Below are 144179 nucleotides of genomic sequence, written 5' to 3' on the forward strand. Positions count from 1 at the left end.
GCGCTCCTTTCCTTTCACTGATGCATTTCCTAATGGTTTAGATGGGAGGTGTCCCCCCAAAAGCTCATGTGTGAGACAATGCAAAAAGGTTTAAAAGAGAAATGATTGGGTTATGACAGCCTTAATCCAATCAATGAATTAATCCCCTGATGGGGATTAACTGAGTGGTAACTGAAGGCAGATAATATGTGGCTGGAGGAGGTGGGCATTTGGGGCCGTGGCTTTGGAGTATACAGATTGTATTTGGTGAGTGGAGTCTCTCTCTCTGCCTCCTGATCATCATGTGAGCTGTCTCCCTCCACCACACTCTTCCACCATGATGTTCTGCCTTTCCTTGATCCCCAAGGAATGGAAACTGCTGTCTATGGATTGAGACCTCTGTAACCACGAGCCCCCAAGTAAACTATTCTTCCTCTACAATTGTTCTGGTCAGATCATTTAGTCACAGCGGTGAAAAAGTTGACTAAAACAAGAGTCTCCTCTAGACCCCTTGGATATGAGGTTAACTGGTGGCTTAGCAACTTGCTCATAAACAATCCATTGCAATATTTGTCTTTCCCAAACCTTCTAACTTCTGTTTGTCCAATATTCCAGAGAAGTTCCAATATATCTACTTCAGTGATTACATGTCACTATTGAGTCCAGACTTTAATAAAACATCACAGCACTCCAAAAAGAAGGGGAAAAGTGCTTCAGAATTAGCAACAATGGGAAATTTCTTTCACCTCTCACTGAACAGGTGAGGTAGGAGTGCAGACATTGTCACAACCCTGCTCAATAGGAGCTTTGGCCTTAGGGACACAGATGTAGCCACTGACCATCTGAGACCTAGGAGAGGGAGCAGGGAAGTTGCTCCTGTCGGTCATCCCTCTGGCCTCACAACAGAAGCAATGGCCTGCAGCTGATTCATTCCATCGATGGCAGCGTTCCAGGGAACAAAACAAGACAGAATGAATGGTGATCTTGGATAAGAAAATAATACCTAACACACATGTCAATGTAAAAAGAATTTCCTTTTTCAACAGCTGCATACAATTTCATTGTATAAATATACTATGATTTACATGTAACAAGACCTCTGCTGGGATATTTAAGTTGTTTCCAATCTTATATAAGTAATACTGTGATAGATACTGTAATGAATAACCATGTATGTATGATAGTTTGTATTATAGCAAGATATACATAAAAATTTCCATTTTAACCCGTTTAAGTGTATAGTTGGGTAGTAACACTATTGTCCTGTGACCATCACCTCAAAAAGAAATTCTGTACCCATTAAATAAAATCTCCCCATTCCCCTCCCTCAACCCCAGGTGATGGCAATTCTACTTTCTTTCTCTATGAATTTTACTACTCTAGGTACTTTATATAAGTGGGGAAACACAACTTTTATCCTTGTGCGTTGGCTCAATATACTTAGCCTCTTATTTGTAAGTCATTTATGGCTTATTTCACTTACCTTACTCAGCCAAAATTCATCTGTGTTGTAGCATGTGTCAGAATTTCATTCCTCTTTAAAGCTGAATGATATTCCATTGTGTTGTATACTTAGGATATTTTGCGTGTTATGTGAACATATTGTGTGATAAACATGAAATTACCAGATTCAAGTTTATAAACATTTGCAATTTTTTTGTCTATGCTTCATCCCATGGAAGGATTTATACCAAATTACACTCACATCAGCAATATACCAGAATATCTAATTTCTACAACCTTGCCAACACTATCTGTTGACTTTTGAATATTTGCCAATCTGATAGGTGGAAAAAAATTGTATCACAGGTCTCTTACTATGAGTAAGATTTAAAATTATGTTTAAAACAGAGAGGAAGAGGACTTTCAAATGCTCAATATTATAAAATATTGAAGGTAAATTAAGTTCAAAAATGTTTTTCAAATTCATCATAAAGTGTAAAGATTTTTTTAATTTCCCATAAGCACCTGGCACTCATTCAGCAGGTTGTCTTGACATTCCTGTACTCCATCCCAAAAGGGCTGGTGCAATTCACAAAGCCTTGTCCTGGGTTCTTACTTCCTACTTAGGCACCTGTCAACAGGTAGCCAATACTTTCTTGGTGGGTACCACCAGGATCCCTCTTTTATACTACCAGCCTCTTTAAGGGATTAAGTTTCTTCTTCTCTCCTGTTTCTTTTTTTATTTTGTTTGTTGTTTTGGTACAAAGATTGAACCTAGGGGCACTTTACCACCGAGCCATATCCCCAGCCCTTTTTTTTGGGGGGGGGAGGGGGGACAGGAGCTCTCTAAGTTGCTGAGGCTAGTTTGAACTCACAATCCTCCTGCCTCAGCCTCCGAGCCACTGGGATTCCAAGAGTGTGCCACCCCACCAGACTTGTTCTCTCTTTCTAAGGAACTTCATCTTGATTTTGGTTTCTGGCCTAAAAAACATATGGTAACCCAGGGAGTGACATTAACCTTCAGGTGAGAGGAGCGTGCATTGGTAGCAGCTTCTGACACATCATTAATCAACAGAATTGATACTGATGATTTGGCTGACAAGGTGTTATCATATCCAAAGTTGGGCAATCAAAGAGGGTGTTAATCAAGATGCAAGGACTTGATAGAGTAACCATGTCTGCAATCACAGGCAGACCTGATAGGGCAGCAATTTCATACCTCACATTTCCCAAACTTGCTTGATAATAAGAATCACTTAGGGTGTTTGTTAAAATCCAGGCCCCTTCCTGTAGATTCTGTTTTAGTAGGTCACAGAGGGTAAGCAATGTGTTCAGTCATGCAACTAGTAAGTGCAGAGCCAGGATCAGGGGATTCCAAACCCTGAACTTACACTGCTGACTAGGTTTATATATTTGAAAAATGAAAACTGCCATTTACCAGATGGTTTGATAGTTTATGAAACTTTACACAATTTTTAAAATCATTACAACCCTACAAATTTGACCAAATTGTCTCCATTTCATAGGCACTCAGAAAAGTTAAGTTATTCGCCTATGGCAGGAGTCACGTGTTCAATACTATCAGTCAGTTTTATCCATTATTTTTTCAATCAGCATCTAATTCATTCATCTATTTAACAATTAAGCGCTTATTCATCCATCCATCGAAAAAATATGTATGGCATATGGATGGCCAAGGACCAGAAATCCTGCCCTCATGAAATTTATATTCTAGGAGAAAGACAAACAGCATGTAAAGAACAAATAGATTTAGATTATGATAAGTGCTATGAAAGCAATCAAGTAGTCCCTTTGAGTATAGAGGGGAGCCTTTTGTCTTGTAAGGTGGTCACTCACCTGTGTCTATGGAACATTTGAAATGTGGTAAGATGGTAAGTGTAAAATACACATTTTTAAAACTTAGTGCCAAAACAAAAGTCAACAATCCCCATTGTAAGTTTTATATTGATTACATAGTGAAATGGCATTTTGAACATATTAGTTTAAGTAAAATATATTAGCAAAATCCACTTCGGTCTGTTTCCTTTTACTTTTTTGAATGTAACTACCAGAATGTTTAAATTGACGCTCTGGTTCACCTTTGTAAATCATGTCACGTGTTTTGGGCGGCACTGATCTAGGGTGAGTGAGGAAGGCCTCTCATAAGAGGGGGCAGGTGAACAGAAACCTGAATGATGGGAAGGATCTTAACTGTGTAAAGAGCTGAGAGATGAGAGAAGGGGTCTCCAGGAAAAGAGGCTCATAGGGGAAACTGGCCCAATGTAAATAATGAATCTTGCATCTATGAAAGAGTAGGGGGACAGTGGAGCCTGTAGCAAACTAGACAATGTCACACTAAAATCATTCAAATTCAAAATATTTAAACACAGTGGTGACCTGAGGGGGTCTGGGGATATAGCTCAGGTGGTAGAGTGCTTGCCTAGCATGAAAAAGGCTCTGGGTTCCAACCCCAGCACCTCCAAGGAAAAAAAAAAAAAAAAAAAAAAAAAAAACAGCGATGACCTGAGTTGCTCTTGACTGTGGGCAGCAGTCTATCAGACCAGTCTCAGATCACACCATCTCCCACACTCATAAGGCATGAGAATCCCAGCCCGGGAAAGCCTGATCAGCCCCATCAACCCCGCTGAGCAGCGGGTTTAGCCATCCCTGCTAAATTTCCCTCCCATCCAGTCACACAGCCAGAAAATACTCGGGTAATTTTTCCTTTGAATCCAAATCCCACGTTTTTTTTTTATTTAACCTGTTTGGGACAATACTCCTTCAGGAACCTGATGAAAACACTGACTGAATCATTTGTTGTTTCCACCATAACCACACCATACACGAACATGAATACTGCATAGAATTCCAGGGAGCTCGAATGTTCCCCTCTAAAGTCTAAAGTGGACCCCAGATAAACAAATTCTTCAGGATGGTCATTGGCTCCCTTCTTCCTTCTGTGTAACATGCAGATGAGAACATTGGTTTTCTTTATGTTGTTGAAACACTGTGAGGATCAAAGGCAATGGTGTTGGTGAAACTGTTGTAGAGATGAAAGATATTATTACCTTTAGCCAGGTTTCAAGGTCCTCTTATGGCAGTGCTGATGCCTTGGAGGAATTTTTTAAAAACTGAAGTCCTAATCAGATGTATCAAGAAACGGAAGAGTCCAAAAAATTTCAAGAGATATAAAACGTTTCAGAACTCTATTCTAGTCTCTCCATACTGGCTGCATGTTGGAATCACTGGAGAACTTTTTAAAAACGTTTTGATAAAAAGTAGTACACCCCATAAAGAAGAGAATGGACCATACCTAGAAAATCTACACATGGCTTTTGACTTAGCAATCTTACTTCCAGGACTCAATCTCAAGGATGTGATCATAACTCCCAAAAGGAGGTGAGCACATGGCTACTCATTACAGCAGAAGCCCGACACAACCCAAATATCCAGAAAGGAAAGAATGGGTTTACCCAAGACTGATCCCCTCTGGGCTAGTTCTCCTGAAAAGAAGCTCCCTGGACACCATCATGGCTACTGCTTACCAGCAGTCCCCGCACCCTGATGATGCCAAGGCTGAGGTGGAACTTGCTCGATCCTGAACATTTACATGGAAAATTCTGCCACCAGGAAGCCTTCTTACAGCTGTGACCTGCAAGGCGTGGGGCACAGCTGGCTGACCTCACTCTGAGAGGGGCTGGTGATTCTCTCAATCTGGAAACTAATCTGACAGGATATGACCAGAGCAAGGAGGCATTGAACCATTTTGCAGTGACACCTAGTTCTGATCACAGAGGAGGGGCCATCTTTCAGTTTTCGGCTTTCAGCTTAAATACCTCACTGCAGGTAGCAGAGGGAGTCTGTTGTTTCTTTCCCTAGGAGGAACAATGGAAGATCAATCCTGGGTCTGTGAGTTTTTCCTAGTGAATTCTGCGCTAACAGGCCCCCTACGCCCGCTACTTGGCCATTTGCCCACTTTTGCACCCAACTGATGTAGTGAGCTGGGCGTTCGGCCAGTCACCATATCTTCTTGGAAGGTAATCAACAGATCAAAGATCAAAGTGCCACGAGGGGATGGAACAAATCCTCTAGTAGATAGCACTGCCAGTTGTAAGGTAGCTAGTTACTAATTGCTCCTAGGAATCCCAGGGAGTGCTCAGCAACAGGGGTAAGAACTTCTGGAATAGGATCCCTTTGTAGTTATTAATGATCTCACAGAAGCTTTCCAGGAAGGTAGCTCCAAAAGAGAAAAGACAGAACCAGCACCCCTGATAACAGTGTAAACTCCCTGTGATCACAGAGGAAGGTGCATGCCCAGCCTGGACACTTAGTACTCAAGATAGAGGGCTGAAACCTCAAGCCCCTCTCATAGCTATTTGGAACTGTGCATCATCATTGGTGTGGTGTAGTCACCTTGCTGTACAATAGAACTTATTCTTCCCAACTCTAAATTTGTACCCATAGATTTGTGTAATTACTACATGTGAATTTTAAGAAGATAGAGGGATATTAGGGCAAGGAACAGACCATCCTGAAGGCTAGAACAAGGATCCAAAATTATGCACCCTCCCTTTGGAATAAATTGCAAAGGAGGTAAGATGAAGCAATGAACCTAGTTTTATATTTTGCATAGATTTGTTATTTCATTAGAATTTGCAAAATGGATATAGTTTTTTTTTCCTTTTTCATTTATTAGTTGTCATTTCTCTTTAGTGCTTATATATCTTGAAGTACAGTTCACACAGAAAAGTTGGGGAAATTCCAGGATCATTTTATGTATTTTCTACTCTAGGATAAGATAACATTAGAAGTTTTCCTCTTATCCAACTGCACTCCTGCGTCCATTGACCATCCTCTCTCCATCTTCCTTCCCCTACACCCTCTCCAGCCTCTGGTAATCACTATTCTATTCTCTACTTGTTTTTCTTTTTAAAAAAAATTTGTTCTAATTAGTGATACATGGCAGTAGAATGCACTTTGACATATCATACATAAATGGAGTATAACTTCTCATTCTTCTGGTTGTACGTGAGGGAGTTACACCAGTCATGTAATCATATATGCATATAGGGTAATAATGTCTGATTCATTCTACTATTCCTCCTACCCCCAAACTCCCTCCCTTCCTTTCACTCTCTCTGTCTAATCCAATGTACCCCTATTCTTCCACAGACCCCACCCTTTATTGTGAATTAATATTCGAGAATCAAAAAAAAAAAAAACCATTCAGCCTTTGGTTCTTTGGGCTTGACTTACTTCACTTAGCATAATATTCTCTAGCTGCATCCTTTACCAGAAAATGCCATAATTTCATTCTTCTTTAGGGCTGAGTAATATTCATTGTGAATATGTACCATGTTTTCTTTACCCATTCATCTGTTGAAGGGCATCTAGGTTGATTCCATAGTTTAGCTATTGTGAATTGAGCTGCTATAAACATTGATGTGACTGCATCACTTTAGTATGCTGATTTTAAGTTCCTTGGGTATAAACTGAGGAGTAGGATAGCTGAGTCAAATGGTGGTTCCATTCCAAGTTTTCTCTGAAATCTACAGACTGCACTATTCTCTACTTTTATGGGCTGAAGTGTTAATTCCACATATAAAGAAGAACATGCAGTATTAGTCTTTCTGTGCCTTGTTTCCCTTAACATACTGGGCTGTAGTCCCATTCATGTTGCTACAACTGTCAGGATACCATTTCGTGACTATATAGTATTCCTTTGTGTCTATGTACTACAATTTTTTATCCATTCATCTGTTGATAGACATGGATACCTCAGTTATTACATGTCATAGCTATTTTGAATAGTTTTGCAATAAACATAGGAGCATAGATAACTCTTCAGTACAGGAAACCTGTGCTTTTTAAAGAAGTACTATATCAAGATTTCATTCTGACATTTTCCATTCATAACTATGGCTGAAAAGACTTTATTCACCTATTTTTATTATGTGTTTATGGCTTTTTTTTTTCCCTGTTGCTGAAAATCTTAGTTCCTTATGATATTAAAATAATGACCAATTTGTTCTACCCCAAATTCTATCCCAGGAATTTTGATTCAACAGGCCTGGGCACCAGGCTGCCTTTAAGGCCTCGGGTGGTTCTTGAGAGCAGCCAGCCTTGAGAACTACCATTCTGACTGAACTTCTTAAGGACAAGAGTAGTGTCTTGGTCACATTTATATCCCAAGCACATACACCAGTACAGGGCATATAGTACAGTCCCAGTGAAGTTAAATGTTTAATCAAATTATAATGACCGCTGTTTAGTCAGCTTTGTTGCTGCTGTGACTAAATGACCCAGCAAAACTGTAAAGGAGGAACAGTTTATTTGAGGACTCAAAGTTTCAGAGGTCTTAGTACATAGAAGGCCAGCTTGCTTCCTGAGGACTCAAGGTAAGGCTGAAGAACATGGCAGGAGAAGATGGCGATGGAAGCAGCTCACATCACTGGTGATCAGGAAGCAGAGAAAGACTCCACTTGCCAGATACAAATATATATATACCCCAAAGTCAAGCCCCAGTTTCCATCTCCTCCAGTCACACCCTACTTGCCTCCAGTTACCACTTAATTAATCCCATCAGGGATTAATTTACTGATTATGTTAAGACTCTCAAAAACCAAGCATTTATCCTCTGAATTATCCTTCTTACATTGTCTCACACGTGAACTTTTGGGGGACACCTCACATACAAACCATAACAATAGCACTTTTTAATTTTTATATGACTCAGGAAAAATGGGGAAAGGACCAAAGAAAAATTATGACCTCCACATGCAGATCAAGTTAAACAAATTGAGAATCTTCAGTTTGCCTGAATTTCCACTGCATGGATTTCCCTTCCTGCTCCCTCCTCTGCCCCAACCTTCTCTAATCCAAGGGAAAATTTCCTTCATTTTAGAACCACTCCACCCACCTTTGAGACAGGGTAGATTATAATAAACAAGTCAACCAGAGTCAAAAAGCATCAGAAATAGGTTTGTTATGTGAAGAGATTTTTAAATTATTAGTCCATGCTCTTCCTAGGTTCAAAGTCACCAGGAGCATCCATGAAATAAAAATAAATGTTTCTTAACTAGCTCACAGATCTACCCATTTTGCAGGAATAGACTAAGGAGCAAGAATTTAGTCCCACAAAAAGGCTTGCAGGGAATTGGCATTTCCTTCATTTTGTACCTATCCACTGAAGCCTGTGTTTGCCCACTACTAAACACCTTGGAAAGACAACTGCATGCAGACAGCTGATGACCAGTGGTAGGGACATCTGGGGCCAGGTCCCTTCCTTTTCAGGTAATTAGAGCCAGTTGCCTGTTGGACAGCCACAACATCCCAGTCTCAACCAAAAGTGGCTTCATCATTTTCTCCCTCAAATCTGTACCTTTCCTATTTTCCCTGAGATAACACCTCCCCACCTCATCTAGAAATCTGTTACCCTTGCTCCCCGCTCTTTCTCAAGTTGGACATCTAGACAATAACCAGATCCTACTGGTTTTATGCCTACATATTCCCCAACTTCATGCCTATCTCTACTTTAGTTCAAGTTCTCTACCACAGCAGGTAACTTTATAAATCCATCATCCACATTGTTACCATAATAATCTATCTAAAACAATAATAATATCCTTATTATTGGACATGTTCCTGGGATGGCTTTCTTGCCTGGAGCTATGAATGAGTTACTTTCATTTCCAAGAAAAGTCTAAATTCCTTACATGGGTATGCGAGGCCCTCTACAATCTGGCCTTTGTCTACTTATAGTCTCATCTCTTACCACCAGCACTGAGTGATTTATCTACCAGCAATTTAAAAATACTTGTAGGACCTCACACACACCATGTCATTCCTTGCTCCTGAACTTTCACTAAGATTGTTCCTCAGTCTGGAATGTCTTTCTTTTCTTTTCTTTCTTTCATTACCTCTCTGCTTCATTCTGTCTTTATAAATACTCCCCTGAACTACTCATATGCATAATCTTGAATTATTTACCATTCCTAAATTAGTACTATAAGAAATACAAACAATGTTATGTATGGCTATGCTAGACACTGCAGTATCTAGGTTCAAATAAAGCAATCTGTGGTCCTGACCTAGCCTAGATGCAATAAAAAATTAACAAGGCATGATTTAAACTCTAAGAGATAAGGTAGGGAGGGAAGTGTACGTTCTAGAGTTTGTTTGTGTGTTCGTTTCTTCTTTCATCTCTTTGTTCCACAAGGATTTACTAAGAATCAGTCATTTGTCAGGCACTTGCTAAAGCCTAATCATATGACCATGGCTATTTCCCTCGAAGAGCCTGCAGTCTAGGGAAGGTGGGGAAAGAAGTGTGTTTTGTAGGGTGAAGATTAAGGAATTAAAATGGAGTACTAAGAGAAAAAAGTTAACTGGTTGAAAGAACAGTATCAATAATGATCAAAGCCAAGAAGTATGAAGAATCGGTGAGTAAGGAATTGTCCAAGATAAAAATGAAAATAGAAAAGGACCTATTGGCATCAGATCTGCCATTTTGCTGCTGCCAGTATTCTGCGCCCCCCACCACCATTTTACACCCCAGATGGTCAGTCTGCAAACATTCTCGGCAGTCATTGGTCCATTGTTATTAGCCCGAGAAGTTTGACTACTTAAGAATGGCTCCACCGCCATTCTTTCTCTCTCTCCTCCTCCCTCTCACTCTCTCTCCTCTCTCTCTCTCTCTCTCTCTCTCTCTCTCTCTCTCTCTCTCTCTCTCTCTCTCTCTCTCTCTCTCACTCTGCCTGTCTGCTTAATAAAATCTCTTGTGTGATTTCCTGCATCCGGAGTGGTTTCTGGGTGCTGTTCAGGCACTGCCACATCTAATAATATAAAGACTCTAACAGGTTCACTATTTTAGATTTAGGAGCCCTTAATTGATCATATGGGATACTTGTGTCCCTAAAAATTGCTACTATAGGGCTGGGGTTGTGGTCAGTAGTACAGCACTTACATAGTATGTGTGAGACACTGGGTTTGATCCTCAGCACCACATAAAAAATAATAAATAAAGTTAAAAAAAGAAACTTCAAAAGAAAAAGAAGAAGAAAATAAAAGAAATTACTACCACATTTTTTAAAATGTTACTTTTTAATCTTGGTACTGCCTAGAAGTCTTTTTCTCTTTTATCTTTTTCTCCTTTTCATTATACTTTCCTAATCTATATTTTGAAGATTATTCTTGTTCTGAGGTTCATATTTTAAGATTATTTTTAAAATATCTATTTTTGCTTAGAACACAGATGCCTACATTTTGTATGAGTACATGGGAAACAACATATCATAATTGCATTATCCATATTCAGGATTATTATAAGTTGAAAATTCAAACAGATTCTAAATTATCCTTTGAAATCTCTGCTGTTATCATCTGACCTGAATCTTAATTGGTTTAGCATGACATGGTTGGTTGTGCAAAGAGAGAAGTGTGGGGGGAGTGCTTCTCACAATAGAAGATACAATGGCTAAACTATGCTTTTGTTTTAGGAAATAAAATTGTGATTTTCTACAAAGGTTATTGTTAGATTAAGGATAATGAATGAGTAAAGAGAAACATGTGTCCCGATGTGTTCGTATGATTCTGTTTTCTCTTGGTACTAGCGTGAAACACATTCTGGAGGCACATACTGTGTGCCAAGGGAGGAAGCAAGGGGCTGGCCATGAGTGATTCTGATATTATTCAAAAACGGTTCCTTATCTAAGGTCATGAAACCAGCTTGCAATAGTTCTACCTCTATGAACTTTTGGACTGGGTGGAAGAGGAGTATTGAAACATTAAAATATTTTCAGTGGCTTTCCTGTTTTCTCCATAAGTTTGGTGTGCTAAGACCAATGGTTAGAATTGCCTGTGGCCCACCTTAACGTACCTCATTGAGAAAGCAGGAACTCTGACCTGCCACTGAGAACATCCGGCACCCTTTAGCCGCTTCATTCTGCACGTGCATACTCTTCTCCATCTGTTTTCCCTCCATTATGTTTCTTCTTCTATTTTTCCGAAACCACAGAGAGGATTAAATTTCACATTTGAGCAAGAACTAAAATTTAGCCATAGTTCTTTAGTCTTGGAAATTAAAATCAAGGACAGCTTATTATAGAAATCTTGAAATATTTCCAAGGAGAGTGAATTGTTATTTTTAAGTCTTTCAAAACTTCATGTTTTTTTATACATATTGATAAACTATTGTAAAATATATACAGAAATGCAAAGAACCAGCGGGGTATGGTGATGCAAACCTATAATTCCAATGACTCTGGAGGTTGAGGCAGGAGGATCATAGGTTTGAGGCTAGCCTCAGCAACTTAGGGCAGCCCTAAGCTACTTAGTGAGACCCTGTTTCAAAATAAAAATAAAAGAAAAAGAAATACAAAGGACCTAGAAAAGCTAGCACAATCTTGAAAGAAAAAATAAAGGAATTACACTACCTGACTTTGAATTACTATAAAGCTACAGTAACATCAATAGTTCAGTATTAGCAAAAGAACAGACAATGTGCTCAATAGGATAGAAGAGAAACCAGATGTATATCTATACAAATGATTTTCAACAAGAGCACTGAAGCAACTCAATAGAGAAAGGAAAATCTTTTTAATATATGACATTTAAATAGTTATCCAAATTGGGAATGGAAGGGCCTTAAGTTCTATCTTGAAGCCTTTTCAAAAGTTAATTCAGAATGTATCATAAACATAAATGTAAAAGCTAAAACTATAAACAGTCTAGAAGAAGATATAAAAGAATATTTTCATATCCTTGAATAGACAATTTTTTAAATTGAGAACATCAAATTGGAACTTCATTGAAATTAAAAATGTCTTGCTTATTAAAAGATACCATTAAGATTAATAGACGAGGCCTGGGTTATTGCTCCGTGGTAGAGTGCTTGCCTATGTGTGAGGCACTGGGTTCAATCCTCAACACCACATAAAATAAATAAATGTTTTAAAAAAATATTAATGGACTAACCAAAGTCTAGAGGAATGTATTCATGACATTAAAATCTGACAAGGAATTTTTAACTAGAATACATTAAAAACTCCTCTAACACAATAATTAAAATACAATCCAATGTTTAAAATGGGCAAAAGCCACTTCACTGAAGATATCTGAGTGTCCAATAAGTTTATTAAAAGATGCTTGAGATCCTTCATTATTAGGAAAATTTAAAAGTATAGTAAAATGTAATTGTAAACTCATTAGAATGGTCAAAAGTTTTTAAAAAATGAAAAGCCAAATTTAACAAGAATGCAAAACAAAAAATTTCATCACTGATAGTGAGACTGTAAAATGATCTAACCACTTTGGACAGTTTCTTAAAGTTTGGCAATTTCTTAAAATGTTAAAACATACAGCTATCCTATGACTCAGCAATCTTAGTGTGTATCCAAAAGAAAGGAAAACATTCATCTACAAAATATCTTGTGAAAGAATGTTATAGCAGTTTTCATTTGTAATAGCCCCCAAACTGGAAATAGCCCAGGTGTCCATCAACAGAAAAATAAACAAACTGTACAATGGAATACAATCCAATAATAAAAAGTGACAAACTATTGGTACTTGCAAAAGCCTGAATTAATCTCAAAAACTTCGATGCTGAATTAAAGAAGTCAGGATAAAACTGCTACACATGCCATTCACTTGCCCTCAATAAGAAATTTATTTGTTTTTAAAAATTTCAAATGGTGGCATAATTCAGAAAAATTTATCAGGTATATTTATAATTGTTATAAAGTTGAACTCCTAAAACTTATCCACTGAAACATTCTGACTTGCATTTGTATTGAAAATTCACACAAAAAAGAAATGGAAAAGCTGCCAATAACTGATTACTGTCCCCCATTTTCCACTTGCAATCATATACCTGGGTACATTTTGACTCCATGAGAAAGATTATGTTCAGAACTACCCATAACAGGAAATGGTTTTTGATTTTTGCTTTTGTTCTTTGGTTTTAGAATGAAATGGTTCCCATCATAGTGGATTCTTAAGCACAGTCTACACATATGCATCATGCATAGTTGTCCCTTGGCATAATGGCTGCACATTTGTCATGGCTAGCACACAGACTGGTGTCTTTGAAAAGGCTAACCAGCTGGGCCCAGTGGTGCAGGCCTGTAATCCTAGCTACCTGCAAAACCAAGGCAGAAAAATCCCAAGTTCCAGACCAGTCTGGACAACTTAGCAAGACCCTATATTAAAATAATTTTTTTAAGAGCCGGACCCAGTGATGTACACCTGTAACCCCGGCAACCTGGGAGGCTGAGTTGGTGGATCAAAGCCAGCCTCAGTCACTTAGTGAGGCCCTGTCTTAAAATAAAACATAAAAAGGGTTGGGGATGTGGCTCAGTGGTTAAGTGCACCTGGGTTCAATCCCTGGTACCAAACAAATAAATAAATAATAAGGCTGTGAATGTGGATCAGTGGTAGAACACTTGCCTCACATGCACAAGACACTATGTTCGAATTAATAATTAGTATAGATTCAAACTAAAAAGCTTTTTCTCAGAAACAATCAACAATGTGAAGAGAGAGCCTGCAGAGTGGGAGAATATCTTTGCCACACAAACTTCAGATAGAGCACTAATCTCCAGAATCTATAAAGAACTCAAAAAAATCTTTACACCAAGAATACAAATAACCCAATCAATAAGTAGGCTAAGGAAATGAGCAGACACTTCACAGAAGAAGATGTACAAGCAATCAACAGATACATGAAAAAATGTTCAACATCTCTAGTAATAAGAGAAATGCAAATCAAAACTACCCTAAGATTCCATCTCACCCCAATTAGAATGTCTATTATCAAGAATACAAACAACAAAAGGTGTTGGCGAGGATGTGGGGAGAAAGGTACACACACACATTGCTGGTGGGGTTGCAAATTGGTGCAGCCACTCTAGAAAGCAGTATGGAGATTCCTTAGAAAACTTGGAATGGAACCACCATTTGACCCAGCTATCCCACTCCTTGGCCAATACCCAAAGGACTTAAAATCAGTATACTATGGTGACGCAACTACATTAATGTTTATAGCAACTCAATTCACAATAGCTAGATTGTGGAATCAACCTCGATGCCTTTTAATAGATGAATGGATAAAGAAACTATGGCATATATACACAATGGAATATTACTGAGCCATAAAGAATAATAAAATTATGGCATTTGCAGGTAAAGGGATGGAGTTGGAGAATATCATGCTCAGTGAGATAAGCCAATACCAGAAAACCAAAGGCCAAATTATTTCTCTGATAAGTAGATGATGATACATAATGATGGGTGGGAGGGAAGCAAGAATGAAGGAAGGATGGATTGTATAGAGGAAAATGAGGGGTGAGGTGGGGGTGGAGGGAAGGAAAAATAATAGAATGAGACAAACATCATTACCCTATATACATGTATGATTATGCAAATGGTATGACTCTACTTGGTGTACAACCAGATAAACGATTGTGTACAATGAATCAAAATAAAATGAAAAAAAAGACCCTATGTTCAATCACACACACACACACACACACACACACACACACACACACACAGCCAGATAGGACTTGCTTGCCTCCCACAAGATACCAATAGCTGTGCTCTGGAATCCACATCTGATTGAAGTCCTGAGCAATTTTTCGCACTGGAAGGGGAGATTGTGAATCAGAAGTTCAATGGATTTGTGATAACTTCTAATTTCAGAGTGCCATGCTACTGAGGCTGTGAAGATGAGGTTTCTTCATCCCTCCAGTAGAGGGCACTCTCTTGACAAACAGCTTTTGTAGCCAGTTGCTTCCAGAGGGCTTTACCCTGGTCAATTTGTAGGCAATTGCCTTTGGGGGAGTCATGATATAAGGACTTCCTCAACTCTTCCTTTGCTGAAGCTCAGGAGTTGGAGGACTTGCCGGTGTTAGAGAGGGAGGGCTGCAACTCTATATCTGTATCTTGATGGGGTGTGAGTTAAATGGATATGTGCGCATTTGCCTAAATTGGTCCAATCTACATTCTAAATCTGCGAATTTCAGTGTCTTTCAATTATATCTCAATTTTAAAAGAAATTTATTTCCTGTATATGACCATGCAGTGCTCTCTCTAGCCCTTTTACCTTTACCCTTTCAATAAAGAGCACATTAAGCTTTGAAATCTATTCTCCAATCTCTCTCAAAGTCTTACCTTTGAACGCTGACAGGAGTTACCATGAACATCATATGAAAAAATAGGGTCACTGTGTCAACTAGTCACAAACCACCAAACTAGAACACCAAGTAAATAAATCAGAGGACCAATTTCAAATAGAAAGAGGCATGAAAGGGAACGTTGTACATTTACAAAATGTAAATAATAAAGGCTAACAGACTAGTATTTATTAAGTGATAAAACTAAATATCTAAAAGAATCACCTTCCTATAGTTCTAAGGGAGGGATATCTTAAATAACAAGTCAATCTGCGTCTTTATGCTTCCTTAGGAACAAGTGACTAATATATAAGATATTTAAACTAAAACCCAACTCTCAGTATTAAGTTTTGTCCGGAGAGACCAGATATACACAAAGTAAACAACTTTTCATTTAAATTTTAGCAGCATACAGTATAGATACTGACTGGTGACATTAGACCATCTCTTTTCTTGTTTCCCTATAATGCTCCTCTTCCTGTTCCAAAACCTTCTATAGAGATCAGAATAGACATTTTCCAACTTGTTCCTGATTTTCTTGACCTATTGCCATAGACTCTTTCCTTGACAAAAGTTTAGCAAGTCTCATCTGAGCCTTCTTTTTGTCTGTCCCAACCTTGGCCTGTTAAAAGACTTGAACAGACATTAACATAACAATATCTAACTCATCTCTAGAATGATCATAGCTCTTAAAGTGTCTGCCTGAGAAAACTCAAGACTGCCAAAATAATATACTGAAGACAGCGTCCCAGCCTCCTTTGGAAGTGGATAGTCTAACTTCCACAAGCAACAGTGAGTGAACCCAGGTGGGTTTCATGTGGACCAACCCCCTTTACCCACCTTATGTAATTTTTTACCCCATGGAACCCATGCTTGCCCCCTCCCTCCTTGTGCTGTCTTTAAAACCCAGTCATAGATGGGTGTGGTAACCTATGCTTGCAATCCCAGCTACTAAGGAAGCTGAGGCAGAATGGTGAGTTTAAAGCCAATCTGAGCAACAGACTGAGAGAAAAATATCAAAAATGAAACAAAAGACCCAGTTATCTCTGTACAAATCAATGTTGAGTTCAGTTCATGGAAGCGGACGGGAGGTGTTGTTTTCCCTATTCCAGTAGTATTTTGCTGGTAAAAATCTGTCCTTATCTCTTGAACTAATGTCCAGATTTGTTATTTATTTATTTATTTATTTGTTTGTTTGTTTATTTATTTATTTATTTATGCACACACCAGGGATTGAACCCAAGGGTGCTCTACCAAAACCACTGAGCCATATCCCCAGCTCTTTTTAAAATTTTTTCATTTTGAGACAGGGTCTTGCTAAATTGCTTAGGGCCTTGCTGAGTTTCTGAAACTGGCTTTGAACTTGGAATCCTTCTGCCTCAGTCTCCCAAGCCTCTGTGATTACAGGCATGCACCACCATGCCTGGCCACCTTTATCTTTGACACTATTAGCTGTCACCAAAGAGATTGAGCAAAGCTGAGATTGCAAGGAGGATTACCATCAAATAACAGAAGGCACACATCCAATAAATATAAGCACAGGCACCATAGCATATTATTTTTTTTCCCCCCACCTGAGGGGCTGGGAATTCAAACCACGGTCCTTGCACATGCTAGGTGAGCACTCTCCAAATTGAGCTATTTCTTCAGCTCCACCATAGCATATTGACAGGAGATAGAGCAGAGATTTTGTAGCAGAATGGCAGAATTTGATCAATCAAGAAATGATTTTGTAGTGCTCACTTCAGCAGCATATACACTAAAATTGTGAACGATACAGAGAAAATTAGCATGGCTCCCAAACAAGGATGACATGCAAATTCACGAAGCATTCTGTATTTTTGGTGTCCCTGATACCAAGATCCACATCTTTGACTTCCGACAGAAGGCAAAATGGATGAGTTCCCCCTCCATGACCACATGGTGTCAGATGAATATGGGCAGCTAGACTCTGAAACCTTGGGGGCTGCCTGTATTTGTGCAAATAAGAACATGATAAGAAGTTGTGACAAAGATGGCTTTCATATTTGAATGCAGTTCCACCCTTCCTATGCCATCTATATCAACAAGATGTTGTCCTGCTCTGAGGCTGACAGGCTCCAGACAGGTATGCAAGGGTGCCTTTGGGAAAGCCCAGAGCACAGTGGCCAGGAACTTTACCAGGTTTTAAGTTGATGAATTTAAAGATATGGTGGCTGAGAAGTGGCTCATTCCTGAAGACTATAGGGTCAAAGATATCCCCAATCATGGTCCCCTGCACAAGTGGTGGAGCCTGTACTCATGAGGGCTTCCACTGTGCTATCTCCTTCTTAATTAAACTGAACAATAAATCCTGTATCATATTTTTAAAATCTTCTGAAAAGAAGAAATTTTGAAAAAGCAACAAAGGGGCATGTGCAGTTTAGAAAAGAGTAAAGTTCACATCAAACTCGTTGCAGCCCCATCAGGGATGAAAATCAATGGCATAGAATGTGGTTTGAGCAACAAGACAAGTTGAGAGTGGATGTGTGAGAGTCATAAATGAAGAGGGGGTTCCAGGAGTCAATCCAGGCTTTGAGAAAGTCTGAAACCCAGGGTAACACCAGGGCAGCCCTCAGGGTCTCCATCCTGAGCTGCGGTGGCTTCTTCCAACACACCAAGAAAGTCTCCTTCTGCCCAGCCCACAGGATCATTGTGGGCAAACTAGGAGACGTCTTCCTGCTTCACACAGACTCTTCAGAGCAACTTCTGAGAGAGTTCCATGTTCTGGAAGGAGTCCAGAACATGGAATTAACAGATCTGGGTCTCTCAATGTGCAGCTTCTGGGCATTTTGTATAATTCAGAACACAAAGAATCTGAGTTACCCTGGTGACTTGAGTGGAGAGAGGGATTTTCTTGGTTTTCATTTACTTTTCAGGGCTCTTTCTTGGTGGTGATTTATTCTTTTATTTTTATTGCTCCTCCCTTGGTCTGCGTGGTTAAGACCAAATCTGAAAACCTGAGTGCTCTTGGCTTAGTGGCCATAGTTACCTTGCTTACAAACATTCCTTTGTAAAAAATTTTCCTTTTTTCCACATTTTTTTTTTATTGGTGCAATGTAGTTGTACTTAATGGTGGGATTCCTTGTTACATATTCATACATGCACACAATATAACAATATAATTTGGCCGATATCATTCCCCACTACTTCCTTTTTCCCTCCCCTCCTCCCTCCACCTGGTCTCTTTCCTCTCCTGATCTCTCTTGTATTTTCATAAGATCCCCTCACCTTTATTTGTCCTGGCATTTTCTAAGTTCCCAAGTCCTTCTGGTCAGTTTACTTCTGAAGTATGTCTACAGCCATCTAGACTTCATTTCCAAGGGGTTCTCTGATTCAGATATCCACTAACCCATGTCCTAACCATTGACTGCGAAAGCTTCCTGATTGTTTCTGTTTCTAGCTCTTCTCCTCATTCCAATTGCCATTCGTCCTGCTGTCAGAATCATCTAAGACTCAGACTGACCTTGTCACACTCTTATCGAAAACTCCTCAGCACCTATGTGTTACTTAAGTGGAGAATTCCACACCCTCAGCACAGAGTTACAATCTGGATCAGCAACTTCCCTCTCCAACCAGCCCTCCCACCCTCCGGTTGCATCACCTGCATCCCTCACCCTGTCTTCTAGATGCAAGAGAGTTGCCGTGTTTCAAACCAATCAGGCCTTTCACTTCTTGATGCCTTCTCTTGTCTAGTTCCCTCTGCCTGTGATGCCTTCATGCACAGCACCCTGCCTCTGGCCAGCATTTTGCAAACTCCTCAACGCTGACACAGATATTCCTCCTCCATGAAGTCATCATGACTCTCCCAGACAAAATCAATTCTTCCGTCCAGTCTGTTCCCCAAGCCCTTTTCATTTCTCTACTGCAATTCTTATTGCTTTTGTCTTTAACATTGTAAATGTATCCCTTGTTTAAGTAGTATTTTGCAAGACTGCCAAATCCTTGAAGGGAGAAATGGAATTACACACACAATTTGACACAGTTGTAACATGTATGACCCCAAATATTGCCACAAACTGCTCAGCATTTTCAAATGTGTTTTAATCTTCTCTTTTCCTCTGGATTGTAAATTTTCTGAGGAGTTAAGTGCTTCTCTTCCTCCCTATGTGCAATTCTCCAACTATTACTAATGTGATGAGCTTCACTTATCCTATTATCTGTAAAAGGATGGATTAAATCACCTAATGGGTCTCATATCTAGTTCTAATATTTGATAATTCTTTTCCTCCATATTTGTATTGGTTCATGATAGTTGTACATAATGGTGGGATTGGTTGTTACACATATTCATACATGCACACAGTATAATGATATAATTTGACCAGTATCATTCCCCAGGATATGCCCTTCTAACATTTGATAATTCTAAAGAACAACAGTAAGGATCCAAGAACTGCTTCATACAATTTGACAAGGGCTGCTTATGCGGTATTTATACATAGGGATTGAATAGTAATTACCTTTTTTTCCATAGAAAAGAGGAATATAAGCAACGAAGACCCTTCTTCCTTCATGTTCATATTTATTGACAATCTGCCATATGCTTACATGGATCTAGATGCAAAGAATTTGGTAGGGACAAAAATCACATAGTCCCTGCTGTCATGGCACTTACAATCAGGATGGGAGACAGACAATAGGCATGATCAGGAAGAGACAAGACTGTGATCCAAATACTATGCTATCATAACTACTACGATCAACAACAGCAATAATAATACAGAATAGACCAGAGTAAGGAGCTAGGGAGTGATGATGGGCAATGCTATTCTGGAAATGACCATCAGGGGAGACTCTGCAAAGGGAAGCTAACAGACAGGAAGAGCTGCCTCCTAGGCAATCAGGAAGTCCTCCTTCATCACTGTCTTAGAAGGAAGACGCTGCAGTGAAATAATGATACCAAGAAAACTGAATATCTAAATCTTGATAAGTTTTGACATATATATATTCTCATGTTACCCTCACCCCAATTAAGGTCATAAATATATCCATCATGTTTAAAAGTTTCCTTGTGCTTATGGAGGTTTGGGAATTTTGTTTGGTGTGTGTTTGTGTGTGTGTGTGTGTGTGTGTTTAAGTTCACTTATGACATCTACCCTCTTAACAAATTTTTGGCTGTCATAACTTATTGTTAAGTAGAGGCATGATGTTATACAGCAGATCTCTGGAATTAACATGTGTTGTATAATTATAGCTTTATACACGATAAACAAAGCTCTGTATATCCCTTTCTCTCTATCCGCTGGTAGCTATCACCCTATCATCCACCTCTATAAGTTTGACAATTTTAGATGTCTCAATAAGAGGAATGGTGCAGTATTTGTCATGCCGTGACTAACTTTTTTCACTAAGCATAATGTCTTCTTGTTCCCATGTTGTCACAAAAGGTCACTTCCTTCTTCTTAAGGGTGAATAATTTTCCATCAAATGTATATGCCACATTTTCCTTATTCACTCATGTCTTGGTGGACATTTGGGTGTTTCCAGATCTTGGCTATTTAGTGAGTGATACTTCAGTGAACAAGGGATTGCAGATATCTCTTGGAGATTCTGGTTTCAATTCTTTTGGATTTATATTCAAAAATTGATAACCACATTAAATGGTAATTCCAGTTTTAAATTTGGAGAAACAGCTATAGTTTTTTCATCAGAGTTATATCATTTTATTTCACCACCAAGTATATTGCACAAGAGTTCCAATGCCTCTCCAATCTCGCCAACACTTATGATCTTTTGATAGTAGTTACCACAACAGGTTTGCCATCAAGACCCCTGTGAGATTTGCATTTCCTTGACAATTAGTGGTGTTGATTGTTTTTTCATGCAGCCATTGGGCATTTGTATGCCTTCTTTGGCAAACATCACACACCTATAATAGTGCTAGTTGTCTCTAGTTGGTAGAAGCACGGGTAAACTTTATTTTCCTCCTAGTACTTTTAAAGGTATTTTAAGTTTCTACCTTGATTATATCTCACTTATACTTTTTCATTTACTTTTTATTTTCATCTGCAAATGATGTTCATAAAACATAATTCAAAAAGTAAAGTTCAAAAAGTAAAAGGTGAAGAACTCTCCTGTTGTCATCCTCTGGTTTCTCCCTACAGAACTTTCATGATGATATCTTTCAACAGATTTTTCTATACTCTTAGAGAATTTTTTAAAGCATGTACAAACACATCCATTATCTTTTTTCCTCTCACAATTAGCATCACAACATAATGATGCACATATGCCATTATGTAATCTGTTCTTTTTTTACTTTAAAAAAAAAAACTCATAAATACTTTCTGATGTCAGAACATAGATAACTTCATTCCATTCTTTTTCGACCTCTGGGCAGAATTTTCTTGTTTGAATTTTCTAATTTATCTAAAAATATTTTTTCCAACTTTTTTTTTTCTTGCAGTACTAGGAATTGAACCCAGGGTCTTCTACCACTGTGCTACATCCCCCAGTCTTTTTTTGTTTGTTTGTTTTGTTTTTAAATACAGAATATTACTGAATTACCCAGGTTGACCTAACCTCCTGAATACCTGAGAGGTGTACAAGCATACACCTCCACAGCTGACTCCAACTTCCTGTTTTTGTAAACAGTGTTGCAAACAGCAGCTGCCCGCTGTTCAAGGGTCTCTATACCCCCACCCCCTCAGGGTTGTCTGGTAAGTGGGGCATCTGAGGAGACCAGTTCAGTAGGTGCTTAACTGACCTGCCTCCACTGACATCATTATTCTAACTGAAAGTGTCTTTACAGATCCAGCTTCTCCTCTGTTTCCTTGACTAAGAGATTATTTCTCACAGCCTTTCAGCCCTACAGCCATTGCTGAGATTGGCCAGAGTGTCTGCTGTCGTTCAGAGCAACACAAACATGCCCAGGGCACATGGATTCTGGTTATCCTGGACACACCAGGGGTGACTTCTCAGTGCTTCCTATCATCAACTTATTTCTCTTTCCATGTTGAAACTAACCACCAGCTTGGCTTCCACTTTCAGAAGGGAATCCCCACACTCTCGGGTATGGCATTTGGCTTCCTGAGGAGCCACTGAAGAGCAGATGATACCATGCAGAGTGGGGGAGTCCTGCTGGGGCAAGACTTGATTGTGACTTGAGAGACAAGTGGCAACCAGAAGGAAAGTTCTCTCAATTTCGAAAATTCTCAGAAAGGAGAAAATTGGGGCTGCTTTCCAAACTAGTGTGGGCTGCTCCTTCCTGCAGAAATGCAGCTCCTTCCTGCAATTCCTCTGGAGAAATTCTACATATTGGGTGCAAGTGCCAGAGTGGCCACCTGTTGATCTCTGCAGTTTGCCATGAGACAGTAGCCTTGCTACCCAATCGTCCTTGTCTTATTTCTTTACTGCTCAACCTCAAATACTTGGACTTGCACATTCCAAATAAAGTGTCAGCACTTCATTCTTGTCTCAGGCTCTGCTTTCTAGAGAAAGGACTCTGGTACACTCTAAAAGGAAAAAGGAGCCTCTTTTTAAATAAAACAATTGTCCTCTAACATCTTGGTTTTCATTTACTTTTGCCACACTGGGGGTTGAACCCAGGGCCTCATACATGCTAGACCAGTGCTCTACCACTGAGCTATATTCCAACGCTTTTTAATTTTTTATTTTGAGATAGGGTCTCCCTAAGTAATCCAGGCTAGCCTCCAACTTGTGATCCTTCTAAGCCTCCTGAGTAGCTGGGATTATCGGGGTGCACCACTGCACTCAGGTTGTAAAATTATTTTTAAATGAGTGAATAAACAACTGCCCTGTAAATTTTTTTTTGGAAGACTGCACAGAAATAGATAAGGCTGTGTGTGTGTGTGTGTGTGTGTGTGTGTGTGTGTGTGTATAAAAGAGAGAAATGTTAATTTTTTTTCATTCAAATGTAATAAATGCTGGTCATCATAGTTTAAGCAATAAAAAAATAAATACATGCTAAAAAATCCTGTACAAACATACAAACCTTTTTATGAGTGCAGTTCTGTAATCATATACCTATTTAACTCTGTGCACTCTGAAATATCTGGAGGATAAGTTTCCAAAAGTGAAATTTGTGGGTCAGTTTAATTTTGATGAGTATTGCCAAATTACTCTTTCAAATTTTCGTAACGTTAACCTTTCACCATAATGAGTACTGTTTCCAAATTGCTTGCCACAGCAAGTATTATCAAAATGTTTAATCAGTTAGGTGGTTTTGAAATTTCCTATTGGCATTTTTATTAGCATTCTAATCAAGTGTAGGGTAATTTATAGTTGGTGCTGTGGCAATTGCTAAGAACAAATGATGTACATTTTAATATCTTAAGCAGAGTTTTAAAGCTTTTTCTACATAGGGCAGAAGTATTTCTTGTTATTTTTATTAGTTCTACGGTTAGTTTAAAAAGATTATTCCTTTCATTACATTTTCTATGTAGTTTATAGTTGTATATATAAATTTTGAAATAAGTTACTATTCTGAATGTTCCTCTTAATGCCAGTTATGGTTTAGTGAATTCTCTTGGAATAAAACCACATTAATAATTTTGCTTCCTTGATTCCAAAACCTAAACCTAAAACTTCAGGCTGTCATTAATTCATTCAAAAAATAATTGAGTTTCTATTGTACACTAGGCATTGGGCTAAGCTCTGAATCTAATAGCTTTGAATACTATATTTGAAACTGTACTTCCTGTACCTTGCAAAAATACACATCCTGTCTTTCTTACTTAGTTTAAAAAAAATCCATGTTCTTGTGTTCCATTATTATGATGCTATGATTTGCTTTGAAATGTCCACATTTTTATATCAAGTGAAGGATATTAATCTACATCTAATTTACCATAAGAACTTTTACAAAAAATGGAAGTTTAATGTTGTCAATGCATCTTTTTATTAATTAGATTGATCATAAAAAATTTTAATCTATTTGTATGACTGATTATATATTATGAGTTACATTTTAAGGCTATTTTTGCATTTCTGTGAAGAACTTTGCTGTATTAAAATGTGCTGCTGGATTCTATTTACCAATGTTTCAAATCCCATTGAAATTTTAATGTATTCTTTTATTCTCTCTGCAAATATTTTATTCAGGATTTGAGCATAAGTGAGATTTGTCTGTAATGTCTTAAAATTATTTAAATAGTTAGAAAAACATGCTCTCCTGGCAACTAAAAGACATGAATTTTGTATATTTGTGCCTACAGAACACTGAACTGAGAAGGAAGCAGGAATAGGGAAGAGGAAGCTCATAACCTTTACTTGAAATCTTGGCTTAGTGTTCCTTTGTGGAAACATCAATGAACTTGAGCATAGTAAAATAACCTTCACCTTTGATTTACTAAGACATAAAGGTTAATCACTGTATCTCTATATATGCACTAGCATGCATGAGGTCCTGGTCCTATTCCCAGTTTCGGGGATAAAAATGGGCTAATCAAGTCATGCACAAAGCTGAACACTTAAGGTCACATGTTTGTAGCCACGTAGATCTGAGTTCAGTTTTGACTCTCCCTGTTACTACCTCCATGACCTGGGAAAGCCATTAACCTCTCTGGGAACCAACATATGGGAATTATTAATTTAACTACTTAGTAAGGTTGTGATGAAGATAAAGTAAGAAAACACATTTAAGTGGTTAACATAGTACTCAGTATGTTGGATATGTTTAATCAATTTACCTAATATTGATTAATGGTTTGTTATTGCCACTGTTCTCTCAGAAGCTTTTAAAGTAAAAGGACTCTGAAATCCATATGCTGTAGGTAAATCTCACCTGAAAATCTTGTGTCCTCATCTACTGACCCACTATGGTTAAGCATATCTTGAGTACTGGTCAAAACTTGGTAAGGGTTTCTGACTTAAAAAGTTTACAAATTTAGAGAATATTGACATTACTGAGTTCTGTTATAACATCTTCCTCTCTCAGAAGTTGAAGCACTTTCAATTCATGTCTACAAGGCCAAATGCAAGTGATTAAAACAAGAAAAAAATTAAGAAAATGTTTGGCCTAAATTCTTTAAGTACATAATTCCTGCTACTGGTGACTGAATGAGATATGGATTTGGCAATGATGTTAACTAACACCATGGTCAGTTTCTGCCAAACAGATGTTCTCAAAGGGACTGAGACAAAAATGTAGTCTTTTCTGAATTTTCAGATAATTCTCTCTTTCCCACTGACCCTGATAAAGCATTTATCCTAATGCCCACTTACTTACGGTTTCTAGAATCAAAGTCACACCACTGATGTTCCAGGTCCAGGCTCCCTTAAAGGGACCATGCACAAAGTTCCAAAAAGAAGAAATGTGGAGGCAGTAGAGGCTGATTCTCTCTCCTAACCTGCAACTCCCTGAATGCACTGATGTCCACATACAGCTGCAGCCATCCATGAATCCTTGAGACCATCAAGTCATCAGTTTGGGTAATTATGTCTGTGATAACTGGGGACTCTGAACATTTGATTAAATGGTAATAAATTCTCTAAAAATCATTTTTAAAGGTTGTCTATACAACCAATGTATGGGTATGTTTAATGGAATGGCCTCAGGTAAGGTCAGTTCCAAGTTTTTATGAAACTTTTCACAGCTCCTGACATGAACTAGGATTGCTGCTTTCTATGTTGCATAAGAGTAATCAGACTCTGAGTTAGACTGTTAAAATCAAAACATATGCACTAAGGCACTCTAATCAGAATGGGTAAGTGGTGTAATTCCCCCTCCTGGACATTCACTGTATAAATGAAAAGTGGCCAAAGGTCCCATGCTGACCAGACACAAAGGTCCAGTGTCAGGTAAATGTGTAACAGAAGAAAACAAAGAGGTAACTGGAAGGCAAAGAATTTGTTGCTCAGACTTTAAAAAAAAAAAAAGTTTAGCCAGGGTGAGGTGGTACACACTTATAATCCCAGGGATCAGGAGACTGAGGCAAAAGGATCACAAGTTCAAAAGGAACTGGAGCTGTGACTCAGTGGTAAAGCGCCTCTGAGTTCAATCCCCAGTATAAATAAATAAATAAATAAATAAATAAATAAATAAATAAATAAATAAATAAATCATGTTCCATTAGACACAATCAATCATGAACTGTCAGAGACACCTATGAATGTGGAAGGCACTGGACACCAACCAGTTTCTAGCACAATGGGGATCCGTATCACTTACTCTAAGAATTTACTAATGATGGTTGGGAAAAAATGCTTAGTTGTTTTTATCAAACAAACTAAAGAATTTAGTACTGAATAAATCAACAAGTTTCAAAAGAGGTTTGTCCGAGTGCCTACAAGGTTCAGTGCAATGTTAAAGAAATGGCCTTCATTAATCATGTTGCCTGGGAACTAATCAGTCTACTGAAAGCCCAGGTTGTGCTATCTCAGTCAGTGTCCAGTATTCACCAGAGTGTGTGTGACTCAAGTCTATAATTAGAGTCTACAGTGAGTTGAAAGATACTAAATTGTCTTTGCTAGTCTCTTTCAGCTATTTAGAGGTGTAAATTTTCACATATACATCTTGGGCAATCCCTTGCAAGGACTTCACTAAGATTTCTATAGTATCCACTTTACTTGGATGCACACCAAGTCAATTTTTATTAGATATATCTGAATTTAATCATTTAAATAGATAGTTTTGAAGAAAATACTGTAAAAACTTGCTTTCCTATCCTGCCCTATTCTAACCAATATAGCTCACCCCTAATGACTACAGTGTTTTCCTTCTTCAGTTTTGATAGTTCCTGTCCTCTCTTATGAAACAATGTAGTTTACTTTTAAAATTGTTTGCATTTGTAGTTACTTCCTTCATTGTGTTGAAAACCACTTAAGGCAGAATTTATTTCACCCATTTTTGTATAATCTCTTAGCAAAGTGATAGGAACACTGAAAAGATGCTTTGAGTTGAATTGAATATAATTATTTGCTTATAAAGGATGTAAATTATGCTGTTAGATAATTAGTACAAAATGTCCAAATTGAATTCATTGTATCACTCACATCCATCTCAATCAAAGCCTCCTCATTGCCCTGTATTTTTAATGATTAATGTCACAACCTCCCAAGTACCACTCTATCACCTTCAAGAATTCTCTCATCTGTTGCATTAACCAAATGCTTACAGGTCTATTATTTCTGTTTCACAATCTCTTCTCATTTCTACTATCCTGCTATAAAGGCCTGTTACTTCATAACAGACTATGTATGAGACCCTCCTAATTTATCTTGCCTTATCTGGTGTATCTTTCTTACCACTGCCATTATAGCCTTCCTAAACACAAATAATTTATTTGTTTTCTTCCTCAAAAACCTCAAAACACTCTCAGTTACCCCAAAGCTAAATGGCTTCTCCCAAGTCCCTCTCCTCTGATCTCAAGCCAACCCCTCAATTTCATTTTCAGCTTATGGTTCCACAAGTCCCATACTCAGGTCATGGTCTTCTACCAGCACCCAGCATTATACATACTTTAATCACTGTATGTCTTTGCCTAGACAGTGTCCTACAATTCAAAAAAAAAAAAAAAAAAATTCTACATGAGGCCCAGGTTTATGTGGAGTCAATATTAGAGGTAAAAGAGAGACAAATGATATTTCTTCAGCTACTAGAAATTGTGCTTCTCTGGCCAGGCATGGTCGTGCTTGCCTAAAATTCCAGTTACTCAGGAGGCTGAAGCAGGAGGATCGAAAGTTCAAGGCCAGCCTTGTCAACTTATCAAGACTCTGTGTCAAAATAAAAAAAAAGACAGGGGATGTAACTCAGTGGAAGAGTGACTATGGGTTCAATCCTCAGTATTGCAAGTAAACAAGAAAGAAAATCATGAATCTCTTTAGCAAAGAATGTGTACAAGAACTAAAGCTATAAGTAGAAACACCTTTAACAATTATGAAATATAGCATACATGTATCGGTTACTGGAAAGCAAAAATGTGAAAATACATCTGACTCTGCAGGAATCAGGAGTTTTCGTCTGTTTTGTTCCCCGATCTCCCAAGTGCCTAGAATAGTTGCTGCCATGTAGTAGAAACCTGTTGCATGAAGAAGAATATCATGGAATTTTCCATTTGGAAGAAATCGAGGTCAAGATGCATGTAATGTGTGCCTACTATGTACCTGGCTGTGGATGAACACTGGGAACTATAACAGGCATAAGGAAGCCAGTCCCTGCCCTTGAGGAACTTGCAGCTCAGAGCAGGAGACTAGCACAAGATTATTAGCAATAACTTACGCGGGTAATCCTTGGTGCTAGGGCACAATTTCCTCAATTATAATGAAAGAAATTTTAAAATCTTCTATAATCCTGGTCTTGATCCTGTGTTGGTTTAAATATACCATTTATATTTCCCAGATGAAAGTTCCTAGAGGACCCTAGTGAATTTCTGTTTATGACAAATTGTTGTTCATTAACTGACGGTTTTTGTTTATTTGTTCTGTTTTGTGTTTTGATGCTGGGGATTGAACCTGGGCACTCTACCACTGAGCTACATCCCTAATCCCTTTTAAAACTATTTTATTTTATTTTTGAGAGAGGGTTTTACTAAGTTAGCCTTGAACTTGCAGTCTTGCTGCCTCAGCTTCCTGAGTTGCCAGAATTACAGGCAAGGGCCACCATGCCTGGCTGCTTATTATTTGTTTTTTAAACTGAAATGATAGAACTGTAATTGCCTAATTTTAAAAATCAAGCAAGGAAATTAGAAATAAAATTAAACATAATGAATAAAAGCACTCTGGAATTATTTTAAGAAAAACAGTGAGCCCAGAAAATAGACACTGGAGTAAGCTTTAAGACAGAAACTCTTCCGCATTCAAACAACTACTAGCTGCTTTTGGCAATTTACTTAGCAATTTTGAGTACTGGGTTCCTCACATATGCAACGGGGAATAATCATACCTACACTAAGAGTGAAGGTAATGAATGTGAAATGGTTCTGTAAGAATAAATTACATTCAGCACATTGGTTAATGTGATGACCACTGCTCATTCCTCATGCGTGGCTGCAGACCACCTAGCATCGCCACTTTCTTCCCCAGTCTGGTTAACCAACCAGGTAGAATGTGGAAGAGTGGGATCTTTTTTGTTAACCTCCCTAAATTGAAACTGTTGGCTGTCCAATATCTACAACCTAAAATGTAGCTAAAATCAGGTTTACAACTGTTGGAAACATCTATTGATTAATCAGGGAAAAGAATATAAGAAGGTCAGGAAAAGAGTATCTATTTTCCTAAAAAATAGTCTGCATGCTATTTGGTTCTTCCTATTTAGAAAGAAATATGACATTACAAAAAATATGAAAATTATCCAGAGAAGAAGAAAATTATGTTCACAAAGGTATTCTTTGAATCATTATTTATGACAATGGAAAATGGTGACTTTCCTACCTGGTGGTGGAAGAACTCCTGAGTCCCCTATTGTCCTTTACCTTCAGGAAAGCAGATAACATAGTTAAATGGAAGATCTTGAGTCCAGCTGTGCTTTTGATGTCAGTAGTTCTCAAGACCTAGAACTTTTCACTGAGCACCGATGACTAAAGCAATGATTGTGATAGTAATCATTTAATTGACAAGTTTTTTTAAAGAAGCAATGGAGCAATACATAAAAAATATTACACTTAATTGTTAAGTAAGAAAGCAGAAATGAAATTGCACAGCTGTGTGAAAGATGTTTGAGGTGAACAAGAAAGGTACGAGATTTTTCAAAATGGTTTGATTGGTTAATCTAAAATGTCAGGAGTGAATTATTGTTTTCTTTTCATTTTGAGGACTAGGTGCTATTTTATTGCTTAGATGACTTTAAAATCTTTCAGACCAGCAATAGGTAGATTGGGGATTTTATGAACATTTCAGAAAAAAAGAACCAATAGTGGTGGTTTTTGCCCTTCCCATTAAGATTTTTAATTAATAGTAGTGAGAAAATACTTGACTTTAGGAAAATAGCTTAGATTTGTCAATAGGCAAGTGGACAAGACACAATACAGAACCATAATTAGCCTCTCTCATAAAAAGACAAACCCACAACTACAGTAACAACTGCCATAAATTTAGAACCCATAAGTGCTCACCTCACAACAATTCAGTGCACACACATTATAACTGCATACATAAATGCCACTTTGACTCCTAGACCTTCCCAAAGGTTGAAGAATGCTGACATTTACCTGACAGAGTTGTTCCTAGACTCAAGACATCTTTTAATCCCTATCACCATTAGCTGGCATGCATCCTTTGACTTTAAAGGTAAGAAGGAATGAATCACACTGCTAATTTATAAAACAGTAATTTGTAATAGTCTCCTGTTTGGAGCCAAATCCTGATTAGTCTTGGGCAATTAAAGCATTTAACAAGTGAGTGCTTCTTGCCCATGCCTCATTTGTTTCCCTGGAAAAGTGTGTAATGTTCATATTTCCCCATTAAAATGCAAAGTGGTGAATGCTAGACTCATTACTGAGTTAAACTGATTGTTACTTAAGAGAGTTAGTAGATCTTCTCGTTTTTTCAAATAACTATCCCCTAATTCCTACTATGGCAAAAATAGAAATTGCCATGGAATACCTTAAGTATAGTGAAATACAGAAGTAGCTTTCGTCCCAGAACTTACAATAAGGAACAATTTATTCTAGCAGCTCAATTACTTGTGATACTTAGAAACATACAGCAATGTCCTGGCCATGTTTAGACCTTCATACTAGCAGCTAAGGTAAGGTCTCATAAAAATACTATTTGACCACATAGGCATAGAATACAGGCATTTAAATGGTATTAAATATATACTTTACTCATCCCAGATGAGTGACAATGCTCTACACAGGTTGGTGCGGAAGTCAACTTTTGATACCTGTTAGAACTGTCAGACTGAGAAATAGCAGCAAGCCTTACAGGGATCTTTTAAAAAATAAAAAATGTTATACCTTAATCTGAAAATGTCATTAAAGATGATAGATCAATCAATAGTTAGGAAGAAATAACTTATTTGGTGCAAACTTTTCAACAGTTCTACTGTGCTCCTAATTTCATTTGGATAGAGAACACCCCAGTTTTGTTTTGTAGCCTTCTCCTGTACCTTTTGTTCCTGGACCCAGTACACATTCCTGAATTTGAGTCAGTACTTGCCTGGCTTATTTGGAAACTTTACACGTGGAGAATGTTGAACACTTGAAGATAATCATTATCCAGGAACTACATCCTTAAAGGGGCTGATGGTACAATTTTGGAGCAGTGTGTTTCTGTGTTGACATAGCAGGCGTTCATAATAGACGATCCTTCAAAAGGTTTTACATAGAGGATAAAAAACATGTGCTACTGTAGAGAAAACCCCAGAGAGAGTTTCTCTAGGGAAACAGCTGATGGGAAGCATCACCATGACCCCTTGGAAGAAACTTCATGCTATTTGTTCACCTCACCTGACACCCTCTCTGTGTGCCTCAGCTCAGATTAGAGAGATCTTTCACACACATTAACTCATTTGATCCCACAACAAATAAGGAACATCACACTGGGCTTATGGCCAAGTTATCTCGTTACAACAGAGAAAACAGTATCTTCAGCAGTTCCCCACTTAAGCCCAAGGAAAGCCTTTTTTCAGATTAAATCCTATTGTGCTTTTCCCCCTTGTACAACCCCCTCAACACAATATGCTGTTTTATACATATTTTACCAAATTCTAAATTTATAGGCTCATCTTTTTTTTTAATTAACAGAAGTAAAAAACTAATATTTATTTCCAATCTAAAGTACAATTTCACTGGATGAATTTTTCGAGCTACTTCTGTAAAAGAGAAAACAAGTGATTTTGACATATTATTTTAAAATTTGGTAATTAAGATTTAATAACATGAATAGAATAGTACAATAGTACCATTTTCCAGTTTTATGCCAGAGGGTCATGTACTAACATTTAGTAGTTGTTAACATATTTTTTTTGGGGGGGGGTGTCATTCTTATAATAATTCTTTTCTTTTCTTTCTTTCTTTTTTTTTTTTTTGGTACCAGGGATTGAACCCAGGGGTACTTAACCACTCTCACATCCCCAACCCTTTTTATTTTTTATTTTGAGATAGGGTCTCACTAAGTTTCTTAGGGCCTTGCTAAATTGCTGAGGCTGACTTTGAATTAGCAATCCTCCTGCTTCAGCCTCCCAAGTCGCTGGGATTACAGGTGTGCACCACCCACTGCAAGGGGTGGTCATTCTTTTTTTTTTTTAATTAAAATATTTTTTATTTTTACAGACACATTTTGATTCATACACAAATGGGGTACAACTTTTCATTTCATGGTTGTACACAATGTAGATTCACACCATTCATGTAATCATACATATATATAGGGTAATACTGTCTGTTTCATTCTACTGTTTTTCCATCCCCCATGGGCTCATCTTTATCTGCTACTTTCTTGCCCTCCTTTCAAGCCATTTTCCTGGAGCTGCAGATATTAGTGAAAACTTCAACACAGGAATTTACGCCTTTCAAAGGTTTCCCAATTGTCTAACCCAGTGCGCTGTCCAGTAGAAATGTAGGAAAGTCACATCTTTTGTTTATTCATTTATTTATCTTGTGGGTATGCAACTTTGACAATCAATGGTTAGTTCTCATTCATGTTGACTGTAAATTTTTTAAGATGGTGACAGGTACATAAGTAACCAAAGAATAGAGTTTGTTTGGCAAATCCTCCTCCTCCTAATGTTTAATTTGTTTGGAGTTGTGCATAAACATTTCTTGTTCTTTTTGTCCACACAATTTTGTTGAATTTGATATTAATACTCACAACTGCGTCTCCATTACCTTCATGTGAAATTTCTGGATCTCTCAAAGTGCCAGAAAGGCAAACTTGTTGAAGCCCACTCCACGCACGCTAGTGAATGTTGATGTGTTCACCACCTCACTGATGGCAGAATGGCACTTTGCAATACTCTACTTTGTAGGAGCTATTTTGCCAGCTCAAGGTAGAAAGACAACTATAGTTTAAATTTTTCTAGTAACCACATTTTTAAAAATGTAAAAACAAACTAAATTAATTTTAAAATATTTTTATTGTGATAAAATGTGCATACATAAAATATACCACTTTAACCATTTTTAAGCTTATGGTTCAGTGGCAATAAGTACATTGTAGTGTAATGCAACCATTATCCATTTCCAGAAACATCATTATCATCCCAGATGGAATTTCTGTTGTTAAACAATAACATCCAATTCCTTCCTCCTCACAGCCCCTTCCTTTAATCCATTTTTATGAATTTGCTTTTCCTAGATAACTTATATAATTATAATAAAAAACATATGTGTCCTTTTGCATCTGACTTATTTCTCTTAGCATAACTTTTTCCAGGTTCATCCATGTTATACCATGTACAGATTGAGCATCCCTGATCTGAAAATTTGAAATCTGAAATATTCTAAAATCAGAAACTTTTTGAGCACTGATAGGTCACCACAAGGGGAAAATTCCCCACCATGATTCCTTGTTTCATGCACAAATTATTTAAAACATTATTGTACCAACTCTGGGCATGGTTGTACACATCCATAATCCCAGCTATTCAGATGGCTAAGGCAGGAAGATGGCAAGTTCCAGGCCAGCCTGGGCAAGTTAGCAAAACCCTGTCTCAAGATGAAATTTAAAAAGGTCTGGAATGTAGCCTGGTGATAGAGCGATTGCCTACCACGTAAAAGACCTAGGTTTAATCCCCAGTATCACAGAAAATTTTAAAAATAAAACAAAATAAAATGTTATTGAACAAAATTACCTTTGGATTATGTTTATAAGGTGTATATGAAATGTAAGTGAATTTCATGTTTAGATTTGGATCCCATCCCTAAGTTATCTCATATATGTGCAAATATCCCAAAATTTGAAAAATTCAAACTCAGAAACATTTCTGGCCCCATGCATTGATAAGAGTTACTCAATCTGTATCAGATTTTAATTGCTTTTTTAAAAAAGTTTTTTAGTTGTAGATGGACACAAACTTTGACTTTACTTATCTATTTTTATGTGGTGCTGAGGATCGAACCCAGTGCCTCAAGCACTTTACCAATGAGCTACAACCCCGAACTTCATTACTTTTAAGTCTGAATAATATTCTTCCCTATGCTTATACCACATTTTGTTTATCTATTTATTTACTGATGGATATTTGAGTGCTATTCCCTTTGTGCTAATGAATAATGCAATGAACACTGGGGTACAAGTATCTGTGTTCTTGCTTTCAATTCTCGATAAACTAAAATAAAATTAAATTAAACTAAAATAAATAAAATTAATTCTAACAATATTTTTTACTTAACCCAATATGTGCAAAATATTATCACTTCAACATATAATCAAGAGAAAAAATGAGATCCTTTACTCCTTTTTTGTAAAAGATCTGTGCTAAAATTTCACCAGAAGTATTGGATCTATATTTAGATTTCATAAAATTTATAATTAGAAAAGCAAATTCACATAACAATTTGTTCCAAATATTTTTTAGAACATAATAATTAATTAAAATTTAAATCCAGTCACCTAGTCACATTTCAAGGGCTCCGGAGCCACACATGACTAACAGCTTCTGCCTAAAACAGCACAGGTCTAATTAACTGGGTAGAAATGCCTCTCTCTGAGCCCTCACAATCTGGCACCATCCTACTTCGTTCAGCCTGTCTCCCATTACTCCCTAACATGTCTCCTAGACCAACTGATCCTAGGCATTAAATCAACACATATCTATTGAATGTTGGCCAAGTATCAAGCATTGTACAAAGCACTGGATGTAATAGGAAACAAAACCATGTCTTCATAGAGCACAAAAACAGGTGGAACCAGCAGATATAAACACTGATGACTGCATAAATAAAAATAGAATGCATTATGAATCCTATGTGTAATAGAACAGGGAGATATAAAAGAGATAATCAATAATAACAAAAATAACAGTATCTTAAAAATTTCGATAAAAGTATGTTGAGAAGGATCTGATGAGAGTTACAGTAGTGCTCCTTATTTATCTGGAAAGCTTCTCAAAGGAAGCAACTTGAAGCTAAGATGAAAGGACAGATGAGATGGAAAAAGGGGTAGAGAGAAGGGTGGTAAAGTGACAGAGCAGAGGGACAGCATATGTAATGGGTCTGACATGAGAACTACATGTACTTCTGAGAAACAGAGGTGACTAGCATAGTGCCCATGAACAAAGTGGTCCCTGTTGGATGGACAGGGAAAGCTGACCCTAGCTCATGCAGGCCTTTGTGCGATGCTAAGGATTAGGGTTTTGTACAAGTGCATGTGATGAGAAACCTACTACAGGGTATTTAAGAATGTTGAGTTGGCAATTTTTTTTTAAAGTCAGTCTGTCTGCTTGATGTAGAAAACCCCCAATTCCTTAGGAGCCTTAAGGAACCTCCTTTCTTTCCTCTGAATTTTACCTCCACTGCTCTACCATAATTTTCACTGCATCCACCATAATTTTTGCCTTGTGCTTATTCTATTGTCTCTTTATGTGCTACCTTCCTTTACTAATTATAGGTAAACTTGATCCACTGATAGACTAATTATAATCTTTTTCCAGTGGATAGAAAAGTTTCTTCATCTTCATGTTCCCGGAGCATTAAACATAGATATACTTGGCCCATCTGTCAACCAGATAAGAGTTAAAAGTTTGATCACATTTTGGAACTTTCCCCCCAAACTGTTGTCTCAAGCAAGTCTGTCCTCTATTTGTCACAAAGACTGAAGTCCCTGAACAAGCCCTGGACAGCACTCCAGCATCTGGGCTGGCAATACTTAACCAAACGGGTTTGTTTTAGGTCAGGCTTACAAAAGGCATCAACCCATATGTGACCTGGCCTTTAAGAGCCTAAAATAACTTACCTTCTAACCTTCTAAGTTCTGGCATGGAAACTAGATCTCAAGAAACAAATTCACCTCCAAAAAGTGCTTGCATTTGGTCACAAGCACCATCCTTTCTAAGGGTGCCAAGAGCATTAGATTCCCTTTCACCTTCCATTTATTGTGGACTGAAATTTCATGATGTGGAGAAGGAAGCAGGGAAAGAACCTACAGTCTGTTATTTAAAACCGAGGTCTTGGCTGGATGAATATGAGTTTGTTTGATCATCTAAAACTGGTGATATTTGCTCCCACAAACTTGTCAGGAGGATTAAATGAGAAGTTAAAATGACTGAAAGATAAGTAACCATTTAAGGCTTCTCTCCAGAGGCCCTTCCTTGAAACCAGACTTGGGCCGAGCTGCTCACTGCACACCTTTTCCTGATGCCTCATCTCCCCCTCTTTCCAGATTCCATGCAGTTGCACCCCAGTCAAACGTATCTTGAATCGCGAGCATCTCAAGCGCCAGTCTGGACGTCCTGGGCTTTGGATCCAGGCACCAGGATACAAGGCCGCTTTCCATTCTTTCCCCCAGGCCTTCGCCACTCTGCGATCGCAGAACTGGGCTGCCGAGACCGCGCAGCTCGCTCAGCGCCTCCCCCACCCGCCTTCCCAGTCCCCGAGCAGGGTCAACGCCGGGACTCGGTCGGGTCATTGCCCGGGAATAACCCGGCCCATACGCTAGCTCGGGCGGGGAGGGGCTGAGCGCGCTCCTCGCAAGGACCCGCCCCATCGCCAGATGCGGCGCCGTTGGTGCGCGGTGATTGGTGGGTGCGGCCGCGGGATGAATGGGGTGACCGCGGCGGGAGAGTCGGGCGGAGCCGCCGGGGGGCGCGGGGGCGAAGGCGGCACCGCCCTACGCCGCAGGCGGTTAACGGTCCCCGAGCCCCGCGCGAGGAGGAGGGTCCAGGTGGGCGGGCTCTTGTCCTGGGACCGCGTCCTGGAGCGGTTGTTGGATAGGGCCTGCTGGGTTCCCGGGATCCGGAAGGTGGCCCCGGCGGGACCGCGGCCCGGATTCCGAGGGCTGGATGTGAGGGGGGGTGTTCCCGCCCCTCAAGCTAGCGACAAAGGGCGCCCCCGCCCCTGAGGATCCTCCCGGCTGCTCTGTGCACGACGTGCAAGGATGGCCTGGCTCCGTTGGAGGAAGAGCTATGCTTGAAGTCCGTGGCTGGACATCCAGGCTTTTTCTTTCCCTACACCCGTACTCCTTTTTCACTCAACATTTTAGTTTCAGTTGTTCACCTTATACCTGTTGAGCGCGCATTGCTTATGCCAGCAGAACCTGGGAACAAAGTAGACTTATTTCTGTCGTTCTGAAACATTTAATAAGAGGGAAGGTAGGGGGTAAAAATAAGCGAAACAATGACAGATAATGGTGACAAGTGCTGTGAACGAAGTAGTCTAGTGGAAAGAGTAGAGATTGATTGTAGCTAGGTTGATAGAAAAGACCTGTTTGATAAAAAGACTTGTGAGACTTGGGACGGTGGCGTTAAGAGGAGGATGAATGTTTAGCCCTTGCAGAGGCCTGGTTGCTTCAGTGCCAGGTTCCTCATCCTCTCACCATCTGAATTCCTATAACACCTTTATTATTATTATTATTACTACTACTACTACTACTGGTACTACTGGTACTATTATTATTTGCATTTCTTAAAGCACATAACTACCACATATTGTAGTTTTGTTATCTCAATTACACACACACACACACACCAGTTCCCCCCCAAAATAGTCAGTAAATAGGTACTTAGCATCCACTGACTTCTGGATGTTCTGCTAGATGCAGAGAGTGACTTAAAAAGTGAACAGAACATTCATGAATGCTTTCTGAACACTGGTTCTGTCCTTTTATACTTGTCCTATGCATCCACTGTGGCACCCTTTATCCTTAGTCCTTGGGTATTATTCTTTAACATTTAACCACAACCCAAATTTCCAGGCTTTCTGGCTTCCATAGCCTAGTTACTTAATTGGTGTCTCCAACAAACTAATTGGGTCCACCCATTAGTGAAAAGTAAATGCATTATTCTTCCCATATGATGTTTGCGTTTGATTTTGTTTAGGTTATAACAGTGACCTTCAAGGTCTTAATTCACAATAATAAATGAAGTGAAAATTTGAGACACTTGACTATCAGAGTTGAAAAAAATGTTTACTGATATTGTGAACGTGTTTTGGGAAATGATGGTCTCTTTTAAGTCTCAAAATGAAGAAGCAATTTGTTTAATTGCCTCCCTTGATCTCTGCCCCATTCTTTTGACATTTGGCAATCAGTAGCCATACATGCCAATGTTTTTCAGTGATATGAGAAAGCCATATTGGGAAAGGTAAATTATTCTAACTGGAATATTGATATAATTATCAAAAAATAAATATACCTTGATTGTTCTGAAAAGTAAATGAACTTTATTTCAATTCTTCTGCCTCTGATAGTGTTTTAAAAAGTAAGAGTATTGATATTGTCTGTTCCTATGTAACCAATTATCCCCAAACTTAGTGATCTGAAACATTTTTTAATTTCAAAGTTTTTGCAGATAAGGAAGGAATCAGAGAATTGTTCACCTACCAGGATTCTCTTCTTCAGAGTATCTCACAAAGTGCAATGAAGTTGTGGGCCGGGCTGATAATGATTTCAAGGCTTTACTGGGGAAGGATTCACTTCCAAGTTCTCTCATCTATTTATTGGCAGGACTCAGTTCCTTATAGGCTGTTAGACTGAGGACATCACTTCCTAGCAGTCCACTGGAGGAAGATCAACCTTAGTTCCTTGCCACATGGGTGTCTCCAATACGGCACCTTGCTTGATCAAAGTGTACTGCTAAGAGGCTATAGAAGAAAGTAAATGGTCTTCTGTTTAGCTTAATAAACGTTTGTTTTTTGCCTATTATGTTCTGGCACAGCACCGTGCTAGAGGTACAAAGATAAATGACACATTTTTCTGCCCTTGACTTGGGGAAGACAGATGTAAGAAACAATTGCTAATTAATATTATACATGATAAAAGCTTCAGAGTGCTCTGGTCATAGGGAAAGGAGGAAAGAAACATTTTGTTCTAGGTCACACTCAGAGAAGTAAACAATAGGAAGAGATGAGAAAAATGAAAAAAATGTGTGTAGGTTAAATAGAAAAATCTCATGCATCAACAAAAGATAAAAGTAAGATATAATGTATTCTGTATTTTCTAGACTTTAAACAGTCTAAGATTGCTCCAATTTTTTTGCTTATAGGGTATCTGTTTTAAGTTTATAACTTAGTTCCTTTCATTGAAATATACCTGATAGAGGGTACCATGTCATTTGCCCATAAAGATTAGAAGAAAATACTGTTATCAAATGAAATAAAGCAATTATGAAGTGTATCTTTTGATAACGAACAAAGTAAAAAACACATTGAGAATCTGTCCTGGTTTCGAAATCATATGTTAAGCTGATTGGAGCAGTTGAAGAAGTTGAGAACTGAAGCTGACTCAAATTTTAATTTTGTACTGACTTTGCAGCCATGGGTAGGTCACTTGACTCTTGAAAGGTTCAATTTTTCTTTTCTCAATATGGTGTCAAAAGAATAAAATGAGAGAATATTGGGAATGAACTTAGAACTTTATAAATAATAAAAGGGGGAAGAATTGGTTACAAATTTGTTTCAATTAAATAAAATTGGGCTAGGACTAGCTCAGGGGTAGAGTGCTTGCCTAGTGTGTGTGAGGCATTGGGTTCAAACCATACCGCCACATAAAACTAAAAGGCATTCTGTCCGTCTACAACTACAAAAAAAATTTTTTTTTAAAATCACATTTTCTATTTCTAGAGGAAGTACTTGATATTCAAAATAATAGATACACTCAGAGTAAGCTACCCTGAATTAATAAGATTTAAGATTTTAAGATTTAATAATATTTTTTCATCATAACTTCATTTGTAAGCATATTAATTTTTCAGGCTTTAAAATATCAGTAAGTAGAAGGAGAAATTTATCATCAATTGTAATAGGGAACAGAAAAAAATGATACCCACTGATAATATTTAAAGTTTTTTTACATTATTATAGTTGGTATTTTCTCTGACTTAATTTTTGGCAAAAAGTACTTGTAAAAGTATATCCTATTGATTTGCATTTTAATTTTCCATTCACTCATTTGTCATTTATCCACTCAAATATTTAGCTTTTACCACATGATATTCAATGTTCTAACTGTTGGGGGTACAGTTGTGAACAAAGTCTGTGTCCTCAGTAAGCTTATTGGAGGAATGGTGTGATAAATGAGTATTAAAAAGGAAATCTAGATATATCAAACAGTGATACATGCTAAAGGGGAAAATTAAGCAGAGAAAAAGGGCTCCTGAATATGGAAGGCAGAGGGAAGTGTTACACATTTAAAGAGAGTGGGCTAGTGCTCCCTAAGAGCTTTTATGCAGAGAACAGAATAAAACAAAAACGTAAGCCTTGCAATTTCTGGGTTAGATCATTTTAAGCATGGGTGAACAGTAAGTGCAAAGACCCTGAGGCAGTGTTTGGTATATTCAAGGAGTAGGGAGTAGCTTATTGTAGGTAGAAGGCAAGTAGCTTTAGAAAGTCAGAGAAATGGAAAGGTGGGAAATCATGACATTATGGGTCACTGTAAGGATGTGCTTTTTTATTCTCTGGTGAGACATGAAGTTGGTGGATGGTATTGAGTAAACATGATGTGATTTGGCTTTGGATTTAACAATCACTCTGGCAGTGGGGTTGCAAATACACTACAGGAGGCAAAAGCAGAAGTAGAGGTGCTCTATTTTGAATATGGCTTGTCCCCTCTGACACACATGTTAAAATTTGTTTGCTATTGTGGTGGTGTTGGGAGCAGGCCTTTAAGAGGTGATTAGATCATTAAACTGATTTTCCTTTCTCCAGAACCATGAGCTAAATCCACCTCTGTTTATAAATTTCCCATATTCAGGTGTTCTGTGATAACCACTGAAAACAGACTAATATAGGGGGTTATTGCAAAACTTTGGGCAATGGTTGAGAGAAACTAAACCTACATCATTGTAGTGGAGATAGTGAAAAGTGAACAGATCCTCTATATATTTTGAAGACTGAGTAATAAGATTTTGTTGATGCATTGGGTGTAGGAGGTAAGAAAAAGAGTTAAACATAACTGTAAGGTGACTGGCCTAGGAAACTGCATTGGTAGAGTTATTTTCACATCTAGGGAAGGTCAGATTGGGGGGCCAATGAAGAGATCATCTGTGGTTATCCTAAGTTTGAGACACCTTTTAGACATCATTAATAAGCAGTTTAATATCTAAGTCTGGCATTCAGCTGAAAGGTGTGGGCAGGAGAAATACATTTGGCAATCAGCAGTCTAGATGAAATCCAAAAGTCTGAAATTACCTTGAAACCAATATAAACAGAGAAGACTGTAGATACAGACCTCTTTTATTGCCAAGTCACTTCCAAGTATTAAAGAGCACAAAAGGAAGGAGAGAGGAAAAGGCTAGAGAATCCAGAATTAATACAGATTATTCATTCATTTGGTAGATATTTTTGAGCATCTGCTATTTGCCAAAAGTTTTGCTAGCCACTGGGGAAACAACATGGTAGACCAGGTACAGGTAGTGCCTTCAAGTAGCTGACATTCATCAAGATGAACACCAAAGGACAGGAACAGAGATATGTCGCAGCACATATTGTTGAACAGAATGAAGAGAAGGAGTATCGAAGTAACAATGGAAGTGCAGAACAGATTCCAAGGTCTGAGGAGGAAAGGAAACTGTCTTTAATCTCCAACTTATCCAAAGATAAGCTAAGCCAATGGCAATTCCTGGCAGCAAGATAACAGAAAACACAAATTATAAGAGAAGAAAGTAAATTACTGGGAGTGGCAGAGGGAGGAAGAATGTAGGAACAACAGAGACTGCATAGTGTTATCCTTAGGATAAAATACCTTATGCTTGGTCTATATTTTAGTTAACTTTGAAATGTCCAGAGGCAAACACAGGCTTAGATCTCATAAAATGGGTTTCATTATATCATGCAATTATCTCCTAATAAAACAACATTTTTACTAAATATTTTGTATTCTAATGAAACTTTCAATTGTATTCTTTTTTTGTTGTTCAACTGCAGCTACTCTAACAATTGAATAATTTTCCCAGGATGCTAAATATTTTGTCATAAGCAATACTGAAGCAACCTTTTAGTACACTTGGAAGTGTGTGCTGAAGGAGAGTTGGGCCTATTGATAAAAACTAAAAGAAAAAATGCTACCAGAATTTTAAAATAAGAAGAAAAATAAAAGCTACTTATTGAAGATAATTAATCATTTTCTGGGGGACTACCACATGGATGCTATAAAGAAATAGAAAAGACTTATAGGTTTTTTTCATTTGCACTCCATCCCAGATCACATGATATGTAGGTTAAAATAGCAGGGATGGCTTCAGCTCTAGAATCATATTGGCCAGGAGTCTGATTCTTACGCTAACGAAATTATTTCCTTTGAACTCTATTATTTAATAAGCATGGAATTGACTCCTGGGTATTATTTTGATTTATTTGGAAATAAATAGTTAAATTGGGGAGTTGTTTCAATTCTATTATGTTTCTTGCAATTTTACCCATGAATGCAAATGATGCTGAAATATGGAATAACTCATACCATAGTCATGTTAGTTTACTGTGGTGAAGTTTTTCTCAAATTACACTTGTGTATATTGGGAACCCTAGGTCTCTGGCTGGAGGAAGAATGAGAACATGACCTTAGTAACTTATGTTCAAGAGGAACTAATAATCGTGGGATATGACTATCTGACAGAAGGTTTGGAGACTATGGAGCTGGAAATGGAGCACCAGGGTACCGATGGTGGTGGGGAGAGGGAGTAAGAGTTCATTTACTTATCCAAAACACATCTATTGAGCTCTTACTACATACAGGGATTGTATGAAGTTCTGCAGATAAGTAATGAGCAAAATCTGATATATTTTCCCGTACAATGGAGTTTACAACCTAAAGCAGTGGTCTTCAGACTACACGTACCCTAGGGACTGAGTGAAATGATATAGTCAGGAAACAGCTACAGTACAGTGATAAATGCTATAATGGAAGGCCAGGACACACAGATCAGCTAAAAGCTATCTGTTAAGGAGCATGTAAAAGGCATCTTTTAGGAGATGAGAAGAAAATATTAAAAGCTTTATTTCTATTTTAAAACAAAAAACCATTTAACGTATAGTTCGATAACTATACGAGTCTATCATTAAAAATAAAAATACAGATATTTTGGTAGTATGTGCTTAAAACATGTTACTGATAGGTAAGGACAACACAAACAATTGAGTAGGGTGTAAAACTTGGGATTTGGGGGATTTTGTTAAATATAAGACTTTTAGCCCAGCCAGAAGTACATGCCTATAGTCCCAACAACTCTAGGTTAAGGCAGGAGGATCACAAATTCAAAGTCAGCTTCAGCAACTTAGCAAGGCCCTGTCTCAAAAACAAACAGCAAAAAAAAAAAAAAAAAAAAAAAAAAAAAAAAAAAAAAAACAATCTGTATATCTAACACTCAGGATGTAGCCCAGTGGTAGTGTCCCTGGGTTCAATCCCCAGTACCACTTAAAAAAAAAAAAAAAAAGTTTAAAACTCAGAAACTGTTACAGAAACTTAGTGTGATAGCTCTGGTCTTGGGATGTTGGCAGAAGAGTGAAAAATAAAGGAAATACCCAGAGGAAATCTTCTATACCAACAAAATGTGCTTTTTCAACTTACACCTTGAAATAAGCTTCTGTGAATTTGTTTTCATTGTAGCATTTATCACTCTGCATTGTAGTTGTTTTCTGACTATCATTTTAAAGGCCAGGAATCTTATTTTTTTCTTTTTTTTTTTTATAATGCCTTGCATAGTAAATGGCAAATTGCATCAAATGACAATTGACTGTTAATAATCTCAATTATTTGTGTATGTTTTAATTACCTAATTTGTAGGTAGTTTGTAAACCTGTATTCCTAGGGCAATGACCCAGTGCCTGGAGCACAGCTAGCACAAGGTAATCATTACACTGTAAGTATACAAAAGAATAAGTTTGCCTATATTAAAGGTCCTTGGACCTGGAGCAGTAGAAATACAGCAAAAAAAAAAAAAAAAAAAAAAAAAAAAGCACAAGAAATGCTAAATTCTCAGGGCTTGAAATGGGGAAATTCGTAGGATTCTAGGATGATGAAGGCCTTACATTACCCAGATATCAATGAAAAACAGCAAGGTTCTTCTATTTGTGCCCTGAGCCTCTTTTAAGTGCTTAAATTTGCCCAGCTGAACAGCACCCCTCGTGTTATCACCATTCCTTCTTTTACAGAACCTTCGGAATAATTTTCTGGAGTAGACGTAGTTGATAGCAACCGCTAAAGAAAAACCTGAATCTGTAAGAAAAATTTATAACAAATCTATCTAAAAGGAATTAAGAGTAACAAGAGTTTTGAGTGATTCTGTTGTGACTTTATCTCGTTAACTGCAACCCTCTGCTCCAGTGGTCTCCGTTGGCATTTAATTCAGCTAAAAAATGAGAACTGGATCCTCTTCAGCATTGTAGAAAAGACCGTTACGAGGGTGGGCTTCTAACGCCCAAATGCTGCCACAGAATGCTGCCACCACTCGCATTGAAAGAGTTCAGGGCACTGGGAACTTCACTACTGCTATTGCGCAGACTCTGGCTTCCACGCAGGCTTATTAGGAAGAAAGAGAATAAAATTGCCCCAAAACACGTGAACTAGAGGGGACCAACCCCGGCGTCTGCTCCCCACTGCATCGGAGTCTGGAATTTACGATCACGAAAGTTCTATTGCCTGGGGATTGGCTCCCGAGCCTCATGACATCATAGCGCTTGATTCATTCTCCGGGCCCGGATTGGCTGGCCGCGCCATTGTGACGTCACGGTCAGCCCACGTTCTGATTGTAGATACCCGGCGCCTTCCTCTTCCCATCGCGGCGGATCCTTGCTACTGGTGCCTCCCTCCTACATCCTCCTCTGCTCCAGCTGGCCACGGGCTCTCCTGCCGCCACCTTGCTGCTTCTCAAAGCTGCTGCTGTCCCTCAGGCCAAGAGGTAAGCCGTCGGCTCCAGGAAACTTCGCCGGGGCCAGCCGCTCGGCCATGACACCCGCGCCAGCGCGCGGCCGGAACGCGGGCTGCAAACCGCTGTTAGGTCCCGAACCTAGTGCAGAGGAATAGCTGCCGGCAGGGCCAGAGCTCCGCCCGCTCGGTCGGCTCCCGGGGGCAGCCCGGCCCCTCGAGCGTGGACCCTGGGTGCGGGTAAAGCGGTGCGGGCGCAAGGCAGCCCGCCCAGCCATCCAGGCTGAGGCAGCGCGCCTCGGGGGTTTCCACCGGGATGCTGTCGCACCTGTTCGGCGGGTGCAAGCAGCAAGCAGCCACTTTTGCGTGCTGACAGTCGCCGCGGGGGCTAGACACAGTGCCTGAGACAAGAGGCAGGATGGATATGTGTGTGCGCTCAGTTCCTCCTTCCCTGTCAGACAGCGCTTTCTTTAGGGGAAACAAAACCTGGATGATTCCAAAGAGCCTATGCTGGGACCTGGGTCGGGTGGGCTCCGGGTGCCCGGGTGTGTTTGCCCTAGCTACGCGTGGAGCTTGCGGTGCGGGTGATGCGGGTTCTCTCCGGCCTTTTCCTCTTCCTTTGCCTCCGCCCCTCTGAGGAAAACCCGCTAGCTCGGGACCACTTCAGTTTTTATTAAAACCAGATAACTGCAACCCTTGGTATTCAGGGAGGGATGAGGCCGGTGGGAAAGCTAGAGGGTGGGGACTGGTTGGCGACCTGGGCGGCCCTTTTAGGGAGTCCGGGCGTCAGAGAGGCGGGGAGGGAGGCACGAGGCGCGGGAGCGGCCCTCAGCCTGCGGAACTGTGGGGTGCGTTGTGTTGTGAGTTATTAGGAAAAGTGCCCTTTTACTGTTTCCATCCATGCCAGTGAGACTGCGCTCTCTGCTCTAGGGGTGGAGGTAGTAATGCCTAGAGCAAAAGTTGTTCTTTTTGAACTGTCTTGCAACCGTTCCGTGCTTTTGCACTTGGCAGTTTCCTCTTCTCACAGTTAATTGTGAGTCAAAAATCATCTTGCTCCTTGATTGTAAATTTAGAGAATGCATTTCGCTGGAGTTTTGCAAAGGTGTGTGTATGTGTCCCCTTTTTAAGCATGTAGTATATGATTTATGTGCTGGGCTGGATAACTGAGAGGTGCTTGGTGAGGAATTGTGGGGAACCAGTAGGCTTTTTTTTTTTTTTTTTTTTTTTAAAGCGGGCCCCGTGGCAGGAAGTGTTTTATAGGATTGTACAGAAGAGCTAATGTTGTTAGGTTTTGTAATTCGTTCCCCCAACCTCTTGGCGGATAACTTGTTGGTCTGCACTTGTTTTCTTGCACGTCACAGCTAGCAGCTCTTGGTGCTTAATGTACACATTCAAACAGTTTTGCATTAGGTGGCTGTGTGTAAACACTTTATCTTTGTATCTGCGATTGGGGACAAGTGGATCAGTTTTCTAGTTAGCTCAGACACTGACTGCTGGGGGTTCTGCAGGAAGGCTCTGCCCTTGGAAGAGAAATGTTGCTCATTTTTCTTTTAGATTTTTGTTCTGGTCATTGCCAGAAACTTTCGGTACTGTTGTCTCTTTTTTCATACTTTCTATTCCATTCCTAACTGATGATAAAACGGAAAATATTGATGTTATAGATGGATAATTTCACAGACTGGGATAGAACATTGCAGAAAAGTGAAAGCAGAAAGCATATTAAGATTTGGTTGTCTAGATTTTTTCAAGGAAAGTGTCTCGTAAATTCAGACACTCTCACCAGTTTAATGCAATTTCCTTGTCTAAAAATGGGAGGGGGGATGCATGTTGCAGATTTATGATATGGATTTCAAGAGATGATACAGGTGAAAGAGTCCAGCATGGGGTCTGCCAAATGGTGTTGGTAAATGGTTCCTTTTCTTTCCCAGATCTTTTGGTTAGATACCTCAATTTTTGTACATTTGATGTTTGCAAAGTCTTTTTTTGCTGCTTTCTCTTTTGCTCTCAGTATAATTATTGCTTGTTCTTCTATTTTTAGAGGTGAGTACTTATCCTTGGGTATCTTAATTCCAACTTGAATTACACAAATCAAGGCAAAACTGTTTACCTTCTTTTAGGGTAACTAAGAAAGGTTGTAGAGTGTGAGTCCATAGTTTTATCTTTTTCCTTCCTGGCATTATACTTTCCCTCTCCTGATACATTTTGTAATTTATTTTATTTTATTTTTTTGTATTTCTTTGTATCTACTAATTCTGTTACTAGTAGGCTAATCCTCCCATTAGTTACCTCTAAGTTTTTTTCTTGCATTCATTTCTGTTTCCTTTACTATTGTGAAAATCCTTTTACTAATGTTTGCTTTCCACACATAATTTGTATAACATCCCTTTTTGAGTTTTATCACCCACCTGTTTTTTTTTTTTCTTCTTTTCTTTTCAATTCTTTTTTTTTAAACACTTGAAAACTAAGGCCTAGAGATGTTAGGTGACTTTTCCAAATTCACAGAGCTCTGTCTCTTGCAATATACCTTCTTCTGTCCTTGTACTGCAAGGATTATGTGTTTAGCTGGCTGTGTGCCATTTACATAACTGGTTAAAAATCTAACTTTGTGCTTAAAGCCCATCTTAAGCCATTCAAAAGTAATAATTTGTTATCTCTCAAATCTAGCTAAAATGTGTTACCTTTTTTAAAGCCCATACATGATTTCTTTTTATTAATCCATTAACTATCAGTTATTGGTTGTGTATTTGATATGTGCACGAGAGGGTTTAGATACAAAGATGCATGACATGGTTCCTGATGCCAAAGGGCTTCCTGATTTAGCCTTTTACACACACTTAATCTATACCTTGGAACAAAAAAGTGTCAGATTGTTGGGGTACTTGTCTACATGTGTCTGGGAAAACTTTACAGCAGAGTCATCCACGTTAGGCATCAGTCCCTTGCACTGCTGAATTGATCAGGATGCTTTTGGTACAAGAGGTAGAAACTCAAATTCAGTTATGCTTAACCCCATGCTTGCCCTGAAAAGTTCTTGAAGGCAGGACTTTGGCTTCATATTTCAGAGACCTCTTAGGTATTGGTTATGTTCTTAGGTTGATTTTATAAAATGACTGTCAGCAACTAACTGGACCTTCTTGGCACTACAGTAACACAAGAAGGCTTCTCTTCCTAACACCTTCAAAGAGAGGCTTTGGCTTAGGTCTTGGTTTCTTGAAGCAATAATTGGAATAGTAGGCATCTCATAATCTGGGACCCATCCCAGAAGTGGGATTGAATCTCACCTCACCTAGTTGGCTATTGTATCTTGAAGGGAGAGCCTGCAGAAACAATAGAAAGTCAGCTATAGTGTCTTCTGTAAGGTCCTCCAGGATGTCAGTCCTAAACAGGTGACTGACTTGAATTAAACTGAAGCGAATGGACACTGAAATTTAACCTTCTATTTCATAGAGAGTCTTAATTGGCAGGCAGTGATAGGAGGACTTGTATTCTAAGCAAGAGGGAGTTTGGAGAGCAACAGGTGTATAATCATTGGGCAAGAAGCAAGTAGTCCAGTTGGCTGAAGTTAATAGGGAGGGCAGAAGTGGAAGAAGAAGTTAAATAAACAAGGTACTAACCTATATAGATCATTTTGTGGGGAACTTATCTCAATTATCATTAATCAGTACTAGAACATTCCTACTTTACAGATGAAGATATGGAGATCTGAAGTTTAGATATTTGCCCAAAGTCACAAAGAATCCAGCCCAGATCATCTTTACTCCCTAGTCTGTTCCCTTTCCCGAGGTGTTTGCTAATTGAATACTAAACTTTTGAACCAGGAGGGGTAAGTTGTGAGTGCTGTGCTCCAGAAATAGGAGTTGTCAAAGTGTATAGGTTGGATTGGCAAGGACAGAGACTGAGAATGTGACGAGAGGTCAGAGGCCGTTAGAGGTGACTAGGGCAGTGATAAGGTCTGACCTGGAGCCATGGCCACACATACTGTAGACAAGTGATTGTAATAGATTTGTCAAGGATAGGGTCTGGAGACCACTTGGACTCAAGGGCCAGCAAGAGGAAGGACATTCCAACACTGGGTAGTAGAAAAGACATGGTATTATAAGGACAGGAGGAAGCTTTGAAACTGGACGGAAATATCCTAACAGCCCAGTTAGATATTCAAAAAAAGCCATTTCTTCCTTTTTTTTTTTTTTTTTTTTTGGTGGTGCCAGGGATTGAACCCAGGGCCTTGTGCTTGCGAGGCGAGCACTCTACCAACTGAGCTATCTCCCCAGCCCCGTTTCTTCTTCTTGAGTTTAGATTCCTCCCCTTTGTGGTCAGCCTCTGTCTTAAGAGCCTTGTTTTTTGGTTGTTCTTGTGCAAGTACATGTTGGTACTATATTTCACTTGTTCTTAGATGGTTTTCCACATTTTATCATCTGGGTAGAGATGCAACTTATAATCAGCAAATCTTAAAATCACTGTAGGGACTTTGCAATGTTTTAGTATTACTGAAATTGGGGTGCTTTCTGCACCTTTGAGTTAAATATCATTGGTGAGAAAAGGAAAGCTCCAATATTGTTAAAGTGCACACAAATAGTGTCTAGCAGAACCAGGAGTAAGAACCAGGCTCCTGGGCTCCTTCCATCAGCTGTGTTACCTCACATAATAGTCCATGTAATAGATACTAGAGTACACATGGTCTTCTAATGCAGGATTATAGTAAAACACATAGGTTTGGGCTGGGGAGATAGCTCCGTTGGTAGAGTGCCTACCTTGTAAGCACAAGGCCCTGGGTTCAATATCCCCAGCACTGCAAAAACAACAGCAACAACAACAAAAACCATAGGTTAATCTGTCTGTGTATGAAAACTTTAGTTTGAGAAGACTGGGAAGTATGGTTGTTTAAGTAGGGTGCCCTATTCTTGTATAGAAATTGACTGTTGTGTTTTCTTGTCCTAACTTGCCACCAGCCATGCAAAAGTGAACTCTGGGCATTGGTTTCTTTTTCTTTAAAAATGAAAGATTAAAATTTCTTATTTTCATTTTCACCAAGAATAAATCCTTTGTTTCTGTTTGACCAGGTATAGAGAATGAAAGTTGAGATGGATCATTTAGGTCTTTGGTAGATATCAGAGTTGGTGATGGAAGTTGCAGTAGCAGAAGCAAACTGCCAATGTTTTTCACTCTTATGGAGTTAGAGCATGATTGCTGGGGATGTTCTGGCCTAGTGAAGCAAGTTGTTAAGGAAACAAGCCTGATCTAATTTTGAATTTCTGTAATGGGGCCTACCTACCCACCCGCCCCTATTTCAACCCATAAATGTTGCTGTTGTCAAATATTTTGATTCCTTCTGGGCTCCCACTGACATATTTCCTCCATGGGGACATTTTTAGTTGACTTGTAGGCATTTGCTCTTAGCATTGTGTAGCCCCTAGATTTAAAATACATGGTGATTGTTTTTAGAAAAACAAAGTTCCACTCTTGCTCCTCCCTCTTCTCCTGCCAGGAGAATTGAAATTGTATTCAGGCAAAAGTATGTCTTACTATTCCTTATATTTTAAGGTAGACTTTTGTACCTTTTCTTTGATGTCTCTTTTACTCTCTGGGATTTAGGAAATTGTTTCAAGATTTTTCAGGGTTAATACTGTCATTTTTTTCTCTAATTGGGAGAATGCCTTTTTTGGGGGAGATAGTTCTAGGGATGGAATGCAGCAGGGCACTCTACCACTGAGCTACACACCTTGCCTTTTTTTTTTTTTTTTTTTTTTTGGGTGCTGGGGATCGAACCCAGGGCCTTGATGCTTACAAGGCAAGCACTCTACCCACTGAGCTATATCCCCAGCCCCACACCTTGCCTTTTAAACATTTTTTAAAATTTCACTACAAGGTCTCAGTAAGTTGCTGAGGCCTCTAGCTTGTGATTCTCCTACCTCAGCCTCCTCAGTAGCTAGGAATACAGGTATGCACCACTGTGTGGCCTGAGAATAACCATTTTCTTGAAACATATGTACAGTTTTAAACTATAATTCTTATAGTTACAGTAGGCTAACACGCCCCTGCTAGTTTATGCTGGTTATAGGTTCCATTTCTCTTAAGTTCTAACTTTGCCCTTTCCTTTTCTCCAAGTCAACAATTTCATTCTGTCAGAACTAATCTGTTGTAAAGCCTTGCTGCAGAATTGGCCTCTCAGGTACGTATTTTATCTGAGTTTATGAACCCCATAGTACTGTTCCCCTTTTGCCTTAGCACAGTACATACTACTACAAAGTGATTGTTATGAATTTCTCTTTCCCCAAAGAATAGTTCTCAGGACACCAAATTCAGTAATTATTCATTTGCTTCCTTGGGAGTTTGGCAATGTGGTATATGTCCCTAGGGGTGTGTTCAGGGTAACTCTGCTTCAGTCTGTGGCACAAGAAACAAATTAATATTTATAGATCAACTGTATTTGTTAGTTGATTTGATCAATGAAAAATTGACTTTGCTTCTGACAGAACTTCTAAATATTTATCTGTTATGGATCTGAGTTGGATGAAAGACAGCAGCATCTATTATGCTTCTTTTAAGTAAGGAGAACTGTAGGAAGTGGATTGAAGGTGCTTTTTGGATTAGCAGCTACACATCTGTGTGGGGTTCCTCCTCTGCCACATAGGTCTGTGTGGACTCAGGAACGTAAATTATTCCTCTTTCTTGAGACTTCAGGCCCTACTAGAACTTGGAGATCATAGTACCTATGCCCATTGGAGGTGTTGGTAGCATCAAGTATTATGTATGACAGTTAAGTTGGGGCACTGTTAATTTGATTAACATGATGAAAGATAACTCTATGCAAGATAATTAAGTCATTATTTATAATAACAGAAGATTATAAGATTGAGAGCAGAAGAATAAATTGTGCTGCACCTGGACAATGGAATACTCAGCAGATTTTAGAAAAAGTGGGACTGTTCTGCAGAGTACTAACTGTTCAGTGTCACATACCAGGCACTTTTCCAGAGTACTCATCATAAATTAATTTATTTTGTGCTCATAAAACCCTGTGGTGTAGGAACCCCAGTCTTACAAATGAGGAAACCAAGGTTCAGAAAGGTTACATCACTTATCCAAAGCTCCACAGCTACTATGTGACAGTCAGAATTCAAACCCAGACTGGTGACTGCTCCTAGCCACCCTGCTCATCTGTAGCCTGTCAGACCTAAATAGTCATCTGCATGTACAGCTTTGGGTTCAGAAATCAGAGAAACAAATGTTGAATTTCTTATTTGTCATTATTTTCTGGTTGATGGTACAACCAACGCAGGGCTTTTGTTGATAGTAACTAAACAAAGACTTAGACAAAGAAAACTGGTAGGGAATAATATTTATGATCAGTCCTTGAAAGGGGTGACCTTTTGTTTCCTGCCTACTCCCCTTTTAAATATCGTGAATGTAAACCAACTCTTTTTTGGGCATCAGAAGTGTAGAACTGGGGATCTTAACTCAGTGGTAGAGCACTTGCCTACCTTGTACAAAACCCTGGGTCCTGTCCCCAGCACCAGAGGAAAACAGAACTCTATTGATGTGAGAAATCAATGTTCAAAAGCCCTGTCTCCATTGGCTGGCCTAGGGAATCTAGCATTGATGTCCTTACCCGGCCCCAGCCCTATCTGGGTTTGGTTTACAAGGTGTATAAAAGACAAGAAGTGTGGGCTGGGAGGGAAGGGTGTCCAAAGCCCCTAGGGAGCTTCTGTCTCTTTGGGTGGAGGTGTAAGTCATGAGTATTTTGGAAACACCTAGCAGGTCATTCTGATACAGTCCCTGTTAAGGGCTGCTGTGCTGGGCCACAGTGCTCAGGGTATGGACACCTTTCCTACTTTTAGTTATCTCAGGTTCTTAGACCCTTTCAGAACTGAGTTTTCTTTCTGAATGAGAGTAACTAGGTCTGACAAGACTGTGATGGCTAAAAATACCATATTCTCTAAAATAAGGAAATCACAAAATTCACACGATGGCATATGTATTAGCATGGAATCTGACCCGGTTTTAAAACCACTGTTAACTTTAGCTACCTTGTCTAGAAAAGATGAATATATGATTATTAGGTTGTGTTTGCTTTTAAAGGTTCCACATTTTTTCTTTTTTACACATTTTAATTATGCTTCTCCCTCCTCATTCACCTTCTGACCTAAACAACAATTATAAAATTTAAGTGTTTAGATCAGGTTCAAAAAAAGATATGTGTTTTTGTGTTATATTCCTTATATTACACAGGCTTGAATTAAAATCTTTTAAGACATTTTCACTGAGGAGGGTTGCATAACTATATTAATTACATTTCTGTGCCTCTTTTAATTTCAACTGAGGCTGTAAGCTGTCTTTGTACATTTTGTACAAAGTAGTTTGGAGAACATGATAATTTATTTTGAATATTCAAGTGATCACATAGGTTACACAACTTCAGTCGGATAAGAATTATAAGTAGCTGCCCATAGGAACAAATGTTGCCTAAAAGCCTCTTGAATATTTGTTTATCAACTGTTTGCAGCTGCAGCATGTTGGTTCAGATGTTTAGACTATCACTGAGGTAGGCCAGCCTCTCCAGCCAGTCTTTGGGGGAGCCATTAGAGCATGTGTAGTGTCTGTGTGTCCATCATCTGCCTTGGCCATCAATTGTCTTCTCTACAAAATGCTCTAACCAAGAAGGTAGTTATCTTGTGAAACAGGTGGAAACTTTTCCAAAGAGCCCTATAAAGACAGTATTTCAAGACCTCCGTGTCCCTAGGACAATGCTATAAATACAGTGGTAGTTTCATTTTCAGAGCAGCTTCTTTCTGTCTCCTTTGCAAGGAGTAGGAGGGTCTGGAATGAGTTCATGACCTCGAAGAAAGCTGACTGTGATTGCAGTGACAGTGAGATAGGTGATTTTCTTTTTTCTTCTTTGGTGCTAGGGATTGAACCCAGGGCTTCATGCATTCTAGGATGGCAAGCGCTTGACCACTGAGCTACATCTCCAGTCTGAGGTAGGTGCTTTTTGCTGAGCCTTGGTAGAGAGTTCAGGCTTGAGTATATCTTTTTTTTTTTTTTTTTTTTTTTTTTGAGACTGGCATATTTTAAAGGGTCTCCCAGAAATCAGTATTAAGGTAAATGTTTGCAAAATACTGTTGGAAGACAAATTTCATTAGCTCTTCTGCTTACAACGTCTTCAGGGTTACATCCATTCATTCATTGTCCATCTCAAATGTTTATTTCTGAGAAAGTGACCATACTTTCTTCTGAGTTCTAGATTTATAACTCATTAGCTCGGTTTACCTGAGTACCCACAGACCTTTCCTATTGGCCAACATGGTCAGGAGCATTACTGTTGATCAGTTTGTTCAAGCCATCAAACTAGAAGCAGTGCTTTGGTCCTTTTCTTTCATCAAGTGAGAATGACCAATGATTTCCTTTCCTTGATTCCTAAGAATTTGTCTGGCATGTTTACCTTTTATCCCAGTACCTACATACCTACATATCTAGCAGATGGTATAGGTATTTAGCGATTAATGTGCATGAATAGTGCTCTAGATACACATGTACCTTTCACATATTATCAGTGTCGTAACCTGCACTGGTGGCTATGTGAAACCGAATGTCTTGATAGCCTGAGACTGTCATACTTCATGAGTAGCTCACCTGGGCAGGAGTCTCTAGCAAGTTGGCTTCCATGCTTCCATCCTGAGGGAGTAGAATGCTTTCAGATCATATAGATTGCTAGATGTTCATTCCACCTACCCAGAAGCAGAGGTGATATGTTTTTATTTCAAGTGCTTTGCTTATTCACATATTACCTTATAGAGTTTTAAGGTAGAACATGCCAGTGATAGACTACTCTGGTGGCACCATGCCCACGGAAGGAAATGAGTCAGCTCTGGTGCCTAAGCACCCAAGTATTCCATGAGTAAAGTAATAGTGGAAACCAGCACTCTTTTTAAATTTTCTTTTTATTGGAAGCAATGTTGAGCTTAAAGTAGATTTTATACATTGAACAGAGCCTGTTTCAGTAGCTGCTTGGCCATTAATTCATTGATCATTTACACACTACAGAGCATTTCTGTGTGCAGCTTTCTGCAAAGGAACATGGATACTGTCGAGACACAACATACACTTATCAACAAAAAGATTATGCAATAGGAAAGGTAGAAGTTTTTCTTGAATCAGTAAATAACTATTTGTACTGCAGTTGTGGCTATATATGTTGCAGTTACGTTTGGTTACTAGTGATGGGGATTCCCTAAATTAATAGTGGCTTCAAGTATAGGATCCCCAAGTGTGTGGTGGTGTGTTATAGTCAGCTTTTTTGCTGTTGTGACAAAAGATCCAACCAGAGCAATTGTAGAGGATGAAAAGTTTATTTGGGGGCTTACAGTTTTGAAGGTCTCAATCCATAGACAGCAGACTCCATTCTTTGTGGCTTAAGGTGAGACTGAACATCATGGCACAAGAGTGTGGCAGAGGGAAGCAGCTCACATGGTGATCAGGAATCAGAGAGAGAGACACTCCACTTGCCAGGTACAAATATACTCTAAAGCCAAGCCCTAGTCCCCACCTTCTCCAGCCACACCCTACCCACCTTCAGTTACCACTCAGTTAATCCCTGTCAGGGAATTAATTCACTGATTTGTTAAGGCTCTTATAACCCAATTATTTCTCCTCTGAACCTTCTTGCATTGTCTGTCACATGAGCTTTTGGGTGGATACCACATCTAAACCATAACAGGTGGTGTGCTGGGTAGATAATCTAGGGTTGGTATAACCCTTCATAGACTTCTTCTGTCTCACTATACATCTCTCTTAGTGTATGACTTCCATCTTCCAGGTAGCAGAATGGAAGAAGAGACAGAAAGTAGAAGGAGCATGAATGGTGCTCTCTTGAAGGGATGTTTCCCTGAAACTGCTCCTGTATACTTTTGCTTATGTCTTATTGGCCAGAACTTGAACATGTAGTCACATAAAGCTTCAAAAGCCTAGAAAAATCGTGTTTTTCTTTCTTTTCTTTCTCCCCCTTTTGCAGTACTGGGGATTGAACCTAGGGCCTTGTGCATATTAGGCATGCACCACTGAGCTACATAGCCGGCCCCCAAATTTTGTCCTGATTCTGGGTGTTAGTGTATAGTTAACAGTTTTGCTGCTGTGTATGTTGGGTAACAACCAGTAGTCTGTACCATGGCAGGGACAAGGTTGAGTCTCCACCCATCTGGAACTTAAGAGTCTAGTTGAGGGTACTGACAAAATGAACAGATACGAACAATGAAGTGACGAAGTTTGTGGTAGAGTAGTTAGAGTGCCATGGAGCAATCAGGAAGGATACTGCAGATTCAGGACACTGAATCTTCTGATGGAAAGAGGAAATGGGCAGGTTGGGGGGACTGAGGAGCATGTGAGGAACCTGTGAGCCAGTGAGGAAACTAAAGAGGGAAGCAGGAGCCTTATGTGAACGTAGAGGGCAACACTGAGGAGTCTGTACATTTTTCTAAGAGCCTTTTACTGGCTTTGGGCAGGTGAGTAACCTTGAAATATGCTTTTGGGGTCAAGAAGCAACACAAGACTGAAGGCAGGAGAGATCTTTGGAAAGGGAGTATACGAATCCAATTGAGACATTTGTAGCCTTAATTAGATAGTGACTTTGGGGATTGAGAGAAGTAGATAAAAATTCTATAAATTTCATAGAACTTAGGGACTGGGAAAGAATTTAGACATAATTTGGTCTGTGTTTTCACCTTACAGATGATGAAACCAAGTTGAGTGTTTAAATGACTTAATCAGGGTCACATACCTAGCTACAGAGCAGCACCAGAAGCTCTTTCTCTTTCTAAAGTCTTTCCTTCACTGTCACTATCCAGTGATCTAAATTTGGGTAAATAGGACACTGTGGGAATTTTGGAGAAAACACAATTCACTTCTGGCAGGCATAGTAAGATAGCTGTGGAAGGTGGGTGGCATTTGATTGGGATAGAGTGGAGAGGGCAGATTACATGAGTGGGTGGGGAGGAGAAGCTCAGGGTGTTTTGGTGCTCCTTAGATTTGTGATTTGTGTATATTACAAGGGCACTTCTAAGAAGCAATGTAAGATAATGCTATAGAAATATTTTGAAACCATGTAAGGCTTTACTATTTACTATTAACCACTTACTAACAGTAAGTGGTTCAGTGGTCTAAGGATGTACCTCTGTGGCAGAGCCCTTGCCTAGCATGTGTAAGGCTCTGGGTTCAATCCCAGAGGAGCGGAGAGGAAAGTGATTTAGACTGAATCCTTTAGCAATAGGAAGTCAGTTAATATTTGTTATGAAAGGACTAATGCAGACTTTTAAGTGCCAAGATCTGTATTTTATTAGACAATTGCCTTTTTACAAGTTGGTGGCTGTGGTCATCAGAATAATGCCCCCCTCCCAAAAAAGAAAAGTTATATTAGTTCATTTTCTGTGGCTCTGTCAAAATACCTGAAAAAAATGGGTAATGTATAAGGAAAAGAGGTTTGGGATAGGGATGTAGCTTAGTGGTAGAGAGCTTTCCTATTATGTATGCAACTCAGGTTTGGTCTCCAGGATTGTAAAAATAAATAAATAAAGAGGAGGGTTTTTTTTTTTTTTTTTTTTTAAGGGTTTATTGAGCTTATAATTTTAAAGGTAGAAAGTTCAAGATTAGGTGGCTCCATTGGTTTGGTCTCTGGTTGAGGGTTCCCTTGACTGTCTTGCAGTGTGGCACGTGACATCACGGTAGGAGCACATGCAAGAGGGTGAGAGGACAGGACAGGACAGGACAGGAAACTAGTCAGCAGGAAGGGATTGCCCTGCTCTTTTTATAACAACTCATTTTCACAGGGTCCCTGAAACAGTTGCATCAATCCTTTCTGAAGGCAGTGCCCCCAGCAACCTTATTACTTTCCCCTAGGCTCTATATCTTAAGAGTTCCACTACTGCTCACATTGACACACTGGAACCAGGCTTCCAACATGAACCCTTGGGAGACAAACCACATCCAAACCGTAGAAGATGTCCATGTCCTAATCCCCAACACCTGTGCCAGTGTTAAGTTACAGGCAAAGAGGAATTAAGGCTTCATATGGAAATCAAAGTTGCTAGTCAACTGACTTTTAGATAAGAGGAGTATTTTGAACTGTCCAGGCGGGCCCAGTGTGATCTCAAGGGTCCTTAACTGTGAAAGAGGGAGGGAGACGAGAACAAGAAAAGATTGCCTTATGAGGAGACTCATCCCTCTGTTGCTACCTTTGAAGATAGAGGAGCCGAGATGCAGGCACCTCTAGAAGCTGGAAAGGGCAAAGCCAAGGATTGTCTCTTGGAGCCTCCAGAAAGGAATGTTGCCTTGCTGGCACCTTGATTTTAGCCCACTGAGACTCATTTTGGGCTTTGGATCTCCTGAACTGTAAGATAAAATGGTCAGTATTTGTAGACTAGGTGAAAGCCATGTCTTGAGAGGTTAATCTGTCAGATTCACATCAGATGAACTGGATAAGAGGACGTTCTAGAGGCCATAGAAGACTTCTGGAAAAGAGACGACAAGGCTGAGACTGAAGGGAAGGTAACCAAAATTGCATGACCATCAACAGGACCTGAAGCTTGGTGGGCCTCTTGTCCAGCACCTAGGGAGAAGTCTAAACCTGCTTTCGGGACTGGATTTCTAACATGGTTATGGTAACAGAAATCAGGGAGTCTTGAAGGAAACGACAGTTGTGAGGGGAAGGTGATGAATTCAGGTTTTGGTTTGTAGAGTTTGAGGTTCAGAAGTACCAAATACAGTTGGAGGGAGACCAGATGGGAACTGGTCCTTGAGGCTGGAATTGGGGATGCAGAATGTCTGAGTGTACCCTTTCTTTAAATTTCTCCAGTGATGCGTCTGAACAGCCTTTTTAAAGAAATCCTGTGTCACCTATTCTGTAGTTGCAGAGAGAAAAATTCAAACTCAGTTTCTTCCACTCGTACTCTCATAACCCTGATGCATAACCACTTCTGCATAATTCAATTCAGTTCTGACACCATCTGCCTAGAAGTAGGGTTAGATCCCATAGCTTGAGGGCTCAGTCCCACAAGACCCTCCCCCCCCCACACACACACTTCACATATACTTCATTTCAAATGCCAGTCACAAGTCCTCTGGGACTTCTGACCAAACATCTACAAATTGGGGTTACCACAACCCCCTCCTCGGGTTCCATGAATTTACTAGAACTGCTCACACAACTGAGGAACATTATACTTACATTTACACATTTATTTTAAGGATATTTTAAAGCATACAAATAAGTAGTCAGATGAGATACACAGGGCAAGGTCTGGAAGGGTCCCCAGCACAGGAACTTCTGTCACTTGGAGTTGGTGTGTACCTCCCTCCCCACAAGTGGATGAGTTCTTGTTCACCTTCCTGTGAGCCTTCTGGGATTCAGCTGTGCAGAAGCTCCTGAAACCCTGTTTTTTAGGATTTATGGAGGCTCATTGCATAGCCATGATCGAAGCATGGACAACCATATAGTTGTCATTGGACAGAAGGGTGTGGTCCATGCTAATAAGCTGTGTGGGGAAACCCAGCAAGGCCTGTCTTTCAGATTCTTCTTGACCTCTCTATGCAGCATTCCTTCCTTCCAGGTATGGGGCCGGACCCTTTCTGAAATGAGCAACTAACTTGGGGTCTGCTCTCAGAGGAGGCAGGTCGGAGAATTTTTTCTGGTTGGCTCCAAGACAGAAAAGCTATGTAAGACAGGTGGTGTTTTTTGGTTTCTGTGGTCTGCCTTGGGGAAGAGAAATTGCTGTTTCTGTGGTGCCCTTGGGGAGGAAAAGGAGCAGATGAAATGGGGCAAGAGTGTGTCAGAGGGACACTTTGCTTTCTGAGGCCTGAAGTGCACCAACATTACAAAAAAACTGGCTGTCCTTGATCGCTCTGAAGCTGCATCAAGAACCAAGGACAAAAGACCAAGTACTTTAATCTTATCTTTCTAGTGATTTAGAAAATAACAAGGGCAGTGGAACATTTGAGCCAAGAATCATAGACGAAAACCAAACTACATGATCGCAAGTTGCTTAATGGTGATACTTTTCAGAAATGCATCACTGTTAAATTGTGTGCTTATGTGAACATCATAAAGTGTACTTACTGAGACCTAGATAGTATAAGTCAATCAAGAGACGTAGGAGATGTAGTCAAGAGATTGCAAGAGGTGCACTTGAGATGTAGGAGGCTGCTTCCAGTGTAACATGGTACATACATTGACTCACAGGAATTTTTTTTTCTAATAAATAGAAGGGATATACTCTAAAATAATAAGTATAATATAAATCCATTAACCAGTAACATAGCTTATTATTAAGTATTATTATAAGTATGATGTACTTTACATTATTGTGTGCTGTGCTTTTGCAAGACTGGCAGTGCAGCAGTTGTGTTTATACCAGCATCAGCGCAGACACGTAAGTAGTATGGCACTAGAACTCTATGACAGCTGTGGTGTCACTGGGTGATAGGAAGTGTCTGGCTCTGTTAATGATCAACTCCATTATGTTCCTATGGACGGACCACCTTTGTACAGCACGGCTCATCATCGACTGAACATCATTATGTAGTGCATGACTATATACCATACCACACCTACCTTTTTTCCTAGTGTTCAACCTAAATTATTTTTGCTGCAATTGGAATTGTATACTCTTGAGTTTTTAATACATAAAATATAATAAGTTAATACTAACTAGTGAATTAAAATAAACTAAATTCAATTCTATGGTGTTCCTTTGCCTATTTTCCCCAGTGCTGCTGATCTTCTTTCCAGAAACCTCTTTGCTTCCCATTGTCCCTCTGTCACATAGTCCCTTCTGGTCACAGACTCTGCTGCATTGGTGATGGTAGAAGCCCAAACAACACTTGATAGTTTGTACTGGAATACAGGAAATGGAAGTTACTCGATAATAACATTTTTACATGTTTTGCAATTTTTAGTTTCAGAATTCCTTTCTTCATAATTAACTTGCTGTATGATGAAAGATAGTCTATATCTTAAGAAATGGGAAAGGAAACCATTTTATATCAACTGTGTAGAATATTTTGTCACAGGAGTTCTTTTTTTCCCCCCTGTGGTGTCACTTTGCCTGCCCCCTCCCTTCCTCTCCTTTTCTTTTGTTCCTTCTTTTCTTTCTTTTTCTTTTTTTTTTAATCTGGTACAGGGGCTTAAACCTGGGATGCTTTTCCACTGAGCTGTTTTCCAGCTCTTTTTACATTTTTTATATTGTGAGACAGGGAAGTTGCTAAGGCTGGCCTCGAGGTTGTAACCTTCCTCCTCAGCCTCCTAACTAGCTGGGATTGCAGGCGTGCACCACCACCCATGGCACCGCTTTGCCTCTACCTGTCTATTGATACTGTTTCTCTCTCTTTCGTTACTGTCTTACCTAAGGGCATCTTCACCATGTAATTTGAATTTACAGGTGAAAAGGAAGATTTTTCAATGAAAGCTCTACTGAATGTGATTAAAATTTTAAAAATTCTACAAAGATGTAATATGACTAATAAACTAATGACTTCCATCAGCCTTGCGTGGAAACCTCTTTAGTTACAATTATCTTCACTTACGTTTCATTCTCCAGGAAGGGAATAAGATGGAAACAAGAGCTCCTATTCATTCTGAGTTGACCAGCTAAACTTTCTATTCTCTCTTCCCTTGGCCCTTCTACTTAATTGAAGATTTTTGAATGCTGAATTGTGGGTTGTCATTTACACTAATCATATTTCTATTAAGCAAAACTCCCAAACAGCCTGAAAGCATAAGCCAAATGCAAAATGACTGAGCCATGATATGAAGAGGACACCCACCCTCCTATTTAGCTATTAAAACAGCATTTTTTCCCCTTCTTATTTCAGCAGCTGTTGCCTCCTGTTTTCTTCTGTGTCTTGAGTATGACAGAATGTATGTGTGTCACATTTGAACTTCATCAGGTAGACTGGTTTTGGTTTTTTTATCAAATGAATGTATCTGCAGGCTACCCTACTTAGGTGGAATAATATGTAAAAGTGAATAAATGCCTCTAACACTGGTTACTTGTTGGGCTCTATCAGTACTATAGTGGTCAATTTTTAAAATACGAATCTGAAAGGAGTAAAGGAGACTTTTAATGTAGCAGTAATAGTTTTTTTAGACGTTCATTTTATTTTTTGAATTCATCCCTTTCTTTGATATCTTTGCTTTTTATAGTATTTGAGCTTTGGGATTGGCTGTCATTTGGAGTAGTTTTAAAAATAGCCAGTTTCTTTTTTGTTCATGCCTGTTTTTTGTTCAATACTACTTGACCTTTTCTTCTACTGTTGATGTTGGACAATGCCTTTGTTTTAATACAAATTTGCTGCATCATGTCCCATATCTCCATCTTGTTTTATATAACCATTTAACTCAATGTGTTACAAAAGATTCCTCAGGTCTTTTTATGTAACATCTAGTCTTCTTGTGTGGCATCTAACTAAGCTCTACTTAGTCTCCCCTTGATTTTTACTCTGGTGAATTCTTTTGAGATATTTATGTCCTTGGATTCTGTGGTAACCAAATCAGGTACCAACACAGTGAGCTACTGGATTTCTAGATATTGAGATTTTTAAATGAATATATTTTGCACTGTCCTGCAAAATAGTCAGTAGTTGAATGTAGTTATGGAGCACTTGAAAAGTGACTAATGCAACTGAGGAACTGAATTTTTAGTTTATTTTAGTTTTAGTGAATTGAAATAGCCACATGTAGCCCATGTCTGTCCTATTAGACAGTGTAGCACCAAGATATCTGGAAGGTTCTTATAAAAATTTTTGATTGGTATATAAATTCACGGGATATAGTGTAATAATTTGATTACACATAACATGTAGTTAAATACAACATGTAATGATGAAATCAGGTAATTTGCTTTTTTATGTTAAGAGTCTTTGAACTCCTCTTTTCTAGTTATTTTTAAATACATAATAAATTGTTATACATTGTAGTCATTCTACTGTGCTGAAGAACACTAGAAGATTTCCTCCTTTCTAACTGTACTTGGACACCTATCCAAACCTGTTTCTATCCCCTTATCCTCTACCCTTCACATCCTCTAGTGACCAATATTCTGTTTTTACTTTTATGAGATCAACTTTTTTTTTTTTTTAAGCTCAAGCATATATGAGTGAGAACATGGGTGGTATATATGTTTCTGTATTTATTTTACTTAATGCCTTCCAATTCCATTCATGTTGCTGTGCATGACAATTTTATTCTTCTTTATGGCTGAATAATATTCCATTTTGTATATATATCATATTTTCCTTATCTGTTCATCTGTCCATGAGTACTTTGGTTGATTCCTTGACTTGGCTATTGTGAATGGGCATGCAGATATCTTTGACATACTGATTTTTTGTTTTGTTTTGTTTTTTGGTGGTGGTAGTACTGCTGGGGATTAAACCCAATGTCTCACATGTGCTAAGCAGGCACTCTATCACTGAGTCACATCCCCAGACCCCTTTGACTGACTTTTATGTATACACTCAGTAGGGGATAATATGGTAGTTCTACTTTTAGTTTTTTGAAGAACCTCAGTAGTGACACTAAAAGTGTTTTCTATTACTACCTGTACTAACACCAACAGTGTATTAGAGTTCCCCTTTCTCTTCATCCTTGCTAGCATTTATTTAATAATAGCCATTCAAGCTGGGCTGAGGTGATGTCTCATTATAGTTTCCCTGATGATTAGTGATGTTGAACATGTTCTGTATTCTTGTTGATCATTTTCTTTTTTAAGAAATATCTGTTCAGATCATTTGCCCATTTTTAAAGTTGGATTATTTATTTTTTTGTTGCTGAGTTGTTTGAGTTCTTGGGTATTCTGGATATTAGTTCCTTGTCAGATGAATTGTTGGCAAACATTTTCTCCCATTTGGCTGATTGTCCTTGGCAACTTCTTTTTAATGACTCATTTCTGATCTGAATTTCTTGCCTGTTAATCTTCATCCATTCATTTTAACAATTTTTTCTTCTCTTAATTTTATATGTATTATAGCTGAGAGGCTTTACTATCTGCCTTATTGCTGGAAATGGAACTAGAGAGATATAGGAAGTAAAAAATTGGAGTCTGTTCATATTGGCTGCTTTTTATGAAATCTTGAAATCATTCTAGATAAGATTAGAGGAGCAATCAGTTCAGAAAATGAATTTCAGATTGGGGAAACTGAACCTAATTTGTCAGTAGGAAAAAGAACCCTGTGGATAAGCAATTGAAGGTAAAACAGGAAATGAATAAACTCTTGAAAGAAGTGGGAAAGGCTGGGTGTGGTGGCGCATGCCCTGTAATCCCAGTGGTAGGAGGATGGAGAGTTCAGAACCAACCTCGACAAAAGCAAGATGCCAAGCAACTCCTTGAGACTTGGTCTCTAAATAAAATACAAAATCGGGCTGGAGATGTGGCTCAGTGATAGAGTGCCCCTGAGTTCAATCCCCAGTACCCCAATAAAAGAAGTGGAAAAGGATCCAGGGGAAAATAGAGTAATGGAAAGACATTCTATGAACGGTCATATGATCCAGAATCTCCCACTTGATACATTTCCAAAGGAAAGGAAATCAGTATGTTGAAGAGGCATCTGCACTTGCAAGTTTAATGCAGCCTTATTCACGATAACCAAGAAATGCAAACAACCTAAGTGTCCATCAACTGAGGAATGGATAAAGAAAATATAGTAAATAGTGTGCAATAGAATACTAATTATTTGGCTTTTAAAAGGAAGGAAATCTTGTCATTTGCAGGAACATGGATGGAACTTGCGGACATTTTATTAAGTGGAATAAGTCAGACAGAGAAAGACATCACAAGTCCTCACATGTGGAAGCTAAGAAGTTGATTTCATAGAAGTAGAGAGTAGACTGGAGGTTACCAGAGATTAGAAAGAATGTAGGGGAAGGAGAACATTGAAGAAGTATATTTAACATGTACAGGGGTTCAGTTAGACAGGAACAATAACTTCTAATGTCCTATATCAAAGTGAGATAACTATGGTTGACAACAGTTAATTGAAATCAGAATCGCTAGTAGAGAAGATTTTAATGTTCCCAATGTTCTGATTTGATCATTACATATTATATACATGCATTGAAATGTCACACTATACCCCATAAATATGTGCAATTGCTCTATGTCAATGACAGTATATTAAAAACAGAAATTATGAGAGGGAAAAGACTTTTTAATACATCTGAATTTTTAAAATTGAAGTTTTCATAATTTAATTACCATTTTATAGTATTTGATTCAGTAGCATTTAGTACATCAATGATATTGTACCAGTCACTCTAATTCCAAAATAATCCATCATCCCGAAGGAGACCCTGTGGCCTTTAGCAGACACTCCCCCTTGCCCTTCCTCCCCAGTTCTTGGCAACCACTCCCTGCCTTCTCTCTTTCTGGATTGCCTAGTATAGATTTTTATACAAATGAGATCATAACAATATGTGACCTCTTGGCTTCTGTCACTTGGCATGTTTCTGAAGTTCATCTGCTGCCCTTGTAGTGTGTAAGGGAGTGATGTTTTAAGAAGTGATTTTATTCATATGGACATCCTGAGTCTTGGCAGAACAGTCAACCAGCCAGTTGGATTTACCTAGGATTAAGGCTTCACGGGTGGGTGTGACAGCAAGAGTTATTTATGGAATGGCTGATGGGGTTCCAGCCTGAGCAGTGAGATATTGTCATGGGACCAGAGATGGGTGTGGGCCCCAAAGATCTGAATCCTGATGCTGGCATTCACCAAGAGCAGATGGAGAGGAGGAGGGTTCTAGCAATAGGTATTTCAAGAGGGCGGGGTCATCCTGTTTCAGAACTGGTGGGGTTGGGACCCAAGTTAGAATGCACGTGGAACCAACTGCTCACCCAAGGTGGGGACATCTTTTCTGTGTACCTTAGGCCATTCACCCATGGCTGCACACTGCAGCAGGCAGGTGGACACTCCCAAGTTTCTAAGGAAGCAAGTGACAGTCGGGGGGGGGATTGGGGGGGTGTCTCTATATCTTGTCCTGCTGGGTAACAGAATTGCTCCAGGTCTCTGGGCTCCCCACTTAGCTGGAACAGGGTGATGGAAGGCAGACCTTGACTTTCTTCTGCTTCCTTTGATGGAGACCTAGAAAGCAGAGTCAGCCATTCTTGTTGGTGACTAGGGCAAGACCACCACAGAGCTAGCTGTCTTCTCCCACCTTCTACAGATTAAAGGTCACAGGACTTCTGGCCTTTAAGGTCATGCCTGTTTTGTCCCCAGTATGCTTTCTAGCTTCACTATCCAGCCCACAGAGAGGGAATGGGCAGTCTGTGTGCCACGTGGTGCTGATGGTTCATGGTGCACCAGACAGGCACAGCCTTTGCCCTCAAGTTAACTGCACGTTAGATAGTTGGTATTTGAAATGTGATTAGAGTGTCAACAGAGGGACATAACCTAGCCTGGGCTTTGGTGAGTAGTCAGAAGATTTCTGTGGAGTATGCTTTCTTTCAGCACAGTGAATTCAGGAGGTAGGAAACCGAGTAAATATATAAAGGTTGCTTTCCCTGTGTAGGATCTGCCTGAGTAAAGGGCGCACTGGAGAAGGTGAAGAGAAGCAGAGGTGGCGGTAGAGGGCAGTGAGCCGGAGGAGGGAGTGGAAGGAGGGCAGAAGATGCTGAAAGTGGTTATGGGCTTGGGCATGACCTGAGCCAGTGGGGTATGATAGTCTGCATCCAAAGAGCAGGGAAATTGAAGGCTTTAGGCAGAAGTGGCCTGTCAGTTGTGGTTTACAAAGAACACTCTGGTGAAGGATGTTGATGGATAAGAAAGGGTTAAGCTTGAAAGCCAGCTGGACTCCAGGTGAAAGAAAATGACCTTGGACTGGGGTGGTAGCACAGGTAGGAAGAAGGGAATATTTATAAGGTTATTGGGTGATCACTTCAATAGTATAAAAGAGAGGGATGAATTATTCTGATACCCTGCCCCTTCTGTTTTGAGTTTCTTTTCATGCTATGCCTTCAGCTTTAAATATCCACAGCATTCTGCTTCCTAAGCTTTCTGTCTTGTAAAATTCTTACTAACCTGGCCAGATGCCACTTGTATGAAGTCTTCTCTGATGCTCTGCCTAGAATTAATTCATTGAGTAAATATTTATGAAGCATTCACATGTTTTAAGGTGCTTTGAATTGTTGCCTAGTTGGTTTCTGGTGAAACTCAGTGTTAACACATGCCAGTCAATTACATGGCTGCTTAATAAGGTTGAGTGGAATTTGAAACATTCATGAGACCCACTCAGGGTGCAGTCCTTCCCAGTGTGGCGCCTTCTCCCACCTCCACTCCTCAAGTAGCTGTTTCCATCCCCCTTTCTTGGCCTGCCGAGCATCCTAATAGGCAGGGGAAACCCTGTGTCTGGCACAGCCCCTCCAATGTCCCAGCCCTGGCTTGCTCTCCTCACTGCAGCCCTCTGGAGACCCTTGGGCCCTCCCTTTCTCTTGATGGGTGCTAGTGTGCTATTAACTCTCCGTGTACGTGTGATTCCAGCTGTACTGAACAGTTGTAAACTCTTTCAGACTCACTCCATCCCGGAGAATACTTGTAAACAGGTGACATGCTAAACTTCTACAGATGGCACATCAACTTCATACTTTCCTATCAGTGATAGGTAAGATAAGGGTGCTTTAAAATAAAATGACATTTGGGGCTGGGTGCGGTGGCACACACCTGCAATCCCAGTGACTTGGGAGGCTGAGGCAGGAAAATCAAAAGTTCAAGTCTAGCTTCAGCAACTTAACAAGGTCCTAAACTACTTAGCAAGACCCTGTCTCAGAACATAAAAATGGTTGTGGGTATGGTGCAGTGGTTAAGCACCCCTGAGTTCAATCCCTGGTACTCAAAAAAAAAAAAAAAAAAAAAAAAAAAATGACATTTGGACATCAGTAACATTGATTTGGCTTAAGACACAGTAGTGGGTATCTTAGCTTAGACATTATGTTTTAGATTGAAGAAAGAATAATGCCTAAATGATTCTCTTTTGCTGTATTTTCCTCTTAATTGTCCTGTGCTTGGATAGAACACCTAGACACATGTGAAGTTGGTGAGTAGTAACCCCCGTGTGAAGCATGGCATTTTGAAGGATAAATTATGAGCCAGCCTTCCTGGAAGAACTTAGCAGTTAGATAGGGCATTGCCCTTAGAGAGAGGGCCTAGAGTGCAGGGCCAAAACCTTGAGACCAGGTGACCTTTAACATAGTGCTTTCTACCTTGTTTTAGTCTGCATGGAACAGGGTTATCAGTGTCCCAAAAATGTCCGTGGCCTCAAGTTAATCTGTACTCCCAGCTGCTGATGAGAGGTAGGGATCCATTTATGCAATATCTGCGCAGGCCTTTTCTACTCTTTGCACATTTCTCTGAAAGAATTTCTTTTCATCAGACTTCAACCTAACCCTTCTCATGTTTGATATCTGCTTTGGAGATGAAATTCAGAATTTTTTTTTTCAATTTTATTATAACCCATTTCAGTGCTTTCTGCTTTAATCTAAAATTAGGTGTTATCCCTAACTCACTGTCATCAGCCCATAGTTTTTTCCTATAACTCTATTTAATTCATGTTTTTTAAATGTGCATTTGAATGTAACTTACGTAATTAATATCTGTAGATATAGTCCTATAACTGATTTTCTTACATGCTGCATATGTGTTTTTTAAAGGGAATCTGGGAGAGAAAACTCATACTCATTCTGGCTCTAGGAATCAACTAGTGCTGACCACAATAGACATTTGTTAGTCCATGTCCTGTTTTATCCTGCAAGACATGGCAAACCAGAAATTTCTACTGAGACTTTTTCATTTTGCAGCCTCCCTGAAACATGTTATCACTATATTTGCTTTTTTTGTCATTTCTAAGCAGGCCTGCTGCCCAGGAATTGATATGACTGCCCTTATGTTGTCTCTAGAACATCAAAGTTTGTCTGGTGATTCATTTAAAGGGGGAAGAAAAACTAAGTCAAGTATATGTCACATAAGCATTGTAACTATTGGCTGGCAAACTGACATTCTATCTTTGCACATATTGTCTTGGTGTTAGATTGCCCTGAGCATGAATTGTTTCTCACAAAACTTCAGTTTACTACTTGAGATCCGTAGTGTGTCATGGGATTCTCTTCCTATTTTTCTAGTAGAAAAGATTAAATTTAGTCTCATTTGAGTGAAAGTTTAGATTTCAGATTGTGGAGCCAGCAGCCAGGGTTTGAATCCCATTTTCTATTAGGTACAGGCTCTGTAATTTCCAATGTGTGAGCCTCCATTTCTCCTGTGAGTGGGAAAAATAATCCTTTATAGGACTGTTGAGAAGATTAAATTGGACATATGAAGTTCATGCTATGATGCTTAGCACCTATTAAATGCTCAGTGTTATCTGCTATTATGATTATTATCTTTGGTTTGTTTCTATTTTTAGTGATGTTACCAACCCTGAAGCCAAGGAATCACCAAAGCAAGAATATTATGGTTTCATAATGAAATCCTCTTAACTCATTAGTGGGGCATCACAGTCTATAATGATGTAAGATTTGTTTAATGCTGGGACAAATTAGGGCAGAGTTAATGCCATCTCATCCTATTAAACCTTCAATGCCTTATCTCTGTACTTGCCAGATGTTTTGCTGAGGAAGGTTTCCTTTCAGTGTGACTTAATTCTGAATAGTGGGCCATTTGTCACTGAGGATTTTATGACCCAGGTTGGAGTGACTGATTCTAAGTAGAAGCTGTTGTACTTACTGTAGATGTGGTGACTGGGCTGAAAAGTGTAGGCAGAGGACTGTCTGGGTTTCTCCCTTGTGCCCTCTCACATGCATATGAAATTTCTCTGTGAGCAAGTCATTTATTTTCCTAACTGATCACCAAAATGGAATTGGAAAAATCAAGCTATTTTATGCTGCTTTATTTATAATGATACTAATGAAATAAACCAAATTTGACTGACTCAGCTACTGAGTAGCAAAAATGGCTTATCTTCTGTTTTTATGTGCAGAACTTAAAACCAACTAGAAGTCTTCTTCAGGTTCTTAAATACACAAAATATTTGGCTTTTTAAAAGAGTTTTATGACCCTCTCTCATCATAACCAAATTTACTGTTCTTTTATAGGTTCCATTCTGGTTGGGTTTGAGGATTCCATTTTTTAAAAACAATAATCCTCATCCCTAGACAAAATAGATAATAAATGCTTGAACTGTGCTTCCTAAAAAAACATACTTGTTCTCAAATATTACTATTGTTTATGTAAAGTACAATATTTCTGAGAGGCTTTAAAAATAACTAGACTTAGCTCTTTGGTTTGAGGGGCAACATTTGTGGAATACAGACAATTGCATATACTATTTGCTAATAATCCAAGAAAAAACTCTTAACAAAAATGTCCAATTAGCAATTACCAGCTTGGATTCACAGGTTCATCTTTTAGAAAGCAAAGGATACAGAATTTGCTATTCATTTTTCTGATGTGCTCGCAAGAAATGACTCAGTTTACAAACTTTCAGTGTATATATTTAATGTTTACTTATTCAGCTATTGGAATTTCTATATGATTTATATTTTTTTTTACATTCCCACAGAACATTTTATTTCAGATTAAATTGGTGAAAAATGATTTTCCTTCATGTGGATTACCCCATTCTGGCCAGGGTGCAGTTATATGGGTTGTTCACATAAACCCTGCTGTTGGGAATGTTAATAGGTAAAAATGCTTTGGAAAAGAAATTTTGTAGTATAAATTACGACCCCTTGACCCAATTAGCCAATTTCTGAGGGTTTCACCCATGGAAATAATTTAGAAAATTAAGGTTTTATGTGCAAAGATGTTTGTTGCAATATGATTTAAGAATAATAACAACTTGGAAATATTAAATGGCCAATAATGGAGGAATAACTAACAGCATTTATTAAAAATATTGCTCTAGAACTCCAATTAGGTGTATGAAGAAAATGTTTGCTGTAGTGTTAAAATGTAACATTATGTGTTTTTATTAAGGCACAGAAAAAGGTAGAAGAAATAAAATTATGCTTTTTTATTTATTTTACAGTAGTAGAATAGCTCCATGCTAAATGCTCTATGTGAACCATTTTTCCTTCAGGATGAAACCATTTTTTCCTGTAGTTTATAAATTTTCACAAATAAGCATCTCTTTTTTATATTTATTGTAACTTGGGGAGTACTATTTTGGATAAATATCTCCCAAAGACTCACGTGCAAAGGTTTTGGTTGTCAGCCTGTGGCAATCTTGGGTGGTAGGGTCTAGGGGAAGGAAGTTAGATCTTGGGGGGCATTCCCTTGAAGGGGATGTTGGAACCTAGATACTCCTCCCTTTCGTCTTCCCAGCTGCCAGGAGGTGAGCAGCTGCTTCTGCCCCGACCACCTGCCACTGATGCACTGTCTCACCAGAGGCCCTAAAGCAGTGGGCCAACCAACCACAGACTAAAACTTCTAAGCCTGTGAGCCAAAATAAGCTTTTCCTCTTTTTAAGTTTATCATCACAGTGAAAGATGCTAACACAGGGAGGTACTGTGGTTTGAACTACCAGGCCCTGGAGTCAGTCGTCTTGCTACCGTTGTGACCATGGAAAAATGACATAAATGCTCTGCCTCGAGGTGCTCATCTGTGAAAGGGGGAGGTATATCCAAGAGGGCTGGCATAAAGATTAAGTTAGAATATTCTTGTAAATTTATAGTAGAAAGACTGGCACCTAGTACAGACTGAGTTTTTGTTAGTGACTATTGTAATCATTGTGATCTTCGAGGTAAAAGCCTTGAAAAAAATTTCTAAATGTCTTTTGATCTTGGTTAGATTCTAAATGGTTATGATTCTCCTGGAGAGATATTAATGGGATAGGAGAAATCACTTTCTTGTAAGCAGCCAGTCATTAGCAGACCATTTAGTGAAGGAAATAGCAATTTGCTAAATAATTCACCCTCCTAAAGTGTGCAGTTCATGTTGGGGCATAGCTGGCTTAATGTTTTCTTAGGACTACAGTGTAGAGGCAGTCCTTCCTATCTGTGGGTGCCTCATCCCTGGATTCAACCAACTAGAGGTTGAAAATATTCAAAAAAGAAAGTTATCTGTACTAAACTTGTTCAGATTTTTGTTGTATTAGGTATTGCAAATAATCTAGAGATGATTTAAAATATATGGGAGGATGTGTGTAGGTTATTTGCAAATACTGTGTTATTTTATTATTTACTTACTGTATAAGGAATTTGAGCATCTGCAGATTTTGGTAATCTTTATGTGTCCTGGAACCAGTTCCCCATTGATGCTAAAGGATGACTGTACCTACGTTCCTAAGCAAATGAGTGGCTTAGGTCCTAGTTTACCCTTGGCCTTTTAAACACTTGACATTAATAATTCAATGCACAGTTCATTGTCTGTATTTTCGCCCATAAAAGAACGTATCCGCACAGTGAATTTTTATTAATTATCACTCACTAATTCAAATTATGTAGCTTGCCTTCTAACTCAATAGGCTACAAAACATTCCCATGTGATATTGTATAATTGACTTAGTAATAAAATTAGTAGTATAACATTAAATTTCTAGGTAGGCAAAACTTTCTATAGTCCCTTCTTCCACCCTACTTGTCCCTATGCTCCCTGTCCCATTGGATGGTGTCCCCATTCAGGGTGCAGAATGAGGTTGGTTCTGGGACCGCCCACAGATAAAAAATCTGCAGATACTCAAGTTACTTATATAAATTAGCATGATTTTGCAAATAACCTACACCTATACTTTCCATATACTTTAAATCAGAAGGCAGAAGCTTGTGCTTCCTCCTCTCCCTACCCTGTCCACTCCTGGACATCTCTTCTTTGTGGCCCTTGCATTCTACTCCCACCCCCACTCCCACCTTAGGATGCCTTCATCTCGTGGGTTATTTTAAGGATATTTTAAAGCATTCAAATAAGTAGTCAGATGAGATACACAGGGCAAGGTCTGAAAGGGTCCCCAGCACAGGAACTTCTGTCACTTGGAGTTGGTGTGTACCTCCCTCCCCACAAGTGGATGAGTTCTTGTTCACCTTCCTGTGAGCCTTCTGGGATTCAGCTGTGCAGAAGCTCCTGAAACCCTGTCTTTTAGGATTTATGGAGGCTCATTGCATAGCCATGATCGAAGCATGGACAACCATATAGTTGTCATTGGACAGAAGGGTGTGGTCCATGCTAATAAGCTGTGTGGGGAAACTCAGCAAGGCCTGTCTTTCAGATTCTTCTTGACCTCTCTGTGCAGCATTCCTTCCTTCCAGGAATGGGGCAGGACCCTTCCTGAAATGAGCAACTAACTAGGGGTCTGCTCTCAGAAGAGGCAGGTTCAGAGAATTTTTTTATGGTTGACTCCAAGACAAAAAAAATCTATGTAAGACAGGTGAGTTTTTTGGTTTCTGTGGCCTGCCTTGGGGAAGAGAAATTGCTGTTTCTGTGGTGCCCTTGGGGAGGAAAAGGAGCAGATGAAATGGGGGCAGGAGTGCTTCAGAGGGAGAGATTTTGCTTTCTGAGGCCTGAAGTGCCCCAACATTACAACAGAAGACTGGGTGTCCTTTATCACTCTGAAGCTGTTCCGAAACTGCTTCAGAAATGAAGATAAAAAGGACGGAGCATGCTTTAACAAAAAATGTGCTTACTGTTCTAGTCATTTAGGCAGTGACCAGTTATGGGAGTTATGAACCTTGAACGAACCTTCTCTTCTCTCTACCCACCCTTTCTCCCTCCCTCTCCCCAACCCCTTTTTCCCTCCCCCCTCTCCCCCATCCCATTTTCCTTCCCTCCCTCCCTCCCTTCCTGTCTCCTAATACCACACTCCCTTGCTAGACTGTGACCTCTTTGAAAGCAGGTTTATTTTCTTGCGGATTTTCCCCCACGTGTACAACAGTGCAATTAAGTATGTTTGGTAAATGTTTACTAAAAATAATAAAAATAACCACCTTGAGTTTAGGTGTTTATGCGTTGTGCCAAGTGTTTCCTATAATCTTATTTAATCCTCACAGCAAACCTGTGAGGTGTAAGCTTTATCCTCCTCATGTTTATAGACCAGGAAATGAAGCTCTGTATGGTTTAGTAGCTTGTTGAAGTTCTTATTTCAGTAAGCACTGTTACAATATAGTGTCAAAGCCCAGAGGACTCAACTCAAATTATACATATTACAGATTACATTTTCTCTTAGGAATAATGAGAATCTATATTCCTGCCCTTACCACTTGATTATGAGTTAAATAGTTTAGGACTGGTCTGGACATCTCTCAGCCATGGACAGCTAGATTCTTCACTCAGGCACTGAGGACTCCTAGGATTTTGAGGACTCTGTAAATGTCGATTTTATCCAAATCTTCTGTCATGTGGGATAGAGAACAGTTGTTCTCCTTTGCTTTAATCAGAATTTCATAATGATGTGGGACCCACAAAGGGTTAAGAACTATTTAACATTATTTCTATGGACAAAAATCATTTTCCAAAAGTTAACTGACTAATTTACAAAGGAACATCTGGAATACAGCCTTTTCATAAGGGGAAGATCATATGTTTTTATTAACTTGACTGGATGAATGAAGGAAAATTATTCACCTTATGTTTTTAAAAATGGAAATTTTCTTTAGACACTGTAAATGTCATTCCTTTACCTCTGTTTTTGGGTGGGGTGGTCCTGGGGATTGAACTCTCGGGACTCCACCACTGAGCCACATCCACAGCCCTATTTTGTATTTTATTTAGTGACAGGGTTTCACGGAGTTGCTTAGTGCCTCACTTTTGCTGAGGCTGGCTTTGAACTCTCCATCCTCCTGCCTTAGCCTCCCAAGACACTGGGACCTTTTACCTCTTAAATGGAAGATACTTCTGTGTTGTGGGCTAGACCTTTGATATCTTTGCTCCCATTCATAACCAGACGCCCTAACCTTCAATGGAATTAGGAGGATGGGGTCTTTGGGAAATAATTGTGTTTAGATGAAGTTATGAGGCTGGAATCCCCATGATGGGATGGATTAGTATCTTTATAAGAAGAGGGAAATAATCCAGTGACCCTCCCCATACCCCCAAGTGAGGATACAGCCATATGCTGGCCTGTTGTTAATTTGTGATGAATTTCTGTGTTTTGAAATGAGATGAAAATAAGGGTTCCAACTGCATAATAGATTTCTGAGCTTCCAGAAAAAGACCACCTTGTCAGTCCCCACCACCTACCATTACTGCCTTGAGTACATTTGGTGCCCAGTATAGGCATGTTAAACCATTTTACTATCTAAATTCTTTTCCTAAAATTTTACCTGATTGACTTCTCCAGGAGAGAATTTTTATAACTTCTATACACAAAAAGTGTTTTTATTGTTGTTATTTTGGAGTTTTCTTTTTTGTTGTTGTTGTTGTTTTTTGTTTTTTCTTTTTTCTTTTTAACTGTGTCCTTAATATTCATTCTGGGACCTGTTGGTATTTCTCCCTTGGTGTTCTGGCTGTAGTTGGGCATCTAATTGACTTCAAGTTAATTTGATCACTAGCTTCCTTTTCTTCGTTTCATTACAGCAAAATGGCTTTTATGGCAGCTTAGCATTGAATATTGGTGCTTGGGGAGAACCAAAATGAAGGAAAAATCTTATTAGCCAGTCAGACTATTCAGCTACATTAATGTAACTTGCTCGTATCCTTGCAGTTCCACCAAATTGTAATCACCTTTGGACCTAATACTCAGAATTTCACCTTTAATGGTTGTGGGGGGGGGGGTGTTAAACACGTGGCACATTTGTTGGAAAAGCATTGAAGAGGTCTAATCATGCTGGAGAATTTTCAGGGATAGTTACAGAAGTCACCTCAGCCTTTTCTGGAGAGCATCCATAGAGGTTTGGAGAGCTGTGGGAGTTGAGTGGCTCCTTTCTGTCGTCAGGCAGCAAAAAGCCCAGTGCAGAGTGTGACCCCTGCACATATGCTCACCCCAGTAAGCTGCAGTCCCATAATGACAGGACTCCTCCACGTTATAAAAGTGCTTCTCAACCTTAACCTTTTTCGTTTTTCAGAGGATTGATCAGAATATGGTCCAGAAGGTAGAAGAAAGGACAGTTTTTACTTTTATAATGCAGTACAATTTTATTATTTTTTCATTATCAGAAACACCTGAAATTTCACGAGCTCAAACCTGGTGAAGTTTTCTGAGTTCCATATATGAGAAAGGAAAGTAGCAAGGAAACTGATAGCAGGAACTTCGTACATGAAGTCATAAAGTCATAATAGATAAATCAATTTATTAGTTACTATGTCTGCTCATCTACAATCCTGTAAATGAGATTTGCATTTATATTTCTGAGTCAAATATTTTAAGATCACAAGATACCTCTGAATCATTAAAGATCATGTTTTGTTCAGGGAGGTTTTATTTGGCATTTCTTGCTGATTTTCCTTCTCTCTGAAAACTCTGTGAGGTGTATGATCCCTTGAAGGGAATCAGAAGGTTAGGCTGCTCACAACAGTGCCCCTGTCATCTGAGTGGTCTGGATATAGATCAGTGTTGGCTGGGAAGCAGATTGGCGTGCTGTGAAGATGAGGGCAGTTACAACAGCAGCGTTTGGGTAAAGACTGAACTTCTGGGGAACAGAGTCACAGTTTAGAGTTCCCTTTCCAACACACACCTGCCTTTACAGCTGCAGATGCCCCAAAAGTCACCCCTGTGTGAACTGGGCAACAGATACTGGTTGAGTTTTTAAGTCAAATACTTAGTCTTGTTTGCTGGCCTGTTTTCCTCACTTTTGTGAATATTTTTCATTAAACATTTTGAGATAATTGTAGATTTATACACAGTTTAAGAAATGATAGAGAACCCTAACCCCTTTACCCAGTTTTCTCTGCTGGGAACATTCTGCAGAACTGCAGCACACATCACTGGGATAATACAGAGTGTTCCTGTCCACACCTGTCCACTTACTGCTGCATCCTCTTCCCTCCTGCCTCCATGCCATTTCTAACTCTGGCAACTGCCAGTCTCTTCCCCCTTTTTGTAATTTTGCCATTTCAAAAATGTTATCTAAGCGGATTAGCTTTTTTCACTCAGTTTAAGTCTCCCCAGGTGGTTGTGTATAGCAATGGTTTGTTCTTTTTTTACTGCTGAGTACTGATCCTTAGTGTGGATGTACCAGTCTGTTTAACTGCCCACCTGTTGAAGAACATCTTGGTGTTCTAGTTTTGGACTACTATAAATAAAGCTGCTGTGAATGTTTTTGTGTGAACATATGTTTTCGTTTCTCCAGAATAAATGTTCAATAACTTCATTTTAATGATAGCATAATATTTGTCTGCCTGTGCTATAATTTTTGTAGCTGGTTGATTTGCAGATGGATGTTTAATGATTATGCCCTCTACCCCAGTTTTTATACAATTATAAATATCACTGGTAACAATCTTTAGGTAAATATTAATCACATCTGCTTTTATTTCTTTAGTGTATATTTCTAGAAGTGGACTTGAGTATCAAAAATTTTAAGCTCCATTTTAGTATCTGTTTTTAAAAATTTATTCTTAATTTTTAAGTATGTATAATTCTAAAGCATTTTAATTACCTGAAAAAGAAACTCTATACATACATCAGCCACTGTGCATTCCCCCTTCCCTTCCATCAGCCCCTGGCATCCACTACTCTACTTTCTCCCATCCAGATATTAACCAGGCCCTAACCTGCTTAGCTTCCAAGGTCAGACAAGATTGGGCACATGCAGGGTAGTATGGCCATGGACTGTGCTTGCTTTTTCTATGATAATTTGCCTATTCAAGACATTGCACGTAAATGGAATTATGCAACATGTGTCCTTTCGTGCCTGGCATCTTTCACTTCTCACAGTTTTTTTTTTTTTTTTTTGAGGCTTATCCATAGTGTCGTTAGTACCAGTATTTCATTCTTTTTTATGGGTGACCCACATTCCATTGTATGATTATACCACATTTTGTTCATTGATTAGCTGATGGGATTGTGGGCTGATTCCACTTTGGGGCTGTTACAAATAAAGCTGCTTTGAATATTTATGTATGTTTTTGGCATGAACATGTATTTTAATTTCTCTAAGATATATACCTAGGAGTGGAATTGAAGGTTCATATGGAAGCTCTGTTTCACTTTTATATAATCTGTCAAATGATTTTTTTTATAGCAGATATTCCATTTGGTTATCCCACCAGCAATTAATATTAAAATTACAATTTCGCCATATCACTGCCAACATTCCTTATTTTCTGTTTTTATGAGTGTAGCCATCAAAGTAGCTGTTACACAGGTCTTTTTAAAACATGAAGGACCACTGCCTTGCTGACCCACAGTGTGTGACCACCCCAGGAACACTGCTTATGTTGTGGTGTCCTTTGGCCACTTCTGGGCTTCTGAAGAGGAGAAAGTTTTGTAATAGCCTGTCCCTCCTTCCACAGCACCCACCTTTGTATGAAGGTCTGGGAGTTGCCCACCAGTCATCCATCATCTCTTCAAGCCACACTAGAGGGCCTGCTGAGATCCAGGGGTTGTTATTGGTGTCCTTTGGATTCACTTGCTATTTTGAAACAAATTTGTGGAATCTTAAGATGAAAAATTTCTGTGCTAGTATATATCATAAGAATAGCAATTGTTTTATTTTCAATAGAAAACAGATCCTATAATATCTTGGGTGTAGTGTGGTTAAAAGCTAGAGAGGTTTATTGTTTTCATTTTAATAATAGGTCACATTTCAAAATGCATTGCAGACTATTCTCTGCCAAATGATAGCTATAAGATGGACTTTAAAAAGTCAACTGTGTGGTGACTTGCAGAGAGCACAAAATTTGAACCAACTCCAAAGTTAAGTAACATCTTTCTGATCTACTGAGCAGTAAGGTGACCCAGCACTTCCTGTGGTGTCTGAAATTTCCTGGTTAACACTCTAAGTCTTGCTTCCAGGAAATGTCCAAAACCAAGACAGTTTTCTAGCCTATCTTATAAACCTGGAGTTAACTAAATGACTCTATTTGTGGTTTGACTGAGTTATTTATAATCCCTGAACTTCAGTTTCCTTCTCTAGGCAATGAGGATAATTCCTTACTGAGTCTGAAAAACTGAGTTCATGGTAGATAACTCAGTATGTTAAGTCCCTTGTCTCAGGCTAGTAATAAAAGTGTTGTTTTCACAATCACATTCTTATTTTAGATAACAAGTTTTTCACTTCTCTTCCCGCTTCCAGTGAAATGGGGCGGGGGTGCGTTTATGTTTTATTAGGCCATGCTTGTGTTTGGTGGTGTGTAGTAACTTAGGAAGGCCAACAAGGCAAAGGAGACTCTAAGAACTTCTTCCCCCAGTCCCCTAGCTATGTAATTTCTAAGCCTGTTATCTATTACAGAGTAAAACATTACCCCGAATTAGTTTAAACCACAAACATTTATTGTCCTGAACAATTTCTGAGGGTTAGTTCCTGGAATGCTTAACTGGGTTGTTCTACCTCGGGGTCTTTCTTAGAGGTGCAGCCCCAGCTGCAGTCGTCTTGAACTGCCTGCAGCCTCAGGTTCTGCTTCTAAGCTCACTCGGTGGGTGTTGGCAGAAAGCCTGTTTCTTGCCACGTTGACTTCTCTGCAGGACTGTCCACACCATGACAGCTGGTGTCCCTCAGAGCCAGTGATGGAGAAACAGAAACATAGCAGCTGACCAAGATGGAAACCACAGCATCCAACCTAATGCCAAAAGTGATATATATCCCTTTGCTGTGTTCTGTTGGCACAATCCTGGGTCAGGAGGAGGGGGTCAGTGGGGACCATTACAAAGGCTGCCTTCCATAGGTACCAGTTTGAAGAAAGCTTGAGCTCATCTAATCCAGGTACTGAGATAGCATAATAGAGGGTGACTCAGCTGAGGATGGATGGCAACAGCCAGAATCCACATCTGTCAGCCAGTATCCAGATTCTTTCTCCCATTGTCTACTTTGCCTCTATCCAGTAGTGTCCACAATTGACCAACCATGTGCCATTGGTGGAGGCAGCCCAGCAGTGTCCCATCCTGCCCCAGTTCAGTATGATTAAACAAGTAGTTACTGAATGCCTTCCGTGTACCAGAAATAGCTGCTGGAAATTACACAGAGCAAGATCATTAAGTCCCTTGCCCTCCCAGAGCATTGCAGACATGACTACCACTGACACCTGGCTCAGGAGGTAGTGACAGGTGTTAGAGGTCTCACAGTGGTATTTTTTACAACATTCCAAAATGGAGGAAGACCTGACGAGTTTTAATGCATGCTGTTTATATGTGATGTGTACCATGTGACTCAGTGTTTGAAAAATATGAGAATTGGTCTCTACCTTGACAGGATTTTATTTTATCTTGAGGGATGGTTTGAAAAGAAATGATTCCCCTTCACCCTCAACTGGTGAAGTTCGAGCATATAAGGGACTATAATAAAATTTGTTGGAATCAAAAATTAGCTTGTCCTTGAGGCCATGCTCCTAGTATAGACTCTGTCACTATAGTATGGACACTTTCAAGGTAACAAAACTTCAAGAGCTGCAGGGGGTTTTGCTTGAGCGCAAAAACCCAATTTTTAAAATGTGTATCTCAATGGTTCCCAAAGCAGGTTGTGCCTCAGACTTACCTGAGGAACTTTAAAAACAAATAAATTTCTCAGCCTTTAGGTATTAAATCAAGATTTCAAGGGATTATCCATAGAAATCTATGTTTTTTTAAAGCTCCTTGGTGATTCTGAGATGTAGCCAGGTCTGATAACCATTGATCTGAAACGCTAGAAAGCCATGAAGGCATTTATTCACTCATTCATTCATTCGTGGTTCATCCAGAAAACAAATCTGTCATGCACGCGTCCATGTTCTCTGGAGATGCAAATGGGAACACCAGAAATGTCCCTCTGAAGAGCTTGGAGCCTAATGAGGTTTGTGGATAAAGGACAGATAATTGCATTATAAATGAAAATCACAACACTTGAAGCAAATAAGCTTGGAATTTTATCACTGATTGAGATATAATGGAAACAAAGATGGGAGTATGAAAATGAGACCTTTTTCCTCCTCTCTGGGTCTTAATCGCAGAGATTTCTAATGCCTCTATTACTGTTTTAGGTGAACGCAACTGGTTTTTATTTGTATAGTATCTTAAAAACTTGATAATGTCATTTTAAATTGTGTTAATTCTCTTATTCTCAAAAATAAAGCTGTTTGTATTCAAATAGTACTAAGACATATGGTCACCATCTTTTTAACAAAATACACATGAAGACGCACTATCGAAAACTGCTGGGGCTATTTTAAGAGCTATTTTAAACTGTAGAGGAGGAGACCTGGGTTCATTTTTGGGGTGGATGGACATTGATCTACACTTGAACTCACAAAAAAGTCCATGACCAACATCTTCTTAACATTCCAGAATTTTTCTAGAGTTTCTTTCAAATTCCATGATTCACAAGTATCCTTATAGCATGGCTTCCATCTAAAAGAACAAGCTGTGAGGTATGGAAAGTTTCAGTTGCCCTTGACTTTTTTCAAAACTCCAATTTATGGCCTAGAAAAACACTTTCATAAAAATTGAATGTGAAATTGATCAATTCAAAGGTCTTTGTGATGATGATGATAATATATTTTTGTACTGTGTGCCATGCACTAGTCTAAGCATTTTACATATATCAAGTCATTTAGTCACTTGAAGAAGGCACTACAATACCCTTATCCTACAAACTAGGAAACTAAGGCATAAAAAGATTAAATAACTTGCTCAAGGTCACACAGCTGATAAGTGGTGGGGTAGCGGGCTTCAGATTGTATGCTTCTAGCCACCACTATTCAAATATGATCGACTCAGGTGTCTTTACGCATTTCTTATTACTATAAGTTTCAGGAGGGCAGGGGTCATGTCCTTTTCCTAACAAGCAATATACTGCTTGGCACATGGTAGTCACACATTACATATTTGTTAACTCATTGAGTCAACTGCCTTTCAAAAGTAACATAAAGAACAATCATTTTAGAAATCCCTGAGAATACAGAAATAAAACCAGTCACAGGGCTGACTAGATCCCCCCACTCTGGAAGCATCTTTTACCTTACTTCACTGCAGCCTTATAGGCATTAATTAGTTACTGTCAGCAAAGTTATGTAAGAGCCAAGTTCTAAGTCCAGTCTCACTCACCCGCAGGGAGCATTCTGTGTGTCTGTTATTATTGTCTTTTTCCAAACATGACAGAATGTGCTTTGTCTAAACAAAAATTATCGCCAGTTCTTGTTCTTTGGTTTCAAATGATAAGTAATTTTGTCCAGTAACAATTGCCCCCAATTGTTAATTGAGTGGATTGGTTTGTGGGGGTCCATGTTCTAAAGGCTAAACCCTACTAAGAGTTAGGGGAAGAACTTTGAACTTGAACATATGTTCTGTACTTTTAGCTGTGAATAAAAATTCCCCTAGCATTAAGTTATAGGAAGATCATATTAGTATACCTTTCCCATTGCTGAAAAGATTCTGAGTTTCTTAGATCAGGTGTATTTATATATTGCTTCAAAGACTAGGAAAAAATCTCTGAATTGGAAAGATGTTCCCTTGAATGTTGAAGGGGGTATGTGTGTTTTTCTTCTTAATTTTTAATTTTTTCACACTTTATTCAATGCCTTTGTTGATCATGTAGCAGATAAGAGCATTTTAGATTACTAGTCTTCAGGATGTTCTACTTGAGCAATGCCTTCTATAGCTAGGATTTAGTCTCAAGTTTTAGGAAGCCGCTATTGTAGTCTAGATGTGCTGTTTTCTTCCTTTTTATTTTGCAGTAGCAGCTGTATCCCTGCATTTATACTGTCACCCATGGACACTTAATGTACTCAGAACAAATAGGAGCACTTGCCCTTGACAAGTTTGGGCTTTAACCAAGAAGGTGCAGAGTATGTTACTGTATGCCTGAGTCGGATGTATCCAGGTCACATCAGAGTGGAAGTGCTGTGTGCCAGTGAGTGGTCCAGACAGCATAGCTACAAGAGACCACAGAAATGGGGCTTTGTCACTCCTAATGTGGGAAAGGAGAAAGATTGGAAGTGAAGACAAAGCAGAGCAGAGAGGAAGGACTACGGATGATTTAGTTAAGAACAAAGCCACTGGGTGATTCTCCATTGCCTTAAAAGAATCTCCTCCTCCAGTAAAAGTTGACATAGTACTGTTTTGTTCTTGAAGTTCTGGGGATCAAACCTAGGGCTATATGCATACTAGGAAAGCACTTTATAGCTGAATTACACCCCCAGCCTCTGAAATAGTACTTTTTAACTAACTGGTGGCAGCCAAGGGGCAGGTGTTAGAGGTTTATCTTTTGACTCTGTTTAATCTCACTTTAGTACAAGGCAATACTAGTCGTTGCAACATGTAAAACTTTCCCCCAAAGCATCCATTACGGAATAAGAAGTTCCACCCTTGGGGTTGACTTGTGGCAGTGCTTTGCAGAACATCAGTGTCCCCACTTTTGCGTTTACTTTAGACAAGACCCCCAAAGAAGTCTTTTCTTTTTCTCCATGTATAATGTATGATAGGAAAAAAAGACTTCATCAGAGCATAACAAGAGTTTGTTATGCCCTTGGAATGGAGATTAGGACTTGTGGGAATTCTACAGGAGAAAAAAATGAGCGGAGCTTCATAGATTATTGGAATGACCATACAGGATCTGAGTTACCAGTGTTGTTATGGCAGGTATTTTTCTGGAGCCAAGATTTGATCCATTGTTATTATTTATTTAAATGCCAGCATTTTAGAGGGGTATCTGAAAACTTATTAGTGCTTGTGTGTTCTTTCCCATACAGTCTTTTGTATTTTAACATTTCTGAGCAAGGTGGTTATTTTCCTCCTTTCATTTGGGAGCTGATTTTTCCCAACCTAGAAAACCCTTTTAAATCCAAGAAACAGGGTTGTGACTATCAAGTTAAAGCACTATTTAATTTTTTGTTATTTTGTGTAACTGGCAGCCAACTTGAAGAGTGTTCCCATGCCTGCTTAACAAGTTGACTGTGAAAAGGAATGGATGGGCATGAGAAAAGAGAACAGGCAGGGAAATTTCAGGCTGTCCTCTTCCAGCTCATGGGTTTGTAATCTGAGCTCAGTTGACTCATTTTTGATGAAATCTTACGATTCAATAAAATAAAAAAAGCCTCTGATGGGAAGTTATGCTTAGACAATAGACTTCTACAATAAATATACTTTTAAACCAAAAGGAATGTGACTTGACTGATTTCACAGGAAGATTTCAAAGTTGACTGACTTCCACCTGCTAGCATTGCTTTGCAGCCAGACGAACCAAGGCTTGAAACCCCAAACATCTTCAAGTCAGCAAATGGCTTTATTGTGAGTTTAGGAAGTTCTCTCTCTCTCTCTCTCTCTCTCTCTCTCTCTCTCTCTCTATCTATCTATATATATATATATATATATATATATAAATTTTTTTTTTAATCTGTTCAAGCAGATTTACCTCAAGATCCCAGTAGTACCTTTCATTTGTGTGCAGCCTTCCCACTTCTCCCTGCACCAGATAGAAATGGCCAAGAAGCTCAGCATTTGCATTCTTGTGGAGACAGCTGTTTCATGTTGAGAACTGCATGGCAGCAACTCACTCTGTCCTGTCCTTTTATTTGCCCAAGCAAGTGTCCCCCATTGTTGCCATCCCTACCCCATCCCCTCACTTTTGTTGTCTTTGGGAGCTCACAAGAAGGAAGGAGGAGGGGACTGACTTGCTATAAAGCTTATTGTGGTGTAGTGTTGTTTTTCAAGCATGATTCCAGTAACTCTGTTTAGTATTAGTTGGGAGTGAGTGCTGGTGTTTATTTAACCTCCCACACATGATTCACCTAGGCATACACTGCACTTTGAGGGGTAGTCAGCAGGTGCACTGGGGGGTGGGCACAAGTGAAAACAAGGCACAATTATAATGTAGTTGCAGGATTGCCAAAAATCCTCCAGAATTTTATAGAAGTGGCTCTCAGCGAAGAGTGTCTATTGGGAAACATGCATTAAAAAGAGAGAGTTCTTTAAAACCTATTCTAGTTTGCCTGCCCTTACTCTGTTTTCTTTCTCATCATTTTCTGTGTGTGGCTTTTGAACTAGTGAATAGCTTTTGGATGCTGTTATGGTTGGAGTCTTGAAAAATGAATCCTGTTACTCCCTGTTGTGACCTATAATCCTGGGGAACCCCCTAAGTTGAATGGAGGTCAGGGACTCCTGGTTAAAGAGGATAGGAAGTGATTCGGGCTTTGTGTCAACAGGGTCTAGTTTCTGGAGGTGCTGACTCCCGCAGTCATGCTCTCTTTTCCTATCAGTTTGTGGAGAACCAGTCAGATCAAAGAATGGCCTATTCTTCTGCTGCGTATGGGACCAAAGCTCCTTTTCCAGGGGCTCAGTGCCTGGGCTTGGTCTCTTTTGTAACAATTGTACAGAGCCAGCTGTGTTCCCACATAGCTCAGAGCACTCAGGCTGCCTGTAGGGTGAGAAGGGTTATTGAGAAGTGATGCCACAGACCCACAGCTTGGAAGATGAAGACTGGCAGTTAGGCAGCCTGCACACCTGGCAGTGTGATTGGGCATCTTGTGCTAAGTGGGTTGTGCTGTTCTCACAGTTCGAGATCACTAGGCAAAGTGTCAAGGACTTTGCAGGCCCCTCTGCCTCCCATGCCTTTAGAAAAGTACAAAAGAGTATAGGTTGACCCACAGGCCTCTCAGCAAGTGCCCAATTTACCCAGCAGAGCAGGCCAGCCCAGCATGGCTAGGAAGAATTCATTTGCTGAGACCTTTTGTACTGTTCATGTGGCACAACAGATGACGCTCGGCAAGGGAGATGAGAATGGAAAGGGCAGGTTGTTGGCAGGCAGGCTGTAGCTGGGAGGGTGAAGGAGCAGAGGCAATGTGAGCAGTTAAGAATTGGCACCCTCTTCTGTTCTGAGCCCCTGGGCCACATACTCCCTGCAAGGTGTGCCCTGTGACTGTCCGCTGCTTCAGGGCCATTGTGCTCATATGTCCCTCTGAGTAGGACATCCTTCCTCTTGATAGACACATGGCTTCTCTTGCTATTCAGGTCTCTGCTGTGTTCCCATCTTCTCTGGGCAGCCTTCTCTAACCACATTTTCTAAAATAAATACCTACTCCATGATTCATTTCATTCCCTTTACCCTGTTTTATTTTTCTTACTAGCAATTATTTCACATATATATGTGAGTGTGTTTCTGTCCATAATTAATATAGCTAGTCCTCCCTTGTCCATCGGAAATACATTCAAAGACCTAAAGTAAATGCCTGAAGGCACACACAGTATGAAACCCTATATATACTGTTTTTTTCCCCGTACGTACATACTAGGATAAACTTTCACCCTTTCACTTGAAGAAAGAACTTTATGACTTCTCTTTGTCATATTCAAATTGCCAGCATTTGTATTTTTAAGGCCATTATTAAGTAAGGGCTACTTGAACACAAGGCACTACAATACCTTGACAGTCAATCTGATAACCAAGAGACTTTGGGGTAGGTAGCATATACGGCATGGATACCCTGGAAAAAAGGTGATTCACATCCTATCCTGGGTAGGGGGAATGGTGTGAGATTTCATCATGCTACTCAGAGTAGCATGTAATTTAAAACTTAGGAATTGTTTCTGGAGTTTTCCATTCACTATTTTTGGAATATCAGTCATTTTACAGGGATTGTAACTGAAACTGTGTGGGGGGTACTGTATATATTTATTTATTCTTTCTGCATATTTCTTCTCCCCAACAGCCTGAATTTTTATTTGTTGCCTGCTCTATCTCTCAGGGCCTTTGAGTCTCAAATGTCTGGTACATGGTGTAGGCACTTGGAAAGTGTGTGGTGTGAATAAAAACGTGAATATATATTGTGGAGATCTGTGGCTGCTGGACAAAAGCATGACATTGTGCTGGGTAAATGATAACAAGGAAACCTTTAGTGAAGATGTCTTTTGGTAACTTGTATAAGAACAAACAACCTTGTCTGAGAAGAGTGTAATACATTAGCAGTTGAAGGCATGATAGCAGGAGAGTTTGGAGAAAATACTTAACATATCCGTGTCCAGCCCAGAATAGGCCTGACTTTCATGGGTGAAGATGCTACTAATTAGGGACCTGTGTTCCAAGAACCACCTTTACCCATCTTTCTCCCTTTGCATCATGGACATTTCAGGAACAACAAATGGCTCTAAAGATTGTTGTTTTCCACATATCTTTTCTTCTAAAGTCTATTTTGCTAATTTTTCAGTATGTTCCTAAGCTTGATATTAAAATGTTCTACAAATCCAAGAGAATTCTCTCACTGAGAAGAATTGCAGTCTAAGAACAGATTGGCTGTTTCTGGCAAAGTCATCTCTTGCATGTGCTTTTGTAGTAAAGACATTCCACTTTATAAAGATGAAAAAGTACGCCTGCATTCACTGGCTTCTCCTGGGCCTCTATTCAAGATGGGTTTAGACTCAGATTATTCAGGACAGATGGCTTGTCACAGGACTCTTCAATGTCTCCAAATACTAAATTCCACAGTCTCTTGTGATAGCCTGCTGCTAGGTCCAGTGTTCTTGGACTGAAGTTTTACCTTATGTTTAATCAGGCTGCTTTTCTAGAGGCATGATGTTAACCTAAATTCTCAAACTGGACTCTGTCCTAGGCTGCTGTCCTTGTAATAGTGGGTCATTTGCAGCAATTCCTGGATCTTAATTTTGTCCCAGTTCACTATTGTTCTTCTGCCCTGTTTCCCCTACCCCCTAAGCCAAATTCCATTTTTTCAAACATTTTCCCCTTGTTTCCATCTTTTCTATATCCTCCTTATGTGTATTTCTTCTTACATAGAAACTGAAACTGATTGCAACCCTCTGAAAGGCCCCTTAGTTGAAAATGCAATGAATGAGTCCCTTATTGTTTTTGTGAGGTATATTCCTGATGTTAGATTCCAAATACTGTTATTTTAACTTATTCTTGCAGCATGGTATTAAGTATGTTTATGCAGTTTCTGTTCTTTTGCATCATTCTAACATCTAAGTTTTGAAATTGCATTTCACTTTTGGTTTATTGCTTCTGGCTTCTTTTATGAACCTCTCATTTGTTCTAGGTGGCCAGGTATGCTCCTTGGTGTTTATCCCCATTTGACAAACCTTTGTACACAGTAGATGCTTGACATTTACTTATGTAATTAGTATATTCGTTTTAGCCCTGCCTTTCATGTTTAGAGAATATCTCTTTCTGGCAAATTTCTTTTCTGAGATGTTAACAGCTCCCTTACCTTCCATTGCTATTTCCCTAGGGGAGTGTGTTAAGACTTAGAAGTGAACATTGTGGGTTGTTGTAATGATGGGGACTCGCTGGTGGCATTTAACAGACAGGGACCAGGGATAAGTTAACCATCCTTAGTACACAGGACAATGATTTCAGCTCAGAAGGCCGATAGTGCTGCTGCCAAGCAGCATGAATAGCCATGGATGGCTGACAGTGTTCATCATGGAGTTGATCCTGTGGCAGACGTTCAGTTGAAAACGCATTGAGGGCTTAGTGTGCCAGGCACCACTTTAAGGGTCTTATTATATTAAATCATTTAATCATCTTAATCTTAGAGGTAATTACTATTCTCCCCCTTTTACAGATAGGAGTTTAAATAACTTCTCCAAAGCCACATTGCTAGTAAGTAGGAAAAAAATGGGTTTCAAAGCCTAGCTGTCAGATAAAGAGCCCAGCACTGAACTACTCATCTGCTTGCTAAAGTTATGCCTTTGTACCTGCTTAATACCCTGCCAGGCTTAATGCCTGACTATTGTACCTCCATTGTGACCCATTATTAAAAAGCAGAATAACCTACTATTTTATAAGATCTAGATTTAAAACCTCTTGGAGGCAGGTAAATCTGTCCCCGGTGAGCAGCTTATGTATCAGTTATCCAGTTCAGTAGTCAGGGTCTTTTTTTCAGAAGGACCAAGTCCCACGGTTGTGTAGCTATAAGGGACAAAGGTGACTGCCCTAGGTGTGTGGGAACTGGTGCTTTCTTGGATTCTGGCCACAACTTGAGGGAGTCACAACCTCCTCAGGTCCCTTCGGGACAGAACCCAGCTAACTGTTGCTTTCACAATGTCATCCCTGCCTCCTCTCTCTCTGTATCACATCTGGGCTGGATGGCTTAATTGTAATTACTAGAATCACCAGATAATTTCATGAATAAAGTAGTTTATTTTGAAATTAGCCAAGGAATACATGTGCTTCAGTGTTGCAAGACAAGGAAAAGAAGTATCACTAAATGACTAACAGTTTAGTTAAAAAAAAAAAAAAAAGAAAGAAAAGAAAAGAAAAAAGAAAAAAAAAAAAAACCTGATTTTGCCTTTACCCTTGGAAGTTATGGTGTTTACCAGGTTGTTTGTATAAGAGGAGTGGCCATGAAAGTTGAAAATGCATGCCTCCTAAATTTAATAAAGAAAATCTAAGCAATATGCACATGAAAAGATGCTTAGCTACCCTCTAAATGTAAATCTTAAGTGGGAAGAAAATGCAAAGAACTACAGAATCTTAGAAGGTGGAGGTAAATATGCAACTACTATCTCCAAGATTATTTTACCAAGCAAAAACAAGCAAGTAATATATACAGTTCTGTAGACAACAGTACTTTTCTAAATTTGTTAAACTGTGCCTTCCCCATAGTAAGAATATATTTTACAGCACAGCTGAATACATGGCACTTAAAAGTTTGACACAGTAAAACTGAAGTTTTATGAAATAATATTTATTCATTCTCACTAAGGGTAAAACATTTTTGTTCTCTGTTATGATCAAATTATGATTATTTTTAATGCTAAGTTGACTTGATCATCTTCTAATGGGTTGCAACCCAGAATTATAAAAATACCCATTTAACATGACCCTTTTGTACTCAAAAAGGGGAACTGTCTCTGAAAGCCTCTCTGACTGGAGCTGAGGGATTGGGTTGGAGAAAAGTGATGAGATTTTTGACAGTCTTTTTCAGTATTTAATATTTTCATTTTTTACTGTAGACATGAAGTGTTTTGAGGTAATAATTAACAACAGTGACAAGTGAGGACACCAACCCTGCCCACCTCTTCTCCCTGTGGCATTCCGTTCCTGTGCAGGCCTTCCTGTCCCTGTCGTGTGAGCATAGGCTCCTGCCCAGACGGATTGTCTCAGTCTGCCACCTTTAAATCCATTTCCACTGTTCTCCCACTGAGATTTCAGCTTCACGGGAAGAGTTTTTATGGAACTGAGAAAAGTTCAGAAAGCTGGCGCTTCATTTATAAAGTGAATTCACAAGATTGTGTCTTTCCTTTTGATTTTCAAATTAGAACTAGCACATAAGTTTCTTTTGGGTGTTAAAAAGAAAACTTCTGTTTTAACATGAGAAATTTAACCTTGTCCATCACATAGTCTGTGAAAAGAATTTGTTCTTGTTCTTTTATGATAAAGTACTACATAAAAAGCATTTTGAGGAAAGATTGATCAATGACTTTTTTTTCCTTCTTAATAGGTTTTTAAAATGGAACATTTTGATGCATCACTCAGTACCTATTTCAAGGCCTTGCTGGGCCCCCGAGGTAAGGTGGTTTTTGGTTTTTCTCACCCACCCCACCCTTGTGCCCATTATAGCCACTTGTAAATATTGCATGAGGAGATTCTAGAAAATGTTAACATTTTCTGTAAAAGACTTTGTTACCCTGGGTAACAAGAGGCTTGATGACATCCTTGGCATTTGTGAAAGTGGGGTGGTATGCCCTGGCTCCAGGAGCAGAAACATAGAGCTGCTGTGGGTGGCCTTCTGCTGCTTCAGCTGGAGATCAAATTAGGCTACAAATTTTATAGCTTGAGCATACTACAGCTTTTACCATCACAGTGGTATGCTTTTCTCAGTTCTTATGATTTCTCTTAAAGAACTGGTTTCCAAAATGCTCTGCTGCAGTAGGGGTTAAAACTCTTCTACTTTCACAATTTCAAGGGCTATTCATTTATTTATTGAGGCTAAGCTGGCGTTGAACTCCTGAGCTCAAGTGATCCTTTTGCCTTGACTTTTCCTGAGTGCTAGGACCACAGGCATGTGCTACCACACCAAACACACACACACACACACACACACACACTCTCTCTCTCTCTCTCTCTATTTGGCAGTGCTAGGGATCAAACCTAGGATCTTTGCTTGCTAGGCAGGACTATGCCACTGAGCTACATCCCCAGCCCTTAAGGGCTTTTTCATGGTCTTTTACTTAGTGTCATGTCAGAGGGGAATACATATACTCCAGTTCACTTGTTAGACTCCTTAGCCTCCAGTATCTTTTGGACAGTAAATCACCTCTATATTGCCTTCTTTTAATGTCACCTATAGTCCCCTATTTTAATGTCTCTATTTCTGAGCTTTTTAAGTTCACATAAAGATTCAAGAAAAACCACAAATAGGTTTGTGCAATGATGCAGCTGTGTAATCCCAGCTGTTCTGGAGGCTGAGGTGTTAACAGTTCCCTTATTGAGGTCTCTGGGACCTGCCTCCTCTGAAGGACTTCTCTGAGCCACCAGTTCTGTAGTACTGACACTAACCCTCCACCCTCCTAGGATGATGGGGAGGCAATCTCTCTGGGAAGCCATGAGAGAAAACACTGGGAAGGTATAGGGTGTCTGCAGGAGAGGAAGGCTGGTAATTAGTTCCTCATCCAGCCATCAGCCCCTTTGCTGCAGGCAGGTACTTGGGCCTGTTTTTCTTCTCCCTCCCTGTCCTTGCCTGGGAATGGAGATAGGGAGGGGAGGTCTCTCCTATACCAGCAGCTCCCTTGAATCAGCGCAGGTCCTCTCTCTCAAGCTCCTCCTCAAATAGCTCCTTAAATACCTTAAATAGTTCTTACCTCATCATGGCTGCATCACCAGCATGTTGTCCTCTCCTTTGACCACTGCATTCATGGCAGGTGCTGTCTTTTTAATCGGGGGCAGTGTCATTAACCTTGCTAAATGGCTTGTTTTCTGAGTCTGAACATAAGGGGCATTCTTACTGACATGGAGGACTTGAGTTCAAACTGCCATTTCTTGGATTTTGTGACTCTATGTGTAACTCTACAAATCTAGCTAATCCAGTTAATGGGAAATGTGGCATTCTCCTAGTTTTCTTTTAGATTTTTTTAAAAAGCATATTTTTATAATTATTTGACTCAACAAAAAAAAAAGCAAATGGTGCACATTATTATTCAAAACATAATAAGGAGCTTCACCTTGTATATATTGAAAATTCATGCCTCCTTTTCTGCTTTGTCAGGATTAGGGGCATTAATATCAGGTGACTTTGTGTTGGAGGTGTAGCTCACTAGTAGGCTCTTGCCTGGCATGCACAAAGCCTGGCTTCAATTCCCAGCATTACCAAAAAAACAAAAGCAGTATATGTGTGTGTTTGTGTGGCTGTGTGGGTGTGGATGGGTGTTAGAAATTTATAGAATCATGGTTAGAAATTTTTTTTAATGTTTTGAAAGTTACATTCATTTTTATATTTACCTTATTAATTACTAAATATTTTTCATTTGTTTTTCAGATACCAGAGTAAAAGGATGGTTTCTTCTGGACAATTACATACCTACTTTTGTCTGCTCTGTCATTTATTTACTAATTGTATGGTTGGGACCAAAATACATGAAGAATAAACAGCCATTCTCTTGCCGGGGAATTTTAGTGGTGTATAACCTTGGGCTCACGTTGCTGTCTCTCTATATGTTCTGTGAGGTAGGTCAAAGGTTGAGATGGGCTTCCTTGCACTTACATTGTTAATCCCGGGTTGTATCCCTAAATAGGCAACAGGGAGAGAACCCGCGAGCAAGTCTTTTAGTGCATTTCTGAATATGCTTTTAAATTGATTTTTCAAAATGAGAGTTGTTTATACAGATGTCTTCTAGAATATCTAAAATGGAAGCCTTTGCTATTGATTCTTTTGTTATTTATGTTTCTTATGATACTCAGAATTTAAATAAATGTTTTCAAAAATACTCTCAGGCAAGCAAAAATACAGAATGGAAAATGAACAAAATGTGAAAACAGATCTATGCACATTTTATTATTAAGCACTTAAGTGCTTGTTTGTGTGGAGATGGAGGAGGAAGGAAGTGGGTGGTACTTGTGTTTGGTAAGTTTTGTGGCAGTTTATCCTCTCTTATGATCTGATAACTTCTCAAATCTCATAAGACTTTTTTTTTTTTTAAGAGCTCAAAAATGTGGTTACATCCACATTTAGGTTTTGAATGGTCTGTGAATTCAGGCCCAGTTATTTCTTTTGCATGACTGGAATGTTGAAAATCAGACCCAGTGGTCCACAAGGTAAACGTAGCTTACCTATCAGTGCTTTAGTTCGCTATATTTTGCATAAAATATGCAATTATTTTGCAGTAATTCAGCCTATACAGCTAAAATGGGGAAGAAAGCTGCCCTCCAGTGGTAAACACAATTTGCGAACACTTTTTTAGGAAAGGATTCTTTACTTTTCAGCTTATAGCACTAACCTAAGTCCTTTTGGGTGGAGAATAAAGCCATACATAGAAGAAACACATTCAGGAACTCCAGTTTAAGTCTCTAAGCATTTTTTTTTTTTTTTTTTTTTTTTTTTTTGGTGGTGCTGGGGATTGAACCCAGGGCCTTGTGAGTACAAGGCAAGCACTCTACCAACTGAGCTATAGCCCCAGTCCTCTAAAATTTATTATGACTTTAATTCTCCAAGGAGTATTAAAGAGGAGAATGGGGGTGGAGGAGAAATCAGTGTGAGTCTTGGTGTTTAGAGTTACGTGAGTTTTCTCCCTCAGTATTGGGCTGCAGAGTTCTCTCCCAGGCTGCATGTTGTGGTGTGTCTGTTGTCATGTGTACAGGGGGACTAGCTAGTGGGAAACACTGTATTTCTGTGTTTGATCATCAGAGGTGTCAAGCTGTGAGAGATCCACGGCTTGTTCTCCCACATACTTCCTAAGCCAAGGTATTGATTTTGCAACTAGAATGGTAGATGCTACTAGCATTACTTTTGTGTTTGACACTCCAAGAAATGCTTACACCCTTTTTCTACTTTTTTTCTGTCCTATTCTAGAATGAAGGCAGTTTAATTAGCCTCCAGGATGGAGATGGCAGGACTCAAGGCAGGGGAAGTGCACAGGAGCGACTCCTGGCCCCAGCGCTGAGCACAGCTCTCAGTGCTCGAGGGACAAAACCACAGCAAGCCCTCAGGTTCTTTAGAGCAAACTGTTTACTCTCCTATGATTGATGACAACTATTTCTTTAAGGGAGATTCTATAGAGTTCATTATTATACATACAATATTCTAGAAAAAATATTTAAGATGATTAAATCAAAGAGAACTTACGTGTTTGCTTTAGATGTTTCTCAAGCCCTGATGATATAGCTGTAACTGCATAAATTCAACCTCTTTCAAACAGATGCTTCCCTGGTGCATGAATTGCTGCTTGTATGTAGCTGAGTGAATTGGGGTGTTCCGAAAACCCTCTAAAGAAAGTTCAGATTTTCCTCTGGCATCTTAGCAAGAACCATAGAAGACTTTGATGAACAATGTCTAAGTACTGAATATACAGATTTTTAAAATATGTGGAGAAGAAAAATCACACTTTTAGCTCTAAAATAATTTAGAGTACATGAAGGGAGTAATAGACAAGCAATAGTTCCTGTATTAAAATCAAGTTTATAAAAATATATCCTAATCAGATATGCCTGAGTTGAAAGCAAACCCTAGTTCTCCGAGTTAGATTATTACCTTTTTGTCTGACTTCATTTTTATATGTATAGAAACCCATTAGTAATACCATGGTAGTGCATCGTTTGTTAAGTTTTGAATTTCATTTTAGCTCCACATTTTTCTGTTTTCTCTTGGCATTTCTGCTACATTGACTGCTAAAACAAAGGGCAGTCATGGAGTTTTAAAACAGAAAGAACTGAAGAGATCAGGAAACCAGTTGGGTCCCTCATTTTTGAGAAATGTGCCAGGAGGTAGAGCCACACCCATGTGGGATGGTAGCTATCAGTCTTTACTTATCTTCCTGCTTATCTGCATATTTGGATTCATATAGAATTTTCAATGTAAATAAGTATTCATTGGTATTCTTGTTTATTTAACTCTAGCATAAATTCATAGCTACCTTGACAGTATCAGGGTTGATAAAAGGAAAATGAGCAGTCATCTAAAGGAGACAGGGAGAAGTCTCAAAAGAAGGGAAGAAGGAAAAGGAAAGGGAAAGCACCAAAAACATTAAAACTTAGTGAAAGGAGGGAACTAAATCCCACTTTTTTTATAACTTTATTTTGTTTATTTATTTTTATGTGGTGCTGAGGATCGAACCCAGTGCCTCACACATGCTAGGCAAATCCCACTTTTAAAATTGTAAAAGGGAGTTTAAAATTTAGAAGGAATATGGACTTGTTCATAGTTTATACATTAATGCAAATCTAAAGAAAAAAAGGTCTCTTAATGATCTCGTTTCCATACTGTTTATTTCCAGGAAAGGCCACAGATCCTGATATGAAGTATATTTGAATAGTAGTGTACTTTAGTTTGAAAGTGTAGGATTTCATGGCAAGCCTTTTAAAAACATTTGCTTATTAACTTAGTAGGTGTTACGTTATGTCACAGTCAGTGGTGAAGATTCAGAAATAAAATTCCAAGCTATAGAAGAGAAACTTAGTTTGTATTACTCAGCCTTATAAGAGTGAATCTGTGCTCTTATAGCAGATGTAACAGTCTCATGTACCTTCTGCCCCTGAAATTAGGCAGATTTCACCTGAATAGTAGTCCAGTGTTTTTTCAAATTATCTATATGTCTTTCCTCTTATTCCCAAGACTCAAGATAAAAACCCCTGAATCTATGGTGCTCATCCAGGCTTTTCCTTATTCTGTAGTATCTACCAGATTGGGCCTGCATTTCCCTGCTCCTCCCCACCAACACACACACACACACACACACACCCAGCAAGCTATCAAAGTCACTTCTAATCCTTTGTTAGGGTTTTACACCTGCTTTTTCCTCTCAGGCAGCTGCTCTGCCTGGACATGGAACCTTTTTGATGTGTCTGCTCTTCTCTCGCTCTGCTTCTGACCTCTTAGCCCTACGCAGAGAGGATCTAATTGCATGGTTTGTGACAATCTGAAAGAGAACAACGTCTCTGTTGATCAGCCTGTGCCTCATGCTGATCCTTGGACTCATCAGCAGCTTCCAGGGAGGCAGGTCAATGCTGTGCAGCTTGTGTGACTTTGATCACCCCAGGATACTGTGCTGGGCGGACTGCTGCTCCTCTCAGGAAGGAGCTCTCTGGGTTTTCTTAGTCTGTTTTGTCAGCTCTGCTCAAACCCCACCATGCGACTCTTTCATTCTTCTGGGCCTCTACCCCTTAGAAACTCCCTTCACCCTCTCCTCAGACCTGAGACCTCCTGTCTGGCAGTCTGCACATCAATTTTGGGGATTCTGTGCAAGGACTCAGTGCCACAGAAGTTCAGAACACGGAGGGAGAGGACTCAACTCGAGAGTGTGATTTTTTTTCTTTTATTGCCAGCCTTTTAACCTCCCTCTTATTCCCAAGGAATATGACTCTCCTTCCAATTGAAGTGCACTTGTGATGTGCCTTATGACATCCCATCCCTCCTTCCACCCAGACTTGCAGATCACTGGCTTATGAGACACCTGTAATGGAAGGATTATTTCCACATCTTTTCCTTTCCTTTGTGAATATAGCTGAGTACTCTACCACGACCTGAATTAGAATAGGAAAAAGACAAATACGAGAACCACATCTTCATGTTAAATAACTGAAGATAAATCATAGGTTATAAAAAGATTAGTTTTTGAGTATTTACATGTGTTTTTTTCTTTGCATTTAGAGCTGTATGTTATGAAATAGTGTGAGAGAATTATCTGTCAGATATTCGAACATTTAAAATATAATTTGGAAGGAACTGGAGATTTAACTCAGTGGTAGAGCACCTGCCTAGCATGTATAAGGCCCTGGGTTCAATTCCCAGCACTGTAAAACACACACACACGCACACACACACAAACACAATTTTGAAACAAAAAAATGAATATCTAGATAGATAGATCTGGTTTAACATAAGTCTAAACTTATTCTTTCTTCCACTTTGAAATTTTTATTATAAAGTGTAATTTTTGAGCTGTTTTAAAATATTTAAAAGCCATGTAAATGATACCTATGTACACTTAACAGATGGTGACATTTTATTGGTTTGATTTTGTTCTTGATTTTGTTTAAGAAAGAAAACATGGGGTCAGGGGTATAGCTGAGTGGTAGAGTGGGTATTCATCATACATGAGACCTGGGTTCGATCCCTAGTATTCATAAATAAATAAATAAGAATATATTATAAAAATGCATCTAAAGTGCAATCTCTTCACAAATACAACTTTTTTAAAATTTCATGTTTCTTTCTGAATGATTTTTTTATACTTTTCCTGCATACACACACACACACACACACACCCATACACACCCATACACATACATAACAACATATATGTTCTGAGGTCTTTCTTAATTTTCATGAGTAGCATATTGTATATGCTTTCAATTAGCTTTTTTCAGTTAATATTACATTTTGAGATGAATTCATGTGTTCTTATGGACTTGATCTATTCATTCTGCTTATTTTAGTGCTAGAATTTATTATACTGTTTTATCCATGTTTCTTTGAATGGAAAAGCATGCTATTTATGTAGGATTTTGCAATTAACAGTTCTGCATTGAATGTTCATAGACATGTACCCTTGTGCAAATGTGACCATTTTTTTTTTTTTTTTTTGGAAAGAGATACACATAGGAGTTTAATGACTGAATCTAACAGTGTCTTGTCTTTTAGTGGGGAAATTCAGTCCATTTTCATTTAACATAATGGTTATTTAGGAGTAAATTCTTTAACCTTTTTTGTGCGGATATGTTTTCTTTGCCCTTTTTTTCTCCTTTTGTGCTTCCTGTTGAATTTTTATGTTCTTTACTTTTTCATTTAAGTGATTGGAAAGTTATTCATTCCAGGTCTGTTATTTGAATGGTAACCCATATAATTTTAACATGCATCATAAATCCTAAGGCAAATCAATATTTCTGTTCTCCTGAAGAGTACAAGGATCTTAAAAGATTTTAGCTCTGATGCACCCATCTTTCCTGTCTTCTTTCCATATGTTTGGGTCCACCTTGTTGTAAGATCCTAAACAATCACCACCATTGCCATAGGTTCTTACCTGGTTGTTTTCACTCACTGTTGATCTGTCATCGTTTTCTCTTTTGAGTTTCAACCTTTTTCTTTTGAAGTCATTCCTTTTGTGGGGGATGAATGCTTTGCTTCTGTTTGAGCACCATTTTATTTGCCTTTATATTTAATATTTTATTAAGGCATAGAATTCTAGATTAGCATTTTATTTTTCCAACACATTGAAGGTTCGTTCCAGAGAAGTCTGTTACATTCCTTTTTATTCATTCTTATGTTATCCTTTTTTATCCAGGTGCTTTAAAAAAAAATTTTTTTTTTTCTAATTGACTCCATACTCTGTTCAGTTTTGTCTGTTTTATCCATCTGTTGTTTTTTTAGTTTAAGTGATCATAATATTATATCTTTTACTTCTGAAAGTTCACTACCTGTTCTGTTTCATTCCATAACATAGAAACATTGTTTTTTTAACTCCAGGATAAATATCTATCTATCCAAACTTAACCATTTGCTCTAATACTGCTTTTAAAAGCATACTTTAAAAAGTCTGATTATAGTTACATCTGTGAGTTCATACCTTTGAAATAATGTTTAAGTCTGTTAAATTTCTTTGCCTGTTTAAAACAAAAACAAAGGTCTGTAGAATGTCCTGGGTAAATATCCCAAATTAGTAAATATCCCAAATTACTGGGGTCATCCTAGGTAAATATGTTTTCCCCCAAACAAGAAAAGTTTTGAAAAGACTTGTACACCAACTACTTCTTTTGAAGAACGATTTTTTTGAAGCAGAACCCCCCCCCCCCGCCCCAGTTTGGCACCCTCCATGTTGGAATCCCAGTATGTTTTGTGTGTGTGTGTGTGTGTGTGTATGTATCGTGGAGTCAGTTCTGCTTTTGCTCACTTCATGTTGTCAAAACCAGAAGTCAGTATTGCTGTTTCTTTGAAGATTTCTGGTGCTTCTTTATGGGAAAGATAAAAGAAGTTGAGCATTTGATGGGCTGGACATTGTGCTTGTGCTTTCTAACCTCTGTAATTGTAGGACTGTTAAAGCAACTCCCCAGACACCTGGCAGGCATCTCCCTGGGCTCTGGCTGGAACGTCCTCTAATGGAACCGCAGGGCAGTTGCTTTGGAAGCATTATATTTTAAACTCTCTTGTTTATTTTTGCTTCAGGCTTTCCTAAAATACGGTGTTATTGTGGAAAAACAGGATTTGGAAAAACACTTGAACAACCTGGCAATTTATTTATGTAACTTTATAAAATAACTATTTTGTTTACCAAAATACTTTTAAAAAGATACTTTTCTCCTTTTGCCCACTTAACAGATATAGAGAAGTTGAAACATCACTTAAGATCAATACTTAGGCCTGATCGATGCCTAAAATACTTGTCACTTTTAGTTTCCTTACAACTGAAATCCCTTGCTCAGAAAGAAACTTCTTTCAGCGATGGGAAGGCAACTTACTTGCCATTCTGTTTATCTGACACTGTCCTGAGATACTGCCTCCTAGTGGGGAAAAGGAAAAGGACACAGCCCACACTCCCTTCCCCGCATTCACACTCAGGGGAAGGAAAGAATGCCTTTACTAGAGAGGAAGCTTTGAGGTTGGCCCAAAACCAGGCCACACTCCTCCAAACGAACTCTGGACCTTTGGTTACTTGGCTTTGCAGCTGGCATGAAAAAGGTACACATCATGCTTTAGATCTTCAACTAAAACAGCTCTGCAAAGCAAGTCTCAGAAGGTGGGCTAGAGACTTTATATTAAGGGAGGAATGCTTTGATGAGGGCTTCCTTACAGTTGGAGTAGCACCACTCCAGCCTTAGTTATGGACCTTCAAGGTTGGAAGTCTAAACCTTTGGCTAGAATCATATTGAAGACTAACATAGTGGCTACCTTATGCCAGGTATTAGACTTACTCCCTTAATGTTCATTTCACTTTCTGCTGGAGGAAAGTTCCAGGAAGTCTGTACAGTAAGAAAAAGAACCTACAGCATAAGAGGGCAGGGCCTGGCACTTGGAAGATTCTAGACATACCTGTTTCAGGTTGGCCTGAGGACAAATTGTTTCTTTGTGCTTTGTTCTAAAGACTTCTCAAATATACAGAACCTGTCTGTAAGACTTAACCAAGAAAGAGAAAGCCATTCAACTGGAACCCAAGGGTGTTCCTGGACATAAGGAAAAAGAAGAAGCACTTTTGGAGAGTTTAGATGTGAATTTATCTTAATGGACTTCTTTGTGCTTGGAACATGAGAGATTCAAAATTCAAAGCCATGTTCTTTGACTTGACTGTGTTCCATAATGGCAGTGCCAAAATTGGTCAGCCAACTACTAGAGGATATAGGTGCTTTTAATTTTGTAATAGCTTATGGTTAATATTTTTTCCTAGTACTGGGGATCAAATCTAGGGCTGCCTACGTGCTAGGCAAGTACTCCACCATGAGCTACATACCCAGCCCCTAACAGTTAATTTTAAAGCAGAAATCTGCTAAGGATAAAGATATAGCTAAAGGTCTGCTTTTCTCCAGAATTCTGCATAGGTAATGTATCCCCCCCACCCCACCCCATCATGCTCTTACTAAGGATTCCGAAACAGACACGGTAGGTCAGGAGCTTGGAACTGCTATCTGAGGTGCACTTGGACTGGGTCAGAATTCCTGTGTCCTGGTACGAAGTTACCAACCACCAAGAAGCTGTGTGGCCTCAGGCTACCCATATTACTACTTCATCTCTTTTTCCTCATTTAAAACATGTGCTTGTACCAGATCTAAAAATTACACACTTGGGGACTCACATAAAAAATGATCAAAGCTATGAAAAATGTCAGCTCTGCTTGCTCTTAATGGTGTTGCTTAGCAAAGTGCCTCGGGCCCTGTGATGCAGTTGAATTTAAGTATGGAGAGTGTGTTTTTATTGCCTGTCATTCCATTCTGCTTAGGGAGCAGTCTCCACACAGCTCATCTAGCTAGCTCTTATCACTAAAAGAGCCAACTCCTTTGGAAGGGGTGATCTCGTTACTCTGGCATCTTGGAATGTTAGGGTGAAGATCTGGTGAGGGCCACCAGGATGATATTTTTCTTCTTAGTCTTTAGGTGTTTCAAATGACTTTGTTTCCTGAGGTGCTCTGGCAGCATTCTAGAAAGAGCCCTGCTAAGGGTTATACCTCATTTGTGGTTAAATGTGATGTTATCTGGGAAAAAGTCAGTTCTCTCCATTAAAAATGATTGAGTCCATGAATTTTAACATTCAGGCTCAATTGTGATACTCACCTAAATTTTCTTCCTTTGATGAAAAAGATGCACCAAACCACCTTTGGTTATTGAATTTGTCTCCTAAGGAAAAAGAAAGCTTCTGTGTTTTAATTATAGCCCTTTGCATGCTTCTAACCTAATTAAAGTTTACTTTACCCTAAGGAAGGAGAAAGCATTTATGGTTTTGCAGTGGTACTGCTTGTATCCTGGTCACTTGGAAAAGGCCATGTAAATAATGCTGCCTGGGTTGCTCCTGGAGTAGCTGGTGGCATGGAGAGTTGTGAAGGTGGTGGCCGGAGGTTTGGTGAGACTTGCTTTTTCATGCTAATATGGCCCTGCCCTCCTTTGAACTGTCGCATAGAAACCCAGAGTAGCCAACTGCCCTTACTTTCAGTTACTTACCTTATCCATCTCTGGGCCCCTTTCCCACTGTAGTGTCTCTTGTGTGCAGTGTGATGAATTTTCAGGCATTGACCAAAGAAGCTTCTTGACAAGAAGCCAGGCCTGAACCCTGAAGGGAAATGGTGGCTAATGTGACTTTGGAGCCCTGTCTCCACTGGTGTGATTCTTGTGGATTTTGCTTTGAGAGCTTCTGGGGTCCACTACTCATGGGCACATTGTGTTCCTCTGAGGAGGAGGGAGGGGGCCTCTAATACCCATTTCATAGAGGGTTGAGAATCTTAGATGAATAAATATACTTTAACTCAGGCCCTTGGTCAGTGTGGGTTAAATTCTATCCCTTCTGAACCAGAGATATTTGAAAATTTCCACATCCCAGTATGAAGAGTGATATGGAATTATTTTCCTTTTATAAGCAGAATTCAGATGCCCACCATCACATTCAAGTCTCATTGAAGTACCTCGTGGCATTTTAATTTCTGCATTTACAAAGTAAAAATGAAGTAAAGCTTTTTTTCTGCATGGATTTTGGTGGGAGAAATGCAATGTCTTAAACTTTTGTCATTAGTTTTGCAAATATTTGTTTAGCACCTCCTGTTTACTTCCTGTACTGAACCTATTGATGTGGGAGTCACAGTCACCACCCTCCAGAAAGCTTTCAGAAGAACTTAAAGCAGAGCACAAAGACTGAAAGGAGCATATGATTCATGGCAGGGTGAATCTAGAGGAAGGAAAATAGATCTCAGTGTGCTGTACTCAAGAAAGAAATCATGAAGAAAATAGAATTTTGAACTTTGAAAGAAAGGACTTTGAGAGCTGGAAATTGAGGCTACGTGGGTACAGAGAACATTCTAGTTGAAAGGAAATAATGGTTATTGCTGGAATTTGTTATACTTATCCCCTGTACCATGTTGGGTAAGATAAACATGACATATTTCTTCTCACTGACTTCCCATCACATCCTTTTGAGGTAAAAGCATATGTTTATCTCATCTGAGAAATAAGGGACTTGAAGCTTAAAGAGATTGGAATACCTTGGTCCCAAGGTCCCCTGGCTCAGCATGCAGAAGGTAGGATGAAATGGGCTAATGCCCAACTACACTCTCTCCCTTCTATCAGTGGTTAAGTACAAGATGTTTGGAGAATGGAAAGAGGTCTGGGTGAACTATATAGGTAATGCAGGAGTGAAAGGTAAGCTCAGTGTTGGTTGGAGAAGAATGTGAATACCTGAACGCTGTGCCTAGGAGTTGGGGTTTCATTCTGAAGGCAGTGATGAATCTCTGCAGAGGTTTGAACATGGAATTAGTGGTTTGAGAGGCACTGCAGTCCCAGGAGAAGTTAAGTGGCAACAGCAATGGAGGGAGTGTTGCAGTGAAGCTTCCGGGCTCCCACAGGGGCTATACAGGTGGAGGAGGAATGCTTGGCTGTGGCCAAGAGCAAGACCATAAAATGAGTAGCTCCCAGATGTGCAGTGGTTTATGTTTCAGTAGCAAAAGAGTTCACCACCCAGTGTGGACTTGTTTCTTCACCCTCCCAAGACAGTGTTTTATGAGGGGGGAGTCTTTTCCCCCTCATTTATTGGGGGCAGTGGGGGAAAGGCAAATGGAATTTTAGCTTAATTAGCTTAAAGAGTCAAGGCAATGTCACCTATATCCCTTCTAGAAGACAAAAGAAAGGAAGGAGGTGTCAGGAAGAGTCCCTTCTGCAGTTTACAAGAGCCCCTTTTGAGGCACTTAAGAGAATTGAAAGGGAAGATTTGTTCTCCTCTTCTCCAGAGAGCACCTTAATCTCCCCACCCTGGCAGCATGAACACAACTTCCGTGAGTGCAGGCATCTGCACCTGTGCATTCATGTACACACACTAGCCATCCAGTCACAGACTGACAAAAGCAAATCAACATAGAACATCTCAGGACAAACCAAAGTAGTAGCTAGAAGAAAGAGTGACAGTAGGTCCCAGAATATAATATTTTTAAGATGATAGAAGTTCAACAGTTATAATGAAGACAATCACATTAGTAAATTTTTAATTGTACAAAATTATCTTCATGAAAACTTTACTGCGTTATCCTGTGACTATTTCAACAGGAAGTGTCTTTTCCCTTTCTGTGCCCCCAAGCCGCAGAGATGGCTCATCAGTTCTCTCGTGGGAATGGAAGGAAGGGCAGAGAACAGAGTGCCTGGACGGCACTTTCTCTCTCCACTCAGGTCTCCTCAGGACTCCACACCCTCCTCCTCTCCACTTCTTTGTATCTTGAATCTCAGAACTTCTGAAAAGTTTGCATGTGACCTACTTAACTGGTGGTGACTTTGGGGTATAAGACCAAAAAAGGGTGTAGGTACTGATCATTCAGAGAGCATAGAGTAGTGTGTAGTCTGTTTTTAAAGACCTAATGGAGAAATAATGGAAAAATAGAACAGAGAACCATTAGAGATGATTTAGTCCAACTTCATCTCTGACAGTGAAAATGACAAGGGCCTGTGGGAATTGGCCAGCTTGCCTCAGGTGCTGGTCTCCCACTTAAGCCGCCTCCTCATTCACAGAGCTTGTTATTATAAAATGATGCTTCCCTACTTGAGTCCAGTAGCACAGAATTCCAGTGCTGTTTTTTGGCCACAGTAACTGTGTTAACTCTTAATGCTTTTTTGTGTGTAGAAGATAACAAAGCCAAAGGAAAACAGCACAAAGGATGTTAGAAGAAAAGTCGGATACTAAGCCAAGTGTTCAGTGTGAGTACAGTGGCTACACCCATGACTGGCATTTATTTTCGAGGTCAGACTGGATGGAATTACAGCAGTATGTCTTCAGACCCTTGTCTGAACCTGCCGTACCTGGAGGGAATTTGTTTCTCACTAAGCTAAACACCTGTGCTCAAGCGTTATGAGGGTGTTATAACTAAAGTCTGTGGGTTCTGTACTCTTGGGTACATCTTTCCCAAAACACTCTTGGTAGGCAAACTATCTCCTGTTTTAAGTTCAATAGTTTGAAACCTTTACTTTCCAGTCCAGGTTGCATACTGGAATTACTGTGGAGATCCTGGTTTGGGGTGAGGCCAGGCATCGGTAACTTTTGAAAGTTCCCCAGGTGGTCCTGCTATGAATGGGAATGGGAATCACAGCTTTAAACTAATGATTTTCAAATCTTAACTGCATCAAAACCACCTATTTAAGCATGCTACTGGTCCAGGTATGGTGGCACTCATCTGTAATTCCAGCTATTCAGGAGGCTAAGGCAGAGGAGGATCCAAGTTAAAGAACAACATGGGCAATTTAGCAAGACACTTGTCTCAAAAATAAGTAAAATTAAAAGGGCTGGGAATGTAGCTCCATGGTAGAGTGCTTGCTTAGCATGCACAAGGCCCTGGGTTCCAATCCTAGCACCACAAAAAATCAGGAAACAGAAAAACTAGGCTTTATACCCAGAAGTTTTTGATTTGCAAGGTCTCGGGTGGCACCTGGGTTTGCTTCTGACAAGTTCCTGGGTGGTGTTGGGTACCATACTTTGAAAAACACAGTATGAGTTTCTCAATGAGGTCTGTGATCTAGGACTCTGAGACCCAGCTTTGGTGGTCTACTCCAGAGTTTTAGATTCTGAAGGAATGGGAATAGGTTCAAGAATTTGCATTTTTTTTTCTCTTTCCACATTTTTAAAATTGGTGCATTATAGTTGTACATAATGATGGGATTTGTTGTTACATATTCATACATGCACACAAGGTAACAATATAATTTGGGGAGTATCACTCCCCACCACTTCTCACCCCCACCTTCCCTTTCCTCTACTGATCTCCCTTTGATTTTCATGAGATTTCCCACCCCCATCTTTCTTTTCCTTTTTTTGTCTTGTTTCTATGTATGAAAGAAAACATACAATTCTTGAGTTTCGTATATTTTCTCTTTTACTTAGAGGCTAGAGTTTGGCTTATTTTGCTGAACATAATGATCTCAAGTTCCATCCGTTTTCCTAAAAATGACTTTCATTTTTCTTTATGATTGAATAAAATTCCATTGTGTATATATACCATTTTCTTTAACCATTTATCTGTTGATGGACTCCTAGGCTGATTCCAGAGTTTGACTTTCGTTAATTGTGCTGCTGTAAATCTGAGGAGTGGGATAGCTGGGTCATACAGTGGTTCCGTGCATAGTCTTTTGAGGTACCTGCATACTGATTTCTATAGTGTTTAATTTAATTTACAGTCCCACCAGCAGTGTTCCTTCTTCTCATCCTCTTCTTCACTTATTCATCTGTATTCTTGATGACTGCCAAGGACTTTGCATTTCTTACAAGTTCCTGTGTGATGCTGATGCTGCTGGTTGGGGAGCACACTTTGAAAACCTGTGACCTTCCTCCTATGGATACTGAATGGGATCCCCCTGAGGGCAGGTCATCTCAGATTTTGCCCCCACTAGCAGTAGCTGGTCACCAGGAAAACTCAAGGTTGCTCTGGGCGTTAGGAGGAAGCTAAAAAGGAGCAGTGAGCTATAGTTTACATAGACAAAGAGCGGCATCTCATGGTGTTAGCCTGGAACTTGGTGAATGGATAGCATGAAACAGTCAAGTTAAACTTTCTGCCTCAGCTATTAGAGTCTGTCCTTAGGTATCCATTAGGTCATTTGTTCTCCTGTGCAAAGGAGGAAATGGCCCCTCTGGTGAGGTAGGGATAATTGAAGGGTGGTATCACAAAGATTGCACCCCGTTTCTGGGGTCCTTCCTTTGACACCACAGTGTTAACTGCTGCAGGTGAATTGCGACACACAGTTGCAGTCTGCAGAAGTCTAATTCAAAGCAATAGGAAATGATAAGGAAGATGAAATTGGAGTGAATTTTCCTGCAACAGTGATTCTCAAAGTGTGATCCCCAAAAAGCAGCCTTAGTCCCACCTGGGAACTTGTTAAAATTAGAGATTCTTGGATCCCATGCCAGACTATTGGGTCAGAAATGTCCCACCCCACTGATTTGTAATTCCATTGCTCTGCCTTGGTGCAGGGAAGGGGTTGGGAGCTGCTGGGGTGGGATGGTGGGCTCGGGTCAAGCCAGTGATGAATTGAGGATTCTTTAGAGATCAACCAGATAAAGGAAGTTCTCTGCAGGCAGCAGCCTAAATGTGACTCCCAGATCCCTACTTAAGCCGTCAAAGTGCCCACACTTTGAAATCAAGGCTGGAGTATTTAATGTTTTCTTTCTTCATACTTCCCCATGATTGTTTTTCTTAGAGCAGTTTGCCTCAGCACAGCCCAAGTAAATCTTTACAGACTCAGGAACCAAAGAAATTTAATTGAATAGTGCTTTACATGGTTCTGATACTGTGTGTGCTTTTTTCCCCCCTCTTTCAGTTGGTGACAGGTGTGTGGCAAGGCAGCTACAACTTCTTTTGTCAGGGTACACGCAATGCGGGAGAATCAGACATGAAGGTATTGTATCTCATAAATAATGTTTATTAGATAAGCATTGTTTGGTTTATACAAAAGACAAAATGGACCTTAACTTCCCCTCCCAGATAATCCATATTGATATTTTTGAAAGAGTCAGAAAAGCATATGTATGCGTGGTATGAAAATTTGAACATGCAAGGTATAAAGTGAAAACTAAAACCCTCCTTCTCTATAAAAATAACTCCTATTAACAGTTGACAGGGAAAAATCACAGACATTTATCAGGTTTTATATTTACATGGATGGAATCATAAGGATAATAAACTTTTAAAATCTCTCTTAGAAGTACTACCTTCTTCATAGTGTTGTTAAAGATAGAAATTACCTTCCACTGTGAGGTTTTATTGTTTTTTTAAATAAAAGGCTAACAGTTGAAGCTCAGTATGAGCAGGTATTTCCTTTGAGTGTCTGGTGGACATATTCATTGGGCAGGGACCAGACATTGCAAGTTCTGGTTTCTTTGCTATGTCTTATGTCACCTGCCCATGTCAGCCCCTGAAATCAAAAGCCTCTTTCTAGCAGTTTTTTCTCTACTGACAGCTCTGTAGACTACTTCCAGAGGCAGTAAGTCGTCTTCAGAGTTTTAAACCTTGAGCCTCTTACTAGAATGTTGAAGAGGCTCAGGGACCTTTGAAGGCTTTCCTGTTGTCATTTCAGTTCCCCGTCCCACCCCAACATGTCCTTTGGTTCAAGGCACTCACAGTGACCAGAGCTCACGTGGGTGACTCCTGAGGGATGTTAGAAGCTAGGGGGACGCTTGGGCTTCTCTGGATTGGGACTGGACTCTGGGATGTCAGTGCAACATGTCAGAGGCAATATTCCAGAGAAGCATCAAGGATAAACCTTAAATCCTTTCACCTCTTTCTCTCAGATCATCCACGTTCTTTGGTGGTATTACTTCTCTAAACTCATAGAATTCATGGACACATTTTTCTTCATTCTGCGTAAGAACAACCACCAGATCACGGTCCTGCACGTCTACCACCATGCCACCATGTTCAACATCTGGTGGTTTGTGATGAACTGGGTACCATGTGGCCACTGTGAGTATTAGAGAGGGGAGATTTTGGGAACAGGGTTGAACAGAGAGTCTGAGTTGAAACTAAGACTTTCAGAAAAGATGCTGTTTCTGTAAATTCCCTAGGTCAAGCTTTTGAATTTTGCATCCAAGTAGATTTTAATGACAGTTTATGTGGCCTGTATGCACACAACCTTTTTCTAGTTTAGTGAACATTCAGTGCTGGTGGAGTGAGATGAGGGAGATACCAACCTCGGACAAATTAAGAAATAGAGACAGCATTCATCATAGAGGCCAGCCGTTCCTGGTTCTCGCAGAATATTGGTTCTCCACAGCATAGAAAGTGTTTTGCCTGACAGCCACACCAGGAAAACGGAGTCAAGGAAGAAGGCTGGCTGTACATCAGGTCTCCTCCGTATGTTCTGATGAAGTGTAGTCATCAAGCCATCAGAAGCATGTCTTCTGATCGACATCAGATAGGATATAAATGCTCTAAGGTCTCAATTTTCAGAAATTAAATTGTTGCCTTCAAGTTCAACTTGAGGGTTTTAACAGATGGCTCGATCACAATTTTGTCATTCTAACACTGAAGAATTTGAGAACCTTTGTGTCTGTTCATGGATTTTTTTCCTCTGTAGGATTACATGTCCCTTGATTAACTCAGTTCACCAAGATTCACAGAACCGTAAAGTTTTAGAACTAGAAAGGGCATTCCAAATAGGGTTCCTTTGGGTTTGGGAGTAAATCAAGTAAATCAAGGGAGTAAATCTCCATAAAAATTTAAAAGGGCTGGGGATGTAGCTCAGTGGTACAGTGTCCTTGAGTTCAATTCCCAGTATGGGGTTGGGGGCAGGGGAGAACTTTCAATTTTCAAGTTTTAAATCCCACCTGGTCACAGGGCCAATTCCTGTCATAGCCAGTGGAAGCTCATTCCCTAGCACCTGCCTTGTCCATCTCCAGCTGTACATGGCAAAGCTGGTGGCTTCGTTTCATTGTTCACTGTCAAGGAGGACAGACAGTCTGAGAACACGAGTGGTCCTACTGGAAATTGGAGGTCATGTGATGAGATGGATCTTTCATCCCTAAGGAACTGACACTGGACTCTGTTATTAATAAAGACCATGACTTCAGCATTGCAGTTCTGGGGAATAATTAGAAGGTGACTTCAAAGGCCTCTCCAGACCTCAGCAAATGTGTGGAAACAGCTTGTTTTGAGCATGTCACCCATCAGCTGTCTGCCCCCGACCTTCAGAATAACAGTTGGGCATGGAAAAAAAAGCAGCTGCCTCTGGGAGTCGGGGGTGTCTGGCAGCCAAGCCTGCAGGTGCCAGAGCAGAGCACATGGAATGACCCTGCATCAGATGGCCACCTTGAGGCTCCAGCTGACCTGTGGGCTTAAGGCATCCTGGTGGCTGCCTGCCCTAATGGGGACTGGATTCTCCTTACACGTCCCTGCAGTGCTTGTTGCTGCAGTGTTTGCCAGCCTCTCTGCTCAAAATCAGCTCTCTTTCCGACTCAGAAAGTATCTTGGATTTTTTTTCCACCTGTTATTCATAAAACAGTAATACATCCTCCTCCCAAATCCCCTTTCTACCTGCAGCTTATTTTGGTGCCACACTTAACAGCTTCATCCATGTCCTCATGTACTCGTACTATGGCTTGTCATCTGTCCCCTCCATGCGCCCATACCTCTGGTGGAAGAAGTACATCACTCAGGGACAGCTGGTGAGTGATTCAGCCCATGCCCCCAGGTCTTGCTCCTTGCTGGACACAGACCTCTTCCTCTTCTTATTGTTTACTAGCATCTCAGATATTCCTTCCCCACCCTTTTCATTTGATCCAGTGAAATAGGCAGATGAGGGAATGTTGTTAATCAATGGAGAAACTGTGCCACGGACATACAGCTAATTGAATTGTAGGATTAGGGAGGGCTTAGTCTAATTTCTCAACTTCACATTCAGTTTTTGGCTCTTGGTTTGTATACTCAAGCACATATGCATGCACCTGTGTGTACTATCTTTGTTTTCTAATTATAATCTGAAATACAAGGTGAAAACTGTGTTCCCAAGAGTTTCAGATGGGATGGAGCTTTGGAGCATTGTGCATCCAGGGTGCCTATAGCTTGTTAGGCAGTGAGGATATTTGCCAGCTGACCTCTCAGCCCCTAAGCAGCAAAGCACCTGTTGGTGAGAATGTCTCCTGCTCCGCTTCAGACAGCAGTCCCTTCCCAAGGCTCACCATGCCAGGGACAGGCCAGAGCTGTGTGCACTCCATAGTTATATCCTACCAAACTTTCTTCAGCCTTCCCCAGTTGTCAGTATACTATAGACACCAGTTCTCTCCCCTTGTGATTTCTTGGAATTATTTGTTAATACTGCAACTACCCCTACAAATGTTTAACACTGTCTGACAACCATGCTAAGTTAATGATTTCTCATGGATTGTTCAAGTAGCCTGACCAGATTTTTGTTCCCATTTTGTGGATGAGGACATGGAGGTAATGGGCCAAAACTGGCTGACAAGGGGTATAGACATCAAACCCTCAGCCCTTGTCGTGTCTTATTGACATATTACCAAACAAACCAAGCTGATTCAGATCCCTCTCCATCAATTGTGGTTTTTCAATATTTAAAAATAACAATTTGAGAAACTCTTCTGAGCTACTCCAGTGTTTGACATTTCATTAACACCTGTGCCAGCTGCCATGCAGTTCTTGTTAATTTTTTCTCACCACCTACCAGGGGGGATAATTGTTCTGTAGCCTCTTGTTACACCAGAGGAGAAGAGATACAGAGATTGATGATGCACAATTATGGCTCTGACAGAAGCAGAAATTGAAAGAATAGACTGAAGACGTTGATCTTCCATTAGGCTCTGTACTTTAAGGTAGAAGATTATGCTCATGAATCTGTTTAGATTTATGTTCAATACCACTCCCAGCTACTCCTCAACCTAGAGTACTAACCTTAAAAAAGAGTATACTGAGTATAGTGACAGGTGCCTATAATCTCAGTGACTCAGGAGACTGAAGCAGGAGGATCACAAGTTTGAGGCCAGCCTGGACAAGTTAGCAAGACTGTCTCAAAAAACAAAAATGCTGGGATGTTACGCAATGGTAGAGTACCCTTGGGTTCAATCCCCAGTACCAAAAAGGAGAGTAAAGAATAAAAAAAAGTATTCTCTATATTGAAGCATTGGAAGCTTCCAGAAACCCAGTTGACAGAACCTTATCCTCTTGTTTTTCCTGAAGGTGTAGCTTCCAGTAGCCACACACCTTTTTAACTCCCTTTTTATTGTGTCTTCAAGCAGTACCACGGGCTTTCAGGGTTTGCTCATTAGCAATCATCTGTGGACTTAGTATTATTTGCCAAGAATTTAAATCTGCTCATCAGCCTTCACCAAACCAAAGGGTACACGGGTAAAGAATAGAAAGAATGTCCAGTTGGATTGTTCATGATGCAATAACATCACCTGTTCCCTTTACACAGGTTCCCTTGTCTTAAAAAGAAACTTTTAAAAAGTACCCTTTCATTTTTCAATACTGCATCCTTGAATTTTGAAGAAAATAGTCCAAGTAGCTTGGAGGGGAGAGGGAGAACATAGAAAACACACACACACACACACACAGAGTTCAGGATAAGTGTAGTGTGTGGATCATGTTCATGAAGTGCTCGTCATATGTACAGCAATGTTAGCAAACGTTGATTGAAGAAAGCTGGGGGTTCTGGGTACGCAGTGCATCTGGCACAGGACCTCATCTGTGCTGTCACTGCTTAGCTGTGTCCTTTCTTTTCCCCCAGGTTCAGTTTGTGCTGACAATCATTCAGACCAGCTGTGGGGTCATCTGGCCATGTTCGTTCCCTCTTGGTTGGTTGTATTTCCAGATCGCATACATGATTTCCCTGATTGCTCTCTTCACGAACTTTTACATTAAGGTAAATCTCATCGTTCACTGGCACTTGAAATTTGGGGTCTTTCCAACAAAGACCCTCATCCCATCATTTAATAAGAACATGTGGAGCCCCTTCTGGGTACCAGTGCTGTGCTCTAATGGAGATTGGAGTTGGGGGGTAGCCAAAATCTGTTCTAGATTCTGGGCAAGGGGGTCCTGGATCCAAATGGAAAGCACAGAACTGTTTATCAAGATGCTGTACTGCTTGTCTCTGACCTCCGTCAGAGACAGGAGAGGTGATATTTCAATCAGAAGTCTAAGCCTGCTATCTAGAATGTCATGTCTAAATGAATCTTCAGAATAAATTTCCATCACATCCTCAGATATAGATAGAAATCTGCCCTTTTGTCTGTCTGCTTCCACATCCACTGCTCAAGTTTGAGGGTTCAGTTAATTCCCAAGCACATGATTAGATTTTTGGTCACAGAAGGATCCCTTTGGGGCAGATCATCTCCAAGGGAGACTGACCACTTGGGAGATACCATGGATTCTCCTGCCACCCATTACCCTTGGATTATGTGTGTTCTTGCCTTAGTGGTCAGTGCCTGATAGTAGTTCTGCCCACTAACCTGGGGAAGAACAACATAGGATGTCTGGAGCCAAGAGGTAGAGGCCCTGGGGTCCTGAGTCTGGAAAGGCGCCAGAGGTGCAAAGCAGCCACCCAGAGCTCAGCCACTTCTCTTCTCTGTGGCCATTGCATAGCTTTTTGAATACTTATTCTGCTGGGCTTGGTAGTTTATGATTACACTGTGGAACATAAGCCAGGTACAAGGGTTGTTAAAGGTTAGGACCTTTGCCTCATTGCTTATAGAAACATCACACTTTGTACAAAGGGCTGAAATAGTTGCTGAGGCAGTGATAAATTTTTAAGACAAGGGACAGGGGTTTCTGGAGAGCTACTTCCTGGCAAGACAAACCAATTTGGCCACATAAAAAGAGTGAGGCATAGATGAATTTTCTCTTATGGTTTGAACAGTATTTCTATCGTATCTTGCGATTCAGGGAACTTAAACTCAACCTAAGTCTCAGAAAAGTGGAAGAGTGATTAAACCAGAAGCAAGAAGCTTGCACAGGGTAACCTGACTACAAGAGTTACTTCCTGATCTAATCAGGAAAGGAAACTAGGCCTAGTGTCAGGGATGTGATTCCCAGTAAACTTCCCCACAGTCACGTGGCTCTCATCTGCCCTTGTGCCTTTCAGACTTACAACAGGAAGGGAGCCTCTCGGAGGAAAGACCACCTGAAGGACCACCAGAACGGGTCTGTGACTGCCGTAAACGGACACACCAACAGCTTTTCTTCCCTGGAAAACAGTGTGAAGCCAAGGAAGCAACGGAAGGATTGAAGTGGCAGAGTCGAACACCTCCAGACACGCCATGCGATTGTAAGCACAATGTATTGTGCCCGACGCTCGTTAACAGCTGCTGTAACTAGTCCGGCCTACAATAGTGTGATTCGTGTAGGACATCCTTCATCAGTTCAAAACCCCTAGAATACGTATACCGATTATACAAGTAGGCATAAGATTTCTCACATTTCCGGGCTCTCGTCGACCCCCGCGCTAGACTGTGGAAAAGGGAGTGTTACCGTAGTACTCGACACTGCTGTTGCCTTATTAGTTATAACATGATAGGTGCTGAATTGTGATTCACAATTTAAAACACACTGTAATCCAAACTTTTTTTTTAAACTGTAGATCATGCATGTGATTGTAAATGTAAATTTGTATAATGTTGTTACAGTAGAGAAACACACATGCCTTAAAATTTAAAAAGCAGGGCCCAAAGCTTATTAGTTTAAATTAGGATATGTTTCAAGTTTGTATTCATTTGTTTAGAAGAATCAAAGACCGTGATTTATGAAACGAGCGTGCGACATGTAATTTTAAGTGACTGGTTAGATGTGAAATCAGAAAATGGCACCTTCAGTTTTATAATATTGGCTTTCAATCAAGCAGGCTCAAATCTAGAGGAACAGTCAGTTTAACTTTTTAACAGATCTTATTTTTTTATTTTGAGTGCCACTATTAATAATGTAAAAAATTTAAAAATTTGGGGGGTCTCTAAAGGAGTCTTGATGAAACTTAAATATATATTCTTTGTCCTCAAGATTTTAGGAAGAGTGTAGGGTAAGTAGGCCATTTTTAATTTCTGAAGTGCTAAGTGTTTTTTATACAAGAAAAAAAAAGTCCATTTTGCTTTCCCCAGTGCAAGAGAGGTTGGTATTTTTTTTAAGAGAGATGATTGAATATTTACCATTTGACAGAGTCTCATAGATGAATGATGGGGAACTGGTTGCTAGGGTCCAAATTTGGATTGGTTTCTGTACTGCTATCTGTTCTGACAGACTTCCTTTTAAATGTGCCTAGTTTACCAAAATTAACAAAGGAGGGGGGAGAACCTTAAAAAAATTAAGGTAAAATTAAACAGATAGCTACTCATAAGAGAACTGGGAAATTGGATGGAGATAACCTGTTTAATGTAAATCTAATAGCATCTGTGATTTTTTTTTTCTACTTAGAATTTAAAGATTTGTTTAGAACCACTTGTTTAAAAATGATAGACTGCTTATCTAAAATCATGTCTTATTCACTGAGGCAGTGGTCAAACAGATAAGGACTATTATATGTGTCATTTTAAAGTGTTGGAGTTTAGCCTCTGAGTACCTTCTCCATTGGGAAAAAAAATTCATGGAACCACTCGTGACACATCTTAGAAGGTCATTGACAATGTATAAACTAATTGTGGGTTTGATATTTATGTAAATATCAGTTTACCATGCTTTAATTTTGCACATTCATACTATAGGGAGCCAGTTGGTTCTCTTATTAGTCTTGTGGGTTTTCTGTTTGGATGGAGTCACAGCATCTGTTTACATTTACCTTATCAAATCTAGAATGTGTATATTTGTAAATGTATGTCTTCATTCCTAGGTACTAGTTTGCAAACGTCTTTACATATTTCAATACAGAAACTTATAACATTCAATAGTGTGCTTGTCAAAGTGTGCTTAGCTCATCTGGATATACCCACACTGTTAAATAATGTCTAAACATTAATCATTAAAACATTTTTGATTACCAACACTTGTGTTTTACATTGTTTATGTGGGGCTAATTTTGAAAGATGAGAAAAAAACCTACTTTCTTCATCCTCTCGGAATTTACTAAGTAGATGTAATTCAGCATATAAGGTTTTATTATCGCTCACTTCACATGAGAAGGGACACCCCACATGATCAGGCATAAGTGGTATCTCCACCCTAGTTTATTCTCTGTCATCTTCAGGTTCCCACTAGAGGTCCCAGCTCTAAGCACACTTCTATGTCCTTATTTCCTCTGTCCCACCCACTCCTCTCACCCGCAGGCTGTTCAAGTCACTTTCGTAAGTCTAGACCACAGATCCAAAAATTCTTTTCCATAAAGAGCCAGATAGGAAAAACTTTAGGCATCACAGACCAAATGCTGTCAGGTCTCTGTTGCAGCTGTTAACCATGGCATTTTAGAAGGCAGAAAGCAGCCATAGACTGCATGTAAATGAAGGGGCATGCTTGTGTTCTAATAGAACTATTTAAAAAAACAGAAGACTCTAGCCTGCTGACCTCTAATCTAGAGTAATAAGGTCCCTTCTAGGACCCAAAGCTCTTTAACTTACTTTGCCAAAGGCCATTTCATGTCCCAGATCCTGCCCCTTCCACCCTACCCCCATCCAGTTGACTTCAGTCTGTCCACATCCACATGGGAGGGATGCATAAATATCCATCTTCCTTCTGTACTCTTCATACCACACAATCCCCCTACAGGTTTAATTCTGGCTTTTGAGTATCTTTGAATTTGTAAATAATACCTCAAAATGTCACCTGAAACTGAACTTAGTATTTGGGATATTACCAAATGCAAGAGGATAGTTGGGGAGTTAGTGGTAATAATTAATCACATCCTGTCTTCCCTTCTAAGTCCAGAACAAATTGGGGTGGGGGAAGATTAGACACAAATTGGAGCAACAAATCAAAATAGCACATCTTCTCCTGAAAAGACTGGATTGGTGAAAGTAAGATCACAACATAGCTCCCTACCCTCTCACTAAAAACCCTACCAAATTCACCCAAACTGGGACTGGGACACCAATGGTAGTTCTGATTATTGGTCCAGTGATAAATTGTTTATTAAAGTATTTGGAAAAGCAGCCCTACAATTGTAGGAACTGCCCTTACAGTTACAAATTCTACTCTTTTGGCCTTATCACACCAAGATGGTGTGCTCAGTTGCATCTCCATGTTACCATCAACAGAAGTGAGTTCACTCTCATGTGCAGAAAAAAATTCTTATTTTCCATTTAGCAACTTGTTCTTCATATGGAAAGACAGTTTGAGAAGTACAATTTGGGGACTACACTGCCTGGCTTTAAATCCTTCTTACAAGAACTTTAGGCAAATTGTTTGAACTTTACCTCAGTTTTTTCATCTGCCAAACAAATAAATGTTATTCCCTATATTGTAAGGTTATATTGAGGATTACATAAGTTATGGTGTTTTTGAAGCCCTGGGAACCACATCTAGCATGGAACATGTAAGTGATGGTGCCCTAAGATTCCCATAAACCAGTGACTGAGAGACCAGGGCAGGGGAACTTTCTAGCAAGGGTCATCAAGAAGAACTTTGAAGGAGCTGGCTTTCATCTGAGCCTTCAAAGACCACGATTTTTTTTTTCCCTTCCACTTTAGTCGTACATATTGATGTGATTTGTTACTACATATTCACGTACACAATATAACAATATAATTTAACCAATATCACTCTCCAGCACTTCTCCCCTTCCTCTTCACCTCCCACTCCTAATCCCTTTTCTCTACTTGATCTCCCTTTGATTTTTAGGAGATCCACCCCCACCTTTGTTTTGCTTTTTCCTCTCTAGTTTCTGCATATAAGAGAAGACATATGACTCTTAGCCTTCTGAGTGTGACTGATTTCACTTAACAAGATGGTCTTTAGTTCCATCCATTTTCCTGCAAATGCCATGATTTCTTTTTTATTTATGACTGAATAAAACTCCATTGTATGTATGTATGTATATATATATATATCACACTTTCTTTATCCATCCATCCCTTAATGGATACCTAGGCTGGTTTCATAGTTTGACTATTGTGAATTATGCTACTATATACATGGGTATGCGTGTATCACTATAGTATGATGACTTTAATTCTTCAGGATAAACACCAAGGAGTGGTATAGCTGGGTCATATGGTGGTTCCATGCCTAGAACACCACTGGATTTCAATAGATGGAGCCTAGAGGTCATCTGGGAGGATGCATTTGGAGTATAGGATTCAGCATCAGCCAATGTGTAGAATGCTGAGACAGTTTATTTCACTGAGTTATTGGATGTGTGGGTGAAACTGCTTGTTAAGAGAGTGGGAAGAGGGTGGAATTGGAGTGTTCTCATTGATGAAATGTGTAGAATCTTGCTCAGCATTTCTAAGAGGAAGTAGTCATTATTTACACCACAAAGAATCATTCAGAGCTGTGCCTACTATAGCTTGCTTTGCTGCCTTGCTGCCTCTTCCTGCTCCCCTCAAACAGCAGAGCAAGGGAGGAGTGCAGAGGTGAATTAGGACTCACTTCTGTCTTAGTTATAAACTGATGGACGTCTTCCTTTAGGGCCAGGAAATTCCTCCTAACCAAAGAGATGGCATTTAAACTCTGAAAACTTGGGGCACCCCAAGGATGGGTCATGTTGACTAGTAAACAAAAAATTCCTAAGCTCTTATGTTAACATACTCCTGGCATTCTTAGTTCAAACAACAAACGGATGTAGATTTCCCTTGATGGATGAATGTAACAATGATACTTTAATCAAGCTAGCTCTTTTCAGCAAATGGTGTGTCTTCCCTTAAAAATATTCCCAACAAATGGGGTGCCTATTTGTAGCAAAGCCCCAGTACCAGTTTCCAACAATCTGATAGACTCCCTGACCCTCATGAATCACTGTGGGGCTCAGTCCTGCAGGAAGGAAGGCTGTATAGACGGATTGACCACCTGCCTGCTCCTGTGCCATTCATGCAGAGCTCTGGCCCTCTGCTCTAGGAGCACTAGGCTAAAGGTATTTTAAGACCAAGGCCAAAAGTCACACCATGTCCTAACAGGGAACAATGGGAAACCAGATCCTCAGTGCAAAGCTGTTTCTTAAGGCAGTGGAAGAGGGAAATTGTGATGGCCCCAAGCCAGACCCAGAATGACACCCCTACTTTACAACTGGTACTGGAAGCGTGCATATCCCAGGCCACAGAGCACTCCTGTCCTGCTAGATGGGGTCTTTGTATGTTTGGTGGTGGGCTAGTATGCTCATTAGGGCAGAGCTGTTGCTACTTACCTCTGTATGATGACAGCTCACTTTCTGAACCCTCAGTTCCCTCACCTGTAACAGAAAGATGGATGCCTAGGTCAGACAACTGAGGCCAAATATAGAAATATAAAACCTCACACACAGCTCTACAGTAGCAGTCACTTATTTTTAAGGGTATTTATTACAAAGTAGGTTAGAGGAAGAAGACACACATAGATTGATTACTCATCAGATTTAAAATTCTGTTGCTCAACCAATTATTTGCACTAAATTATCCTTGGTTGAAGCTCAGTTCATATTACCTTTTAGTAAGGAAACTGAAATTTGTTAACAACAAAAAGGACAAACAGTATCTTAAATTTAGTTGACTCAGAAAATGATATTAATATGAGAATCGTCTAATTATAAGTGGTCACTCTAAAACAAAGATAGTATGTTCTTGCACTAACTGCCATGGAATTCTGGAAAGGCACATCTTGACTCTTGGGATATCTCATCTATAAATGAAGGGGTTGGAGGAGTGTTCAAGTTCTTTCCATCTGGAACATTCTATAATTCCAAAGCAGAACTCCAACATAGCCCTAATTTCCTTCTAGCTCCTTTACTTTTCAGGATGGCAACATGAGACCTTGCGTGCATTCCTCAGGATAGACTTTAAGCACAATATGTCCTACAAGGAATCCTGTACGCGTGAGCCTCTTGGACTCTGTGAGTCTGTAGGCTGTGACTCCTTCTCAACTGAAAGTGAATTAACCAAAATGTAAAATTGGGACCCTCCTCATCTATAGTTAGCATCTCACACTTTTATTTGACCTCTTTTAGATTTGTCTCTAAAAGTTTAATCAAGTATGCTTGATTTAAAAAAGATTTGTATAATTTTTTACAGCATGTGTTAAATTTACAGAAGAGAATTAATGGGAGGTAATTTAAATGTGGTCATTCTTGAAATGAGGTCAAGGAATTAAGAAACTTCTCAAGTGTCCTCATGGGTCCAAGGTCCAAATTAGTGTGGACTGTCTAGAATTTGTGGTAGAATTTGAAAGTTTTCTGAAAAAGCGAAGGCAGGATTAGAGTAGATGAAAGTATGGAGTTTGGATAAAAGGAAAGAGAGAACACAAACACCAGAGGAGTGTGGTTCTAGAGAGATAGAGTTAAACAGCATTGGTGCCCCCAGCAACCTTCCAAATCTCTGTTGGTGCTCACACTGGTTGGGAAGGTGTTCTAGAAGGAATTCCCACAGCTACCACGTGCCTCCTGAGAGTGCGATGCAGGTGCTTTTCCTGTGTTCTGGTCCTAGTGACCTTCTTCCCCTTTTGCAGATGAGGAAATGACCTGCTCAGGTAAGCCTGATGCCAGAGTTCAGTCAGGGTCTCCTGTTCCAAAGCTGGTGCTGGCCATTAGCCCTCCTGTGCAGGGAGATGCTGTGGAAAGCAGCCCCCTCAGACCAGCTCCTCCAAGCCCCCTTAAGCTGTGTGCACTCACATCATACCCACTGACTTGCCTTCCAACCAGGTGATAGACTGCCTAGGAGGGACAGCAACATGATTTTGAATATTTGGGAAGTCCACATTATCTAATGAGGATAGCCAATCCATGGATGAAGGAAGAGATGTGGGGAGAATGATTCAAGGAAATCCCCAAATATTAAAATATCTGACTTAAAGTTTTAAAATATATTTTATTGGTACATAATATTTGTGTATCTTTAGAAGGTGGATTATGCTAATTCAAAATATGTATACAATGTGTAATGATCAAATCAGAGTAACAAGCACTTTAAACACTGGTCTTTTTTTTTTTTTTTTTTTTCTTGGCAGTGCTGGGGATTAAATCCAGGGCCTCCTGCATGCTAGACAATCACTCTACCACTGAACCACTGAACTACATTCCTTTTTTTTTTTTTTTTTTTTTTTTTTAAGGCAGGGTCTTGCTTAATTGCCCAGGGGGGCTCCTGCTTTAACCTCCTAGGTAGCTGGGATTATAGGCTTGTGCCACCACCCCTTGCTATTTGGGAATTTTTGCATTTCTTTTCTAGTTATTTTGTAATATATTGTAAATTGTTGTAACCAAAAGTAAACAGAACTAATTCCTCCACTGTGTTTTGGTGTCAATCCAACTGCCAGCCTGTAAGGACCACTTTTCTGTGAGATTCACTTTTAAAGTTCTTGACAAATTAACAGGAACATATGGTGTTTGTCTTTTGTGTCTGATTTATTTCACTTAACATAATGTCCTCCTGTTCATCTGTGTTGCTGCTAGTGACAGAATTTCATTCTTATGACTGAGTAATGTTCCATTTTGTGTATATACCACATTTTCCTTATCCACTCATCTGTTCATGAGCATCTAGGTTATTCCATTATGGACAGTCCCACAATAAACATGGGTATACAGGTATCTCCTTGATATGTTGATTACATTTCCTTAGACTCTACATGCAGCAGTGGAATGGAAGGATCCTACTGTGGTTCTATTTGTAGTAAAGAATTTCCATACTGTTTTCCATGATGGCTATACTAATTTACATTCCTGCTAACAGTGTGTAAGTGTTCCTCTTTCTCTGTATCTTTACCAATGTTTGATTTGTATTTCTTTTTGATAATATCCATTCTAAATGGGGCGAAATGATATCCTCACTGTGGTTTGCATTCACATTTCCTTGAAAATTAGTAATACTAAACATTTTTCATATGCTCAGCCCTTCCTATGCCCTCTTTTGGGAAGTGTCTATTGAGATCTTTAGTCCATTTTTAAATTAGGTCATTTGAGGTGTTTACGTGTTCAATTTTGTGAATTCCTTATGTATTCTGGATATTAACACTCTATGGAAGGAGTAGCTGGCAAATATTTTCTTTCTGTGGGTTGACTCTTCTGTAGGTTAATTTTTTTTCTTTTCTGTGCAGAAGCTTTTAAGTTTGATAAAATCCCATTTGTCTATTTACATTCTTATTGTTTGTGCCTTTGGCTCCTATCAAAAATATCTTTACCTATGCCAGTGTCTTGATATGTTTCCCTGATGTTTTCTTGTAGTAATTCCCTAGTTTCAGGTCTTACACTTAGATCTTTGATCTATTTTGAGTTGTTTTTTTGTGTACCATGAGAGGAATGGATCTACTTTCCTTCTTCTGCATATGCACATCCAACTTTGCCAGCACCATTTATCGAAGAAATTGTCTTTTCTCCATTGTATGTTATTGGTACTTTTGTCAAAAATCTGTTGGCTATATTTTATATTATTAATTTCTGGGTTCTCTATTCTGTTTTATTGGTCTGCATGTCAATTTTTAAGCCACTCTCTTGCCTTGTAGTATGATTTGAAGGCAGATAGATATTATGATGCGTCCAGCTTTATTTTTTGTTTGTTTTTTGTTTTTCAATGTATTGTTCAGTCTGAGTCTTTTGTAGCTCCATATGTATTTTAGGATTGATTTTGTTATTTTTGTGAAGAAAGTCATTGGTATTTTGATGGGGATTGCATTGACTCTATAGATTGCTTTGGGTAGTATGTTCATCTTAACAATATTAATTCTTATGATCCATGAATGCAGGATATCTTCCCATTTTTTGTGTCCTCTAATTTCTTTCATCAATGCTATTTGTCTGTATGTACATATATACATATATGTGAGTGTGTATGTATATATATTTTTCATTACTAGGGATTAAATTTAGGGTGCTCTACCTTTCAGCTATATCCACAGCACTCTTTATTTTTTATCTTGATACAGAGTCTCACTAAATTGCACAGGCTGGTCTCAAACTTGTGATCCCCTCCCTCAGACTCCAGTGTTGCTGGGATTACAGTCATGTACCACCACACTCAGCTGATACTTTATAATTTTCAGTGTAGAAATTTTTCACTTCCTTTGTTAAATTTATTCCTATTTTTTTTGTAGTAGTTGTGAGTGATTTTATTTTTAGCAGGCTAATTATCAGGATGTAAAAATATTTTTTTCTTTGTATATGTTGATAATGTGTCCTACAACTTGCTAAATTCATTTATTAGCTCCAACAGCAAGTGTTTGAAATATTTAAAGGGCTTTTAACATTCATTATACTATTCCCTTCATTCTATGATGCCACTGAATTTAAAAAAAAAAAAAAAAACTTCAAAGTCACAAAAGTTAACACAAATAATATCTATAAATCTAATAATCTATTTTTTTTAAAATCACATAGCATGTGTATAGTTTTATTTACTTATTTATTTTTGTAGTTGTAGATGGACACAATGTCTTTATTGTATTTATTTATTTTTATGTGGTGCTGAGAATTGAACCCAATGCCTCACACATGCTAGGCCAGCACTCGACCACTGAGCTACAACCCCAGCCCCAGTTTTATTTTAAAACACAAATGGTAGCAGGTATTTATTTATGCAGCCATATGATGCTTTTTCAGTACCACAATAAAACTGTTGAGTCTAAGTTCCTTCCTGACACTAAAGAAAGTCAGCAGGAAATGGTCTTGGCCATGGGTTGGTCTATAGTATCTCCCTTCCCCAGTTCTGCAACAAGGTTCACCAAGTGTCCGCTCTGCACCAGGCATCTTGCCAGTTGCTGGGGAAACAACAATGCAAAGATAACCTCATCTGTGGAAGACAAAGACAAACCCTCACAATACTTAGGAAGTAGTGTAACTTCTGAAGGAACAACCAGGTGCTGGTGCTGAAAATATTTTCTTAAGCTCTTGTCGAGAGGATTTTGAAATTTTTGTTTACGTGTTTGGTTCTGGGAATGGAACCCAGAGCTTCATGCATGCTAAGTACACAACCTAGCATTGAGTTACACCCCCAGCTCCAATGCTGCAGTTTTTGTTTATTTGTTTTGGTGCTGGCGATTGAACCCAGGGGCACTTAACTACTGAGCCACACCCCCAGCCCTTTTTATTTTCTGTTTTGAGACAAGTTCTCGCTGAGTTGCTTAGTCTCACTAAGTTGCAGAGGCTGGATTTGAACTTGGAATCCTCCTGCCTCAGCTTCCCTAGTCACTGGGATTACAGGTATGTGCCACCGCACCCAGCCAGAGGTTTCAATTTTTATATGTGTGGTTAAATTTGTAGTTCATATTTTCCTCAACCAAAGGAAAAGTCACTGAAACTTTCACATCTCTAGAAAGTTATCTAGAAACTTCTTATAGTGCTATCTTCTCTCCACCTCAATGACAGGCCTTCACTATGCTTGAGTCAATCCTATCCTCTCCTGATAATTTTTGGGGTGCTCAGAGACCACCATCGCTTGGATTATACCATGTGATGGCCAGTCTCCTACACTGATCACTTTTTATTTTAACCCTACATTTGTAATCTGATCTTTTTGAAGATGTTTCTTTGGTTAGTTGGTAAGAGAGATTGAACTCAGAGGTGCTTTACCACTGAGCCACATCCCCAGCCCTTTTTACTTTTTATTTTGAGACAGAGTCTCATTAAGTTGCTTAGCAGGTCCTGAACTTGCAATACTCTGCAAGTCACTAGGATTACACAGATAATTAATTAAGGACCCAAATTTCCATGAAATCTACCTAATGGTGGCACCACTGTCAATTTAAAGCAAATGGACTATTTTCACCCAGGCAATGACTGATGTAGACAATGACAGGTATGTCATATCCTGCCTGGCTGCTGGCAAAATTCTTTACCGAGAAGAAGACAAATCTCTATTCCAGAAAATCTAAAATGATGTGTAGCAAGAAGAAGGTGCAGCAGATTTAATCTCACTCCATCTGTGAGGTTTAGTATAGATTCTAGACAACCCACTTAATTCCAAGACACTTGAGGGCAAGAACTGTCTCTTATTCATTTCTGCAACTCTGGTGTGCCCAGCCCAGCAGTAAACACATCACAGATGTTTAATAAATATTTTGATGAATGAATAGAAGCACCCGGTAAATATTACATAATGTGGTACATAGTGGGAAAAATAGGCTCTCTAGTCAATTAGATCTGAGTTCAAATCCCTCCACGGTGCAATAACCATGTGACCATGTGACCTTCCTAACCTCTTAAATCTCATCATGGATTTCTTGGATTTTAGAAAATATACATAGATCACAAGGTGTACAGGAGAGGACTCAAACACATTATGATCCCTTTGTAACAGTTAATGGCTACATGAGGTCTTAAAATCTGCTGGTGGCACAGCAGGAATAAAACCTACTTCCATTAAAAATATCCTCTGCTTTGCCAAGACCTAGCGTGCTGGAGAGGCTTATCTGAGTTTTAAAACCTCCAGGAGGGTGAACTGGAAGCCACAGGGACCATTGTACAGGACCTAGAGTGTTTTCCCAGAATTCCTAACTAAATGCTTCCAGTTTATGGTTTGGGCATGAGGTGTCCCCACAAAGCTCCTGTGTTAATACAGGACTATTCAGGTTTGAAGTGATTAGATTATGAGGGCTGTAACCCAACCAGTCCATGCTAGCTTGAATGGACTAACTGGGTGATAACTGTAGGCAGGTGGCTGGAAGAGGTGGGTCACTGGGCGTGCCCTGGAAGGTGCATCTTCCTTTTGGCCCCTTCCTCCTTCCCTCTCTCTGCCTCCTGGACAGTGTGAATGGAGCAGAACTGCTCCAGGTCACACTTCTGCCATGATGAACTGCCTCCCCTTGGGCCCAGAGCAATGGACTCAGCCCACCATGGACTAAATCTCTAATACCATGAGCCCCAATAAACTTCCCTCCTCTAAATTGTTCTTGTCAGGTTTTTTGATCACAGCGACACAAAGCTGATTAATACAGAAACTAAGGTGGTCGCTACTGGGGTCAGGACCTGTGAGATTCTGTAGTAAACTAGCTTTTGGAGTTGAGTGTGGTAGGGCAAGTTAAGGTCCCCTTGCCTTGGGGCTGCCACTGGACAGATGCTTCACAGTGAATAAGATCTTCAGTATTTCCTGCTACAGGGGCCCCTACTCTGGCCCCTCAGGTCCACCTTCCTCATCCTTGCTCACCACATTCAGCCACACTCGCCCACTGTCTGGTTGCCGAGAGGAGCCACTTCCATCTCCCAGACCTTTGTCCTGTTTGTCCCTAGATATTTATTTGCACCGTCTGTCCCTGCACTTAAATGCCACCTGTCCGAAGAGGCTTTTCCTTATTACCAGATCTAAACTATCAACTCTCTGCTTCCCACACCCCATTTTTACTTGGTTTCATTTTTCTTTGGGACTTTCTCATTATGTTATATATTTGTTTATTTGTCTCTCTCCTAGAAGATGAGAGCTTTTTTTCTTGCCTGGTGTATAGAGAAGTCCTAAATATTTAAGTAAGTGAATTTATGAACGAACATGAGATGATTAGTGTGGATGTGGCTCACACCCTCCCTAGTGGAAGCTGTTAACTCACTCACATGTGAAGAGGGCTATGTTTTTAGTGGCCCTGAAGTTATCACTGAGTGGACCCAGATGTGGAATGGAGCAGAGGATGGCGAACAGTGGACTCTCACTCTGTAGGAATCAGTGTGCTTTTTGTTATCTTTTCTCCTACAAACAATGTATAAACTTTGCTGCTCTGTGCTGTTCAGATTTAGAAAACAAAAGTCATTGTGAAGGTGAAGGACAGCATTGAAAACTATTTTGAGGACCCTAAAACAAGTGAGATTAAAAAAAATTTTAAAAAAAGAGCTCTTGGTTGAGTCTTTTTGGATTTTTATAACCTCTCTTATCTGTTTCTTGGATTCTATTTTGGGAATAGGATGGCCCTTACTTTTTCAGTTCTTATTAGAACCAACAAAGAGACAGTTCCTGATAAGAAGGGAAGAGAGGGATAGTAACTCAGTCCAGCAAAGAAATAAAAGAAATCCGTAGGTCACATCATTGTTGTTAATCTTTAAATTTAAATTTAAATTTAAACCTAGCTACAGCTAGGTTGCGGGGAAGTGCCCATAGGTACTATGGTTTGTCCTTCTTGTCCCAGAATGGTGGTAGGGTTTGTCAAAGAGTTTCATGGGCACAATCCCAGGTACTGTAACAAGGATTCTTCCTTTCTGTCCTTAGAAGTAAGTTTTCAGACCAGGTACGATGGCACATGCCTGGAATCCCAGCGACTCAGGAGGCTGAAGCTGGAGATCTCAAGTTTGAAGTCAGTCTCGGTGACTTCACAAGAACTTGTCTCAAAAAATAAAGAGAACTGGAGATATAGTTCAATGGTAGAGCACGCCCTGGCTTCAATCCCCTGTCCTCAAGAAAGAGAAAGAAAAGCTTTTCCTCCTTGTAGATACTGCTCTTGGTTTCTACATCATTATTTTGTAGAAAAAAAATTTTTTTGATTTAGAGGAAGACTTGTGACTATGTGAGCTCACAAAAATCATTAAATGTTTTACAAATTAACAATTCTTGGTGGATGAGAAAAAACACAACATGGAATTCAAGTTCATTCTCTTCCACTTACTACTCTTGAAATTCCACTTACTGCTCTTGAAACCTAGAGCAAGTCAGTTCTCTGAAAGTCAGTTTCCCCCTCTAAAGAGCAGAGCATGGTCACTCTCTGATGACCTAACATGATGATGATTATTTTTTATTTTTTATTTTTTACAGTACTGGGGATCGAACTCAGGGCCTTGTGCTTGCGCGGCAATGATTATTTTTTAAAATATATTTTTAGTCATAAATGGACACAATAACTTTATTTTATTTATTTATATGTGATGCTGAGGATCAAATCCAGTGCCTCACACATGCTAGGCAAGCACTCTGCCACAGAGCCACAACCCCAGCCCACGCAAGATGATTATTGAATCTGGAAACCCACATTGCATAGGAGGTAAAATAAGGTTGTTTTCTCGGGACTGCAGTTAGGACTTTTTAAAAAAAAAGTCGGCCACTTGACTGAGGCAAAAGGTGGAGGCAGCAGGAAGTGTTATCAGAAGGAAGCCCACCAAGGTCTGAAACAGGATGCAAGTTCAGACTTTGCAAAACACAGTGTGGGCTTTACACCTAGATGTTTTGAGTGCTCTGCCACTGGCAGCTTCAGTTCCCAGCCAGCCTGTTCCCACTGAATCTTTCTTCCATGAAAAGAGAGAGTGGGGAGAGCGGGATTTCAGCTGCATTCTGCAAACACTGTCAGCCTCAGGTCACAGGCAAGAAGGTCAGGCTGTTAGGGCTTGACATCAACACCATCGAAGTTATCTTTTTTATCATTTGTTTTGTTTTGTTTTCTTTGACCTGAATTATATGCTCTTCCTTTATTTGGTTACAAAACTGTTTCTAATACTAATTTATCCACTAGTAAGAATTTAGGTCCCTGAGTCTCCTCTACCAGTAGCATTTTAAGCGTTCCTCCCTCCCACAAAGGGGATAGAACCCAAGGGTGCTCAAGCACTGAGCTACATCTCCAGACCTTTGGATTTTTTTATTTTGATATAGGATCTCATTAGGTTGCTGAGGCTGATCTCAAACTTCTGATCCTCTGCCTCAAGACTCCCAAGTCACTGGGATTACAGGCATGTGCCACCACTCTAGGCCTAAGTTTGTTCTGTGGAGTCTGTTTTGGGAAAGACAATATAAAACTGGATATTCATGGAAATAGATAATCTGCAGAGTCGATGTTTTTCTCTAAAACTCCAAAGATCAATGCAAACTCTTCATACGGGCCTGGAGCCACACTTGATCTGGCCCTGTCATCTCCTTGGGTCGTCTGTACCACATCTCCTGCTCCCTCTATTCCAACCACACAGGGAATCTTCCTACACAAGGCAGACACAAAGGGAAGTTTTTTTGGAATGATCTGCACTTACTGTTTCTTCTCCAGCATCCATTTACAGGCCTCATAGGAGCACAAGAGAAAATTTGGAACATCAAGTTACACTTGTTTTTCAGATAAATACTGAATGATTTTTCTAGTTCAGAAATGTTCCAAGTATTGCATGGAACACACTTACACTGAGAAAGCATTCCTCTTTTATCTAAAGCTCAATTTAACTACTGGGTATCCTATGTTTGCATTTGCCAAATTGGGAGACCCTCCTAGGAAGCCTTCCCTGACCACCTCATCCAGCTCCAGCTCTTGCTCTCTGTCTCTCTCTCTGTCTCTCTGTCTCTCTCTCTGTCTCTCTCTCTCTCTCTGGTATTGGGGATTGAATCCAGGGGCACTTTACCACTGACCTACATCCCCAGGCTTTTTAATTTTTATTTTCAAACAGGACCTTACTAAGTTGCTTAGAGCCCTGCTAAGTCGCCCAGGCAGGCCTGGAACTTGCTATCCCCATGCCTTAGCTGCCGGAGTCACTGGGATTACAGGTGTGCACACCTGTGCAGAGTTCCATCTCCCTTTTCTCCTCACCATTTTTTCGAGGCACCTACTGTCTCATGAAATTGTTTGTTCATTTTTAGTTGTACTTACTAGCTTAGAAAAAGTTTCATGCAGATAGAAACCTTGTCTGTCTTCTTCCCAGCTATCCTATACCTCTGTCCATCTGCCCGTCCATCTGCCCGTCCATCCATCCCTATGGAATCATATTTACCCTGTGTTCCAGGTCAATAGGCAGGAGTAAGGCAGACCAGGCCTCTATCTGCACGGAACTCTTCTAAGCCGGCAGGTTTACACGCAATACACATTCCTTCTCCTGAATCTTCTCACTTGAGGGAAGAGCTCTCAGCGTTCTTTTTGCCTCCTTACCTTCCCCTGCCTCCATCAACCACTAAATACCTGACTAGCGACTCCTTTCCTTTCTTCCTGAAAATGCCTGTCTGCTTTACTGCTAATGTTCCTACCCACCCCCGACACTCCTGCTCCCAGGGCAAGCCCCACCTCGTACCCCTTTTCCCTGATGCGGGAAAGTGCGGAGAATGATTACTTTGGTTTTAAGGTTTCAAATGCAGATGATCTGAGATGATAACAGTTTGTCCCTTCTCCACCATACAGATGGATTCATCAAATTACTTCCTGGGAACAGGTTTCAGTTTCAATAAAGAAGAAAGAAGCTCTGCAGGACCTAGTGGCCATTTAAAGTAGCGTCAGACAGGATGAAGGGGTTCTTTAAGGTGGAATTAGAGGTAAGTTCTCCTTTTTGTTTAGGCCTGTGACTTATGTCAGTGTCCACACGGCTCAGCATTGGGCTACCTTAAGGATTATTGGCAACCCTAACACTGTCCCTCCCATCAGCCCTCAGAGTAGCTGCAGACCTCTGTTAGCAGTGGTCAGTTTGTGCTGTACAAAGGCACCATTGTGGGAGACCTTCAGTGAGCATCTCCTTACTGCTCCAGAAAGCTGGTCATGTCCAGGACTCAGGCCGAGAACTCACCAGAGCACTCAATCAACCCCACGTGACGGAGCATTGCAGCAGCTACAAGGGAGGCCTGTGCTCCTTTAGCCAACCACACCGCTCCAGCGGAGTCTCCTGATTGATTCAGGAATTTTTTGTGTATGACTTTGAATTCCTGTCTCATATTTGGGTCAGAGCAACGGGAGGGACACATGACTTGCTTTAAAATTAGCCTCAAAACTCATTGTATAACAGTTCTCGTTTTCACTAAGAAGAACAGGTTCTTTAGAGGTCACCCACAGCATTTGGAGTCATCTTAGAGAAAACCCTTTAGATTCACTAAGTCTCAGTGTTTCCACCTGTAAAATGGGATGTAGATTTTGCTTGAGAGAATAGAAATAAGGGTTACAAAATTAAAATAACCATTTCCTCCAGTCCCTAACACATACACACACACACACACACACACACACACACACACACAGCCTCTTTGGACTTGCCAACAGATTAAGAACAATCCCTTCTAGTTCCCATAAGACAGGATAAAATTAGAAAAAAAAAAAAAAGAAATGCTCACTTTCTAAACCTTGCAATCACCAGAGTCCAGGGTTGATATTCTGATAGTTTAGTGAGCTCAGAGGACTTATTTTAAGTCTTAAGAAAACAAACTTTTCTTTTTAAATATTCCCATTGGAACAGTGAGATAGTCCTCACACAAATTCAAAATCAGCAAAAGTATCCAGCAAACCATTCTGACTGCTGTCCTCTAAGGACAAATAGTTTCCCAGATTTCTGATTCATCTTGGCAATATCTGCAAATAAACCCAAAATGACCCAGAGTCAGAATAGGTGCAAAAAACTTTGCATGACTGTTTATCAAAAATGTTCCTTGATAGCAGGGAAACTCTTTCCCCATGACTCAGTAGTTAGAACAGTTGGTTGTGGTTTATGCCTCATTTCTAAGGCAGTGGTAAAGAACTGAGGTTCAGAGAAGAAGCTTAAGGAGCTGGACCTCTTGTTATGGAGGGGACAGAGAGCATATGACGGTTGGCTAGGAACCATCAGGCATGGATTGGTGCTACAGCAGGGCACATTACCAGGCAGGGTGGCTTCACCAGGTGCTTAAGGCAGATCTTGGGTTCAGACAGACCTAGGTGGAAATCCCAGCTTAGTCACTTACTAGCTGTGTGGTCTTGGGCAGGCTACTTGGCCCCTTTGAATCTCAATTTCATCATGGGTAAATTGGGGCTAAGATAGCACCTATGTCATAAGGCTATTGTGAGATTTAAAGAAGATAATTCTTGTAAAAGGCCTTAGCAGAGTGCCTAGCAAATAATCAGCCCTAGTAAATGCTTATCATTATTAGTAATTATCATAATTAGCCCGAGTTTCCTAGGGCTGCAATAACAATTACCACAACCCTGGCGGCTTGAAAGAACAGAAACCTTTCATGTTCTGGAGGCCAGAAGTTCATATACAATGCACTGGCAGGACCCTGCCCTCTCAAAGGCGCAGGGTCCTTTCTTGCCTCTTCCAGCCTCAGTGGCTGCTGAACTGGGCTTGAGCAGTGTGACTCTAGTCCCTGTCTTGTGTTCAACCAGCCTTCTCTTCTCCCATCCCTCCTCTCTTTTCATCACTTATAAGGATTTAGTGCCCACTCAGATAATCTGGAATGGTCTTTTCCAACATACCTGTTAAAGATCCTTTTTCCAAAAAAGTTTGTATTTGCAGGTTCCAGGAATTAGGATGTGGACATATCCTTTTGGGGACCACCATGTAACACACTAGAATTGTGTTTGTGTGGTTATTTAATAAGTAGTACGGTATTGGCTTCACACTGGGCCAGGAGTGGTCCTCTCACTTTAGATGGCTTGTGTTGCTTGGCACTCAGCTCTGTGCAGACTGAACCCTGGGAAATCTCATGACTAACACCATTTGGATCCCAGGCGATCTCTAGGGCTTTTGCTCTTGTTCTCCAAATGAAAGGAAGCCATACCCAAAGCCCCAAAGGCTTGTACAGTGTGCTCCTGCTGACCACTGACAGGCACTGCCTTTGAACAGTGAGACTGGGACTGTAGGAGTTCCTCCACAAGAGGAAAGATTTTCAGCTCTCCAAAACCTTCACTCTGATTAGCTGAGAGCAACAGATTCTTATTTCTCTCCATGTTCTAATTTATGGCTATAGAGTTATGCATGACAGCAGACTATTTACAACAGTTTATGTCATTGCCTGCCCCTTGCTTTTATTTTTTGATACCAGAATTGAACCCAGGGTGCTTAACCACTGAGCCACAACCCAGACTTTTATTTTTTATTTGGGAAAGGGTCTCACTAAATTGCTTAGGGCCTCCACTACGGTGCTGAGACTGGTTTTGCAATTGTGATCCTCCTTCCTCAGTCTCCTGAGCTGGTGGAATTGCAGGCACGTGCCACTATTATGGATGTGAGGTGTCCCCAAAAAGCTCATGTGTGAGACAATGCAAGAAGGCTCAGAGGAGAAATGATTGAGTTGAAAAGTCCTAACCCAATCAGTGATTAATCCTCTGATAGGGATTAACTGAGTGGTAACTGAAGTGGTAGGGTGTGGCTGGAGGAGGTGGGAATTGGGGTGTGCTTTTGGTATATATTTGTATCTGGCCAGTGGAATTTCTCTCTTCTTTCTGACCACCCTGTGAGTTGCTTCCCTCTGTCACACACTCTACCATGATGTTCAGCCTCATCTTGAGCTTGGAGGAATGGAGCTTGCCTTCCACAGATTTATGACCTCTGAAACTGTGAGCCTTCAAATAAACTTTTCCTCCTTTACAATTGTTCTGGTTAGCACCTGTAATCCCAGCAGCTCGGGAAGTTGAGGCAGGAGGATCATGAGTTCAAAGGCAGCCTCAGCAAAAGCGAGGTGCTAAGCAATTCGATGAGACTCTGTCTCTAAATAAAATACAAAATAGGACTGGGGATGTGGCTCAGTGGTTGAATGCCCCTGAGTTCAATCCCTGCTACCCTCTCCCCACCAAAACAATTGTTCCGGTCAGATCTTTTAGTCACAGTAGTTTTGAAATAGCTGAGTAGAACAGCCATCATACCCAGCCTTGCTTTTTTTTTTTTTTTTAAAGACAGGATATCACTATGTTGCCTAAGATGACCTTGAACTCCTGATTCTAGTGATCATCCAGCCCGTCTCCTGAGTAGCTGGACAGGCTACATCACTCTTAAATGTATGTATAGTAGGTTCAACATAATATGCATGAAACATGATAGAAACTCTTACCAAACTATATGGGTCTAGATATTTAAAAGATATCAAGAAATTATGGAAATTGTGATGTAAATGATAGTGATTTATAGGATGAAATTAAAATATTTTGCAACAGTGTCTATGATCTCATATGTAATCCAACTACCCTGTAAACAACACGTAAAATTCATGATTCATCCCCAAATTTAAGACTTGTTTTAATAGACTTGCAAGTACAGATGTTTCTTCAGCATACTGATTTCATTTCCTTTGGAGATACCCAGTAGTGGGATTGCTGGATCAGATGGTAGTTCTAATTCTAACTTTTAAAGAATCTCTACAGTTTTCTGTAATGGCTGTACTAATCAACATTCCCACTAACAGTGTATCAGAGTTCCTCTTTCTCTTCATCCTTGCCAGCATTTGTTATGTTTTTATTCTGTTTTGTTTTGATTGGGGGGCGGGTGGTCATACCAATGATTGAAACCAGAACCTTGTGCATACTCGGCAAGCACTCTACCACTGAGCTATACATTCAGTCCTTTTTATTTTGAGACAGGGTTCCACTAATTTGCTGAGGCTGGCTTCAAACTTGCAATCCTCCTGCCTCAGCCTCCCCAGTTGCTAGGATTCTAGGCATGCACCACTGCATTACAGTCAGCTGCATTTGCTTGTTTTTAATAGGATTATTTGTTCTTTTGCTGTTGAATTGTTTGAGTTTCTTATTTAGTCTGGATACTATTAACCCCTTGTTAGATGAACAGCTTTCAAGTATTTTGTCCCATTCTGTAGGTGGTTTCTTTCTTTTGTTCTCTTTTTGCCGTGTAGAAGCTGGTTAGTTTGATGTAATCCCATTTGTCAGTTTTGGCTTGCCTATACATTTGGAGAAATGAAACCAGCATTTTGAAGAAATATCTGAACTTGCATATTTACTGCAGCATTCTTCACAAGGAATTGGCCAAGGTGTGCATGAGTGGATGAATAGAAAAAGAAAAGGTGGTCTATATGTACAATGGGATATTATTTAGCTAGAAAAAAGGAATAAAATTCTGTCATTTGCAACAACATGGATGGAACTGGAAGATATTATGGCAAGTGGAATAAATTAGGCCATAAAGATAAATACATGCAGAAGCTATAGTCGAAGTCAGAGAAGTAGAGAATAAGGTAGTGGACACCAGAGCCTGGGAAAGGTGTGGGGGGGAGAGGGACGTGGAGAGAATATTTAAAGGCACAAGGGTACATTTTACAAAGGAGGAATAACTTCTAATGTTCTAGAATACTGTAGGATAACTATGGTTGGCAATAGTTTATTTTACAATAGCTAATAGAGAGGAGTTTTGAATGTTCTCAACACAAAGAAATGACAAATGTCTGGGGTGATGGATATAACAGTTGCCCTTATCTGATCATTGTACATCACATACATGTATTGCAACCCATAAATACGTATAATTACTATGTAACTGTTGAAAATAAAAAAGGGTGTGGGCTGGAAATGTAGTTCAGTGGTAGAGGATTTGCCTAGCAAGTGTGAGGCCCTGGGTTTTATCACTAAGAAGCACACACTGATACACACAAATTTAAAGTATGTTTTGAAAAAGAGTTGCTTTAAGAATTTTATTGACTCTGGGCATGGTGGTGCACACCTGTAATCCTAGCAACTTGGGAGGCTGAGGCAGGAGGATGGAAAGTTTGAGGCCAGCACTCAGCAACTTAGCAAGGCCATAAGTAATTTAGCCAGACCTTGTCTCAAAATAAAAAATAAAAAGGACTGGGAATATGACCCAGTGGTTAATCACCCCTGAGCTCAATCCCTCACATGGGGGGGGGGGGAAATATATATATATATATTTATATATGGATGATTTCAGTTTCTGTTGTCTTTGTTACAGAGCAATTTCTCTAAACTGAATTTTTTAAAAGAACAACTAAGATTCAAAAAAGGTAAACTAGTTTATTAGCATTACAGCCATTAGAACACAAGTTATGTGAAATATTGATTATAGCAACATAGTAACTTCTCTGAAATGGAACAAGACATTAATTTCATGAATAAATACACAACACATGAATTTTGTATGTCTTTATTATGCATTCAAACAGAACCTCTAGAAACATGCAATAATAATGAAGTCTAGTCATTTTTTCTTAGTTTTATATGTTTTGTCATATACTAGGCATAAATTTTCATTTTCCCCTCATTTTATTGCTATGAAGGTATATTTGACAAGCTGCAAGGAAGAAGCAAAGTGTACTTAAACACTGGACATTTGATATGTAGACCTTCATTTATACCATTTCCCTGGATCTGCCCATGTTAGATTGGTCTCTTCCGTGACTCAAGGTTTCCATCTGTAACATGGGGAGACATCTGTAAGTGATGAGAGTGTCTGACTTACAGTCTCCTCTCTGTCCCATGGTAGGATAGCACCTAGTTCATCTAGTCTTCCAGGGTCATCAAAGTTCTACATACAACATCCAAAGCATAGGAGTCTTGCAGTGGATCCTGATTTACTTTGTATCACATCTCGTGAACCAGATGTGTCTAACAGTCTTAAGCCATCTGTGTTATCTGTGTTCTGTGTTTCTCATTTTCTTTTTGTTTGTTTTTTGTAATACTGGGGATTAAACCTAGGGGCACTCTACAACTGAACCACATCCCAGACTTTTTTTTTTTTTTTTTTAATCTTGAGACAGGTTGTTGCTAAGTTGCCCAGGAGGCTGGCCTTGAACTTGAAATCCTCCTATCTCAGCCTCCTGAGTCACTAGGATTACAGGTGTGCACCACCATGCCAACACCATCTGTGTTTTACACTTAAAAAGGCTTTAGAGGTTTGTTCTCACTTGCAAAAGTGAGTTCTCTTGTTTATCTTTGAAGTCCCCTCACCACCTGTGTCCTAAATTTTTAAACGAAGAGACTCATTTGACCAGACACAGAGGCAACCAGATTCAACCTCTTCTATGTGCCCATTGTGTGTTTTCCTCCCTTGGAATATTCTAAATCACCTTATACTCATTCCTTCAGAACACTATTGCCTTTGCAATCTGACCCTATGTTGGATTAAAATTCTAACTCTGCTGATAAGAAAGTCTGGTACTGAGATAGGGATTTTGGAGAAAGAGAGAGAGAGAGAGAGAGAGAGAGAGAGAGAGAGAGAGAGAGAGAGAGAGAATCTTAAAGGAAATGCCCATAAGCCATTGAGATGGAGGGAGCACAGTTGCAAATCTTGAGCAACAGGTCCTTGGCCCGTGCGCTTGGCCCATGCCCTTATAAAATGAGGAAGATGAGCAAGTGCAGGGAAGATGGTGTGGAATTGTGCAACTGCATCTGCCTCCACCCCCAGTCTGGCCCCAAACAGCCCTACAAATACTGAACCCTCAGCCCAAGGCCGGGACTCTCACTCTCACTCTCATTCTCCCTTGAATGTGTGTCTGCCTTCTAAATAAACCTCTGTCTATGCCTTTGTCTGGCTCGTGCTGAAATTCTTTCCTGTCATGTATGCCAAGAACCTCACGAGTCCTGAGTTGAATTCCCCTCCCCTCTGGGAACTCTTGAGCCCCTTCGCTGGAGACAAGGCTTCTCTCGTGACAGTACCTCTCACAGCTGGGGGTGCCCACATGTCACATCTTCTTCTCCAGGTTTGCCTGTGTAAAGCTCTGTGTCACCTGGCATGTGAGACGCAGTGCACATGTTAGAGGGTTGGTCCTGCAGGTGCTCACTGTGCAGGTCACCAAGCCAGATGGGGCTGACATGCAGCTCTGCTCTCCCCACAGGACTGGAGATTCCATGTCATCTGCTCTTTTAGCCCATCTCTGCCCACCCCCAGGAGACACCCTTTTCAAAGTCATCCACGTAGGGGTGGGTGCACCTTTTCTAATTCACATTGTTAGGTAGTAGTTGGTAATGGACAGTGACATGTGAACCAATAACACAGCAAGGTCACAGGATTTCTTTGAATTGCCTCTAATGAACAATCAAGTAACTCATAGCACAACAGGTGTACTAACCCTGAGGATGAACAAATGGAAACAAAGGGAGTGTCAATTAAGAAATACGTCAAGAAAGAAAGATCAATCTTGGCAGGGTCTACTGAAGTCACTGTAAAGTTAGGATTTATGGCCACAGGTTTCTAAATATATTTTGGAAAGGAAATTTCATTAAGAGCACAGGTGTACTAATATGAAGTATTTCCAGTCACTGACCACAGCACCTGCATTAATGTAGGATTGACTTGAAGATGAATCCCTCACCCTCTGCGATGGTCACCATGACAGTTCTGGAGAGGACATCTAGGGTCAAAAACTCTCCCATCCAAAGTGAAGGAGAAGGTCAACATCGGATTCGTGAAGACTGCAGAGGGTGGACCCCAGTTCTCCTGGTAAGCATCAAACAGCAATGACTTTGGAAGCAGCATTGTTTCCTTTGTCATTTTCTGTTTGCAGTTGACCTATTCTCTCTCTCGAGAGTGCTCTTGGCTTGAGCCTTACTGTATTTACACTCATAATAAAATTCTCTTGCATCACTTTTGGTGTCTGACTTTAAATTTTCTTTCATCAGAAAACAAAAACTGAGGTTTGGAGCTTCAGCTCCCCACTCTCCTCTGACAGATGACAAAGTGTGTATCGGCTGGAGGGGGCCTCTCTTGCATAGTCTCTCTCCTGTCCACCTTTTTCTCCCTGCTCTACAAATCAGGGGTCAGGAGGAAAGGCAGTTAACCTAGAGGAAGTGCAACAACAGTGTAAGGTAATAGGTCCCAAGCTGTTTATATTGCAAATGAGCACATCCACTGCCCGAGTGACCTGCCCTTAAAAACCTGTGCTTACATAAGACATAGACACCAGACAGAGTGCCACCCCTGAATGAATTACTTTAGTTCTCCTGCCCCAGCCAACTCAGAGACCAATATTCAAAGTGGCTGGACACTCCTGATGGCTCCCAGCTGGCCCACCAGCTCCAGCAAAAGGCTTCAGAGAAGGCCCCTCAGGTCCTCGCAGAGTCAGGGAAGGTCTCCGGCTCGGGCCGCACCTCCTGGCCTGTTGCTTTCCTGGCCTATTCCTGGTGCTGATTTTGTCCCTGCTCTACCACCACCCAGGGACATTTGATAATGCCTGGAGACATCTTCCATTGTCATGTCCTGGGGAAGGGATGCCAACAACTTCAGATGGGTGGAGTCCAGCGACACTGCTAACTTTCCCATGATGCACAGGACAGACCCACACACAAATTGTCTGGTCCTACCTATCAATAGAGCCAAGGCTGAGGAACCCCGGGGCACACATTTCACTCAGATCCCTTTACTTGGATCTGGGTCTTACTCTCTGACTGACCTTAGACATGCGTCACCACCCTTGGCCCCAAGCCCTCTCTCACTCTGAATATATGATATCATGTTCCTTTTTGTTCCACCTCCCCAGTTCCCTGCAGTGATTTCAGGCCTCTGCACTTCCTATCACTTCCCACCCTGAACAGCAAGCGAAGAAGCCCACACAGACAAGTTTAGCAAATGCTAATAATCCTTGTTTTTCTGAATAGTGTGATTTTTAGAATTTTAGTTCTATTTTGTGACGTTAGGATAGTTATCAGAGAAAATAAGAGTCCAAGAGTCCCATACTAAACCTCTGCTCTTGGGGCTGGTTCTTTCACAAACCATTAATTGCTTCTAGCACTGTTAACGAGTGTTGTCCAAATTTTGTTTGTGTTGTCATTTATTTCCTTTCTTCCTTTTTTTTTTTTTTCCTTTTTATTTTGGTTTTTGGGAGATTTTTTTTTTTTTTTTTTTGGTACTGACGATTGAACTCAGGGGCATCAACCACTAAGCCACATCCCCAGCCCTATTTTTTTTTTGTATTTTATTTAGAGACAGGGTTTCACTGAGTTGCTTAGCGCCTTCCTGTTGCTGAGGCTGGCAGTGAACTCACAGGATCTTCTACATCAGCCTCAGGAGCAATGGGATGTGCCACTGTGCCCAGCTGGGTTTTCTTTTATATCAACCTTCTCTACCTCTTTCTACTACTTGCCTCACATTGTAAGCCTAATTGCAGTATTTTGTGGCACCTTTTAATGTCTCAACACCATCTATACTTCTTTAAACAATAGATTTCCACCCCCAAGATATCTACTTGCCCAGAACATATAAATATGTTATTCTTTCAAGGCAGGGGGTACTTTGCAGATAGAGATGGGATGTTTAACCTGAATTATAAGGTTGGGCCCTTAATAATCACTTTTTTTTTTTTTTTTTTTTTTGGTACTGGGGATTGAACCCAGGGGCACTTAACTACCGAGCCACATCCCCAACTCATTATTATTATTACTATTTTTATTTGGAAATAGGATCTTACTAAGTTGTTTAAAGCCTGACTAAGTTGCTAAAGCCAGCTTTGAACTTGTGATCTTCCTGCCTCAGCCTCCCGAGTTGCTAGGATCACAGGTATGTGCCACCGCACCAGGCTCCAGAAGAAAACCTTTCCAAGCTGCAGTCAGAGATGGACAAGATGATGGAGGAATGGTCAGAAGTAATGTTGCTTGCCTTGAAGATGGAGAGAGTAGGCTTTATTCACCAGACTTTCATTGCTATAATAAAATGTCTGAGATAGATTAACTTATAATGTAAAAGGTCTAATTAGGTCACAGTTTTGAAGGTTGAAAGTCCAAACAACATGACCCATGGCCAATGGCAGAGTACATGTAAAAGGAAGCATCATACCTTGAATGAACCAGGAAGTAGAGATTGAGGAACCAGGATTTCTCCTTTTATAACCACCCTTTTGTGAGGATCATCAAGATGACACATAAGAAATACCTTAATCCCAGGAAGGATATTTCATACTGCTTAAGGGAACCATAAATCAATAAGACATAACAATCCTAAATGTTTATACTCCAAACAATGGAGTATCTATGTACATCAAACAAACCCTTCTCAATTTCAGGAATCAAATAGACCACAACACAATAACACTGGGTGACTTTAACACACCTCTCTCACCACTAGATAGATCTTCCAAACAAAACCTGAACAAAGAAACTATAGAACTCATGTAATACAATTAACAATTCAGACTTTAAAAAAATAATTTAGACTTAACAGACATGTATATAATATTCCATCCATCAACAAGTGAATACACTTTTTTCTCAGCAGCACATGGATCCTCCTCTAAAATAGACCATATGTTATGCCACAAAGCAACTCTTAGCAAATACAAAAAAATAGACTATCTTGTACTCTATCAGATCGTAATGCAATGAAATTAGCAATCAATGATAACATAATAAAATAGAAAGGAGATTAAATAACATACTCTTGAATGATGCATGGATAGTAGAAGACATCAGGGAGGAGATAAAAAATTCTTAGAGGTAAAAGAGAACACCAATAAACCTATCAAAATCTCTGGGACACTATGAAAGCAGTACTAAGAGGAAAATTCATTGCATGGAATGTATTCAAAAAAAGACTAAAAAACCAACAAATAAATGACCTAACATTATATCTCAAAGCCCTAAAAAAAGAACAGATAACACCAAAAGTAGTAGAAGACAGGAAATAATTAAAATCAGAGTGAAATTAATGAAATTGAAACAAGAGAAACAATTCAAAACATTGACAAAACAAAAAATTTGTTCTTTAAAAAAATAAAGTTGATAAACCCTTAGCCACACTAATGAAGAGGAGAGAGAAAACTCAAATTACTAAAATTCATGATGAAAAAGGAAATATCACAACAGACACTACTGAAATATAAAACATAATTATAAGCTAGTTTGAAAATCTATACTCTAACAAAATAGAAAAATCTTGACAAATTTCTAGAGACATATGAACCACCCAAACTGAACCAAGAAGACATATACAATTTAAATAGATCAATTTCAAGCAATGAAATAGAAGAAGCCATCAAAAGCCTACCAACCAAGAAAAGCCTGGGACCAGACAGATTCTCAGCTGAGTTCTACAAGACCTTCAAAGAAGAACTCATTCCAATATTCCTCTAAGTATTTCAGGAAATAGAAAAGAAGGGATCCCTTACAAACTCATTGTATGAAGCTAATATCACCCTGATACCAAAACTAGACAAAGACACATAAGGAAAGAAAACTTCAGACCAATATCAAAAATTCTTAACAAAATTCTGGCAAATAGCACACAAAATCATTTTAAAAAGATAGTGCACCATGATCAAGTGGGGTTTATTCTAGGGATGCAACACCCAGAAATCAATAAATGTCATTCCTCACGTCAATAGACTTAAAGAATCATATGATTATCTCAATAGATGCAGAAAAAGCATTTGACAAAACACAGCACCCCTTCATGCTCAAAACACTAGAAAAAAATAGGGATAGTAGAAACATACCAAAACATTGTAAAAGCTATCTATGCTAAGCAAGGCCAACATCATACTAAATGGAGAAAAACTGTAAGCATGTGCTCTAAAAACTGGAAAAAGGCAGGAATGCCCTCTTTAACCACTTCTATTCAACATCATCCTTGAACCTCTAGCCAGAGCAATTAGACAGACAAAGAAATTAAAGGGATACGAATAGGAAAAGAAGAACTCAAACTATCACTATTTGCAGATGAAAAGATTCTGTATTTAGAGGATTCAAAAAACTCCACCAGAAAACTTCTAGAACTAAGAAATTAATTCAGCAAAGCAGTAGGATATAAAAATCAACACTCAAATATAATACATTTCTATTCATAAGTGATGAATCCTCTGAAAGGGAAATTAGGAAAACTCTATTCACAAAAAAAAAAAAAAAAAAAAAAACTTGGGAATCAATTTAACAAAAGAGGTGAAAGATCTCTACAAGGAAAACTACAGAACATTAAAGAAAGAAGATGAAGAAAACCTTAGAAGATGGAAAGATCTCCCCTGCTCCTGGATAGGCAGAATTAATATTGTCAAAATGACCATACTACCAAAAGTGCTATACAGATTCAATGCAATTCCTATTTAAATCCCAATGTCATTCTTCATAGAAATAGAAAAAAGCAATCATGAAATTCATTTGGAAAAATAAGAGACCCAGACAAGCCAAAGCAATCCTTAGCAGGAAGAGTGAAACAGGAGGTATCACGATACTAGACCTTAAACTATACTACAGAGCAATAGTAACAAAAACAGCATGGTATTGGCACCAAAATAGACAGGCAGACTAATGGTACAGAATAGAAGACACAGAGACAAACCCACATAAATACAGTTATATCACACTAGACAAAGGTGTCAAAAACTTACAATGGAGAAAAGATAGCCTCTTCAACAAATGGTGCCGGGAACAACTGGAAATCCATATGCACCAAAATGAAATTAAAGCCCTATCTCTCCCCCTGTACAAAACTCAACTCGAAGTGGATTAAGGACCTAGGAATTAGACCAGAGACCCTGCACCAAATAGAAGAAAAAATAGGCCCAAATTTTCATCACGTTGGCTTAGGGCCAGACTTCCTTAACAAGACTCCCAAAGCACAAGATATAAAAGCAAGAATCAATAAATGACATGGATTCAAACTAAAACCTTTTTTCTCAGCAAAGGAAACAATCAATACTGTGAAAAGAGAGCCTACAGAGTGGGAGAAAACCTTTACCACACGCACTTCAGATAGAGCACTAGTCTCCAGAATTTATAAAGAACCAAAAAAAACTGAACACCAAGAATATAAATAACCCCATCAATAAATGAGCTAAGGAACTGAGCAGACACTTCACAGATGAAGATTTATAAGCAATCAACAGATATATGAAAAAATGTTCAACATCTCTAGTAATAAGAGAAATGCAAATCAAAACTACCCTAAGATTTCATTTCACTCTGATTAGAATGGCTACTATCAAGAATACTAGCCATTGGTGGGATGTGGGGAAAAAGGTACACTCATTCATTGCTGGGGGATTGCAAATTGGTGCAGCCACTCTGGAAAGCAGTATGGAGATTTCTTAGAAAATTTGGAATGGAACCACCCTTTGCCCCAGCTATCCCACTCCTTAATTTATACCCAATGGTCTTAAGATCAGCATACTACAGTGATACAGCCACATCAATGTTTATAGCAGCTCAGTTCACAAAAGCTAAACTATGAAATCAACCAGATGAATGGATAAAGAAACTGGAATATATACACTATAGATTATTTTCCCAGACATGAAGAAGAATAAAATTATGGCACTTGCAGGTAAATGGATGGACTTGGAGAATATCATGCTAAGTGAAAATAAGCCAATCCCCAAAAGCCAAAGGCCAAATGTTTTCTCTGATAACACAGAATGGGAGATTTGTTCAGACATGACACCTTGATTTTTCTAAAAACTGTGAAGTTGCAGAGTTTTGGTTTTGGGGGATACATTCTGGTGATTGCCTACAGATCTCATTTTGCAAATAAGAACAGGAGACTCCAGAGAAGCTGAGGAGCCTGTTGTTTGTACAGTTACCAGACAAAAGACAAGGCACCACACCCCAGCCCTGACTCACCAGCTGTTCTTATTTTTATTTCCTTCCCCTTATAAAAATATGACTATCCCATTGATTGAAAAAGAATGTATCTCGTTTTTCCCTCATATGGAAGCTCCGAAAATGTACTGATGGCTGACAATGTGTATATCAACGTTTCCTGGCAAAAGGCCCAAGGAACTGAGTTTAGGGAGATGCTCCAGAAAGCTTTTTAATAAGCTTCTGAGGTCGAATAAGTTTGGGAAATGTAGCATGCTTTT

At 39.7% G+C, this 144179-nt stretch overlaps 1 protein-coding gene across 3 annotated transcripts; it reads left to right on the forward strand.

Annotated features, from left to right (window-relative positions):
• Nucleotides 1–45332: 45332 nt before the first annotated feature.
• Nucleotides 45333–115769, forward strand: ELOVL5 (ELOVL fatty acid elongase 5). Of its 3 annotated transcripts, XM_079147656.1 has the most exons (9): nucleotides 45385–45498; nucleotides 54371–54442; nucleotides 90936–91002; nucleotides 92970–93157; nucleotides 107618–107695; nucleotides 108588–108759; nucleotides 110335–110459; nucleotides 112535–112669; nucleotides 113888–115769. In XM_079147656.1, the coding sequence occupies exons 3-9, from the start codon at nucleotides 90945–90947 to the stop codon at nucleotides 114029–114031; spliced, it is 900 nt and encodes a 299-aa protein (XP_079003782.1). In that variant the 5' UTR covers nucleotides 45385–45498; nucleotides 54371–54442; nucleotides 90936–90944; the 3' UTR covers nucleotides 114032–115769. The 3 variants fall into 3 exon arrangements, with proteins under 3 accessions (XP_079003783.1, XP_079003782.1, XP_079003781.1); XM_079147657.1 differs by lacking the exon at nucleotides 54371–54442 and having other exon boundaries at nucleotides 45333–45498; XM_079147655.1 differs by lacking the exons at nucleotides 45385–45498; nucleotides 54371–54442 and adding an exon at nucleotides 66488–66964.
• Nucleotides 115770–144179: the final 28410 nt, after the last annotated feature.

Source organism: Sciurus vulgaris (assembly GCF_902686455.1).
Source record: "Sciurus vulgaris genome assembly, chromosome: 7".
In the NCBI taxonomy this organism is placed as follows: Eukaryota; Metazoa; Chordata; class Mammalia; order Rodentia; family Sciuridae; genus Sciurus; species Sciurus vulgaris.

Coding starts and splice junctions, on each gene's coding strand:
- ELOVL5 (XM_079147657.1), top strand. CDS start 90,945: ATGGAACATTTTGATGCATCACTCAGTACCTATTTCAAGGCCTTGCTG. Junction 107,696..108,587: donor CGGGAGAATCAGACATGAAG/GTATTGTATCTC, acceptor TCTTTCTCTCAG/ATCATCCACGTTCTTTGGTG. Junction 110,460..112,534: donor ACATCACTCAGGGACAGCTG/GTGAGTGATTCA, acceptor CTTTTCCCCCAG/GTTCAGTTTGTGCTGACAAT.